The sequence below is a fragment of the Tachyglossus aculeatus genome, chromosome 8 (assembly GCF_015852505.1).
Source record: "Tachyglossus aculeatus isolate mTacAcu1 chromosome 8, mTacAcu1.pri, whole genome shotgun sequence".
Classification (NCBI taxonomy): domain Eukaryota; kingdom Metazoa; phylum Chordata; class Mammalia; order Monotremata; family Tachyglossidae; genus Tachyglossus; species Tachyglossus aculeatus.
This window is the reverse complement of record NC_052073.1, coordinates 35,235,834-35,379,238: the sequence shown is the minus strand read 5'-3', so window position 1 is coordinate 35,379,238 and position 143,405 is coordinate 35,235,834. Positions and strand designations below refer to the sequence as shown.

Below are 143,405 nucleotides of genomic sequence, written 5' to 3'. Positions count from 1 at the left end.
TGTGTGTGCGCGATTTTTTTTTTGCCAGAGGGTGCACGGTTGTCAGCACGTGTTTGTGTTAGTGCGTGCCATTGTGGGTTTGTCAATGTCGTGTATGTGTGTGTTGCTATGTGAGTAGATTTTGGTGAGGACGGGTGTTCACCCCATCCCTTCCTCCCTCCTCCTCTCTCCCTCCTCCCCTTTTCCTTGCCCTTCTCCCCCCTTCCTCTTCTTCCTCCTCCTCTTCCCCTTCCTCTTCCCCTCCCTCCTCCTCTTCCTCCTCCCCTTTTCCTTCTCCCATTCTTCCTTTCCCTCCTCTCCCTCCTCCCCTTTTCCTTGCCCTTCTCCCCCCTTCCTCTTCTTCCTCCTCCTCTTCCCCTTCCTCTTCCCCTCCCTCCTCCTCTTCCTCCTCCCCTTTTCCTTCTCCCATTCTTCCTTTCCCTCCTCTCCCTCCTCCCCTTTTCCTTGCCCTTCTCCCCCCTTCCTCTTCTTCCTCCTCCTCTTCCCCTTCCTCTTCCCCTCCCTCCTCCTCTTCCTCCTCCCCTTTTCCTTCTCCCATTCTTCCTTTCCCTCCTCTCCCTCCTCCTCTCCCTTCCCCTCCTCCCCTTTTCCTTGTCCTTTTCCCATCCTTCCTATCCCTCCTCCCCTTTTCCTTTTCCTTCTCCCATTCTTCTTTTCCCTCCTATCCCTCCTCCTCCTTTCCCTTCTCTTCCTTCCCCTCCTCCCCTTTCCTTGTCCTTTTCCCATCCTTCCTCTCCCTCCTCCCCTTTTCCTTTTCCTTCTCCCATTCTTCTTTTCCCTCCTATCCCTCTTCCTTTCCCTTCTCTTCCTTCCCCTCCTCCCCTTTCCTTGTCCTTTTCCCATACTTCCTCTCCCTCCACCTCCTCCTGTCTTCCTCCTCCCCTTTTCCTTCTTCCTCCTCCTCCTCCCCTTTTCCTTCTTCCTCCTCCTCCTCCCCTTTTCCTTCTTCCTCCTCCCCCTCCCCTTTTCCTTTTCCTTCTCCTCCCATCCTTCCTTTCCCTCCTCTTCCTTCCCCTCCTCCCCCTTTCCTTTTCCTTCTCCCATCCTCCCTTTCCCTCCTCTTCCATCCCCTCCTCCCCTTTTCCTTGTCCTTTTCCCATCTTTCCTCTCCCTCCTCCTCCTCCCTTTTTCCTTTTCCTATCCTTCCTTTCCCTCCTCTTCCCCCCTTCCTCCTCCTCCTTGACCTTGGGGAAGCCTCAGTCCCCTCCTCTGTCAAATGGGTATGAAGATTGTGAGTTCCACGAGGGACAGGGACTTTGTCCAACCTGATTTGCTTGTATAATAATAATAATGATGGCATTTATTAAGCGCTTACTACTTGCAAAGCACTTTTCTAAGCGCTGGGGAGGTTACAAGGTGATCAGGTTGTACCACGTGAGGCTCACAGTCTTCATCCCCATTTTACAGATGAGGGAACTGAGGCCCAGAGAAGTGAAGTGATTCTCCCAAAGTCACGCAGCTGACAATTGGCAGAGCCAAAATTTGAACCCACGACCACTGACTCCAAAGCCCGGGCTCTTTCCACTGACCCACTCTGCTTCTCTCCCCCAGTGCTTAGAACAGTGCCTGGCACATAGTAAGTGCCTAATAAATACCATCATTATTAGTATTTATTAGATGTGGGGCAAATCTGGGAAAGACCGGGGACATTCATTCATTCGATTGTATTTATTGAGCGCTTACAGTGTGCAGAGCACTGTACTAAGCGCTTGGGAAGTACAAGTTGGCAGACATAGCTCCAAAGTTAAGAGCGTCATCGAAGCGGCCCCATTTTCTGCGCTATGATCTTATAATCTAGAGGACTTGGAATAATGATGATGGCATTTAATAATAATGATGGCATTTGTTAAGCGCTTACTATGAGCCAAGCACCGTTCTAAGCGCTGGGGAGGTTCCAAGGTGATCGGGCTGTCCCACGGGGGGTTCACAGTCTTCATCCCCATTTTCCAGATGAGGTCACTGAGGCCCAGAGAAGTGAAGCGACGTGCCGAGAGTCACACAGCTGACGAGTGGCGGAGCCGGGATTTGAACCCATGACCTCTGACTCCAAAGCCTGGGCTCTTTCCACTGAGCCACGCTGCTTCTCTGTGCCCTGGGAAGAGAAGAGGAGGAGGGAGGGAAGGACGGAGGAGAGGAAGGGAGGAGACCTGGGTTCGAACCCCGACTCTGTCCTTTGCTGTGTGTCCTTGGGTGAGTCACTTCACTTTTCTGTGCCTCAGTCTCCTCCTCTGTAAAATGGGGATTGGATCCTTGCTCTCCCTCTGCCTTAGACTGGGAGCCCCGCGTGGGACAGGGACAGTGTCTGACCTGATTGGCTTCTATCTACTCCAGCGCTTAGTACAGTGCCTGGCACATAATAAGCACTTAACGAATGCCATCATCGTTGTTACGATGCGGGATTTCATCCCGGCTCCCCCACCCGCCTGCCGTGAGACCTTGGGCGAGCCACTTCACTTCTCTGGGCCTCAGTTCCCTCCTCTGTAAAATGGGGATGGAGACTGTGAGCCCCATGGGGGACAGGGACTGCATCCAGCCCGATTATCTTGTATCCACCCTAGCGCTTAGTACAGTGCCTGGCACATAATAAGCGCTTAACGAATGCCATCATCATCGTTATGATGTGGGATTTCATCCTGGCTCCGCCACCCACCTGCCGTGAGACCTTGGGTAAGTCACTTCACTTCTCTGGGCCTCAGTTCCCTCCTCTGTAAAATGGGGATGGAGACTGTGAGCCCACTGTTGGGTAGGGACTGTCTCTATGTGTTGCCAACGTGTACTTCCCAAGCGCTTAGTACAGTGCTCTGCACACAGTAAGCGCTCAATAAATATGACTCATGATGATTATGATGACAGGGACTGCGTACAGCCCGATTATCTTCTATCTACCCCAGCGCTTAGTACAGTGCCTGGCACATAGTAAGCACTTAACAAACGCCCTAATCATCATCACCCTCTACCCCAGAGCTTCGAACAGCGCCTGACGCGTAGGAAGCGCTTAACAAATACCACAGTTATTACGATCTTGGTTATAATAATAATAATAATAATGGCATTTCTTAAGCGCTTACTATGTGCCAACCACTGTTCTAAGCGCTGGGGAGGTTACAAGGTGATCAGGTTGTCCCATGGGGGGTTGACAGTCTTCATTCTTATTTTCCAGATGAGGTCACTGAGGCCCAGAGAAGTGAAGCGACGTGCCCAGAGTCACAGAGCTGACAAGTGGCGGAGCGGGATTTGAACCCATGACCTCTGACCCCAAAGCCCGGGCTTTTTCCACTGAGCCATGCTGCTTCTTCCCCCGGCACTCAGCACAATGCTTGGCACAGAGTAAGACCTAAACTAATAAGAACAGTGGGGTCCCCCCGGCCCCATTTCCCTCGCCGCATCCGTGAGCGATATTTCTCCTCTTCCAGAGGCAGAGAAGCGGCATTTTTTAGTCATTCCCTCTCCTGGACAGGATTCAAACGCGGAATGACTCAACCGTCGGAGAAGGGATTCGATCCCAAACACCCCGGCATCGTTGCCTGGAAATGTGGGGGGTCCAGGGCTGACTCACGGCGAGGGAGGACTTGGCGGCCGTGTGACCTTGGACGAGTCATTTCGCTCCTCCGGGCCTCAGTTCCCTCCTCTGTCAAATCGATCGATCAATCAATCGTGTTTATTGAGCGCTTACTGTGTGCAGGGCACTGGACTAAGCGCTTGGGAAGTCCAAGTTGGCAACATCTAGAGACGGTCCCTACCCAACAGCGGGCTCACAGTCTGGAAGGGGGAGACGGACAACAAAACAAAACATACTAACAAAATAAAATACATAGAATTAATATGTACAAGTAAAATAAATAAATAGAGTAATAAATACGTACAAAAGCATAAATACATATATACAGGTGCTGTGGGGAGGGGAAGGAGGTCCAGACTGCAAGCTCGCTGTGGGCAGGAAACACTTCTACGAACTCAGTCGGTGGTTTTTATTGAGCTCTTACTGTGTGGGAGAGTCCAATATAGCAGAGTTAGTAGACACATCTCCTACCTTCAACCTGCTTAATAATAATAATAATAATAATAATAATAATAGTATTTGTTAAGCGCTTACTATGTGCAAAGCACTGTTCTAAGCGCTGGGGAGATTACAAGGTGATCAGGTTGCTCCACATGGGGCTCACAGTCTTAATCCCCATTTGACAGATGAGGTAACTGAGGCCCAGAGAAGTGAAGTGACTTGCCCAAGTCACACAGCTGACAAGTGGCAGAGCCAGGATTAGAACTCACGACCTCCGACTCCCAAGCCTGGGCTCTTTCCACTGGGCACCGCTGCTTCTTCTGCTTACAGTCTAGAGGGAGAGACAGACATTAATAGAAATCAATAGCGCTTAGGACAGTGCTCTGCACTTAGTAAGCGCTCAAAAAATAATAATAATAATAATGGCATTTATTAAGCGCTTACTATGTGCAAAGCACTGTTCTAAGCGCTGGAGAGGTTACAAGGTGATCAGGTTGTCCCACGGGGGGCTCACAGTCTTCATCCCCATTTTACAGATGAGGTAACTGAGGCACAGAGAAGTTAAGTGACTTGCCCAAAGTCACACAGCTAATTGGAGGGGCCGGAATTTGAACCCATGACCTCTGACTCCAAAACCCGGGCTCTTTCCCATTGAGTATGAATGAATGAAATCCGTAAATGGCAGATATGCACATAAGTGCCGTATTGGACTCTCCCAAGCGTTTAGTCCAGTGCTCTGCACAGAGTAAGTGCTCAATAAACGCTATTGAATGATCGATTGAAATCCCATAAAAGAATAAATAACGGGGAGGGTGGGTGGGGGAATAATCCCTTAAAAAGTGGAATAAACACATCCAAAGTGCCAAGCGCTTAGTACAGTGCTCTGCACACAGTAAGCGCTCAATAAATACGATTGAATGAATGAGAAGCAGTGTGGGCTGGGAGTCAGAAGGCCCTGGGTTCTCAATCAATCAATCAATCATATTTATTGAGCGCTTACTTTGTGCGGAGCACTGTACTAAGCGCTTGGGAAGTCCAAGTTGGCAGCATATAGAGACAGTCCCTACCCAACTCTCATCCCGGCTCCTCCCCTTGTCTGCTGCAGGACCTTGGACAAGTCACTTCACTTCTCCGGGCCTCAGTTATAATAATAATGATGGCATTTATTAAGCGCTTACTATGTGTGAAGCCCTGTTCTAACCGCTGGGGAGGATACAAGGTAATCAGGTTGTCCCACGTGGGGCTCACAGTCTTCATCCCCATTTTCCAGATGAGGGAACTGAGGCCCGGAGAAGTGAAGTGACTCACCCAAAGTCACCCAGCTGACAAGTGGCGGAGGTGGGATTGGAACCCGTGACCTCTGACTCCAAAGCCCGGGCTCTTTCCACTGAGCCACGCTGCTTCTCCTTGTGGGCAGGAAATGCGTCTGTTCTGTTGTTCTACTGGACTCTCCCAAGCGCTCAGTACAGCGCTCTGCCCACAGTAAGCGCTCAATAAATACAACTGACTGGCTGCTGGACTCAGTTACCTCATCTGTATAATGGGGGTGAAGACCGCGAGCCCCACGTGGGACGTGGACTGTGTCCACCCTCATGATCTTGTATTTATCTCAGCGCTTAGTACGGTGCCTGGAAGTAGCGTAGCTCAGTGGAAGGAGCCCGGGCTTTGGAGTCAGAGGTGATGGGTCCAAATCCTGACTCCGCCAATTGTCAGCTGGGTGACTTTGGGCAAGTGACTTCACTTCTCTGGGCCTCAGTTCCCTCATCTGTAAAATGGGGATTAAGACTGAAAGCCCCCCGTGGGACAACCCGATCACCTTGGAACCTCCCCAGGCTTAGAACAGTGCTTTGCACATAATAAGCGCTTAACGAATACCATTATTATTATTATTATTCTCTGGGCCTCAGTTCCTTCATCTGTAAAATGGGGATGAAGACTGTGAGCCCCCCGTGGGACAACCTGATCACCTTGTAACCTCCCCAGCGCTTAGAATAGTGCTTTGCACATAATAAGCGCTTAACAAATGCCATTATTATTATTATTATTATTATTATTATTATTATTCTCTGGGCCTCAGTTCCTTCATCTGTAAAATGGGGATGAAGACTATGAGCCCCCCGTGGGACAACCTGATCACCTTGTAACCTCCCCGGCGCTTAGAACAGTGCTTTGCACATAGTAAGCACTTAACAAATATTATTATTATTATTATTATTATTATTCTCTGGGCCTCAGTTCCTTCATCTGGAAAATGGGGATTAAGACTGTGAGCCCTCCGTGGGACAACCTGATCACCTTGTAACCTCCCCAGCGTGTAGAACAGTGCTTTGCACATAGTAAGCGCTTAACAAATACCATTATTATTATATTATTATTCTCTGGGCCTCAGTTCCTTCATCTGGAAAATGGGGATTAAGGCTGTGAGCCCCCCGTGGGACAAACTGATCACCTTGTAACCTCCCCAGCGCTTAGAACAGTGCTTTGCACATAATACGCGCTTAACAAATACTATTATTATTATTATTATTATTATTATTATTCTCTGGGCCTCAGTTCCTTCATCTGTAAAATGGGGATTAAGACTGTGAGCCCCCCGTGGGACAACCTGATCACCTTGTAACCTCCCCGGCGCTTAGAACAGTGCTTTGCACATAGTAAGCACTTAACAAATACCATCATTATTATTATTATTCTCTGGGCCTCAGTTCCTTCATCTGGAAAATGGGGATTAAGGCTGTGAGTGCCACGTGGGACAACCTGATCACCTTGTAACCTCCCCAGCGCTTAGAACAGTGCTTTGCACATAGTAAGTGCTTAATAAATGCCATTATTATTATTATTATTATAGCGCTTAAAATGAAAGGCATAAGAGCTGCAGGAATTGAGGGGCGATGGGGTTGGGGGAAGATGGAAAGGTAATCAGGGAAGACGTCCTGGAGGAGGTGAACCAGAAACCTTTCCGCCCAAGTACTTTGCCATGAGGCAGTGGGGTGGAACCTGGCCCCTGGCCTCAATCAACCAGTTGTCAGGGACAAAGAATTAAAGTCGCCATTAATAACGGCTCTTAATAACAACTTGGTTTTTTTTTTCTTCCTGCTAAGGGGAATGATTCAATTCCTTTTGTCTCCAGAGCAGATGCTATTTTTTTTTCCAAATCCTGCCGGATTTTCTTTTGTGTCTCTCTCTTTCTGCTCTGGTGCCCCGTGAATAGTGACGGAGAGAGAGACAGAGACCGAGGAGAGCCACAGAGAGAGAGGAGAGATAGAGTGGGAGTGAGATAGAGAGAGAGAAGGGAGAGATAAAGAGGAAGAGAGATACAGAGTGGGAGAGACAGAGAGGGAGAGATAGAGGGGGAGAGAGATGAGGGAGAGAGATAAAGAGGGAGAGAGATAGAAGAGAGAGTGGAGAGCAGGGAGAGATAGAGAGGGAGAGAGATGAGGAGGGAGAGAGATGAGGAGGGAGAGAGGAGAGAGATAAAGAGGGAGAGAGGAGAGAAATAGAGAGGGAGAGAGAAGAGAGATAGAGGAGAGAGAAGAGAGATTGGGAGAGAGAGAGGGGAGAGAAGGGAGAAGGAGAGAGATAGAAAGGGGAGAGAGAGATAGGGAGAGAAAAGAGAGATAGGGAGAAAGAAGAGAGATATAGAGGGAGAGAGATATAGAGGGAGAGAGAGGAAAGAAAGGAGAGAGAGAAGAGAAATAGAGAAGAAGAGAGAGAAGAGAGATAGGGAGAGAGAGAGGAGAGATAGAAAAGGGAGGGAGAAGGAGAGAGATAGAAAGGGGAGAAAAAGAGAGGTAGAGAAGGAGAAAGAGGTAGAGAGGAGAGAAAAAGAGGGGGGGAGAGATAGAAAGGGGAGAAAAAGAGAGATATAGAGGGAGGGAGAGGAGAGATAGAAAGGGAGTGAGAGAGAGGAGAGATAGAAAGGGGGAGAGAGAGAAGAGAAATAGAGAGGGAGAGAGAAGAGAGATAAACAGGGAGAGAGAAGAGAGAGGAGAGAGACAGGAGAGAGGGGGAGAGCAAGGAGAGATAGAAAGGAGGAGAGAGAGCTAGGGAGAGATAGAGAGGGAGAGAGATGAGGAGGGAGAGAGGAGAGAGATAAAGAGGGAGAGAGAAGAGAGATAGAGGAGAGAGATAGAGAGAAGAGAGATGGGGGAGAGAGAAGGGAGAAGGAGAGAGACAGAAAGGGGAGAGAGAGATAGGAAGAGAAAAGAGATAGAGAGGGAGAAAGAAGAGAGATATAGAGGGAGAGAGAGAGGGAGAGAGAGGAAAGATAGAAAGGGAGAGAGAGAAGAGCAATAGAGAGGAACAGAGAAGAGAGATAGAGGGGAGAGATAGGGAGAGGGAGAGGAGAGATATAAAGGGGAGGGAGAAGAAGAGAGGGAGAGAGATAGAAAGGGGAGAAAAAGAGAGTTATGGAGGGAGAGAGAGAAGATATAGAAAGGGAGTGAGGAGAGATAGAAATCGGGAGAGAGAGAAGAGAAAGAGAGAGATAAAGAGGGAGAGAGAAGAGAGGAGAGAGATAGGAGAGAGGGGGAGAGCAAGGAGAGATAGAAAGGGGGAGAGAGAGATAGGGAGAGATAGAGAGGGAGAGAGATGAGGAGGGAGAGAGGAGAGAGATAAAGAGGAAGAGAGAAGAGAGATAGAGGACAGAGATAGCGAGAAGAGAGAGGGAGAGAGAAGGGAGAAGGAGAACGATAGAAAGGGAAGAGAAAGAGAAATAGAGAAAAGAGAGATAGAGAGGGAGAAAGGAGAGATAGAGGGGGGAGAGAGGAAAGATAGAAAGGGAGAGAGAGAAGAGAGATAGAGAGGGAGAGAGGAGAGAGATAGAGAGATAGGGAGAGAGAGGAGAAATAGAAAGGGGAGGGAGAAGAAGAGAGATAGGGAGAGAGATAGAAAGGGGAGAAAAAGAGAGATAGAGAGGGAGGAAGAGAGATAGAGGGGAGAGAAAAAGAAGGGGAGAGAGATAGAAAGGGGAGAAAAAGAGAGATATAGAGGGAGAGAGAGAGGAGAGATAGAAAGGGAGTGAGAAGAGAGAGAGGAGAGATAGAAAGCGGGAGAGAGAAGATAAATACAGAGGGAGAGAGAAGAGATATAGAAGGGAAAGAGATAGAGAGGGAGAGACCCAAAGAAAGGAGAGTTAGAGAGGAGAGACCCAGAGAGAAGAGGGAGTGATAAAGAGGATAAAGCAAGTGAGGAAAGAGACGGAGAGAACCGTCAGAGAGACAAGAAAGAGACAGAGGGAGAGGAGAGATAGGGAGAGGGGAGAACTGGCTCTGGCAGTTGTCTTTGTATTTACTGAGTGCCCACTGCGTGTGGGGCACTGTACTGAGAGCCGGCGAAAGGCCAAGACAGGGAAGGGACCCGTTCCCTGGCCACAAAGGGCTTCCACTCTGAGGGGGGAGGCAGATTTCAGCCTCTTGTCCCCAGGAGCTAAATTGGTGACAAACTTAATATTCTCAACTGTCACTTCTAGTCCCTACCGTGATTCACGCTCACACGTCCCTGGGATAATGACAATTAAAAGCTTTCAGAGAAGGAGGAGAGCTCTGCTACCGTAAAGAAAACCTGACAGAAAAGGGAACTTTCTAGAAGTTCAGAGAGCTCCGGGCCCGGGGGAAGGAAATTAGCGGGAATTCCGGAGCGGAGGAAAAAGGAGAAAAAATGGGAAAGAATTTCAGATGCTCCCTCTCGGTACGTTTTTCTGGGAAATCCATCTCCACTTCGCGGTGGCGGATGAGAAAAGCACTCCCGTCTCCCTGAACTATTATCATCGTGATTTTCTGGGGGGATTTGTGAAGTGTTTACTATGTGCCGAGCGCTGTTCTGAGCGTTGCGGGGTGAGAGGGGAGAGATATAAGGTAATCAGGTCAGACACGATCCCCGTTCCACACGGTGGAAGGAGGAAACGGGGATTGAATCTTCAGTTTTCAGTGGGGGAAACTGAGGCACCGAGAATCACGATCACTGCGGTGTTTGTTAGGCGCTTATCATGTGCCAAGCACTGTTCTATGTGAGCCCACTGTTGGGTAGGGACTGTCTCTATATGTTGCCAATTTGTACTTCCCAAGCGCTTAGTCCAGTGCTCTGCACATAGTAAGCGCTCAATAAATACGATTGATGATGATGATGATGATGGGGGAGATACAAGATCACCAGTCCCACGTGGGGCTCACGCTCTTATCCCCAATTTACAGAGGAGGGAACCCAGGCCCGGAGAAGTGAAGGGACCTGAAGTGAATAATGATGATGATGGTATTTGTTAAGCGCTTACTACGTACCATGCACTGTTTCGACGCCCAGAGAAGCCAAGTGACTCTCCCAAGGTCACGCAGCAGGCGTTCGACAGAGCCGAGAGGAGACTCCAGGCAGATTTGCAGGGAATTGGCCGAACAGAAGACCTCCGATCGTACGGGATCCGTCACGGCCGGGTGCTGGTTTGGACGCCTTTCCTCCTTCAGTATAGAGATGGAGGGAGCTCAGGCGCTTGTTGTGACAGCTAAGGTGTCTCGCGATACAATAATAATAATGATGGTATTTATTAAGCGCTTACTATGTGCCAAGCACTGTTCTAAGCGCTGGGGTAGACGCAAGGTTATCAGGTTGTCCCACGCGGGGCTCACAGTCTTGGTCTTTGTCCCCATTTTCCAGATGAGGTAACCGAGGCCCAGAGAAGTGAAGCGACTCGCCTAAAGTCACACAGCAGAGAGGCAGCGTGGCTCAGTGGAAAGAGCACGGGCTTTGGAGTCGGGGGTCATGGGTTCGAATCCCAGCTCTGCCAATTGTCAGCTGGGTGACTTTGGGCGAGTCACTTGACTTCTCTGGGCCTCAGTTCCCTCATCTGGAAAATGGGGATGTAGACTGTGAGCCCACCTTGGGACAACCTGACCTCCTCGTAACCTCCCCAGAGCTTAGAACAGTGCTTTGCACATAGTAAGCACTTAATAAATGCCATTATTATTATTATTATCAAGTGGCGGAGCCAGGATTAGAACCCACAGCCTCTGGCTCCCAAGCCCGGGCTCTTTCCACTGAGCCACGCTGCTTCTTCCATTCGAGTCTATATATCTATCCACCGAGCGACTTATGGTATTTATTGAGCGCTGAACCCGGCACAGGGCACTGTACTAAACGCTAGGGAGAGTCCGATACGACAGATTTGGTAGACATGATCCCTGCTCCGAAGGAGCTAACGGTCTCGAAGGGGCCTATATTAGACACTAAATTCGTCTCTGACAGAATTACACGGGTTTTTCAAACTGAAAAAACAATCCATCATCATCATCATCAATCGTATTTATTGAGCGCTTACTATGTGCAGAGCACTGTACTAAGCGCTTGGGAAGTACAAATTGGCAACACATAGAGACAGTCGCTACCCAACAGTGGGCTCACAGTCTAAAAGGGGGAGACAGAGAACAAAACCAAACATACCAACAAAATAAAATAAATAGGATAGATATGTACAAGTAAAATAAATAGAGTAATAAATATGTACTAAATATGTAATAAATATAAAAATCCAGTGATCGACATATTTCTCTGTGAAAATGCCGGTGTCCGATAGGCTCCGACTCTGTGCTAAACGCTGGGGTAGATAGAAGGTTGGCGGGACACGGGCTCACGGTCTTCCTTCCTGGAGTGAGGAGGCCCTGGGTTCTAATCCCGGCTCCTCCGCATCAGCTGCGTGACCTTGGGCAAGTCATTTCACATCTCCGGGCCTCAGTTACCTCATCTGGAAAACGGGGATGGAGACCGTGAGCCGGACGGGGACCGGATCCGACCCGATTTGCTGGTAATAATAATAATAATAATAATAATAATGATGGCATTTAGTAAGCGCTTACTATGTGCAAGGCGCTGTTCTAAGCTCTGGGGAGGTGATCAGGTTGTCCCACGAGGGGCTCACGGTCTAAATCCCCATTTTCCAGATGAGGGAACTGAGGCCCAGAGAAGTGAAGTGATTTGCCCAGGGTCACACAGCTGACAAGCGGCGGATCCACGCCAACGCTTAGTACAGTGTCGGGCGTGTAGTAAGCGCTTAAATACCACAATTATTGTTATTAGTCCTTATCCCCATTCGACAAATGAGGTAACTGAGGCCTAGAGAAGCAAAGTTGCCGGCTCAGGCATGGGGGTGGAGCTGGAATAAGAACCCAGGCTTCCCGGCTCCCAGCCCCGGGCCCCTCCTGTCCGCCCACATGGGTTTTCGGAGCCGCCGTGGAGCAGGTGGTGATGTAATAAACGCCATTTGTCACCCGCTCCTCTGGGCCCTGTTTCGTGTCCAAGTGAAGTCTGAGAAAACTGGGCCAACTCTGCTGCTCTGGTGCTCGGGGACGGGGGACAGAGACAGACAGAGAGAGAGGTGGCCTAGCGGAGACAGCTGGGGACAGAGACCGTGGGCTGAGAGAGACAGGCTGAGAGGACAGAGAGAAACTGAGGCAGAGTGAGAGGCGAGGGAGAAACAGAGGCATGGAGTGGGGGGAAAAACAGACACAGTGAGGGGATGGAGAGAAACAGAGACGGAGGAGAGAAATAGGGGCAGAGTGAGAGGAGAGACACAGAGAGAGGCAGAGAAGAGGGAGACAGGGAAGAGAGAGACAAATGGAGGCAGAGTGAGAGGAGAGACTCTCTCTTTTAGACTCTCTTTTAGACTGTGAGCCCACTGTTGGGTAGGGATTGTCTCTATATGTTGCCGATTTGTACTTCCCAAGCGCTTAGTACAGTGCTCTGCACACAGTAAGCACTCGATAAATACAATTGATGATGATGATGATGATGATGAGAGGGAAACTGAGAGATAGAGAGGCTGAGGAGAGACAGGCAGAGCAGAGAAACAGAGACAGGCTGACAAGAGAGAGACAGAGAGAGGAGAGAGACAAAGGCAGAATGAGAGGAGAGAGACAGAGAGAGGGAGACAGAGAGACAGAGAGAAACAGAGAGTGAGAGAAACAGAGAGAAAAACAGAGACAGTGAGGGGAGAAGGAGAAACAGAGGCAAACATAGGCAGGGTGAGAGGAGAGAGAAACAGAGATAGAGAGGCTGAGGAGAGAGAGACAGGGAGGAGAGAGACAGAGTGGGAGAGGAGAGAGGAGACAGAGGAGAGAAAGACAGGTGGAGAGGAGAGAGACACAGAGAGAGGAGAGACAGAGGTGGAGTGAGAGGGAAGAGAAACAGAGACATAGAAAGGCTGAGAAGAGAGAGACAGAGGCAAAGTGAGAGGAGAGAGACAGAGAGGGGAGGCAAAGTGAGAGGAGAGAGACAGAGAGGAGAGACAGAGATACAGAGTGAAAGAAAAACAGAGACAGAGTGGGGGGAGAGAAAAACAGAGGCAGAGTGAAAGGAGAGAGAGACAGAGAGACTGAGTTGAGAGAGACAGAGAGGAGATAAACAAAGAGGGAGATAGAGAGAGAAGGGAGGGGGAGAGGTGAGGCAGAGAAAATGAGAAACAGAGAGACGACGAGAGAGAAAATCTGAGGCAGAGTAAGAGAGAGAATTATAATGATGGTATTTGTTAAGCACTTACTATGGTGCCAAGAGGAGAGGAGAGAAACAGAGAGAGCTAAAGAGGTTGAGAAGAGAGAGACAGGGAGAAACAGAGATACAGAGTGAAAGAAAAACAGAGACAGAGTGAGGGGAGAGAAAAACAGAGGCAGAGTGAAAGGAGGGAGAGAGACTGAGATGAGAGAGACAGAGAGGAGATAAACAAAGAGGGAGATAGAGAGAGAAGGGAGGGGGAGAGAGGTGAGAAACAGAGAAAATGAGAAACAGAGACAGTGAAAGAGAAAATCCCAGGCAGAGTAAGAGAATTATAATGATGGTATTTGTTAAGCGCTTACTATGGTGCCAAGCACTGTTCTAAGCGTTGGCGGGATGCAAAGTGCTCAGGTTGTCCCACGTGGGGCTCACAGTCTCAGTCCCCATTTTACAGATGAGGTAACTGAGGCACAGAGAAGTGAAGTGGCCTGCCCAGGGTCACACAGCTGACAAGTGGAGGAGCACTTACTGTCTTACCTCCTTCCCTTCCCCACAGCACCTGTATATATGTGTATATGTTTGTACATATTTATTACTCTATTTATTTATTTTACTTGTACATATCTATTCTATTTATTTTATTTTGTTAATATGTTTGGTTTTGTTCTCTGCCTCCCCCTTCTAGACTGTGAGCCCACTGTTGGGTAGGGACTGTCTCTATGTGTTGCCAACTTGTACTTCCCAAGCGCTTAGTACAGTGCTCTGCACACAGTAAGCCCTCAATAAATACGATTGATTGATTGATTGATTGATTGAGCAAGGGTTAGAACCCATGTCCTCTGACTCCCAAGCCCGGGCTCTTTCCACTGAGCAACTCTGCTTCTCAGAGAAACAGAGACAGAAAAAGACAAAAGGGGGAGAGAGGACAGAGACAGAGAGTGAGGAGAGAGAGAAACTGAGACAGAGAGAGGACAGAAAGAAACAGAGACAGAGAGACAAAGAGTGAAAGAAAGGAGGAGGGGAAAGAAAGAGAGATAGAGGAAAAAAGAGAAACGGGGGAAAGAGAGAGAGAGAGAGAGAGAGGAGGGGGAGAGAGAGAGCGACAAGGAGAGTGAGAGGAGAGAAACAAGAGACAAAAAGAACAAGAGGGGAGAAAGAGAAAAAGATACAAAGAGGGAGAGAGAGGAGGGGAGAAAGAAACAGAAAAAGAGACAAAGGGAGAGAGAGAGGGGGGAGAAAAACAGGAGAGTGAGAGGAGAGAAACAGAGAGGGAGGGGGAGAAAGAAAGACAAAGAGGGAGAGAGAAGAGGGGAGGAAGCGGAGAGAAAAGAGAGAGACAGAGAGGGGGAGAGAGAAACAGAGAGAGATGGAGAGGAGAGAAACAGAGAGAGGAGAGATGATGATGATGGTATTTGTTAAGTGCTTACTATGTGCCAAACACTGTTCTGAGAAACAAAGAGGGAGAGAGAGGAGGGGAGAAGGAGAAAGGAGAAGAGTCAGCGAGAGAAGAGAGAAACAGAGGAGAGAAACCGAGAGACAAAAGTGAGAGGACAGAGAAGCAGAGACAGAGAGGAGAGACAAGGAGGGAGAGGTGGGGAAGGGGAGAGCGGAGAGATACAGAGGGAGAAGAGAGAGAGACAGAGAGAGGGGAAGGGAGAGAGACAGGGACACAGACACAGAGAGAGGAGTGGGAGAGAAACAGAGAGAAGAGAGAGAAAGAACAGAGTGAAAGGAGAGAAAGAGAAACAGAGACAGAGAGGAGAGACAGTGAAGGGGAGAGAGGAGTGGGAGAGAGACAGAGACACAGAGAGAGGAGTGAGAGAAATAGAAAGAGACAGAGAGAGTGAAAGGAGAGAAAGAGACAGAGAGGAGAGACAGAAGGGGAGAGATGAGTGGGAGAGAAATGGAGACAGAGAGAGGAGTGAGAGAAAGAGAGAGTGAAAGGAGAGAAAGAGAGACAGAGAGGAGAGACAGAGGGAGAGAGAGGAGTGGGAGAGAAACAGAGACAGAGAGGGTGAAAGGAGAGAAAGAGAGACAGAGACAGAGAGGAGAGACAGAGAAGGGGAGAGACGAGTGGGAGAGAAACAGAGACGGAGAGGAGAGACAGAAGGGGAGAGATGAGTGGGAGAGAAACAGAGACGGAGAGGAGAGACAGAGAAGAGGAGAGATGAGTGGGAGAGAAACAGAGACACAGAGAGAGGAGAGAGAGAGAGAGAGAGAGAGAGAGAGAGAGAGAGTGAAAGGAGAGAAAGAGAGCCATGGAGGAAAGACAGAGAGGGAGAGAGAGGAGTGGGAGAGAAACAGAGACAGAGAGAGTGAAAGGAGAGAAAGAGAGACAGAGACAGAGAGGAGAGACAGAGACAGAGAGGAGAGACAGAAAAGGGGAGAGATGAGTGGGAGAGAAACAGAGACACAGAGAGAGGAGTGAGAGAAATAGAGACAGAGAGAGTGAAAGGAGAGAAAGAGAGCCAGAGACAGAGAGGAGAGGCAGAGAAGGGGAGAGATGAGTGGGAGAGAAACAGAGAGAGAGGAGGGAGAGAAACAGACAGAGACAGAGTGTAAGGATAGAGAGACAGAGAGGGGGAGAGAGGAGTGATCAGGTTGCCCCCGTGGGGCTCACAGACTTCATCCCCATTTTCCCATTTTCATGAACCCATGACCTCTGACTCCAAAGCCCGGGCTCTTTCCACTGAGCCACGCTGTTATGTCCAGCCCCATCACCTCGTATCTACCCCAGCGCTTAGTACAGTGCCTGTCGCACAGTAAGCACTTAACGAACACCACCATAAGCGCTCAGTAAGTATGATTGACCAACTGAATGAATGAATAGTACAGAGAAGTAGCGTGCCTTAGTGGAAAAAGCCCGGGCCTGGGAGTTGGAAGGCCGTGGGTTCTAATCCCGCCTCTGCCACCTATCTGCTGAGTGACCTTGGGCAAGTCACTTCACTTCTCTGAGCCTCAGTGACCTCATCTGTCAAACAGGGATGGAGACTGTGAGCCCCACGGGGGACAAACTGATGACCTTGTATCTACCCCGGCGCTTAGCACATAGGAAGCGCTTAAAAGCTATAATTAAATAATTAATGAATTGTCTGCTGTGTGACCTTGGGCAAGTCACTTCACTTCTCTGGGCCTCAGTTCTCTCACCTGTCAAATGGGGATGGAGACTGTGAGCCCTCACGTGGGACAACCTGATGACCTTGTATGTACCCCTGCACTTAGAACAACGCTTAGCACATGGTAAGCGCTTAACATATATCATAATTAATTAATTGTCTGCTGTGTGACCTTGGGCAAGTCACTTCACTTTTCTAGGCCTCAGTTCTCTCATCTGTCAAATGGAGATGGAGGCTGCGAGCCCCACGGGGGACAACCTGATGATCTAGCATCTCTCCTGGCGCTTAGAACAGTGCTCGGCCCACAGTAGGCGTTTAACAAATACCATCATCAATTGTATTTATTGAGCGCTTACTGTGTGCAGAGCACTGTACTAAGCGCTTGGGAAGTACAAGTTGGCAACATATAGAGACGGTCCCTACCCAACAGTGGGCTCACAGTCCCCTTCATCATTATTATTACTACGGCATCCCCGAATCCCCCCAAGAAGGGAGACGTTTTATCGGCGCGCTCCTCCGGAGAGATGTCACCGTTCTTCGCCATGGCAGGAAGATGAAAAGGGAGTCTCCCCCATAGGTCTGGGGAGACCACCAAGAGGGAGTCAACTAAAAGAGAAGGAAAAATGGTCTCTCAAAAGAACCCCAGATCCCGAAAAGGATATTTTTGGACTCCGTCGGACGACGCTTTTGTAGTCGTCCCCGGGGGGCTGGATGAGGGGAATTTTGAAGGACACCCCCTTTCTTTCCCCCCTCTCCCCTTTCGACTCTCTTGACGGGAGGTTCGTTATTTTTAGGAGATTTAGGCCGCTCACGATTACCGCCCGCTTCCCGGCACGGAATTTTTTACTTTTTACTTGAGGAGGGCTGGGAATGTTTCTCTTTATTCATTCATTCATTCAGTTGTATTTATTGAGCGCTTGCTGTGGGCAGAATGCCGTACTAAGCGCTGGAAAAGTACCATTCAGCACTAATAATGGTGCTGGCATTTGTTAAGCGCTTACTGTCTGCCAAGCGCTGGTCTTTATTTTTATTTTTTATGGTATTTGGTAAGTGCTCACTAGGTGCCAAGCATCATCATCACCATCAACCGTATTTATTGAGCGCTTACTGTGTGCAGAGCACTGGACTAAGCGCTTGGGAAGTCCAAGTTGGCAACATATAGAGATAGTCCCTACCCGACAGTGGGCTCACAGTCTAAAAGGGGGAGACAGAGAACAAAACCAAACATGCTAACAAAATAAAATAAATAGAATAGGTGTGTACAAGTAAAATAAATCAATAAATAGAGTAATAAATCTGTACAAACATATATACATATATACAGGTGCTGTGGGGAAGGGAAGGAGGTAAGATGGGGGGGATGGAGAGCACTGTCCTAAGCGCTGAGGTAGATACAAGGTTTTCAGCTAGTCCCACGTGGGGCTCCCAGTCTTCATCCCCATTTTACAGAGGAGGGAACTGAGGCCCAGAGAAGTGAAGCGACTCGCCCAAAGTCACACAGCAGACAGGTGGTGGAGCCGGGATTAGAACCCACGACCTCTGATTCCCAAGCCCGGGCTCTCACCACTAAGTCTCACTGCTTTGCAGCGTGGCTCAGTGGACAGAGCCCAGGCTTTGGAGTCAGAGGTCGTGGGTTCAAATCCCGGCTCCGCCACTTAGCTGTGTGACTTTGGGCGAGTCACTTCACTTCTCTGGGCCTCAGTTACCTCATCTGGAAAATGGGGGTGAAGACTGTGAACAGCTGTGTGACTTTGGGTGAGTCACTTCACTTCTCTGGGCCTCAGTTACCTCATCTGGAAAATGGGGATTAAGACTGTGGGACAACCTCATCACCTTGTAACCTCCCCAGCGCTTAGAACAGTGCTTGGCACATAGTAAGTGCTTAATAAATGCCGTTATAAATAAATAAAATTCTCATAATAATGATGGTATTCGTTAAGCGCTTACTGTGTGCCAAGCGCTGTTCTAAGCGCTGGGGGGATATACAAGGTGATCGGGTTGTCCCCCGGGGGGCTCCCAGTCTTCATCCCCATTTTACAGATGAGGGAACTGAGGCCCAGAGAAGTGAAGGGACTTCCCCGACCTACCCAGGCGCTTAGCACAGTGCCTGGCATGTAGTAAGCGCTGAAGAAAAACCACAATCGAACAACAGAATCAGCCCACGCAAGATTCCCAGTCCACGGGGGAGGTCGACGCGGGTGGGAAATTTATCTTATTGTCCTCCCATCCTCTCCTAAGCGCTCAGTCCAGTGTCCTGCGCGCGGTAGGCGCCCAATAGATGACGATGAGGATGATGGTGGTATTTGTTAAGCGCTTATTGGGTACCCAGCACTGCTCTAAGCGCCGGGAAGACAGAACGGTATGTTGCCAAATTGTACTTCCTAAGCGCTTAGTCCAGTGCTCTGCACGCAGTAAGCGCTCAATAAATACGATTGAATGAATGAATGAATGACAAGCAGCAGAGAAGCAGCGCGGCTCAGTGGAAAGAGCCTGGGCTTGGGAGTCAGAGGTCGTGGGTTCAAATCCCGACTCCGCCACCTGTCTGATACGTGACCTTGGGCAAGCCACTTCACTTCTCGGTGGAAAGAGCCCGGGCTTAGGAGTCAGAGGCCGTGGGTTCAAATCCCGGCTCCGCCAACTGTCAGCTGTGGGACTGTGGGGGACTCACTTAACTTCTCTGTGCCTCAGTTACCTTCTCTGGAAAATGGGGATTAAGACTGTGAGCCCCCCTTGGGACAACCCGATCACCTTGTAACCTCCCCAGCGTCCAAAGATTCGGCATTCCTGACCGATTTTGACACCTGTCTACGGATTTTGACACCCGTCTACACGGTTTGTTTTGTCGTCCGTCTCCCCCTTCTCGACTGTGAGCCCGCCCAAGCGCTTAGTCCAGTGCTCTGCACACAGTAAGCGCTCAATAAATACGATTGAATGAATGAATGAATGCTTCGCACAGAGTAAGTGCTTAATAAATGCCATTATTATTATTATTATTCTCTGTGCCTCAGTTCCCTCATCTGTAAAATGGGGATGAAGACTGTGAGCCCCACGTGGGACAACCAGTTTACCTTGTATCTCCCCCAGCGCTTAGAACGGTGCTTGGCACGTAGTGAGCGCTTGACAAATGCCATCATCATCGTCATTATCTTTTAGACTGTGAGCCCACTGTTGGGTAGGGACCGTCTCTATATGTTGCCAATTTGTACTACCCAAGCGCTTAGTACAGTGCTCTGCACATAGTAAGCGCTCAATAAATATGATTGATGATGATTAAAAGGGGAGGGAGGATGCCACCCCCCGCCCACCATTTTACAGATTCATTCACTCGTATTTATTGAGCGCTTACTGTGTGCAGAGCACTGGACTGATGAGGAAACGGAGGCCCGGAGGAGGGGAAGTGACTCACCCAAGGTCACTCGACCCCGAGGACCATCAATAAGGAGGCCTTTACCGACCCCGGCTCCACCGCCTCCGACCTAATCATCTTTTCTCTCTTTTTAATATGTCTCTCCGGCCTCTCGAGTGCCTTCTAAATATCCCGTCCTATTTACTCCGTCCCCGACTCGGCTCAGGGCCCGGCTAACGAGGGATTTTCCTTTTCTCTCCTGATTAATCTCGACAGGGAAAAAAGGGCGTCGATTAAATGAGAACAACCAGGCCGAGGCGACGAGGACGGGATCTTCGAGGCAGGAGAGGAGAACGTACGCTTCCAGACCTTTCCGAAAGGACGAGGAGGAGAGGGGGGCGGGATGGGATGGGAAGGATGTGGAAGGGGGAGCTCGTTATTCCCGAAAGTGGGATGGGGTCGGAACGATCCGTCGGAGGGAGGCCGAGGGAGGAAGGCGCCTTGCGCTCCGGCCCGTCATCGTGGGAGGAATGGAGGTTCCCGGGGGGGAAACTGAGGACCAGAAGGTGGAGGGGAAGAGTGGAAGGTAGGGTGGTCTAGTGGGCAGAGACAGAGGAACTTTTTTGTGGCATTTCTTTAGCACATCCTATGTAATAATAATAATCATAATGTTGGTATTTGTTAAGCGCTTACTATGTGCAAAGCACTGTTCTAAGCGTTGGGGTAGATACAAGTTAATCAGGTTATCCCATGAGGGGCTCACAGTCTTCATCCCCATTTTCCAGATGAGGGAACTGAAGTCCAGAGAAGTGAAGTGACTTGCCCAAAGTCACACAGCTGACAAGTGGCGGAGCCGGGATTTGAACCCATGGCCGCTGACTCCAAAGCCTGTGGTCTTTCCACTGAGCCACGCAATTAATGAGGGACTGTCTCTATATGTTGCCAACTTGTACTTCCCAAGCGCTTAGTACAGTGCTCTGCACACAGTGAGTGCTCAATAAATACGATTGATTGATTGGTATTTGTTAAGCGCTTATTATGTGCATTCATTCATTCGAGTGAGGGCGTTCATTCATTCAATTGTATTTATTGAGAGCTTACTACGTGCCAAGCACTGTTCTAAACGCTGTTGGGGGGGGACACAAGGTCATCAGGTTGTCCCCCGTGGGGCTCACGGTCTTCATCCCCATTTGACAGATGAGGTCACTGAGGCACAGAGATGTCAAGTGACTTGGCCCGAGTCACACAGCTCTGCTCTGCAGACAGCAAGCTCTCAATAAATACGATTGAATGGGTGAACGCCCTCCCAAGCGCTTAGTACAGTGCTGTGCACACAGTAAGCGCTCAATAAATATGATTGAACGAACACCCTCCCAAGCGCTTAGTACAGCGCTGTGCACGCAGTCAGTGCTCAACAAATATGAATGAATGAATGAACGCCCTCCCAAGCGCTTAGTACAGTGCGGTGCACACAATAAGCGGGAAGCATTGATTTATTTATTGATTTATTTTATTTTGTTAATATGTTTTGTTTTGTCGTCTGTCTCCCCCTTCTAGACCGTGAGCCCGCTGTCGGGTAGGGACCCGTCTCTAGATGTTGCCGACTTGGACTTCCCAAGCGCTTAGTACAGTGCTCTGCACACAGTAAGCGCTCAATGAATACGATTGAATGAATGAATGAATGAATGAAAGCAGCGTGGCTTAGTGGAAATGGCCCGGGCTTGGGAGCCAGGGGTTGTGAGTTCTAATCCCACCACTTGTCTGCTGTGTGACCTTGGACAGGTCACTTAACTTCTCTGTGCCTCAGTTACCTCATCTGTAAAATGGGGATTAAAACTGCGAGCTCCCCCATGGGACAACCTGATCACCTTGTAACCTCCCCAGCGTTTAATAAATACCATTATTATTATTATTATTATTCTCTGTGCCTCAGTTCCCTCATCTGTCAAATGGGGATGAAGACTGTGAGCCCCAAGGGGGACAACCTGATTGCCTTGTATCCACCCCAGTGCTTAGAACAGTGCTTGGCACATAGTAAGCGCTTAACCAATGCCACCATCATCATTATTATTATTATTATTCTCTGGGCCTCAGTTCCCTCATCTGTCAAATGGGGATGAAGACCGTGAGCCCCACGTGGCACAACTCGATGAACCTGTAACCTCCCCAGCGCTTAGAACAGTGCTTGGCACATAGTAAGTGCATAACAAATACCATTATTATTATTATTATTAATAATAAATACGATCGAGTGAATGAATGAACCCCAGTTGAAGAGACCCCAGGGGGAGGGGATTCAGCCCGGCCGGGCTCCGTATGATTGATTGATTGATTGGCTAATTGCAGCGTGGCTCAGTGGAAAGAGCCCGGGCTTGGGAGTCAGAGGTCATGGGTTCAAATCCCGGCTCCGCCAACTGTCAGCTGGGTGACTTTGGGCGAGTCACTTCACTTCTCTTTGTCTCAGTGACCTCATCTGTAAAATGGGGACTAAGACTGTGAGCCCCACGGGGGACAACCTGATCACCTTGTATCCCCCCAGGGCTTAGAACAGTGCTTTGCACATAGTAAGTGCTTAACAAATGCCATCATTATTATTAAGAAATACGATTGAATGAATAAATGCGCATATAGCTCTAAATTCTATTTGTTCTGACGATTTTGACACCTGTCTCCATGTTTTGTTTTGTCATCTGTCTCCCCCTTCACTTCTCTGGGCCTCAGTGACCTCATCTGTCGAATGGGGATGAAGACTGTGAGCCCCCGTAGGACAACTTGATCACCTTGTAACCTCCCCAGCACTTAGAACACTGTTTTGCACATAGTAAGCACTTAATAACTGCCATTCTTCTTCTTCTTCTTCTTCTTCTCTGGGCCTCAGTTCCCTCATCTGCCAAATGGGGATGAAGACTGTGAGGCCCCCCCCCCCCCCCCGTGGGACAACCTGATCACCTTGTAACCTCCCCAGCGCTTAGAACAGTGCTTTGCACATAGTAAGCACTTAATAACTTCCATTATTATTAATTATTCTCTGGGGCCTCAATTCCCTCATCTGTCAAAGGAGGATGAAGACAGTGAGCCCACCCCGTGGGACAACCTGATCACCTGGTAACCTCCCCAGCGCTTAGAACAGTGCTTTGCACATAGTAAGCGCTTAATAAATGCCATTATTATTATTATTATTTTATTATTATTATATCCCTTCAAGGTCCTACTGAGAGCTCACCTCCTCCAGGAGGCCTTCCCAGACTGATCCCCTTCCTTCCTCTCCCCCTCGTCCCCCTCTCCACCCCCCCGTCTTACCTCCTTCCCTTCCCCACAGCACCTGTATATATGGATATATGTTTGTACATATTTATTACTCTATTTATTTATTTTACTTGTACCTATCCTATTTATTTTATTTTGTTAGTATGTTTGGTTTTGTTCTCTGTCTCCCCCTTCTAGACTGTGAGCCCACTGTTGGGTAGGGACTGTCTCTATATGTTGCCAACTTGTACTTCCCAAGCACTTAGTACAGTGCTCTTCACACAGTAAGCGCTCAATAAATACAATTGATTGATTGATTGATTGTTACTCCGTGCAGAGCACTGTAATAAGTGCTTGGGAAGTCCAAGTCGGCAACATTAGAGACAGTCCCTACCACCCAACAACGGGCTTACGGTCTAGAAGGGGGAGATGGACAACAAAACAAAATATGGAGACAGGTGTCAAGTCGTCAGAACAAATAGAATTAAAGCTAAATGCACTTCTTCTCGACTGTGAGCCCACTGTTGGGTAGGGACTGTCTCTATATGTTGCCAGCCTGTACTTCCCAAGCGCTCAGTACAGTGCTCTGCACACAGTAAGCGCTCAATAAATACGATTGATTGATTGATTGATCATTAACAAAATAAATAGGATAGTAAATATGCCATTAAAAGCAGCGTGGCCCAGTGTTAAGAGCCCGGGCTTGGGAGTCAGAGGTCACGGGTTCAAATCCCGGCTCCGCCAATAGTCAGCTGGGTGACTTTGGGCCAGTCACCTAACTTCTCTGTGCCTCAGTTCCCTCATCTGTAAAATGGGAATGAAGACTGGGAGCCCCCTGAGGGTCAACCTGATCACCTTGTAACCTCCCCAGCGCTTAGAACAGTGCTTTGCACAGAGTAAGCGCTTAATAAATGCTATTATTATTATTATTCTCTGGGCCTCAGTGACCTCATCTGTCAAATGGGGATGAAGCCTTGGAGCCCCCCGGTGGGGCAACCCGATCACCTGGTAACCTCCCCAGCGCTTAGAACGGTGTTTTGCACATAGTAAGCGCTTAATAAATGCCATCATTATTATTATTGTTAGAAATGAGTGAATGAATGAATGAATGAATGAACACCACCCGTCGCCATGGAGACGGAGGCCGACGGGGGCCCGGCGGCGTCGGGCGCAGCGCTGACAGCGCATGCGCGATGCGAGGAGGTGGTGACCATGAAAATGAATAAACACCGCCTGTCGCCATGGAGACGGCGGCCGACGGCGGCCGGCAGGGGCCCGGCGGCGTCGGGCGCAGCGCAACGCAGACGGCGCATGCGCAGTGCGAGGAGCTGGAGGCAGCCATGAAGATGAAACAATGAACGAGTGAATCAAAGCCCTACTGAGAGTTCACCTCCTCCAGGAGGCCTTCCCAAACAGAGCTCCCTCTTTCCTCTCCCTCATCCCCCCCGCCTTACCTTCTTCCCCTCCCCACAGCACCTGTATATATGTGCATCATCATGTATATATGTTTGTACGTATTTATTACTCTATTTTACTTGTACATGTTCATTATATTCATTTTATTTTGTTACTATGTTTTGTTTTGTCGTCCGTCTCCCCCTTCTAGACTGTGAGCCCGCTGTTGGGTCGGGACCGTTTCTATATGTTCCCAACTTGTACTTCTCAAGGGCTTAGTCTAGTGTTCTGAACACAGTGAGCACTCAATAAATACGATTGAATGAATGAATGCCAACTTGTACTTCCCAAGCGCTTAGGACAGTGCTCTGCACACAGTGAGCTTTCAATAAATACGATTGAATGAATGAATACGATTGAATGAATGGAGGCCTTCCCAGACTGAGCCCCTCCCTTCCTCTCCCCCTCGTCCCCATCTCCATCCCATCTTACCTCCTTCCCTTCCCCACAGCACCTGTATATATGTATATATGTTTGTACATATTTATTACTTTATTTATTGATTTATTTTACTTGGACATATCTATTATATTTATTTTATTTTGTTAGTATGTTTGGTTTTGTTCTCTGTTTTCCCCCTTTTAGATTGTTGAGCCCACTGTTGGGTAGGGACTGTCTCTATATGTTGCCAACTTGTACTTCCCAAGCGCTTAGTACAGTGCTTTGCACACAGTAAGCGCTCAATAAATACGATTGATTGATTGATTAGTACAGTGCTTTGCACACAGTAAGCGCTCAATAAATACGATTGATTGATTGATATGTTTGTACATATTTATTACTCTATTTATTTATTTTATTTTGTTAATATGTTTGGTTTTGTTCTCTGTTTCCCCCTTCTAGACTGTGAGGCCACTGTTGGGTAGGGACCGTCTCTATACGTTGTCAACTTGTACTTCCCAAGCGCTTAGTACAGTGCTCTGCACACAGTAAACATTCAATAAATACGATTGATTGATTGAATGAATGCCAACTTGTACTTCCCATGCGCTTAGGACAGTGCTCTGCACACAGTGAGCGCTCAATAAATACGATTGAATGAATGAATGAATGAACGCCGTCCGTCGCCACGGAGACGGGGGGGGGGAGCCTGGACGGCGCAGGCGCAGTGTGAGGAGGCGGCCGCAGCCATGAAAATGAATGAATGAATGCCACCCGTCGTCATGGAGACGGGGGCCAACGGGGGTCGGGTGCAGCGCAGATGGCGCATGCGTGGTGCGAGGAGGCGTTGGCGGCAGCCGTGAAAATGAAGGAACCAACGCCGCCCGTCGTCATGGAGACGGGAGGCGGCGCATGCGCGGCGCGAGGAGGCGACGGCCGCCATGAAAAGGCATGAACGCCGCCCGTCGCCATAGAGACGGGGGCCGACGGCGGCCGGCAGGGGCCCGGCGGCGCCGAGCGCAGACGGCGCATGCGCGGCGCGAGGGGGCGGCGGGGACGATGGCGGCCATGATGGCGGGGGCGTCGTCGTCTTCGTCGCCGTCCTCGTCCCAGCCGGGCCCGTCGGCCCCGCCGCTGTACAACCTCCTGGCGGAGATCGGGCGGGGCAGCTACGGGGTGGTGTACGAGGCGTCGGCGGCGTGGGGTCCCGGGGGCTCCCGGGTGGCGGTGAAGAAGGTGCGCTGCGACGCCCCCGAGCAGGTGGAGCTGGCCCTGGCCGAGCTGTGGGCGCTGAGCAGCCTGCGCCGCCGCCGCCACCGCAACGTGGTGCGGCTCGACGACTGCGTCCTGCAGCGCCGCGGGCTGGCGCAGCGCATGCGCCACGGCCACGCCGCCTCCCAGCTCTACCTGCGCCTCGTCGAGACCTCCCTCAAAGGTGGGCCCCGAGAGTCGGGGGCGCCCCCTCCCGGGCGGCGGGGGGACCGACGCCCGGCTGACCTTTGACCCCCGCCCCGCAGGCTGTGGGGACCCCCCCCCCGGTGCTCCCCTCACGCCCCCTGGAGGGCGGAGGGACTGACCCTTGACCCCCACCTGACCTTTGACCCCGCCCCAGAGGTTGTGGGAGCCCCCCTGACGCTCCCCTCACTCCCCCTGGAGGGCGGAGGGACTGACCCTTGACCCCCACCTGACCTTTGACCCCGCCCCAGAGGCTGTGGGGGCTCCCCTCACTCCCCCTGGAGGGCGGAGGGACTGACCCTTGACCCCCATCTCACCTTTGACCCCGCCCCAGAGGTTGTGGGAACCCTCCTGATGCTCCCCTCACTCCCTCTGGAGGGCGGAGGGACTGACCCCTGACCTTTGACCCCGCCCCCAGAGGTTGTGGGAACCCCCCTGACGCTCCCCTCACTCCCTCTGGAGGGCGGAGGGACTGATCCCTGACCTTTGACCCCGCCCCCAGAGGCTGTGGGAACCCCCCCCGATGCCCCCCTCACTCTCCCTGGAGGCCGGAGGGACTGACCCTTGACCCCCACCTGACCTCTGACCTTGCCCCAGAAGGCAGGGAGGGGGCCTTGATGCCCCCCTCACTCGCTCTGGAGGGCGGAGGGACTGACCCCTGACCTTTGACCCCGCCCCCAGAGGTTGTGGGAACCCCCCCGGTGCTCCCCTCACTCCCTCTGGAGGGCGGAGGGACCGACCCTTGACCCCCCTCTGAACTCTGACCTCGCCCCAGAGGGCGGGGAGGGAGCCCTAATGCTCGCCTCAGTCCCTCTGGAGGGCGGAGGGACTGACCCTTGACCCCCGTGGGACCTTTGACTTCACCCCAGAGGTTGTGGGAACCCCCCTGATGCGCCCTTCACTCCCTCTGGAGGGCAGAGGGACCGACCCTTGACCCCCACCTGACCTTTGACCTTGCTCCTGAGGGCAGGGAGGGGGCCCTGATGCCCCCCTCATTTCTTCTGGAGGGCGGAGGGGCCGACCCCTGATCCTTGACCTCACACCAGAAGGCGATGGGGGTCCCCTGATTCTCTCCCCACTATCTCTGGAGGATGGAGGGACCGACCCCTGACCTTTGACCCCACCCCAGAGATTGTGGGAACCCCTCTGATGCTCCCCCTCACTCGCTCTGGAAGGCAGAGGGACCACCCCCTGACCCTTGACCCCCCCACCTGACCTTTGATCTCACATCAGAAGGCGGGGGGGGGGGGGGCTGAATTTCTCCTCAGTCGCTCTGGAGGGTGGAGGGACTGACCCCTGACCCCACCCCAGAGGTTGTGGGAACCCCTCTGATGCCCCCCTCAATTCCTCTGGAGGGCAGAGGGACCGACCCCTGACCCTTGACCTCACACAGGAGGCGGTGGGGATCCCCTCATTTTCCCTTCACTCGCTCTGGGGGGTGGAGGGACCACCCCCTGACCCTTGACCCCGCCCCAGAGGTTGTGGGAACCCCTCTGCTGCTCCCCTCACTCCCCCTGGAGGGCCAAGGGACCCCCCTTCCTCGACCCTTGACCTCACCCCAGAAGGTGGGGGGACCCCCACACACACGCATGCCCCCCTCATTCCCTCTGCAGGGTGGAGGCACCCCCTGACCCTTGACGTCACCTCCGAGGTCGGGGGGAACCCCCTGGATGTCCCCTCACTCCGTCCGGCGGGCAGAGGAATCCTCCTGACCCTTGACCCCCCCCCCCCCCCAGAGGGACCACCCCCCGACCCTTGGCCCCCCACCAGAAGTCGGGGACCCCCTAATTCTCCCCTCATCCCCCCCAGAGGCCAGAGGAACCACCCGCTGACCCTTGACCCCCCACCCTGGAGGTCAGGGGAGGGACCCTCCTCATTGTCCCCTCACTGGAGGGCCCTGCCTGTGCTGAGGGACCCCCTGACCCTTGACCCCCGACCCCTGAGGTCAGAAGGACCCCCCCCATCCCTCCCTCCCCCTCAGTACTAGAGAGAGGAAAGTCTAACTATAACAGACACTCTCTGCCCACAGCAAGCGGACAGTCTAGAGGGGAAGGCGGACTTGAAGAAAAATTAATTATAACGGAGACCTTGTATCTATCCGGAGAAGCAGCCTGGCCTAGTGGGTAGAGCCCAGACTTGGGAGTCAGAAGGTCACGGGTTCTAATTCCGACTCCGCCACGTGCCCGCTGTGTGACCCTGGACGAGTCACTTCCCTTCTCTGGGCCTCCGTTCCCTCAGGGGAAGCAGCGTGGCTCAGTGGAAAGAGCCCGGGCTTTGGAGTTCGTGGTCATGGGTTCAAATCCCGGCTCCGCCAACTGTCAGCTGGGTGACCTGGGGCAAGTCACTTCACTTCTCTGGGCCTCAGTTCCCTCATCTGGAAAATGGGGATGAAGACTGTGAGCCCCCTGTGGGACCACCCGATCACCTTGTAACCTCCCCGGCGCTTAGAACAGTGCTTGGCACATAGTAAGCGCTTAATAAATGCCATCATCGTTATTATTACTGGTTCAAATCCCGGCTCTGCCAGTTGTCAGCTGTGTGACTCTGGGCAAGTCACTTCACTTCTCTGGGCCTCAGTTCCCTCATCTGTAAAATGGGGATGAAGACTCTGAGCCCCCTGTGAGACCACCTGATCACCTTGTAACCTCCCCGGCACTTAGAACAATGCTTGGCACATAGTAAGCGCTTAATAAATGCCATCATTATTATCTGTCATAATGGGGATAAAGACCGTGAGCCCCACGGGGGACAACCTGGTGACCTTGTATCTCCCCCAGCGCTTAGAACGGTGCTCAGCACATAGTAAGCGCTTAACAAATACCGGAATTATTATTACCCCAGCGCTTAGTACAGTACTTGGTCCGCCTTACCTCCTTCCCCTCCCCACAGCACCTGTATATATGTTTGTACGGATTTATTACTCTATTTATTAATTTTATTTGTACATATTCTATTTATTTTATTTTGTTAATATGTTTTGTTTTGTTGTCTGCCTCCCCCTTCTAGACTGTGAGCCCGCTGTCGGGTAGGGACCGTCCCTACATGTTGCCAACTTGGACTTCCCAAGCGCTTAGTCCAGCGCTCTGCACACAGTAAGCGCCCAATAAATACGACTGAATGAATGAGTGACTCGCAAGGGCTCGGCGAGGCAGCGTGGCCTAAAGAGCCCGGGCTTGGGAGTCAGGACCTGGGTTCGAATCCCCGCTCCGCCACTCGCCGGCTGCGTGTGACCTTGGGCCGGTCACTTCGCCTCTCTGGGCCTCAGTTCCCTCCTCTGGAAAATCGGGATTCGATCCCTGTTCTCCCTCCTGCTTTGGAGCCCCGGGTGGGATCTGATGAGCTTATATCTCCTCCCCAGCCCTGGTGTTTAGCACAGTGCTGGGCACATAGTAAGCGCTTAACAGATACCACCGCCCAATTTCTCCCAAAGTCTCATGTCGGAGCCAGGTTGTGCGTGTCTGTCTCTGCCGGGGCGTGGTTGTGTGTTTTTGTGCGTTCGTGTGAGTCTCTGTGCCAGGATGGGTGTGTATCTGTCTCTGTTGTGATGTGTTTCTGTCTCCCCTTCCAGAATCACCATAGTTACCACTTCTGTATAGCAAATAATCCACTTTTTCCCCCTCCCAACCTAAAAAAAAAATATCCCCGAGTGTTCTCCGACACTAAGGAAATCACCCCGACAGCAAAATTTAAGTCCACAACGCTTCCACCTTCCCCTTCTGGCTCCGCCCGCCATTCCCGGCTTTCCCGGATGCGTGAGCCGGAGCGTCGTGATCTGACTACCGTGGAATATTTGTTGAACGCCTTTACAGGTCACCCGGGGTCGGGTTTTAGGGCTGCCCCTTCCTTTCTTTTTCCTTTCCTCTTCCTCTTCTCCCAGTTCTCACGGTGTCGAGAAGCAGCGTGGCTCAGTGGAACGAGCCCGGGCTTTGGAGTCGGAGGTCGCGGGTTCAAATCCCGGCTCTGCCACTTAGCTGGGCAAGTCACTTCACTTCTCTGGGCCTCAGTGACCTCATCTGTCAAATGGGGATGAAGACGTTGAGCCCCCCGTGGGACAACCTGATCGCCTTGTAACCTCCCCAGCGCTTAGAACGGTGCTTTGCGCGTAGAAAGCACTCAGTAAATGCCATCATTATTCATTCATCCATTCAGTCGGATTTATTGAGCGCTTACTGTGTGCAGAGCACTGTACTAAGCGCTTGGGAAGCACAAGTTGGCAGCAAATAGAGACGGTCCCTACCCAGCAGTAGGCTCACAGTATGGAAGGAATTATTATTATTAGAATTATTATTATTGTGGTCAGGGAATTGCGAGGAAAAAAGCATAAATGTAATAAGTTAATAATAATAATGACAATAAGTTATGTTGCCAACTTGTACTTCCCAAGCGCTTAGTACAGTGCTCTGCACACAGTAAGTGCTCAATAAATACGATTGATTGAATGAATGAATGAATAATATTGACAATGATGGTATTTGTGAAACGCTGACTATGTGCCAGGCACCGTACTAAGCGCTGGGGTGGATACAAGCCAATCGGGTTGGACACAGTCCCCGTCCCCCGTGGGGCTCCCATTTTAATAGTCATTCATTCAATAGTATTTATTGAGCGCTTACTGTGTGCCGAGCACTGTACTAAGCGCTTGGGAAGTACAAGTTGGCAACATCTAGAGACAGTCCCTACCCAACAGCGGGCTCACAGTCTAGACGGGGGAGACAGACGACAAATCAATCAATCAATCAATCAATCGTATTTATTGAGCGCTTACTATGTGCAGAGCACTGTACTAAGCGCTTGGGAAGTACAAATTGGCATCACATAGAGACAGTCCCTACCCAACAGTGGGCTCACAGTCTAAACCAAGCATATTAACAAAATAAAATAAATAGAATAAATATGTACAAGTAAAATAGAGCAATAAAAATAATAATGGCATTTATTAAGCGCTTACTATGTGCAAAGCACCGTTCTAAGCGCTGAACCAGAGGAGGAAACTGAGGCCCCGAGGAGTGAAGCGACTGGCCCAGGGTCACGCGGCAGACACGCGGCGGAGCCGGGAGGAGAACCCAGCTCCTTAATAATGACGGGATTTGTTAAGCGCTTACTATGTGCCAAGCACTCCCGGGCCCGGGCTCTCCCCGCTAGGCCTCGGGGGATGGAGAGCAGGGTTCGAATCCCCGTTTGGCGGAGGAGGCAAGCGAGGCCCGGTGAAGTGACCCGGCCAAGGTGGAGCCCGGATGAGAACCCCCTCGTCCCCCTCTCCATCCCCCCCATCTTACCTCCTTCCCTTCCCCACATCACCTGTATATATGTATATATGTTTGTACATATTTATTACTCTATTTATTTTACTTGTACATATCCTATTTATTTTATTTTGTTCTGGATGAGAACCCCCTCGTCCCCCTCTCCATCCCCCCCATCTTACCTCCTTCCCTTCCCCACATCACCTGTATATATGTATATATGTTTGTACAGATTTATTACTCTATTTTACTTGTACATATCTATTCTATTTATTTTATTTTGTTAGTTTTTTTATAATGACATTTATTAAGCACTTACTATGTGCAAAGCACTGTTCTAAGCGCTAGGGGAGGTTACAAGGTGATCAGGTTGCCAAGTTAGTATGTTTGGTTTTGTTGTCTGTCTCCCCCTTTTAGACCGTGAGCCCACTGTTGGGTAGGGACCGTCTCTAGATGTTGCCAACTTGGACTTCCCAAGCACTTAGTCCAGTGCTCTGCACACAGGAAGCGCTCAATAAATACGATTGATTGATTGATTGATTGATTGATTGATTGAGAACCAAGGCCGTCCCCTTCCCGGTTTCGGGCTCTTGCCCCTAGGCCACGCCGCGGGGCCGGGAAAGGAAACGGCAGAGATGGGCGATAGTAATCGCGGTGAGAAGCAGCGTGGCTCAGTGGAAAAAGCCCGGGCTTGGTAGCCGGAGGTCATGGGTTCGAATCCCGGCTCCGCCCCATGTCTGCTGGGTGACCTTGGGGGAGTCACTTCACTTCTCTGAGCCTCAACTGTCAAAAGGGGATGAAAACAGTGAGCCCCCCGTGGGACAACCTGATCACCTTGTATCCCCCCAAGCGCTTAGAACAGTGCTCGGCACATAGGAAGCGCTTAACAAATGCCATCATCATCATAGAAGTGCTTCCTATGTGCCCAGTGCTGTGCTACGCACTGCCAGAGGGTCAAGGCAGATAATTATAATAATAATTATAGCATCTGTTAAGTGCTTAATATGTGCCAAGCGCTGTTCTAAGGCAGATTCATTCAGTCGTACTTAATTGAGCGCTTACTGTGTGCAGAGCACTGGACTAAGCGCTTGGGAAGTACAAGTTGGCAACATATAATAATAATAACGATGGTATTTGTTAAGCGCTTACTATGTGCCAAGGCAGGCGCGGTCTGCGAATCGTGGCAGCTAAATAATAATAATAATAATGATGGTGTTCGTGAAGCGCTTACTATGTGCCAAGGCCGGCACGGTCTGCGAATCGTGGCAGCTTAATAATAATAATGATGGTGTTTGTTAAGCGCTTACTATGTGCAAAGCACCGTTCCAAGCGCGGGGGAGGGTACAAGGTGATGAGGTTGTTCCAGGGGGTGGCTCACAGTCTTAATCCCCATTTTCCAGATGAGGGAACTGAGGCCCAGAGAAGTGAAGCGACCCGCCCAAAGTCACCCAGCTGACAGCTGGCGGAGCCGGGATTTGAACCCACGACCTCTGACTCCAAAGCCCGGGCTCTTCCCACTGAGCCAGGCTGTTCCGCCGATTTTGGGCAAGTCACTTCACTTCTCTGGGCCTCAGTGACCTCATCTGTAAAGCGGGGATGAAGACTGTGAGCCCCCTGTGGGACAGCCCGATCAGCTGGTAACCTCCCCAGCGCTTAGAACAGTGCTTTGCACATAGTAAGCGCTTCATAAATGCCATCATCATTATTATTTTTATTCTCCGGGCCTCAGTGACCTCATCTGTCAAACAGGGATGAAGACTGTGAGCCCCATGTGGGCCAACCTGATCGCCTTGTATCCTCCCCAGCGCTTAGAACGGTGCTTTGCACATAGTAAGCGCTTCATAAATGCCATCATCATTATTATTACTATTCTCCGGGCCTCAGTGACCTCATCTGTCAAACAGGGATGAAGACTGTGAGCCCCGTGTGGGCCAACCCGATCGCCTTTTATCCTCCCCAGCGCTTAGAACAGGGCTTGGCACATAGTGAGTGCTTCATAAATGCTATTATCATCATTATTATTATTATTATTGTTCTCTGGGCCTCAGCTTCATAAATGCCATCATCATTATTATTATTATTCTCCGGGCCTCAGTGACCTCCTCTGTCAAACGGGGAAGAAGACCGTGAGCCCCATGTGGGCCAACCTGATCACCGTGTATCCTCCCCAGCGCTTAGAACGGTGCTTTGCACGTAGTAAGCGCTTCATAAATGCCATCATCATCATTATTATTATTCTCCGGGCCTCAGTGACCTCATCTGTCAAACAGGGATGAAGACTGTGAGCCCCGTGTGGGCCAACCCGATCGCCTTTTATCCTCCCCAGCGCTTAGAACAGGGCTTTGCACATAGTAAGCGCTTCATAAATGCTATTATCATCATCATTATTATTATTATTCTCTGGGCCTCAGCTTCGTAAATGCCATCATCATTATTATTATTATTCTCCGGGCCTCAGTGACCTCCTCTGTCAAACGGGGAAGAAGACCGTGAGCCCCATGTGGGCCAACCCGATCACCTTGTCTCCTCCCTGGTGATTAGAACGGTGCTTTGCACATAGTAAGCGCTTCATAAATGCTATTATCATCATTATTATTATTACTATTCTCCTGGCCTCAGTGACCTCCTCTGTCAAACGGGGATGAAGACTGTGAGCCCCATGTGGGCCAACCCGATCACCTTGTCTCCTCCCCAGCGCTTAGAACGGTGCTTTGCACATAGTAAGCGCTTCATAAATGCTATCATCATCATCATTATTATTATTCTCCGGGCCTCAGTGACCTCCTCTGTCAAACGGGGAAGAAGACCGTGAGCCCCGTGTGGGCCAACCCGATCACCTTGTCTCCTCCCCGGCGCTTAGAACGGTGCTTTGCACGTAGTAAGCGCTTCATAAATGCTATTATCATCATCATTATTATTATTCTCCGGGCCTCAGTGACCTCCTCTGTCAAACGGGGAAGAAGACCGTGAGCCCCGTGTGGGCCAACCCGATCACCTTGTCTCCTCCCTGTTGATTAGAACGGTGCTTTGCACGTAGTAAGCGCTTCATAAATGCTATCATCATCATCATTATTATTATTCTCCGGGCCTCAGTGACCTCCTCTGTCAAACGGGGAAGAAGACCGTGAGCCCCATGTGGGCCAACCCGATCGCCTTGTATCCTCCCCAGCGCTTAGAACGGTGCTTTGCACATAGTAAGCGCTTCATAAATGCTATTATCATTATTATTATTATTATTATTATTCTCTGGGCCTCAGCTTCATAAATGCCATCATCATTATTATTATTATTATTCTCTGGGCCTCAGTGACCTCCTCTGTCAAACGGGGAAGAAGACTGGGAGCCCTGTGTGGACCAACCCGATCGCCTGGTAACTTCCCCAGCGCTTAGAATGGTGCTTTGCACATAGTAAGCGCTTCATAAATGCTATTATCATCATCATTATTATTATTATTATTCTCCGGGCCTCAGTGACCTCCTCTGTCAAACGGGGATGAAGACTGGGAGCCCCGTGTGGGACAACCCGATCGCCCGGCAACTTCCCCAGCGCTTAGAACGGTGCTAGATGATAATCATTATTATTATTATTATTAAAGGTTGTCTCTCCCTCTCTCTCCCCTCCCTCTCCGCCCGCTGCCGCCGGTGCCGCCGCCCGCTCCCGTCCCCCCCGGGCAGGGGAGCGGATCCTGGGGTCGGCGGGGGAGCCGTGCTACCTGTGGTTCGTCATGGAGTTCTGCGAGGGCGGCGACCTGAGCCGCTACGTGCTGTCCCGCCGGCCGGACGCGGCCACCACGCGCAGCTTCCTGCTGCAGCTGAGCAGCGCCGTGGCCTTCCTGCACGAGAACCGCATCGTCCACCGCGACCTCAAGCCCGACAACATCCTGGTGACCGAGCGGTCGGGCCCGCCCGTCCTCAAGGTGGCCGACTTCGGGCTCAGCAAGGTCTGCGCCGCGGCGGCGGCGGCGGGCCGCGGCCGGGCCGCCGCCGCCGCCTCCTCCGCCGCCGCCCCGGGCCCCGACGACCAGTTCTGGCTGTCGTCGGCCTGCGGGTCGGACTTCTTCATGGCCCCCGAGGTGTGGGAGGGCCACTACACCGCCAAGGCGGACATCTTCGCCCTGGGGGTCATCATGTGGGCCCTGCTGGAGCGGATCACCTTCGTCGACGCCGAGACCCAGCGGGAGCTGCTGGGCGGCTACGTGCGCCAAGGGGCCGAGATCGTGCCCCTGGGCGAGGCCCTGCTGGAGAACCCCCGCCTGGAGCTGCCCATTCCCCGGCGCCGCCGCTCCGCCATGGGGGAGGGCGTCCGCCGCCTGCTCAAGGACATGCTGGCCGCCAACCCCCAGGACCGGCCCGACGCCCGGGACCTGGTGGCCCGCGTCGACCGCGTCACCCTCGGGTCGCCCGAGCGGTGAGCGGGGGCCGGGGGCCGTGCTGAGCGCCGGGGAGGGAGGGCGGGAAGCGTAGCGCCAGTTTAGCCGTCCGTCCGTGTTGTTTTGGGAGCGCTAGGGAGAGGGCGGGGGGGCCGGGCTCGGTCTGTGTGCGGAACGCTGCGCTGAGCGCTCGGGAGGGAGGGCGGGAGGGCCGGCTTCCCCGGCCGGCGTAGGGTCGGTTTAGCGATCCGTCCGTGGTTGTTTGGGGAACACCTTGCACTTCCCGAGCGCGCTTGGTACAGTGCCCTGCGCACCGTAAGCGCTCAATAAGTACGATTTGAACACCTGCTGAGCGCTAGGGAGAGGGCGGGAGGGCCAGGCTCGGTCTGCGTGCGGAACGCTGCGCTGAGCGCTCGGGAGAGAGGGCGGGAGGGCCGGCTTCCCCGGCCGGCGTAGGGTCGGTTTAGCGATCCGTCCGTGGTTGTTTGGGGAACACCTTGCCCTTCCCGAGCGCTTGGTACAGTGCCCTGCGCACCGTAAGCGCTCAATAAGTACGATTTGAACACCTGCGGAGCGCTGTGCTGAGCGCTAGGGAGAGGGCGGGAGGGCCAGGCTCGGTCTGCGTGCGGAGCGCTGCGCTGAGCGCTCGGGAGGGAGGGCGGGAGGGCCGGCTTCCCCGGCCAGCGTAGGGTCGGTTTAGCGATCCGTCCGTGGTTGTTTGGGGAACACCTTGCGCTTCCCAAGCGCTTGGTACAGTGCCCTGCGCACCGTAAGCGCCCAATAAGTACGATTTGAACACCTGCGGTGCGCAGAGCGCTGCGCTGAGCGCTTGGGGGGCAGTTGTTGAGTGGAGGGGCTGGGACGGGCCTAATTTCCAAAGCAAAGCCTCTTTGGGGGTGATTTAAAAGTCTCGGGGGCCGGATTTCAGCAAGCAAGCGAGGGGCACGGTCGCTAACCGCATCTCTTATGCTCTTTTTGGATCGGAGGCGCTCAGTACAGTGCCCTGCCCACGGGATAATAGCAGTAATGATGGCATTTATTCAGCGCTTACCATATGCAAAGCACTGTTCTAAGCTCTGGGGAGATACAAGGCGATCAGGTTGTCCCACGTGGGGCTCACAGTCGCAGTCCCCATTTTACAGATGAGGTCACTGAGGCCCAGATAAGTGAATCCTGCTCATCTACTTATAATAATAATAATAATAATAATGATGGTATTTGTTACATGCTTACTATGTGCGGAGCCCTGTTCTAAGTGCTGGGGGGATACAAGGTGATCAGGTTGTCCCCTGTGGGGCTCACAGTCTTCATCCCCATTTTACAGATGAGGGTACTGAGGCACAGAGAAGTGAAGTGACTTGCCCAAAGTCACCCAGCTGATAAGTGGCGGAGCCGGGATTAGAACCCATGACCTTCCGACTCCCAAGCCCGGGCTCTTTCCACGGAGCCACGCTGCTTCTGTAAATAATAATAATAATGATAAGAGAAGCAGCGTGGCCCAGTGGGAAGAGCCCGGGCTTTGGAGCCAGAGGTCATGGGTTCAAATTCCGGCTCCGCCACGTGTCAGCTGGGTGACTCTGGGCAAGTCACTTCACTTCTCTGCGCCTCAGTTACCTCATCTGTAAAATGGGGAATAAGACTGTGAGCCCCCCGTGGGACAACCTGATCACCTTGTAACCTCCCCAGTGCTTAGAACAGTGCTTTGCACATAGTGAGCGCTTAATAAATGCCTTCATTATTATAAATTCCATCATTATTATTACGCGGCAGGCACTGTACTAAGCGCCGGGGAGGACCCAAGCAAATCAGGTCGGACGCGGTCCCCGTCCCCCGTGGGGCTCACGGTCTCCATCCCCATTTGACAGAGGAGGGAACTGAGGCCCGGAGAAGGGAAGTGACCCGTCCAAGGCCGGAGAAGCAGCGTGGCTCAATGGAAGGAGCCCGGGCTTGGGAGTCAGAGGTCATGGGTTCAAATCCCGACCCCGCCAATTGTCAGCTGGGTGACTTTGGGCGAGCCACTTCACTTCTCTGGGCCTCAGTTCCCTCATCTGTCAAATGGGGGTGAAGACTGTGAGCCCCGTGGGGGACAACCTGATCACCTTGTATCGTCCCCAGCAGTTAGAACAGTGCTTGGCACATAGTAAGCGCTTAGCAAATGCCATCGTCATCATCAAGTGGCAGAGCCAGCTCTCCCCAGTGCTTAGTGCAGTGTTGTGCACACAGTAGGCGCTCAGTAAAGTCAGCTGGGTTTTCTCCCACCGCCATGGCAGGATTGGTTTGGGTCAGTGGGGGGATGTGGGGGTCATTCTGCTCCCCCCACTCTAGGTAGGGTTGGTTTGGTCCAATCAGTGATGGGTTTTGGTCGGTCAAGTGAGTTTTCCCCCCATGTGGAGGGGTTGGTTTGGTCCAGTCAGGGATGGTCAGTCATGTGACACACACCCCCCCCCCCCCATGGAAGGGTTGGTTTGGTCCAGTCAGGGATGGGTTTGGTCAACCTGGTGAAAGAACTCTCCCCCCATGTGGAGGAGTTGGTTTGGTCCAGTCAGGGATGGTCAGTCAGGTGAGCCCCCCCCTCCCCCATGGAAGGGTTGGTTTGGTCCAGTCAGGGATGGGTTTGGTCAGCCAGGTGAAAGAACTCTTCCCCCATATGGAAGGGTTGGTTTGGTCCAGTCAGCAATGGTCAGTCAGATGAGTTTCCCCCCCCCCCCCCATGGCAGGGTTGGTTTGGTCCAGTCAGGGATGGGTTTGGTCAGCCAGGTGAAAGAACTCTCCCCCCATGTGGAAGGGTTGGTTTGGTCCAGTCATTGATGGTCAGTCAGGTGAGTTCTCCCCCCCCACATGGAAGGGTTGGTTTGGTCCAGTCAGGGATGGGTTTGGCCAGCCAGGTGAATTCCCCCTCCCCTCCCATTGGTTTGGTCTAGTCAGCAGTGGTCAGTCAGGCGAGTTTCTTCCCCCCCCCGACACATGGAAGGGTTGGTTTGGTCCAATCAGGGATGGGTTTGGTCAGCCAGGGGAATTCTCCCTCCCCCTCCATGCGGTAAGATTGGTTTGGTCCAGTCAGCGATGGTCAATCAGGCGAGTTCTCCCCCCACATGGAAGAGTTGGTTTGGTCCAGTCAGGGATGGGTTTGGTCAGCCAGGTGAATTCCCCTTCCCCCCCATTGGTTTGGTCCAGTCAGCGATGGTCAGTCAGGCGAGTTCTCCCCCCACATGGCAGGATTGGTTTGGTCCAGTCAGGGATGAGTTTTGGTCAATCAGGCGAGTTTTCCCCCCCTCCATGAAAAAGTCAGTTTGTGCCAGACAGGGAATGTTTTTTGGTCATTCATTCATTCAATCGTATTTATTGAGCACTTACTGTGTGCAGGGCACTGGACTAAGCGCGTGTTCAGTGCATGTGGTCAGTCAGATGAGTTCTCCCCCCACATGGAAGGGTTGGTTTGGTCCAGTCAGCGATGGTCAGTCAGGTGTGTTCTCCCCCCACATGGAAGGGTTGGTTTGGTCCAGTCAGTGGTGGGGTTTGGTCAGCTTGGCGAGGCCCCCGCCATGCTGCACCGTTGGTTTGGTCCAGTCAGATGCGTTCTCCCCCCACATGGAAGGGTTGGTTTGGTCCAGTCAATGATGGGTTTGGTCAGCAAGGTGAATCCCCCCCACCCACCCATGCGGAAAGGTTGGTTTGGTCCAGTCTGTGATGGGTTTGGTCAGCCAGGTGAATCCCCCCCACGCGGAAAGGTTGGTTTGGTCCAGTCTGTGATGGGTTTGGTCCAGTCAGTGATGGGTTTTGGTCAGGTGAATTCTCCCCCCCCCCCCCCCCCCCCCCCCATGTGGAAAGGTTGGTTTGGTCCAGTCAGTGATGAGTTTGGTCAGGTGAATTCCCTCTCTCCCCCCATGCAGAAAGGTTGGTTTGGTCCAGTCAAGGGAGTTCTCCCCCCACATGGAAGGGTTGGTTTGTCCAATCAGGGATGGGTTTTGGGCAGGTGAATCCCCCCCCCCCCATGAGGAAAGGTTGGTTTGGTCCACTCAGGTGCATCCCACCCCCGCGTGGAAGGATTGGTTTGGTCCGGCCTGTTGACTTTAGACTGTCACCTCATGTGGGCAGGAAACAGGGCTATTTACTGTTCTGTTGGTCCTCTCCCAAGCGCTCAGTACAGTGCGAGTTAGTAATAATAGTAGTAATGGTGTTTGTTAAGCGCTGACTGTGTGCCAAGCACTGCCCTAAGCGCTGAAGGGAGATACAAGGCAATCAGCTTGTCCCACGTGGGGCTCACCATCTCCATCCCCATTTGACAGAGGAGGGAACTGAGGCCCAGTGCACTGACTTGCCCAAAGTCACCCAGCTAAGTGGATCAGGCTCCGCCACATGTCTGCTGTGTGACCTGGGGCAAGCCACTTAACTTCTCTGAGCCTCAGTTCCTTGCTCTGTAAAATGGGGATTAGGACTGTGAGCCCCACGTGGGACAACCTGATCACTTTGTATCCCCCCCCTCAGCACTTAGAACAATGCTTTGCACATAGTAAACACTTAACAAATGCCAATATTATTATTATTATTATAACCCACAATCTCCGACTCCCAAGCCTGGGCTCTTTTGGGGGTAGGGGGGCATCAGACCACTCCAGAATCCCCAGCATCTTCTCGTCCTTTCTGTGTTTCAGGTGAACGCTCCGGAGATTCCGCCATCCACCGGCGCCGCCCCCCTCTCCCTCGTCTTCCCCTTTTCCCTCCGTCTCCCCGGCCCCCGTGATGGACAGATTCTATGTGACGCGGGGGGTCGCCCCCGCGGACCCCCAAATACAGCCCGGAAGAGGTGGCGTTTCGCATTCCAGCTCTTGGAGGGGGGTCAGGTGTGTCTTCCCGGGTCCCTGTCGGACCCCCCGGGGGAGGGAGGGGGGTGGGTTAGGCGCTTGTTGGGATCCGGGGGGGGCCGAAGGATGCTCGTCTGTATCTGGGGGTCCGCACACGGTCGCCCCGTCGGCCTCGACCGCCCGCTCACACCCTCCCACGTCTCTCAGAGACATCTCTCGCCCAGACGGCTCCTTGTCTCTGCTTCCAAAACCACCGGAAAACCCACCCCGTTCCCCCCCCAAATCCCCCCCGGCTCCCCTCAGGCAAGGCTTTTGAGCCCTCTCCCCTGCTGACCTTCGACCTCTAGGCCCAACCAAGCCATAGAGGTTTTCCCTCCCCTCCCTCTATGCACGGGGCAGCCCTCTCCGCCGCCCCCCGAAATTTCAGTCCGGTGTCGGGGAGGAGACGGGTGGGAGGGGAGCCCCACATCCCGGGCCCCGCTCGGAGATCTCTTCCCCCCGACCCAAGTGCCTTACCCTGGCCCGGCCCTTTCTCCCGCCAACCGGGCCCCCCCCCCCCCCAGCGTTTAGCACAGCACCGGACGTCCACTGTGCGTTTGGCCCGTGGCAACCGTGCCGGGGACCCCCCGCCCTCACCCTCTCCGGCCTGGCGCCCACCGGGCCACCTTGGGACGCTCCATCGCGACCTCGGGCCTGTCCTTCCGGCTCCAGCCTGGCCCCCACGCGGGGAAGACCCCCGGGGAGGGTGTCCCCCCCCATCCCAAGCGCTTAGTACGGTGCTCTGCACACAGAGCTCAATAAATGCCATTGAATAAACGAGTCCCCGAGGAGGAGAGCAGGCCGGGCCATGGTTGCCCGAAGGATGCCCTCCGCAGTGGGGGCACCGCAGCAGGGGGATTCCCCCCAAGGAGAGGGGCGGAGGGGGCTTCAGGGGGCCGGTCTTTACCTCCCTCCATCCCCGTCTCAGAAAAACAGTCCGGACGGAGCACTAAAACCCCGTTATAGGTCATTTTTTAAATGTTTCCAAAAAGACGGGAAAGGAAAAAGGGGCCCGGCGACGGCGAGAGATGGGTTGGACTCCCCCCAAAACCCGAAGCCCCCTCCACATCCACAACCTCCCCCGGCCGGAAGACGAACGGAACAAGTTCAGAAATCTATTTTTATTTCCTTTCCTTTTTTTTTTTCCTCTCTCTATATAATATGTTATTATTATTAATAATTCTTGGCACAGAAGCTGGTATCCCGGGACCCACCTACGTGTGAGCGACTTTATGGGAATTTTTTTTTTTTCTTCCTTTTTGTACTTGGGTGGATGCGAGGGGTCGTATTTAAGTTCTTTCGAACGCCGAGGTGGGGAGTGAGTGGGCGAAGGGGTTTTGTGGCGTTTATTCAAACGTTCGTGTGAATAAAGAGACTGGGTGAGTTGAAAAGCCATATGCAAAGCAATGCACAGACGTGACTCCGGTGGGTTTTTCTTTTTGTTCTGCGTCCCCTTTACGGTGGTGGGGCCCAGGAGGCATCAAACACCCTCACCAAACCGCTCGTCGATGCTATTTACTGAGCGCTCTCTGTGGGCTGAGCACTTTGGAGAGTCCAGGGACGATAATGATAACGTTTACTACTCCTTCATTTAATCCTAGCTATTAATAACAATAATTAACAATTGGTATTACAATTAAGTAATTATCATCAATCGTATTTATTGTAATTATTACAATAGTTGCAATTAAGTAATTATTAGTGCCATCATTATTATTATTATTAACAATAATTAAGCGCTTGGTATGTGCCAAGCACTGTACTAAGCGCCGGGGTAGATGCAGGGCAACCGGATTGTCCCCCGTGGGGCTCACGGTTTTCATCCCTATTTTCCAGATGAGGGCACTGAGGCCCAGAGAAGCGAAGTGACTGGCCCGAGGTCACACAGCAGATGGTGGCGGAGGCGGGATTGGAACTCGCGTCCTCCGACTCCCAAGCCACTGAGCCACGCGGCTTCTCGAAAGCTTTTAAGCGCTTACTGTGTGCGGAGCACTGTAGTAAGCGCTTGGGAAAGTACAGTGCAGATTGTACTTCCGAAGCGCTTAGTACAGTGCTCCGCACACAGTAAGCGCTCAGTAAATACGATGGAATGAATGAATTCCCTGCCCACAACGAGCTCACGGGCTAAAGGAGACAGACATCAGTACAAGTAAATAAAATTATAGACCTGTACGGAAAGTGCGGTGGGGGAAAAGGAAAGGGAGCCGGTCAGAAAGGAGGGCCAGGCACTGTACTAAGCGCCGGACAACAAAGCGCGACCACCAGAGGCCTCGTCTCTGCCGCTCGTCTGCTGTGTGACCTTGGGCCAGTCACTTCTCTGTGCCTCAGTTCCCTCATCTGTAAAATGGGACTGAAGACCATGACATCCAAGTGAGACAACCTGATTGCCCTCTATTCATTCATTCATTCATTCAATCGTATTTATTGAGCACTTATTGTGTGCAGAGCACTGTACTAAGCGCTTGGGAAGTCCAAGTTGGCAACATATAGAGACGGTCCCTACCCAACAGCGGGCTCACGGTCTAGAAGGGGGAGACAGAGAACAAATATTAACAAAATAAAATAATTGGAATAAATATGTACAAAATAAATAAATACCCAGCGCTTAGTTCAGTGCCTGGCAACATAGTAACCACTTAACAAATACCATCATTTTTATTTTTATTAGCCCCGTTTTAGGCGGTCGGTCTGTCGGATTTATTGAGCGCTTCTTGTGTGCAGAGCACTGAACTAAGCGCTTGGGAAAGTCCAGTAGAACAGACCCATTCCCTGAAGGGAAGCAGCGTGGCTCAGTGGAAAGAGCCCGGGCTTGGGAGTCAGAGGTCGTGGGTTCAAATCCCGGCTCCGCCAATTGTCAGCTGGGTGACTTTGGGCAAGTCACATCACTTCTCTGTGCCTCAGTGACCTCATCTGTAAAAGGGGGATTAAGATTGTGAGCCCCACGTGGGACAACCTGATCACCTTGTATCCTCCCCAGCGCTTAGAACAGTGGTTTGTACATAGTAAGTGCTTAACAAATACCCAAATTAGTGTTATTATTATTATCTGGGCCTCGGTTACCTCATCTGTAAAATGGGGATTAAGATTGTGAGCCCCACATGGGACAACCTGATCACCTTGTATCCCCCCAGCGCTTAGAACAGTGCTTTGCACATAGTAAGCGCTTAACACATGCCCTCACCATTACTATTATTATTCCCTGCCCACAATTTTTTTTCATTCAATCGTACTTATCGAGCACTTACTGTGGGCAGAGCGCTGTTTTTTAGAGGGGGTGCCCAGGCCTCAGAGAGGTTGAGTGACTTGTCCAAGGTCACCCAGCAAGTCGGGTCGGTCAGCCCAGCATCATTTCCCATGATGTTTTGCCCTCAATGGGAGCCAAAGACCCTTCAGGCGGAGGTGGGTCGAGGGGCTAATTTGGCCTAGATTTTTAAAATATGGTATTCGTTAAGCGCTTACTACATGCCAAACACTGTTCTAAGCCCTGGGGTACCTGTGAGCTAATCAGGTTACAATCCCTGTCCCCCAAGGGGCTCCCTTGTCGAAGGAGGAGGGAGAACAGGGATCGAATCCCCATTTTCCAGGTAAGGAAACTGAGGCCTGGGGGAGGGAGAGAGGAGGCCCCTCCGTAGTGACTGGCCCAAGGTGACAGCAGCCGTGGTGGAGGCCGAATTAGAACCCAGGTCTTCTGATTCCTGGGACTGGGGCCCTTTTCCCTGGGCCACGCTGCTTCTCGCACTGTTGTTTCGGCGGGGCGGGGTGGCCCACACATTCCCCAGGTGGGGCTTCAGGAATGGTCTGCCGCCTTCCTCCCCTCCCTCCTCCTCCCCTTCCTCCTTTCTTCCTCTCCCTCCTCTTCCTCTCCTTCCTCCTCTTCCTCCTCTCTTCCTCTCCCTCCTCCACCTCCTCTTCTCTTCCTCCTCTCTTCCTCTCTTTCTCTCCCTCTCCTTTCTTTCCTCTCCCTCTCCTCGTCTCCTTCCTTCCTTCTTTTCTCCCTCTTCTCGGCCTCCTTTCCTCCTCTTTCTCCTCGCTTCCTCTCCCTCGCCACTCCCTCCTCCCTTTCTCTCCCTCTCCTTTCCCTCTTCTCTGCCTCCTCTCCCTCCTCCTCCCTCCTCTGCCTCCTCTCCTCCTTTCTCCTCTCTTCCTCTCCCTCCTCTCCTCTTTCTCTTCCTCTCCCTCCTCTCCTCTTTCTCCTCTCTTCCTCTCCCTCCTCACTTCCTCTTCCTCCTCTTCCTCCTCCCTTTCTCTTCCTCTCCCTTTCGCTCCCTCTCCTCCTCTCCTTCCTTTCTTCTTCTCTCCCTCTTCTCGACCTCCTTTCCTCCTTTTTCTCCTGTCTTCCGCTCCCTCGCCTCTCCCTTCTATCTCTCCCTCTCCTCTCCTTCCTCTCGTCTTCTCTCCCTCTTCTCCTCTGCCTCCTCTCCTCTTTCTCCTCTCTTCCACTCTCTCTGCGTTCTCTCTTCTCCCTCCTCAGCGTCCTCTCCTCCTCTTTCTCCTCTCTTCCTCTTCCTCCTCCCTTTCTCTCCCGCTCCCTCTCCTCCCTCTCCTCTCCCTCTCTCCTCTCGTTCCTCTCTTCTTCTCTCCCTCTTCTCCTCGGCCTTTTCTCCTCTCTTCCTCGCCCTCCTCTTTCTCCTCTCTTCCTCTCCCTCCTCTTTCTCCTCTCTTCCTCTCCCTCCTCTTTCTCCTCTCCTCCCTTTCTCTCCCACGCCTCTCCTTCCTCTCCTCCTCCTACCGTTCCTCTCTTCTTCTCTCCCTCTTCTCCTCGGCCTTTTCTCCTCTCTTCCTCGCCCTCCTCTTTCTCCTCTCTTCCTCTCCCTCCTCTTTCTCCTCTCTTCCTCTCCCTCCTCTTTCTCCTCTCTTCCTCTCCCTCCTCTTTCTCCTCTCTTCCTCTCCCTCCTCTTTCTCCTCTCTTCCTCCCTTTCTCTCCCTCTCCTCTCCTTCCTCTCTTCTTCTCTCCCTCTTCTCCTCGGCCTGCTCTCCTCTTTCTCCCCCCCGTCCTCTCCCTCCACTTTCTCCTCTCCTCCTCCCTTTCTCTCCCACGCCTCTCCTTCCTCTCCTCCTCCTCTCGTTCCTCTCTTCTTCTCTCCCTCTTCTCCTCGGCCTCCTCTCCTCTTTCTCCTCTCTTCCTCTCCCTCCTCTTTCTCCTCTCTTCCTCTCCCTCCTCTTTCTCCTCTCTTCCTCTCCCTCCTCTTTCTCCTCTCTTCCTCTCCCTCCTCTTTCTCCTCTCTTCCTCCCTTTCTCTCCCTCTCCTCCTCCTCTCCTTCCTCTCTTCTTCTCTCCCTCTTCTCCTCGGCCTGCCCTCCTTTCTCCCCCCTTCCTCTCCCTCCACTTTCTCCTCTCCTCTTCCTCCTCCCTTTCTCTCCCTCTCCTCTCTTTACTCTCCTCCCTCTTCTCCTTTCTTTCTTCTTCTCTCCCTCTTTTCGACCTCCTGTCCCCCTCTTTCTCCTCTCTTCCTCTCTCTTGCCTCTCCCTTCTTTCTATCTCTCCCTCTTCTCTCCCTCTTCTCCTCGGCCTCCTCTCCTCCTCTTTCTCCTCTCTTCCACTCCCTCCTCTGCCTCCTCTCCCCCTCTTCCTCCTCCCTTTCTTTCCCCCTCCTCTCTTCCCTCTCCCTCTCCTTCTCTCGTTCCTCTCTTCTTCTCTCCCTTTTCTCCTCGGCCTCCTTTCCTCCTCTTTCTCCTCTCCCTCTCCTCTTCCTTCTTTCTGTCTCTCTCCTCTCCTTCCTCTCCCTCTTCTCCTCTGCCTCCTCTCCTCTTTCTCCTCTCTTCCACTCCCTCCTCTGCTTCCTCTTCCTCCTCTCCTTCCTCTCCTCTCCCTCTTCTCCTCTCCCTCTTCTCCTCTGCCTCCTCTCCTCCTCTTCCTCCTGTCTTCCTCTCCCTTCTCTCTCCCCATCCTCTCCTCCTCCCCTTCCTCCTCCTCCTTCTCATCCCCTTCCCCTCTTTTCTCCTCCTCCCCCCCCCCCCGTTCCCCCTTTCCCTTCCCCTCCTCCCCTCCCCTTTCCTTCTCTCGCCTCCCTTCTGGAAAGTGAGCCCCCCCCCCCCGCCGCCGCCCCCACCGTCACCCGTTCCCATAGCAACAGTCGGACAATAGCAGCAGTCGGATGGTGGTCCATCGCTATGGCAACAGCCTGACGGTGGGCTCATCCCCCATAGCAACAGCCCGACCCGCTTTCTCCCGCCCCCGCCCCCCTCGGTCCTCCCGGATCACCGCACTTCTCGGGGCCTCAGTTCCTTCATCTGTAAAATGGGGTTGAAGAGCATGAGCCCCACGGGGGACAACCTGATCACCTTGTATCTCCTCCAGCGCTTAGTACAGTGCTCGGCACAGAGTAAGCGCTTAAGAAATGCCATCATCAGTGAATAGCATCGACTGATAGATGGTCAGTTCTTTGTGGACAGGGAACGTATTAATTAATTAATTCATTCATTCAATCGTATTTATTGAGCACTTACTGTGTGCACAGCACTGTAGTAATCGCTTGGAAAGTATAATTCGGCAACGTAGAGAGATAGTCCCCACCCAACAACGGGCTCACAGTCTAGAAGGGGGAGACAGACAGCAAAATAGAACAAGTGGACAGGTGATTAATTATCATTAGCATTAGTAATATATTATTACTTATTATTATTAGAAAGCTCTCAATAAATACATTGATTGATTGCTAGGCGGTCAGCTTGTTGTGGACAGGGAATGCGTCTCTCAACTCTGTTCTATTGGACGCTCCTAAGCGCTTACTGCAGTGCTCTGCACACAGTAAGTGCTCACTGAATACGATTGAATACGCTTAGCACAGTGCCTGGCACATAGTAAGCACCTAACAAATACCATTATTATTATTGTTATTATTATTATTACAGTGCTCTAGACTGTGAGCTCGTTGTGGGCAGGGAATGTCACTGTTTATTGTATTGGACTCTCCCAAGCGCTTAGTACACTGCTCTGCACACAGTAAGCGCTTAATAAATACGATTAAATGAAGAATGAACGCTCTGCCCACAGTAAACGCTTAATAAATACGATTAAATGAAGAATTCATTCATTTATTCAATCGTATTTACTGAGCGCTTACTGTGGGCAGAGCACTGTACTAAGCGCTTGGGAAGTACAAGTTGGCAACATATAGAGACGGTCCCTACCCAACAACGGGCCCACAGTCTAAAAAAATAAACGCTCTGCCCACAGTAAACGCTTAATAAATACGATTAAATGACCGAATGAACGCTCTGCGCATAGTAAACGCTTAATAAATACGATTAAATGAACGAATGAACGCTCTGCCCATAGTAAACGCTTAATAAATACGATTAAATGAACGAATGAACGCTCTGCCCATAGTAAAGGCTTAATAAATACGATCAAATGACCGAATGAACGCTCTGCCCATAGTAAACGCTTAATAAATACGAGTAAATGAACGAATGAACGCTCTGTCCACAGTAAGCGCTTAATAAATACGATTAAAATGAACGAATAAGCACTTAATAAGTACGATTACATCAACGAATGAAGCTCTGCCCAAAGTAAACGCTTAATAAATACGAGTAAATAACGAATGAACGCTCTGCCCACAGTAAGCGCTTAATAAATGCTATTAAAATGAACGAATAAGCGCTTAATAAATACGATTACATCAACGAATGAAGCTCTGCCCAAAATAAACGCTTAATAAATACGAGTAAATGAACGAATGAACGCTCTGCCCACAGTAAGCGCTTAATAAATACGATTAAAATGAATGAATAAGCACTTAATAAATACGATTACATCAACGAATGAATGCTCTTCCCACAGTAAGCGCTCAATAAAGACTGTCAGCTCGTTGTGGGCAGAAAGGTGTCTCTTATATTGTCCTATCGGACTCTCCCAAGCGCTTAGTTCAGTGCTCTGCACACAGTAAGCGCTCAATCAATGCGGTTGAATGAAGAAATCTGATTGCAATGAATGAGTGAATGAAGGAAGCGCTCAAGAAATACGATGGAGCAACAGCGGGACTCAGCGGAAAGAGCCCGGGCTTGGGAGTCGGAGGTCTTGGGTTCTAATCCCGCCTCCGCCGCTTGTCAGCTGGGTGACTTTGGGCCAGTCACTTCACTTCTCTGGGCCTCAGTTCCCTCACCTGGAAAATGGGGATGAAGACCGTGAGCCCCACGTGGGACCCCCCGATGACCTTGTATCTCCCCCAGCGCTTAGAACAGTGCTTGGCACGTAGTAAGCGCTTAACAAATACCATCATTGTTATTATTCTTCTTTGGGCCTCAGTTCCTTCATCTGGAAAATGGGGATTCATTCATTCATTCAATCGCATTTATTGAGCGCTTGCTGTGTGCAGAGCACTGGACTAAGCGCTTGGGAAGTCCAAGTTGGCAACATCTAGAGACGGTCCCTACCCAACAGCGGGCTCACAGCTGTTGCTCACAACAAAACAAAACATATTAATAAAATAAAATAAATAGAATACATATGTACAAATAAAACAAATAAATAAATAGAGTAATAAATCCGTACAAACATACATACATCTATACAGGTGCTGTGGGGAGGGGAAGGAGGGAAAGCGGGGGGGATGGGGAAGAGGGGGAGAGGAGGGAGGGGGCTCAGTCTGGGAAGGCCGCGAGCCCCGCGCAGGACACCCCGATGACCTTGTATATGCCCCAGCGTTTAGAACAGTGCTTGGCACATAGTAAGCGCTAAACAAATGCTATTAGCATTATTATTCTAATAGATGAACAAAACCCAATGTGGCTCCGTTGGGGAGCTGCCAGGTTTAGCCGATGGCGCCACCTGGTGGTGAAAGGAGGGAACTGCCGCCTCCCCTCGGCCCCGGGCTCGGGTGGGAGCCGGGCGGGCGCCCCCTGGAGGACCTTCGCGGAAGGGCCGACGCTCCGCTCTCAGATTCCCTAGGATGGGCTGAGGGGGGGTTTCTGGGGTCTTTTATTATTATTATTACACATAGTAAGCGCCAAATAAATATAATAATAATAATTTGTTCATCTATTAGAATGATAATAATTATTATTACACATGATAAGCGCTAAATTATTATTATTATTATTATTATTATTATTCTAATAAATGTGCAAAACCCAAAGTGGCTCCGCCGGGAGGCTGACAAGCTTAGCCAATGGCGCCGCCTGGTGGTGAAGGGCGGGAACTGCCGCCTCCCTTCGGCCCCGAGCTCGGGTGGGAGCCGGGCGGGCGCCCCCTGGAGGACCTCCGCGGACAGCCCGACGCTCCGCTCTCAGATTCCCTAGGATGGGCTGAGGGGGTTTTCTGGAGTCTTTTATTATTATTATTACACATAATAAGCGCTAAAAAATACCATTATTACTATTATTATTCTAATAAATTAACAAAACCCAATGTGGCTCCTCCGGGAGGCTGACAGGCTTAGCCGATGGCGCCGCCTGGTGGTGAAGGGCGGGAACTGCCGCCTCCCTTCGGCCCCGAGCTCGGTTGGGAGCCGGGCGGGCGCCCCCTGGAGGACCTCCGCGGACAGCCCGACGCTCCGCTCTCAGATTCCCTAGGATGGGCTCAGGGGGTTTTCTGGGGTCTTTTATTATTATTATTACACATAGTAGGCGCTAAACAAGTACAATAATAATAATTTGTTCATCTATTAGAATAACAATACTTAATATACGCTAAAATACCATTATTATTTTTATTATTCTAATAAATGAATAAAACCCAAAGTGGCGCCGCCGGGAGGCTGACAAGCTTAGCCAATGGCGCCGCCTGGTGGTGAAGAGTGGGAACTGCCGCCTCCCTTCGGCCTCGAGGACCTCCGCGGACAGCACGCCGCTCCGCTCTCAGATTCCCTAGGATGGGCTAAGAGGGTTTTCTGGGGTCTTTTATTATTATAATTATTACACATAATAAGCGCTAAAAAAACCTATTATTATTATTATTATTATTGATTAACAAAACCCAATGTGGCTCCGCTGGGGAGCTGACAAGCTTAGCCAATGGCGCCGCCTGGTGGTGAAGGGAGGGAACTGCCACCTCTCTTCGGCCCCGGGCTCGGGTGGGAGCGGGGCGGGCGCCCCCTGGAGGACCTCCGTGGACAGCCCGCCGCTCCGCTCTCAGATTCCCTAGGATGGGCTCAGGGGGTTTTCTGGGGTCTTTTATTATTATTATTAAACATAATAAGCGCTGAAAATGCCATTATTATTATTATTATTATTATTATTATTATTATTATTATTATTATTCTAATAGATGAACAAAACCCAATGTGGCTCCGCCGGGAGGCTGACAAGTTTAGCCAATGGCGCCACCCGGTGGTGAAGAGCGGGAACTGCCGCCTCCCTTCGGCCCCGGGCTCGGGTGGGAGCCGGGCGGGCGCCCCCTGGAGGATCTCCGCGGAAGGCCCGACGCTCCGCTCTCAAATTCCCTAAAATGGGCTAAGGGGATTTTCTGGGGATTATTATTATTATTATTATTATTATTATTATTATTAGTAGTAGTAGTAGTAGTAGTAGTAGTAGTAGTATTAGTATCAGTATTAGTATTTTCATTATCATTGCCAAAATAATGTTATATAATATGCTATATAAATACATAAAATAATAGATAATATTAATAGCATAGTGTGATATAATATAAGGTATATAATATACATTATATATCACATACAATCATAGATAATATAATTATAATAATAATAATTAAAATATTCTGAAGCAGCGTGGCTCAGTGGAAAGTGCACTGGTTTGCGAGTCAGAGGTCAAGGGTTCTAATTATTATATGATATATGTTATATAAACACATAACATATAAATATATAATATATAAATATATAACATAATATTAATACTATAATACACTATGTAATGCGATATATGGTGCATATGCTATATATGCACACATAATTATATATAATTATATAATCTTATATCATAATATAGTAACGATAATAATAATTTAATACACTGAAGCAGTGTGGCTCGGTGGAAAGAACATGGTTTTGGGAGTCAGAGGTCATGAGCTCTAATAATTATTATTATATGATATATTTTATGTAAACATGTACTATAATATAAACATGTATAATATATAAATATATTATATTAATAATATATGATATGTAATATATTGTGCAGATAATATATTATATCACATACATGGTTATATATAATTTTATTTTATAATATCATAATAACAATAATAATTCAATACACTGAAGCAGTGTGACTCAGTGAAGAGAAGAAGAGAGAAGAGAAGAGAAGAGAAGAGAAGAGAAGAGAAGAGAAGAGAAGAGAGTAGAGAAGAGAGAAGAAGAGAGAAGAGGAAAGAAGAGAACAGAAGAGAAAAGAGAGGAGTAGAGGAGAGGAGAGGAGAGGAGAGGAAGGATGAGAGGAGAGGAGAGGAGAGGAGAGGGGAGGGGAGGGGAGGGGAGGGGAGGGGAGGGGAGAGGAGAGGAGAGGAGAGGAGAGGAGAGGAGAGGAGAGGAGAGGAGAGGAGAGGAGAGGAGAGAAGAGAAGAGAAGAGAAGAGAAGAGAAGAGAAGAGACGTGAGGAGAGGAGAGAAGAGACGTGAGGAGAGGAGAGGAGAGGAGGAAAGAGAAGAGAAGAGAAGAGCAGAGGAGAGGAGAGGAGAAGAGAAGAAAAGAGAAGAGAAAAGAAGAGAAGAGGATATGAGAGAAGAGGATGTGAGAGAAGAGGAGAGGACAAAAGAGAAGAGGAGAGAAGAAAAGAGAAGAGAGGAGAGGAGAGGAGAGGAGAAGAGAGGAGAAGGGAGGAGAAGAGAGGAGAGGAAAGGGGAGGAGAAGAGAAGAGAAGAGAAGAAAAGAGAAGAGAACAGAAGAGATGTGAGGAGAGGAGAGGAGGAAAGAGAAGAGAAGAGAAGAGCTAGAGGAGAGGAGAAGAGAAGAAAAGAGAAGAGAAAAGAAGAGAAGAGGATATGAGAGAAGAGGAGAGGACAAAAGAGAAGAGAAGAGAGGAGAGGAGAGGAGAGGAGAGGAGAGGAGAAGAGAGGAGAGGAGAGGAGAAGAGAGGAGAAGAGAGGAGAGGAGAAGAGAAGAGAAGAGAAGAGAGGAGAAGGGAGGAGAAGAGAGGAGAGGAAAGGGGAGGAGAAGAGAAGAAAAGAGAAGAGAACAGAAGAGATGTGAGGAGAGGAGAGGAGGAAAGAGAAGAGAAGAGAAGAGCTAGAGGAGAGGAGAAGAGAAGAAAAGAGAAGAGAAAAGAAGAGAAGAGGATATGAGAGAAGAGGAGAGGACAAAAGAGAAGAGAAGAGAGGAGAGGAGAGGAGAGGAGAAGAGAGGAGAAGAGAAGAGAAGAGAAGAGAAGAGAAGAGAAGAGACGTGAGGAGAGGAGAGGAGAGGAGAGGAGAGGAGAGGAGAGGAGAGGAGAGGAGAGGAGGGAAGAGAAGAGAAGAGCAGAGGAGAGGAGAGGAGAAGAGAAGAAAAGAGAAGAGAAAAGAAGAGAAGAGGATATGAGAGAAGAGGAGAGGAGAGAAGAGAAGAGAAGAGAAGAGAAGAGAAGAGAAGAGGAAGAGAGAAGAGGAAAGAGAACAGAAAAAACGCTTTACAAATACCATCGTCAGCACTTAGAACAGGGCTTGGCACATAGTAAGCGCTTAACAAATACCAGTATTATTATTTTTATCATTATTATACATGCAATCATACTTACTGAGTCCTTCAGCGCTTGGGAGAGTCCAATACAGCAATAAACAGACGCATTCCCGTCCCGTAAGGAGCTGCCAGGCTCAATCCGCACGTCCAGGCCTAGCAGCCGGCGGTTGGGGGGGTGTCAGGTTGTGGCTTGCGGTCCCGACCCTGATTTTTTCGGGTTCTGGTCCCCCCGGGATGGGGGTCAGCCCGCCTCCTCCCCTCCTCCAGGCCTTGGTCCTTCCTCATTCACCAGAGTGCGGTTTGTGAGGCCAAAACCACCCGAAACCGTGACTTATCGAGGCAGAAGCGTCCAAAAATAATAAAGCGCCTCTCTGGCCCGCATCCGGCCCCACCTCTGGCCGCTAAACCATCTGGGAGTGGGAGTCCTGCCCTCTTTCCCCTCACCCTAATGGGCACAAGTAGAAGCCCCCTGTGGGAAGGAAGGGTTCCCTCCTCTGTGGCGTCCCGGCGCTCAGTACAGTGCCGCCTCACCCAGAGGGTCCTCGACCAATCCCACGTCGACTCCTAGGATCGCTAGAGTGGAAGCCCCTTGTGGGCAGGGAAAGGGCCTCGTCTGTGTCTTCTCCTTTCCCCGGCGCTCAGTACAGCGCCCCATATCTAGGGGTGCTCAATATAGACCGGGACAATAATAATAATAATAACGATGGCATTTGTTAAGCGCCTACTATGTGCAAAGCACTGTTCTAAGCGCTGGGGGGGGATACGATGTGATCAAGTTGTCCCACATGGGGCTCACAGTCTTAATCCCCATTTTTACAGATGAGGGAACTGAGGCGCAGAGACGTGAAGTGACTTGCCCAAGGTCACACAGCAGATTTGTGGCAGAGCCGGGATTCGAACCCACGACGTCTGACTCCAAAGCCCAGGCTCTTTCCACTGAGCCACGCTGCTTCTCTACTGGGAAGCTCCTTGTGGGCAGCGGATCCGCCCCTTCTCTGTCTTGTTCTTTCCCCCAGCGCTCAGTACAGTTCCCTTCGACCAGGGGTCGCTCAGTATATACCGGGATGACTACTAGACCATCAGAGCGGAAGCCTCCCGTGGGCTGGGAATTTTTCCCTTCTCTGTCTTGGCCTTTCCTTGGCACTCAGTACAGTGTCCCACACCCAGGGATCGCCCAGTATATTCCGGGACAACTACTAGACGGTTAGAGCGGAAGCCCCTTGTGGACGGGGAACGGTTCCCTTTTCTGCCTCATCCTTTCCCTGGCGCTCAGTACAGTGCCCCTCACCCAGAGGGCCCTCAACCAATCCCACGTCGACTCCTAGGACCGCTAGAGTGGAAGCCCCTTGTGGGCAGGGAAAGGGCCTCGTCTGTGTCTTCTCCTTTCCCCGGCGCTCAGTACAGCGCCCCACATCAAGGGGTGCTCAGTATAGACCGGGACAACTACCGGGAAGCTCCTTGTGGGCAGCGGATCCGCCCCTTCTCTGTCTTGTTCTTTCCCCCAGCGCTCAGTACAGTTCCCTTCGACCAGGGGTCGCTCAGTATATACCAGGACGACTACTAGAGCGTCGGAGCGGAAGCTCCTCGTGGGCTGGGAATTTTTCCCTTCTCTGTCTTGGCCTTTCCTTGGCACTCAGTACAATGTCCCACACCCAGGGTCGCCCAGTATATATATAAGCCCCTTGTGGACTGGGAACGGTTCCCTTTTCTGTCTCATCCTTTCCCCGGCGCTCAGTACAGTGCCCCGCACCCCAAACCATAGTCCCTGGCCAGGAGAGGCCTCAGCCTCCATCGGAGCCCTGGGTTTCGTCATCTGTAAAACAGAAGAGGAGTAAATCCCACCGGGGCAGGGCGGGTGACCCTCCTGTTTCCCTGTCACTGTCCCTTTGGGCACTTGATCATCCATCAGCCAATCAATCGTACTTATTGAGCGCCTCCCGGGTGCAGAGCACTGTACTGAGCGCTTGGGAACATCCACTAGACAATAAACAGACCCATTCCCCAAAGAGCTGACCGTCTAGAAGGAGAGACGGACATCAAGAGAAATAAATAAATCCCAGAAATATAGTCACCTCTCCCTCAGCCCCACAGCACTATGTACATTTCCATAATTTACTTATTTGTAATAATAAATATGTAATTGTTTGTACGCATTTATTACTCTATTTTATTTGTACAGATTTATTCTATTTTATTTTGTTACTATGTTTTGTTTTGTCGTCTGTCTCCCCCTTCTAGACTGCGAGCCCACTGTCGGGCAGGGACCGTCTCTATATGTTGCCAATTTGGACTTCCCAAGCGCTTAGTACAGTGCTCTGCACACAGGAAGCGCTCAATAAATACAATTGAATGAATTAATAATAATGATAATAATAATAATAATAATAATAGCATTTGTTAAGCACTTACTATGTGCCAAACACCGTTCTACGTGCTGTATTCACGTCTGTTTCCCCATCTAGCTTGTAACCTGGTTTTTTATTTTTTTAAAGGTATTTGTTCAGCGCCTACTATGTGCCAGGCACTGTACTAAGCGCTGGGGGAGATTATATTAAGGCCTGTTGACTCGTTTTGATGTCCGTCTCCCCCCGCCCTGCCCGCAGACTGTGAGCCCGATGTGGGCAGGGATTGCCTCCATTTGTTGCCTCATTGTACTTTCCAAGCGCTTAGTACAGTGCTCTGCACGCAGTAAGCGCTCAGTAAATACCACTGAATGAATAAATGAACGAACGAATCCTAGCTAATCCGGTTGGACCCAGTCGCCGTCCCCCGTGGGGCTCCCGGTCTTCATCCCCATTTAACAGAGGAGGGAACTGAGGCCCGGAGAAGGGAAGTGACTGGCCCAAGGTCACACGGCAGACACGTGGTGGAGTCAGGATTAGAACCCAGCTCCTCCTGACTCCCAGCCCGGACAATAGCCCATCTTTTCGGGGGTGGGGTCCGGAGGCACAGCCTCCCCGCAAGGAGGTCTTTGGGCACACACCCTCGAATAATAATAATAATTATTATTATTATTATTATGGCGTCTGTTAAGCGCTTATTATGTGCCGTGCACTGTTCTAGAGAAGCAGCGTGGCTCAGTGGAAAGAGCCCGGGCTTTGGAGTCAGAGGTCATGGGTTCGAATCCCGGCTCCACCACATGTCTGCTGTGTGACCTTGGGCAAGTCACTTCACTTCTCTGAGCCTCAGTTCCCTCATCTGTAAAATGGGGATGAAGACTGTGAGCCCCCCTGTGAGACACCTGATCACCTTGTACCCTCCCCAGCGCTTACAACAGTGCTTGGCACATAGTAAGCGCTTAATAAATGCCATCATTCTTATTATTCTAAGCACTGGCGGAGATCCAAGGTCATCAGGTTGTCCCTCGTGGGGCTCCCGGTCTTCACCCCCATTTTCCAGATGAGGGAACTGAGGCCCAGAGAAGGGAAGTGACTCGCCCAGGGTCACCCAGCTGACAAGCGGCGGAGCCGGGATTAGAACCCACGACCTCCGACTCCCAAGCCCGGGCTCTACCCACTGAGCCGCGCTGCCTCTCCCCACGGGCGGGGAGTGTGTCCGACCGTCGCCGTATCGGACTCTCCCAGGCGTTTAGTACAGTACGAGAGCAGCGTGGCTCAGCGGAAAGAGCCCGGGCTTTGGAATCAGAGGTCATGGGTTCGAATCCCGGCTCCGCCACATGTCTGCTGTGTGACCTTGGGCAAGTCACTTCACTTCTCTGGGCCTCAGTTCCCTCATCTGTAAAAAGGGGATGAAGACTGTGAGCCCCATGGGGGACAACTTGATCACCTTGTATCCCCCCCCCCCAGTGCTTAGAACGGCGCTTTGTACATAGTAAGCGCTTAACAAATGCCATCATTTGTTTTTTATTTTATTTTACAGTGCTCTGCGCACCTTAAGCGCTCAATAAGTAGGATCGAATAAATGAATGAACGCCCTGGAGTCATCAACGTGACCTCTGCCCACCCTTGTTGTCGCTTCTCTCTCCGCTTCACCCTCAACCCTCTAATAAGCTTCCCTGCCCGTCTTCCCCACCACGCCCCCGAAGAGCCACTGAGTCACGGCCTGGCTTCGTCCACCCGCCTCACCCAAAGGGGCCCGCCGGGCCCCAGGTTCTAATCCCGCCTCTGCTGCGCGGCGCGACAATAACAACAGTGGCGTTCGTTGAGCGCTTGCTATGTGCCGGGCACTGTAGTAGTAATAGAAATTGTAGTGTTTGTGGAGCGCTTACTATGTGCCCCGCATTGCAGTGATCAATAATAATAACTGTGGTGTTTGTTGAGGGTTTACTATGTGCCAGGCTCTGTACTGAGCGCTGGGGTGGATACAGGCAAATCGGGTTGGATACGGTCCCCGTGGGGCTCCCAGTCTTCATCCCCATTTTCCAGAGGAGGGAACTGAGGCCCAGAGAAGGGAAGTGACCGGCTCAGGGTCACACAGCTGACACGTGGCAGAGCCGGGATTAATAATAATAATAATAATGGCATTTATTAAGCGCTTACTATGTGCAAAAAACACTGCTCTAAGCGCAGGGGAGGATACGAGGTGATCAGGTTGTTCCACATGGGGCTCGCATCCCCATTTTCCAGATGAGGGAACTGAGGCCCAGAGAAGTGAAGCGGCTTGCCCGAAGTCACCCAGCTGACAAGTGGCGGGGTCGGGATTTGAACCCGTGACCTCTGACTCCAAAGCCCGGGCTCTTTCCACCGAGCCGCGCTGCTTCTCTAAGAATCCCAGGCCCGGGCTCTGGAAAAGGGAGACGAGATCGTTATAATTCATAAGAATCGTGGTTTTAAGCGCCTACTACATGCCAAGACGCTGAGATCCCTCGCGTCAGCAGACAGGGCCCTGGGTTCGAATCCCAGCCCCGCCGTGACCCCCTGGGCGAGTCACTCCCCTCCCTTGAGAAAGCGAGATTCGAACCCCGCTCTTCCTCCTCCTTAGGCCAGAAGCCCCGTGTGGGACGGCGGCGGCGTCCAGCTCAGCTCCGGGCCCATGAGGAGCGCTTAACAAATACCCCGGTTGCAATTATTATTATTATTAGCATTATTAGTATTAGTCGCAGTGGTAGAATCATCAGTTGAGACTATAATACAATTATTATTATTATTATTAGTGCATTATCAGTATTAGTCGTAGTGGCAGAATCATTATTATTATCATCCATTTGAGACTCCAAGCCCCGGGTGAGACAGGGACTAATCAGAATAATAATTACGGTATTTGCTAAGAGCTTACTATGTGCCAGTCTCTGTACTAAGCGCTAATATAATCACCTCGAACGCAGTCCCTGCCCCACCCCAGACTATAATACAATTATTATTATTATTATTAGCGCACTATCAGTATTAGTCGTAGTGGCAGAATCATTATTATTATTATCCATTTGAGACTCCAAGCCCCGGGTGAGACAGGGACTAATCAGAATAATAATTACGGTATTTGCTAAGCGCTTACTATGTGCCAGTCTCTGTACTAAGCGCTAACATAATCACCTCGAACGCAGTCCCTGCCCCACCCCAGACTATAATACAATTATTATTATTATTATTAGCACACTATCAGTATTAGTCGTAGTGGCAGAATCATTATTATTATTATCCATTTGAGACTCCAAGCCCCGGGTGAGACAGGGACTAATCAGAATAATAATTACGGTATTTGCTAAGCGCTTACTATGTGCCAGTCTCTGTACTAAGCGCTAACATAATCACCTCGAACGCAGTCCCTGCCCCACCCCAGACTATAATACAATTATTATTATTATTATTAGCACACTATCAGTATTAGTCGTAGTGGCAGAATCATTATTATTATTATCCATTTGAGACTCCAAGCCCCGGGTGAGACAGGGACTGATCAGAATAATAATTACGGCATTTGCTAAGCGCTTACTACGTGCCAGTCTCTGTACTAAGCGCTAACATAATCACCTCGAACGCGGTCCCTGCCCCACCCCGTCTAACTAGGCGGGAGAACAGGTCTTTCTTTAATCCCTAAATTAGGTCTCTGGTCATTCATTCATTCATTCAACCGTATTTATTGAGCACTTACTGTGTGCAGAGCGCTGTACTAAGCGCTCCTAATCGTCTCCTAGAGGAGGAGACGGAGGACCGGAGAAGTGACTTGACCAAGGTCACACAGCAGGAACGTGGCAGAGCCGGGATTAGAACCCATGGTATTAATGGAGCACTTTAATGGGGAGAGAACAGAATGGGCAGGGAATGTGTCTGTTATAGGGTCGTCCAGTACTCTCCCAGGCGCTCAGTACAGTGACCGCGTGCAGGAGACGCGCGATAAATGCGATCGGCTGATTACCAAGTGGTTGCGGGAGTCCAGTGGACCGGTCTGTTAGTTGTCATGGTAACTGAGAAGCGGCGTGGCTCAGTGGCAAGAGCCCGGGCTTTGGAGTCCGAGGTCGTGGGTTCAAATCCCGGCTCCACCAGTTGTCAGCTGGGTGACTTTGGGCAAGTCACTTCACTTCTCTGGGCCTCAGTTTCCTCATCTGTAAAATGGGGATGAAGACTGTGAGCCCCTCGTGGGACAACCTCATCACCTTGTAACCTCCCCAGCGCTTAGAACGGTGCTTTGCACATAGTAAGCGCTTAATAAATGCCATCATTATTATTATGGTACTTACTGAGCACCCCCTGAGTGTGGGGCGCTGTACTGAGTGCTGGGGAGAGTCCTGTAGACTTAGGAGCCGCGATCCCCGTCCTGCAGGAGCCAACTTACCGAGTCACCGGTGGTGTTTTTCGTAGTAGACTCGTTGCGGGCGGGCGATGTGCCTGCTTATGGTTGTACTGGACTCCCCTCCCAGGCGCTCAGTACAGCGCTCCGCACGCCGTAAGTGCTCGGGAAATCCGCCCGAATAAACACGGTCGAACGGATGGCACAACACTGTACTCGACACGCTGAATCCAGCCGTCGGGAGCTCCAGAAGGGGTCTGCAGCTGAACTACGGCAGCGGCGTCTTCAACATAGTCATAATCCCGCTACTCGTGAAGCGCTTACTACGAAGAGCAGCAGTGGGAAGAGCCCGGGCTTTGGAGTCCGAGGTCATGGGTTCAAATCCCGGCTCCGCCAACTGTCAGCTGGGTGACTTTGGGCGAGTCACTTCGCTTCTCTGGGCCTCAGTGACCTCATCTGGAAAATGGGGATGAAAACAGCGAGCCCCCCGTGGGACAACCTGGTCACCTTGTATCCCTTCAGCGCTTCGCACAGTGCTTGGCACGTAGTAAGCGCTTAATAAAATGCCATCATTATTCTCTGGGCCTCAGTTCCCTCATCTGTCAAATGGGGATGAAAACAGCGAGCCCCCCCTGCGCTTAATAAAATGCCATCATTATTCTCTGGGCCTCAGTTCCCTCATCTGTCAAATGGGGATGAAAACAGCGAGCCCCCCGTGGGACAACCTGATCACCTTGTATCCCTCCAGCGCTTCGAACAGTGCTTGGCACATAGTAAGCGCTTAATAAAATGCCATCATTATTCTCTGGGCCTCAGTTCCCTCATCTGTCAAATGGGGATGAAAACAGCGAGCCCCCCTGCGCTTAATAAAATGCCATCATTATTCTCTGGGCCTCAGTTCCCTCATCTGTCAAATGGGGATGAAAACAGCGAGCCCCCCTGCGCTTAATAAAATGCCATCATTATTCTCTGGGCCTCAGTTCCCTCATCTGGAAAATGGGGATGAAAACAGCGAGCCCCCCGTGGGACAACCTGATCACCTTGTATCCCTCCAGCGCTTCGAACAGTGCTTGGGCACGTAGTAAGCGCTTAATAAAATGCCATCATTATTCTCTGGGCCTCAGTTCCCTCATCTGTCAAATGGGGATGAAAACAGCGAGCCCCCCGTGGGACAACCTGATCACCTTGTATCCCTCCAGCGCTTCGAATGGTGCTTGGAACATAGTAAGCGCTTAACAAATACCATCATTTTTATTACTACGGGCCAGGGGCTGTACTGAGCGCCGGGGCGGTGACCCGCAAATGGTGTTGGGTGCGGTGTCCGTCCCGCGAGGGGCTCACGGCCTCCGTCCCCCTTTTCCGGATGGGGCGACTGAGGCCTGGAGAGAAGCGACAGGCCCGGGGTCATGGGTCAGACAGGCGGCGGAGGCGGCATTCGAACCCAAGGCCGACGGTGATGTCAGGCGACGAAGGGCCGCCGTCGGAGGGATCCAACCGGGCCGTCCCCTTCGCTTTTCCGTGGAACTGGTTTCCATTCCGGCGCGGTGACGTTCGACGGGGATTTAAGGAGCGGCCGGCCGAGCCGGCCCTTCTGCAATAAAAGTTAATTTCCTGGAAGAGTCGGGCTCTCCCACTTTCTGACTCTTCCCCGCCCAGCCCCGGCCGGCTGGGAATTGATGGAAATCTAGGAGAAAATGGGGAACATATTACGCGCCCCTCAGTGGGATTTCAGGCCACGGCGGTCCGAGGCCCAGGCGGGATTTCCTCGTCATCGTTCGTCCCTCATTCGATCGTGTCTGGCAGAGAGGCCGCGTGGTTCAGTGGAAAGGGCCCGGCCTTGGGAGTCAGAGGATATGGGTTCTAATCCCGGCTCTAAAATTATTATTATTATTAGGTCGTGGGTTCTAATCCCGGCTCTAATTCATTCATTCATTCATTCATTCAATCGTATTTAGTGAGCGCTTACTGTGTGCAGAGCACTGGACTGATAATCTAATAAGAGGTCATGGGTTCAAATCCCAACTCTAATTCATTCATTCATTCGATCGTATTTATTGAGCGCTTACTGTGTGCAGAGCGCTGGACTGATAATCTAATAAAAGGTCATGGGTTCTAATCCCAGATCTAATTCATTCATTCATTCATTCATTCAATCGTATTTAGTGAGCGCTTACTGTGTGCAGAGCACTGGACTGATAATCTAATAAGAGGTCATGGGTTCTAATCCCAACTCTAATTCATTCATTCATTCGATCGTATTTATTGAGCGCTTACTGTGTGCAGAGCACTGGATTGATAATCTAATAAAAGGTCATGGGTTCTAATCCCGGCTCTAATTCATTCATTCATTCATTCAATCGTATTTATTGAGCGCTTACTGTGTGCAGAGCACTGGACTGATAATCTAATAAAAGGTCATGGGTTCTAATCCCGGCTCTAATTCATTCATTCATTCTATCAATCATATTTATTGAGCGCTTACTGTGTGCAGAGCACTGGACTGATAATCTAATAAAAGGTCATGGGTTCTAATCCCAACTCTAATTCATTCATTCATTCAATCGTATTTATTGAGCCCTTACTGTGTGCAGAGCACTGGACTGATAATCTAATAAGAGGTCATGGGTTCTAATCCCAACTCTAATTCATTCATTCATTCATTCGATCGTATTTATTGAGTGCTTACTGTGTGCAAAGCACTGGACTGATAATCTAATAAGAGGTCATGGGTTCTAATCCTGGCTCTAATTCATTCATTCATTCATTCAATCGTATTTATTGAGTGCTTACTGTGTGCAGAGCACTGGACTAATAATCTAATAAGAGGTCATGGGTTCTAATCCCAGCTCTAATAAGAGTCGTGGGTTCTAGTCTCGGCCCTAAAAAGAGGTTGTGGGGTCTAATCCCGGCTCTGATAATAATAATAATAAGAATGATGGCATTTATTAAGCACTTACTAGGTGCAAAGCACTGTTCTAAGCGCTGGGGAGCTTAGACTGTCTCCCTCTTCTAGACTGTGAGCCCGTTGTCGGGTAGGGACCGTCTCTATATGTTGCCGACTTGGACTTCCCAAGCGCTTAGTACGGTGCTCTGCGCACAGGAAGCGCTCAATAAATACGATTGAATGAATGAATGAATGGGGAGGTTACAAGGAGATCAGGTTGTCCCACCGGGGGCTCAAAGTCTTCATCCCCCTTTTCCAGATAATAATAATAATGATGGCATTTGTTAAGCGCTTACTATGTGCGAAGCACTGTTCTAAGTGCTGGGGGGATACAAGGCGATCAGGTTGTCCCACATGGGGCTCACAGTCTTCATCCCCATTTTACAGATGAGGTAACTGAGGCCCAGAAACGTTAAGTGGCTTGCCCAAGGTCACACAGCTGACAATTGGCGGAGCTGGGATTTGAACCCATGACCTCTGACTCCAAAGCCCGGGCTCTTTCTAAGTGAAGCTTATCAGTTGTGTGACCTTCGATGAGTCACTTGACTTCTCTGGGCCTCAGTTCCCTCCTCTGTCAAATGGGGGTGAAGACTCTGAGCCTACATGTTGCCAACTTGTACTTTCCAAGTGCTTAGTCCAGTGCTCTGCACACAGTAAGCGCTCAATAAATATGATCGAATGAATGAATGGACTTCCCAAGCGCTTAGTACAGTGCTCTGCACACAGGAAGCGCTCAATAAATACGATTGAATGAATGAATGAACCTGATGACCTCCTATCTCCCCCGTCTGGGAGCAGGTTCAGTGCCGAATGAATACCATCATCATCATCGTCATCGTTCGTGGAACGCTTACTACGCGCCGGACGCTGTGCTAAGCGCTTGGGATGGGCCGGGGCAACAACAGAGACAAGTTCCCTGCCCAGTCTTCACCCCCATTTTCCAGATGAGGTCGCTGAGGCCCAGAGAAGTGAGGCGACTGGCCCGAGGCCTCACAGCAGACAGGGCTTGGGAGTCAGAGGTCATGGGTTCAAATCCCGGCTCCGCCAGTTGTCAGCTGGGTGACTTTGGGCGAGTCACTTCACTTCTCTGAGCCTCAGTTCCTTCATCTGTAAAATGGGAATTAAGACTGTGAGCCCCATGTGGGACAACCTGATCACCTTGTAACTTCCCCAGCGCTTAGAACAGTGCTTTGCACTTGGTAAGCGCTTAATAAATGCCACCATTATTATTATTATTTGCCACTGATGGTTCGATTTCTATCAATGTCCGTCTAGACCGTAGACTCCTCGTGAGCCAGGAATGTATTGGCCGACTCTTGGACCGGACACTCCCAAGAGCTCAGTCTGAGGCTCCGCAGGCGATAAGTGCTCAATAAATATCACTGATAATGACAAAGGCAATGAGTTTTGCATCCCCACCCCTTAACCCTGATTGCCTTCGGAAACTCGGCCAAGTTATATTAATTATGTTCGGTGTTCCCGGAGGGAGGGACCGTGTCTCGGTTAATTACCTTGTGTCGACCTCGTTAGGGTTCAATCAATAGGGCTCCCGTGATTTCAAAATCACTTTCTCCCTCCTCCTGGCCTGCGAGCCCGATCGATTCTGAGAGGAAGGGAAGGGGGAGAAGGAGGGGAAAGGAGGGAGGAGGGAGGAGGGAGAGGAGGAAGGAAGAGGAGGGGAGGGAGGGGAAGGAGGGAGGGAGGAAGGAGGGAGAGGGAGAAGAGGAAGGAAGAGGAGGGAGGAAGAGAGGGCAGGGAGAGAAAGGAGGGAGGGGGGAAGAGGAAGGAGGGAGAGAGAGGAAGAGGAAGGGGAGAGAGAGGAAGAGGAAGGAGGGAGAGAGAGGAAGAGGAAGGAGGGAGAGAGAGGAAGAGGAAGGAGGGAGAGAGGGGAGGGAGAGGAGGAAGGAGGAAGGAGGGAGGAAGAGAGGAAGGAGGGAGAGAGGAGGGAGGGAGAGGAGGGAGAGGGAAGGGAGAGAGAGGAGGAAGGAGGGAGAAAGGGAGGAAGGAAGGAGGGAGGAGGGAGAGGAGGAAGGAAGAGGAGGGAGGAAGAGAGGGGAGGGAGGGGAAGGAGGGAGGGAGAGGGAGAAGAGGAAGGAAGAGGAGGGAGGAAGAGAGGGGAGGGAGAGAAAGGAGGGAGAGGGGGAAGAGGAAGGAGGGAGAGAAAGGAAGAGGAAGGGGGGAGAGAGGGGAGGGAGAGGAGGGAGGAGGAAGGAGGGAGAAAGGGAGGAAGGAGGGAGAGAGGAGGAAGAGAGAGAAGGAAAGGGAGGGAAAGGAGGAAGAGAGAGAAGGAAAGGGAGGGAAAGGAGGAAGGAGAGAGGAAGGTGGGAGAGGGAGAGGAGAGAGGAGGGAGGAAGGGAGGAAGGAGGGAAAGGGAGAGAAGGGAGAAAAGGAGGGAAGGGAGAGGAGGAAGAAGGGAAAGGGAGGGAGAGGAGGGAGGAAAGAGGAGGGAGAGGGAGAGAGGGAGAGGAGGGGGGAAGACAGGGAAGGGAGAAGAGGGAGGAAGGGGAGGGAGAGGAGGAAGAAGGGAAAGGGAGGGAGAGAAGAGAAGACAGGAGGGGAGTGAGATGGGGGAAAGGGAGAGGAGAGAGGAAGGTGGCAGAGGGAGAGGAGGGAGGAAGGAGGAAGAGGGAGAGAAGAGAGAAAAGGAGGGGAGGGAGAGGAGGAAGGATTGAGAGGGAGAGGGAGAGAAGGGAGAACAGGAGGGGTGGGAGAGGAGGAAGAAGGGAGAGGGAGGGAGGAGGGAGGAATGAAGGGGAGGAAGGAGGGAGAGGAGGGAGGAAGAGAGGGGAGGGAGTGGACGGGGAGTGGGGAGGGAAGGGAGAGGGAGGGAGAGAGGGAGAGGGGAAGGAGGTCATGGGTTCGAATCCCGGCTCCGCCACTCATCAGCTGTGTGACCTTGGGCGAGCCACTTCACTTCTCTGGGCCTCAGTTATGTCATCTGGAAAATGGGAAGGAAGTCTGTGAGCCCCACGGGGGACAACCTGATCACCTTGCATCCCCTCGGCGCTTAGAACAGTGCTTGGCACATAGTAAGCGCTTAACGAATACCATCCTTATTATCACTATTATAAATAGAAATATGGACAGAAGCGCAGCGGGGCTGGGAAAGGGGATGAATAAAGGGAGAGTCGAGGTGTCGGAGAAGGAAGCGGGAGAAGAGGAAAGGAGGGCGCTGTCAGGGAAGGCTTCTCAGAGGAGGAGGCGGGCCTCCATCTTTGGGATCTGAGAGAAGCAGCATGGCTCAGTGGAAAGAGCCCGGGCTTTGGAGTCAGAGGTCATGGGTTCAAATCCCGGCTCTGACAATTGTCAGCTGGGTGACTTTGGGCAAGTCGCTTCACTTCTCTGGGCCTCAGTTCCCTCATCTGCAAAATGGGGATGAAGACTGCGAGCCCCCGGAGGGACAACCTGATCACCTTGTAACCTCCCCGGCGCTTAGAACAGTGCTTTGCACATAGTAAGCACTTAAAAATGCTATTATTATTATCTGAGGAGGGAAGGCCTTCCGGGCCAGCGGCAGGACGGGGGTCAGAGGTCGGAGACGAGATCGAGGGACGGCGAGAGGCTTGGCCTTAGAGGAGCTCAACGCTTAGCACACACCGCAATTATTAAGCGCCGGAGTAACTTCGCGGCTCTCTGAACCTTTGGGTTCAAATTCCGGCTCCGCCACTTGTCAGCTGTGTGACTTGGGGCCAAGTCACTTCACTTCTTTGCGCCTCAGTGACCTCATCTGTAAAATGGGGATTAAGACTGTGAGCTCCCTGTAGGACAACCTGATCACCATGTCACCTCCCCAGCGTTAAGAACAGTGCGGCGTGGCTCGGTGGAAAGAGCCCGGGCTTTGGAGTCGGAGGTCGTGGGTTCAAAGGAGGAAACTGAGGCCAACTTGTACTTCCCAAGCGCTTAGTACAGTGCTCTGCACAAAGTAAGCGCTCAATAAATACGACTGATTGATTGATTGAGGCACAGAGAGGATAAGGGACCGGGCCAAAGTCCCACAGCGGGCAGGCGAGAACCCGGGCGGCCCAACTTCCAGGCCCGGGCTCTTCCCACTTAGGCCGGGCCGCTTCCCGGATCCGGATCCGGATCTGGACAACCCCCTTGGCGATTCCAACACCCACATGAACGCGGAATAATTCCAACACCCACATGAACGTGGAATAATCACCAATAATCGCCATGGATTCAGGGTGGGACAAGGTGTGGGGAGAGGACAAAAGCATTAATCATCCTTCTGCCCCGGCGGGGAAGAGAAATCCTGCCAATTCATTCGATTATACTTACTGAGCGCCTACCGTGCGCGGAGCACTGTACTAAGCGCTCGGGAGACTACGGTACAGTACGGTGAGAGACAGCGTGGCTCAGCGGGAAGAGCCCGGGCTTTGGAGCCGGAGGTCATGGGTTCAAATTCCGGCTCCGCCGCTTGTCAGCTGTGTGACTTGGGGCGAGTCGCTTCACTTCTTTACGCCTCAGTGACCTCATCTGTGAAATGGGGATTAAGACTGTGAGCTCCCTGTAGGACAACCTGATCACCTTTGTCACCTCCCCAGCGTTTGGAACAGTGCAGCGTGGCTCGGTGGAAAGAGCCCGGGCTTTGGAGTCGGAGGCCGTGGGTTCAAATCCCGGCTCCGCCACTTGTCAGCTGTGTGAGCTGGGGCAAGTCACTTCACTTCTCTGGGCCTCAGTTCCCTCATCTGTCAAATGGGGATTAAGACCGTAAGCCCCCCGTGGGACAACCTGATCACATTGTAACCTCCCCAGCGTTTAGAACAGTGCTTTGCACGTAGTAAACGCTTAATAAATGCCATCATTATTATTATTATTATTATCATGCTTTGCACATAGTAAGGGCTTAATAAATGCCATTATTATTATCATTATTTCACTTCTCTAGCTAGCCTCAGTTGCCTCATCTGGAAAATGGGGATGAAGACCATGAGCCCCACGTGGGACAATCTCGTATCTACAACAGTGTTTGGCGCATAGTGAGCGCTTGACAAATACCATTATTATTGTTATTATTATTACAGCAGTAGACTGAACTCCACTTTTCCTCCTCTTCCACCCTCGCACTCCCTTTGCTGTCCCCCCCTTCCCGGCCCCACCCCACTCACGTCCATCTCTGTTATTTTATTTATTTGTATCGATGTCTTTCTCCCCAACTCTAGATGTCGGCTCATTGTGGGCAGGGAATGTCACTGATTAGGGTTGTATTGGACTCTCCGAAGCACTCAGTACAGAGCTCCATGCACAGGAAGCGCTCAATAAATATGATCGAATGAATGAACCCGTGACCTTCTGACTTCTGGGCCCGGGGCCCAAGCCCCCATTCATTCAATCGTATTTATTGAGCGCTTACTGAGTGCAGAGCACTGTACTAAGCACAACCTCCTCCCCAGCGCTTAGAACAGTGCTTTGCACATAGTAAGCGCTTAATAAATGCCATTATTATTATTATTATTATTATTACTGGGCCACGCTGCTTCTCATGTTAGCGGATACGGTCCCCGCCCGGAAGGAACTGCCTGTCTACTGTGTGCAGAACGCTGGGCTGAGCACTTGGGAGCGTCCAGTACAGTTGGTAGACTTGATCCCTGTCCTCAAGGAGAGCCCAGTCAATTAATACTATGTATTGAGTGCCAACCGCAATAATGATGATAATAAGCGCGGTATTGGTGCCGCGTTTACTATTAATCAATGGTATTTTCTGAGTGCCTCCCGAGTGCAGAACGCTGTACTAAGCGCTTGGGAGAGTCCAATCCAACAGGGTCGGAAGACACGTTCCCTGCCCACAAGGCGCTGACGGCCTAGAGGGGGAGACAGGCATTAATAGAGATAAATAAAGTATGGATACGGACGTACTATGTGCCAAGCACAAGATAAATAGATCGGACACAGTCCCTGTCCCAGATCGGGCTCACGGAATCTAAGGGGGAGGGAGAACAGGGATTGAATCCCCATTTTACAGAGGAGGAAACTGAGGCCCAGAGAAGTGACTCGCTCAAGGTAAATGCCTTAGCCCAGAACGGCCCGGCCCCCTCTTTCTTCGTCCCCCTCTTTCCTCCTCGCCCTCAGTCCGGAACGGGTTTCGTCCATCTCAGTCCAGAATGGCCCGGCCCTCTCGTTCCTAGTCCTCCTCGGCCCAGAATGCTCCCGATCCCCTCTTTCCTCATTTCCCTCGGCCCGGACCATCCCGGCCTCCTCCTTCCTCATTCCCTTCTGCCCGGAACGGTCCCGGCTTCTGCCTTCCTCGTCCCCTTCAGTCCAGAAAGGTCCCGGCCCTCTCGTTCCTCGCCCGGACTGGCCCGGCCCGCTCCTTCCTTGTCCCCCTCAGTCCAGAATGACCCGACTCCCTCCTTCCTCATCCTCCTCAGCCCAGAACATCCCTCGGCCCGGACCATCCCGGCCTCCTCCTTCCTCATCCCCCTCATCCCGGAACAGGCTCAGCTTCCGCCTTCCTCGTCCCCTTCAGTCCAGAAAGGGCCCGGCCTGCTCCTTCCTCATCCTCTTCAGTCCAGAAAGGTCCCGGCCCGTTTCTTCCTTGTCCCCCTCAGTCCAGAATAACTCATCCTCCTCCTTCCCCGTCCCCCTCAGCCCGGAACAGGCCTTGTCCACTTCAGCCCGGAACGGCCCGGCCCCCTCTCTCCTCCTCCCCTCAAGCCGGAATGGCCTCACCCACTTCAATCCAGAATGGTCCCTGCCCCCTCTTTCCTCATCCCCCTCGGCCCGGACCATCCCGGCCTCCTCCTTCCTCATCCCCCTCACCCCGGAACAGGTTCGGCTCCCAGCTTCCTCATCCCCTTCGGTCCCGAAAGGGCCCGACCCTCGCCTTCCTCAGCCCCCTCATCCTGGAGTAGGCCTTGTCCCCTTCAGCCCGGACCATCCCGGCCTCCTCCTTCCTCATCCCGCTCAGCCCGGAACGGCTCGGCTTCCGCCCTCCTCGTCCTCTTCAGTCCAGAAAGTGCCTGGCCTGCTCCTTCCTCAGCCCCCTTAGCCCGGGCTCTCCAAACCCGCTCCTTCATTGTCCACCTCAACCCGGAACGGCCCGGCCCCCTTTCTCCTTCTCCCCCTCAGCCCCGAATGGGCCTCGTCCACTTCAGTCCAGAATGGTCCCGGCCCCCTCTTTCCTCGTCCCCTCAGCCCAGACCATCCCGGCCTCCTCTTTCCTCATCCCCCTTATCCCGGAACAGGCTCGGCTTCCGCCTTCCTCATCCCCTTCAGTCCAGAAAGGGCCCACTCCTTCCTCAGCCTGGAACAAGCCTTGTCCCCTTCAGCCCGGACCATCCCGGCCTCCTCTTTCCTCATCCCCCTTATCCCGGAACAGGCTTGGCTTCCGCCTTCCTCATTCCCTTCAGTCCAGAAAGGTCCCACTCCTTCCTCAGCCCCCTCAGCCTGGAACAAGCCTTGTCCCCTTAAGCCCGGACCATCCCGGCCCCCTCTTTCCTTGTCCCCCTCGTCCTGGAATTTGGGAATTTTCCAGGTCGCCATCCAATCCTCCTCAGGGCTGACGGCTCCGGACGGGCCCGGGTGACTCATCCGCTCCACTCCGTGTCCAGCAGACACCGAGCCTTTGTGCTTTCCCTTTTCCGATCCATCCCTGCTCACACGCATCTCCCCGATCCCACCACACCCCAGCTCGCCCCTTCCCACCTCACCCAGCTCCTCGCCTGCTCCAGCCCGCGTCCTGCTTCCGCCCTCTTAATGATAACGATGGTATTAAGCGCTTACTACGAGCCAAGCACTGTTCTAAGCACTGGGGTCGTAATAATAATAATGACGATGGTATTTGCTAAGCGCTATGTGCCAAGCACCGTTCTAAGCGCTGGGATAGATACGAGGTCATCGGGCTGCCCCACGTGGGGCTCGCAGTCTTCATCCCCATTTTCCAGATGAGGTCACTGAGGTCCAGAGAAGTTAAGTGACTTGCCCAAAGTCACCCAGCTGATACGGGGCGGAGCCGGGTTTAGAACCCATGACCTCTGACTCCCAAGCCCAGGCTCTTTCCGCTAAGCCACGCCGCTTCTACGGCCCACCGGTCTCCCTGCTTCAAAGCCCTCCTAATAGCACACCTCCTCCAGGAAGCCTTCCCCAATGTGGCTCAGTGGAAAGAGCCCGGGCTTTGGAGTCAGAGGTCATGGGTTCAAATCCCGGCTCCACCAATTGTCAGCTGTGTGACTTTGGGCAAGTCACTTCACTTCTCTGGGCCTCAGTTACCTCATCTGTAAAATGGGGATTAAGACTGTGAGCCCCCTGTGGGACAGCCTGATCACCTTGTCACCTCCCCAGAGTTTAGAACAGTGCTTTGCTCATAGTAAGTGCTTAATAAATGCCATTAATTATTATTGTTATTATTATTACTATTATTATTATTATTGTTATTATTATTCTCCAACCAAGCCTTCCCTTTCCCCCGACTTATTGCGTCCCCCTGAGCACATAAGGAATAGTGAGGAAGCGGCGCAGCCTAGAGGGTAGAGCCCGGGAGTCAGGAGGACCTGGGTTCTAATCCCGCCTCCGCCCCTTGTCCGCCATGCGACCTTAGGCCGGTCACTTCATTTCCCTGGGCCTCAGTTCCCTCAATGTATCTGTTATATGTGTCTGTTATAATGTTCTATTGTCCTCTCCCAAGCGCTTAGTCCAGTGCTTTGCACACAGTAAGGCTCAATAAATACGATTGACTGACCGACATGTAGTAAACGCCTAACAAATTGTGACCTTGGGCAAGCAGCTTAACTTCTCTGGGCCTCAGTGACCTCATCTGTAAAAATGGGGATGAAGACTGTGAGCCCCTCAGGGGACAACCTGATCACCTTGTAACCTCCCCAGCCCTTAGTACAGGTCTTGACACATAGGAAGTGCTTAACTAATACCATCATTATTATTATTCTCTGTGCCTCAGTTACCTCATCTGGAAAATGGGGATGAAGACTCTTCCTCCTCCTCCTCTGCTCTTCCACCTCCTCCTCCTTCTCTTCTCTTCCTCCTCTCTCCCTCCTCCTCCTCCTTCTCTTCTCTTCCTCTTCTCTCCCTCCTCCTCCTCTCTTTCTCCTTTTCCTCCTCCTCTTCTCTTCCTCTTCCTTCTCCTCTTCTCTTCCTCCTCCTCCTTCTCTTCTATTCCCCTCCTCCTCTTCTCTTCCTCTTCCTCCTCCTCATTTCTTCCTCCTCCTCTTCTCTTCCACCTCCTCCTTCTTCCTCCTCCTCCTCTCCCCCTCTTCCTCCCTCCTCCTCCTTTCTTCCTCCTCCTCTTCTCTTCCTCCTCCTTTTTTCCTCCTCCTCCTCTTCTCTTCCTCTTCCTCCTCTTTATTCTTCTTCTCCTCCTCTTCTCTTCCTCCTCTTCTTCCTCTGCCTCCTCCTTTTTCTCCTCCTCTTCTCTTCCTCCTCTTCTTCCTCTGCCTCCTCCTTTTTCTCCTCCTCTTCTCTTCCTCCTCCTCTTTTCTTCCTCCTCCTCCTCCTCTTTTCTTCCTCCTCCTCCTCCTCTTTTCTTCCTCCTCCTCTTTTCTTCCTCCTCCTCTTTTCTTCCTCCTCCTCTTCTCTTCCTCCTCCTCTTCTCTTTCACCTCCTCCTCTTTCGTCCTTCTCTCCTCCTCTTCTCTTCCTCCTCCTCCTCTTCTCTTCCTCCACCTCCTCTTCTCCTCCTCCTCTGCTCTTCCTCCTCCTCTTTTCTTTCTCCTCCTCCTCTTCTCTTCCTCCTCCTCTTCTCTTCCTCCTCCTCCTCTTCTCTTCTTCCTCCTCCTCCTCTTCTTTTCCTCCTCCTCCTCTTCTCTTCCTCCTCCTCTTTTCTTTCTCCTCCTCTTCTCTTCCTCCTCCTCCTCTCCTCTTCCTCCTCCTCCTCTCCTCTTCTCTTCCTCCTCCTCCTCCTCCTCTTCTCCTCCTCTTCTCCTTCTCCTCCTCTCTTCCTCCTCTTCTTCTCTTCCTGTTCCTCGTCCTCCTCCTCTTCTCTACCTCTTCCTTTTTCTCCTCTTCCTCCTTCTCTTCTTCCTCCTCCTCCTCGTCATCCCCCCAAGCTCCGGTCCTTTGGTTCCCGCAGGGTCTGGCGGTGTGGGCCTCTGCCAGTCAAGACAAGCCCGGCCCTTTGGAAGTTGTATTACTGTTGCGAAAAGGCTGATGTGGATCTGCTGAGCAAGGATTCCTGCTTCCCTTCCTTATCTCCTGGTCGGGCTCGGCCCAGCCCAGCCTCCAAAGCCTGCTCCCCCGACGTCCAGTATGCTCCCGAAACCCAGGCCGAGACGCTGACCCGCTTCTCGCCCCTTCGATCCACTAGGACCGGAGCCAATCGCCATAATTAATAACAATAATAATAATAGTATTTGTTAAGCGCTTACTATGTGCCAAGCACTGTTCTAAGTGCTGGGGTAATAATAGTAATAATAATGATGGTATTTGTTAAGTGCTTACTATGTGCATAGCACCGTTCTAAGCGTCGGGGAGGTTACAAGGTGATCAGGTTGTCCCACGTGGGGCTCACAGTCTTCATCCCCATTTTCCAGATGAGGTCACTGAGGCCCAGAGAAATGACTTGCCCAAAGTCACCCAGCTGACAGTTGGCGGAACCGGGATTTGAATCCACGACCTCTGACTCCAAAGCCCGGGCTCTTTCCACTGAGCCACGCTGCATCGGGTTGCCCCACGTGGGGCTCCTGGTCTTCATCCCCATTTTCCAGATGAGGTCACTGAGGCCGAGAGAAGTGAAATGACTTGCCCGAGGTCACCCAGCTGACAGTTGGTGGAACCGGGATTTGAACCCATGACCTCTGACTCCAAAGCCCGGGCTCTTGCCACTGAGCCACGCTGCTTCTCTAGGGAAGCAGCGGATCGTCCCTCCCAAAGTGGAAGCGGCGGGCCCCAGCGGACCTGTGAGTCTCAGGATGCGGGTTCTAATCCTGCCTCCACCCCTTATCTGCTGGGAGACCCTGGACGAGTCATTCATTCAATTCATTCATTCAGTCGTATTTATTGAGCGCTTACTGTGTGCGGAGCACTGGACTAAGCGCTTGGGAAGTACAAGTTGGCAACATAGAGAGACGGTCCCTACTCAACAGAGAAGCAGCACGGCTCAGGGGAAAGAGCCCGGGCTTGGCAGTCGGAGGTCGTGGGTTCTGATGCTGCCACCGTACCTTGTCAGCTGGGTGATTTTGGGCTAGTCACTTCACTTCTCTAGGCCTCAGCTACCTCATCTGTAAAATGGGGATCAATAATAATAATAATGATGATGATGGCTTTTGTTAAGTGCTTACTGTGTGCCAACCACTATTCTAAACGTGGGGGCGATACAAGATCATCAGTTTGTCCCCCACGGGGCTCACAGTCTTCATCCCCATTTTACAGATGAGGGAACTGAGGCCCAGAGAATAATAATAATAATAATAATAATAATAATAATGGCATTTATTAAACACTTACTATATGCAGAGCACTATTCTAAGCACTGGGGGGGATACAAGGTAATCAGGTTGTCCCACATGAGGCTCACAGTCTTCATCCCCATTTTACAGATGAGGGAACTGAGGCCCAGAGAATAATAATAATAATAATAATAATAATAATAATAATAATAATAATAATGGCATTTATTAAGCGCTTACTATGTGCAAAGCACTATTCTAAGCACTGGGGGGGGATACAAGGTAATCAGGTTGTCCCACATGAGGCTCACAGTCTTCATCCCAATTTTACAGATGAGGAAACTGAGGCACAGAGAATAAAAATAATAATAATAATAATAATAATAATAATAGCAGTATTTATTAAGTGCTTACTATGTGCAAAGCACTATTCTAAGCACTGGGGGGGATACAAGGTAATCAGGTTGTCCCACATGAGGCTCACAGTCTTCATCCCAATTTTACAGATGAGGAAACTGAGGCACAGAGAATAAAAATAATAATAATAATAATAATAATAATAATAATAGCAGTATTTATTAAGTGCTTACTATGTGCAAAGCACTATTCTAAGCACTGGGGGGGATACAAGGTCATCAGGTTGTCCCACATGAGGCTCACAGTCTTCATCCCCATTTTACAGATGAGGGAACTGAGGCCCAGGGAAGAATAATAATAATAATAACAATAATAATAATGACATTTATTAAGCGCTTACTATGTGCAAAGCACTATTCTAAGCACTGGGGGGGATACAAGGTGATCAGGTTGTTCCACATGAGGCTCACAGTCTTCATCCCCATTTTACAGATGATGGAACTGAGGCCCAGAGAAGTGAAGTGACTGGCCCAAAGTCACACAGCTGACAAGTGGCGGAGCCGGGATTAGAACCCACGACCTCCGACTCCCAAGCCCGGGCTCTTTCCACTGAGCCACGCTGCTTCTCTAAATAAAGACTGTGAGCCCCCCGTGGGACAACCTGATCACTTTGTATCCCCCCCCAGCGCTTAGAACAGTGCTTCGCACATAGTGAGCGCTTAACAAATGCCATTATTATTTATTATTATTACAGCACTCCACACCCAATAAGCGCTCAATAAATACAATTGAATGAATGAATGAATGATCCCCGATGACCTGGGAACACATCCCTTCTATAGTTCTATCGGACTCTCCCAAGCATTTAGTACAGTGCTCTGCGCTCGGTAAGCGCTCAATAAATACGAAGGCCCGACTTACCGGTGGGAAGAGCCTGGGGCTGGACTTGGGTTCTCATCCCAGCTTCTCTGTGTGACCTTGGGCCGGTCGCTTCACCTCTCTGGGCCTCGGTCCCCTCGTCTGCAAAATGGGCCCGACCTGATCGGCTCCCATCTACCGCAGTGCTCAGTACAGCGCCGGACGCATAGTAGTAATAATGATAATGATGGCATTTATTAAGCGCTTACTTTGTGCCAAGCACTGTTCTAAGCGCTGGGCACATTACAGGGTGATCAGGTTGTCCCACGGGGGGCTCATATTCATTCATTCAATTGTATTTATTGAGCGCTTACAGTGTGGCATTTGTTAAATGCTTACTATGTACCAAGCACTGTTCTAAGCGCTGGGGGAGATATATAGGATAGTCAGGTTGTCCCACGTGGGGCTCACAGTCTTCATCCCCATTTGACAGATGGGGTCACTGAGGCCCAGAGAAGTGAAGTGACTTGCCCAAAGTCACACAGCTGACAAGTGGCGGAGACAGGATTCGAACCCGTGACCTCTGACTCCAAAGCCTGGGCTCTTTCCACTGAGCCACGCTGCTTCCCTAGTAAGCGCCTAGCCAACACTGCCAGAGAAAGGATATTAGAGTTGGCGGACATTATTTCTTTTTTCCAGGTGTTTACAATCTATTAATCCACCCGGAGTATTTACTGAGCACCCACTGGGAGCCGAGCACTATACTGAGTGCTAGGGAGATTAGCAGGCGCGCTTCCTGCCCTCAGCTAAGCTGAGCACCTGGTACAGTGCTTTGCGCTAAGCGCTCAATAAATACCGTCGGATGAGGCAGAGAAGCAGCGTGGCTCAGTGGAAAGAGCCCGGGCTTGGGAGTCAGAGGTCATGGGTTCGAATCCCGCCTCTGCCCATTGTCAGCTGGGTGACTTTGGGCAAGTCGCTTCACTTCTCTGGGCCTCAGTGACCTCATCTGGAAAATGGGGATGAAGACTGTGAGCCCCACGGGGGACAAACTGATCACCTTGTAACCTCCCCAGGGCTTAGAACAGCGCTTGGCACATAGTAAGCGCTTCATAAATGCCATCATTATTGTTATTATTATGAGGCGGAGAAGCAGCGTGGCTCAGTAGAAAGAGCCCAGGCTTTGGAGTCAGAGGTCATGGGTTCGAATCCCGCCTCTGCCCATTGTCAGCTGTGTGACTTTGGGCAAGTCGCTTCACTTCTCTGGGCCTCAGTGACCTCACCTGGAAACTGGGGATGAAGACTGTGAGCCCCATAGGGGACAACGTGATATACTTGTATCCCCTCCAGCGCTTAGAACAGTGCTTGGCACCTAGTAAGCGCTTAACAAATACCATCCTCATTATTATTATTGTCTGCTGAGTGACCTTGGTTAAGTCACTTCACTTCTCTGGGCCTCAGTTCCCTCACCTGGAAAATGGGGGTGAAGACCATGAGCCCCACGGGGGACAACCTGTTGACCCTGTATCTCCCCCAGCGCTTAGAACAGCGCTTGGCACCTAGTAAGCGCTTAACAAATACCATCCTCATCATTTTTATTGTCTTTTATGTGATCTTGGGCAAGTCACTTCGCTTCTCTGGGCCTCAGTTCCCTCATCTGTCAAATGGGGATGAAGACTGTGAGCCCCGCGGGGGACAACCTGATGACCCTGTAGCTCCCTCGGCGCTTAGAACAGTGCTAGGCACATAGTAAGCGCTTCACAAATACCATCATTATTATTATTTTTAGTCCTCTGTGTGCAGAGCACTGTACTAAGCACTGGAAAGAGTCGAGGGGAGCAAGTAGAGCCGAAGTCGAGGAAGCCGGTAAATGTGACGCTCAGGCCAAGTGGGCGGTAATAATAATAATGATGGTATTTGTTAAGCGCTTACTATGTGCAAAGCACTGTTCTAAGCGCTGGGCAGGTTACAAGGTGATGAGGTTGTCCCACGGGGGGCTCGCGGTCTTCATCCCCATTTTCCAGATGAGGTCACTGAGGCCCAGAGAAGTGAAGTGACTCGCCCAGAGTCACCCAGCTGACAGTTGGCGGAGTCTGGATTTGAACCCAAGACCTCTGACTCCAAAGCCCGGGCTCTTTCCACTGAGCCACGCTGCTTCATCGATAATAATAATAATGATGGCATTTGTTAAGCGCTTACAATGTGCAAAGCACTGTACTAAGCGCTGGGGAGGTTACAAGATGATCAGGTTGTCCCACGGGGGGCTCGCCATCTTCATCCCCATTTGACAGATGAGGGAACTGAGGCCCAGAGAAGTGAAGTGACTTGCCCAAGGTCACCCAGCTGACAAGGATTTGAACCCATGACCTCCGACTCCAAAGCCCGGGCTCTTTCCACTGAGCCGCGCTGCTTCATCGATGAGGGTGAAGACAGGCCCAGCTTGGGGACTCCAAGATCATTGCCACCCTGATGGCATTTGTTAAGCGCTTACTATGTGCCAAGCACTGCTCTAAGTGCCGGTTACCCCGAGGAGGCCAAGGAGTGTCCGTTCCGGGGCCAGGAGCGCCGGGAATGTGGCCGGGAATGCCGCCGGGAACGTCGGGGCTGGGAGCGGCCCTGCCTGACGGATTAAGCTGTCATGGGTCGCTGCAGAGAGGCAGTGTCTCATACAGTGTCTCACCCAGAGACCCCGCCCTGCCTCTCTCCCCATGTCTCTCCCTCCTCTGTGTCTCTCCTTCCCCCACATCTCTCCATCCCCGGTGTCTCTGCCTCGTTTCTCCCTCTCCGACACGCTGAGAAGCAGAGTGCGGCCTAGCGGGTAGAGCCCGGGCCCAGGGAGGCGGGGGATCTGGGTTCTAATGCCGCTCTGCCACTTTGCTGTGTGACCTTGGGTGAGCCACTTCCCTTCTCCGGGCCTCAGTTTCCTCCTCTGGAAAATGGGGATGGAGACCGTGAGCCCCACGAGGGACAGGGTTTGGGTCCCACCCAATGTGCACTTAGTTCGGTGCCTGCCACATAATAAGCGCGTAACAGATACCATAATTACTATTATCTCTCCCTCCCCAATGTCTCCAACAAATACCATAATTATTATTATTATTCTTTCTCCCTCCCCCACATCTCTCCCTCCTCTGTGTCTCTCCTTTCCCCATATCTCTCCTTTCTCCCCATCTCTCTTTCTCTCTCATGTCTCTCCCCATGTCTCTCCCTCCCCCACGTCTCTACCCCTCCCCTCATCTCTCCCTCCTCCACATCTCTCCCTCCTCTGTGTCTCTCCTTTCCCCATATCTCTCCATCCCCCACATCTCTCCCACCCCCACATCTCTCCCTCCTCTGTGTCTCTCCCTCCCCCATCTCTCCCTCCTCTGTGTCTCTCCCTCCCCCTCTCTCCCTCCTCTGTGTCTCTCCTTTCCCCTTATCTCTCCCTCCCCCACATCTCACCCTCCTTGTCTCTCTTTCCCCCTCATCTCTCCCCATGTCTCTCCCTCTTCTGTGTCTCTCTTCCCCCACATCTCTCTCCCTCCCCCACATCTCTACCCCTCCCCAATGTCTCTCCCTCCCCTACATCTCTCCCTCCTCTGTGTCTCTCCTTTCCCCTCATCTCTCCTTCCCCTACATCTCTCCCTCCTCTGTGTCTCTCTTTCCCCTTCATGTCTCTCCCCACTGTCTCTCCCTCCTCGGTGTCTCTCCTGTCCCCTCATCTCTCCCTCCCCCACATCTCTCCCTCCTCTGTGTTTCTCTTTCTCCCTCATCTCTCTCCCCACTGTCTCTCCCACCCCCACATCTCTCCCTCCTTGTCTCTCTTTCCCCCTCGTGTCTCCCCCCATGTCTCTCCCTCCCCCACATCTCCCCCTCCTGTGTCTCTCCTTTCCCCTCATCTCTCCCTCCCCCACCCCTCTCCCTCCTTGTCTCTCTTTCCCCTTCATCACTGCCCATGTCTCTCCCTCCCCACATCTCTCCCTCCTCTGTGTCTCTCTTTCCCCATCTCTCTCCCCATGTCTCTCCCTCCTCCACATCTCTCCCTCCTCCTTGTCTCTCTCTCCCCCTCATCTCTCTCCCCACTGTCTCTCCCTCCCCACATCTTTCCTTTCTTGTCTCTCTTTCCCCCTCATCTCTCTCCCCATGTCTCTCCCTCCCCCACATCTCTCCCTCCTGTGTCTCTCCTTTCCCCATGTCTCTCCCTCCTCCACATCTCTCCCTCCTCTGTGTCTCCCTTTCCCCCTCATCTCTCTCCCCACTGTCTCTCCCCCCCCCACATCTCTCTCTCCCTGTCTCTCTTTCCCCCTCGTGTCTCTCCCAATGTCTCTCCCTCCTCCCCATCTCTTCCTCCTCTGTGTCTCTCCTTTCCCCTCATCTCTCCCTCTTCCACATCTCTCCCTCTTCTGTGTCTCTTCCCCCACATCTCTCTCCCCACTGTCTCTCCCTCCCCCACATCTCTCCCTCCTCTGTATCTCTCCTTTCCCCTCATCTCTCCCTCCTCCACATCTCCCCCTCTTCTGTGTCTCTCCTCTCCCCACATCTCTCTCCCTCCTCCCCCACACCTCTCCCTCCTTGTCTCTCCTTCCCCCTCGTGTCTCTCCCCATGTCTCTCCCTCCTTTCCCCTCATCTCTCCCTCTTCCACATCTCTCCCTCTTCTGTGTCTCTCTTTCTCCCACATCTCTCTCTTCCCACTGTCTCTCCCTCCTTCGTGTGTCTCCTTTCCCCTCATCTCTCTAGACTGTGAGCCCACTGTTGGGTAGGGACTGTCTCTATATGTTGCCAACTTGTACTTCCCAAGCGCTTAGTACAGTGCTCTGCACACAGTAAGCACTCAATAAATACGATTGATTGATTGATTGATCTCTCCCTCCTCCACATCTCTCCCTCCTCTGTGTCTCTCCTTTCCCCCCGTCTCTCCCTCCCCCACATCTCTCTGAGAAGCAGCGTGGCTGCGTGGCTCAGTGGAAAGAGCCCGGGCTCTGGACTCAGAGGTCATGGGTTCAAATCCCGGCTCCTCCACGTGCCAGCCAAGTGACTTTGGGCAAGTCACCTCACTTTTCTGGGCCTCATTTACCTCATCTGTAAAATGGAGATTAAGACTGCGAGCCCCACGTGGGACAACCTGATTACCTTGTATCCACCCCAGTGCTTAGAGCAGTGCTCGGCACATAGTAAGTGCTTAACAAATGCCATTACTTCACTTCTCTGTGCCTCAGTTACCTCATCTGGAAAATGAGGGTTAGGACTTGTGAGCCCCCCATGGGACAACCTGATCACCTTGTAATGTCCCTGTGCTTAGAACAGTGCTTTGCACATAGTAAGCGCTTAATAAATGCCATTATTCTTATTATTACCATTATTATTATTATTATCTCTCCCTTCTCTGTGTCTCTCCTTTCCCCTCATGTCTCTCCCTGCCTGTCCACACCTGTCCCTCCTCTGTGTCTCTCCCAGCCCCCTCTCCCAGCCTGTCTCCCCGCTGACTCAACGCGATCCGGCCCGGTCAGACCAGAGCGACCCGTCCACCCACCCATCCACCCGTCCGGCCCTCCGTCCGCAGTGCCTGGATTCCTCCAACCGTATTTATTGAGCGCTTACAGTGTGCAGAACACCGTACTAAGCGCTTGGGTATCACCATAATGGCATTTGTTAAGCGCTTACTATGTGCCAAGCACTATTCTAAGCGCTGGGGGGGGATACAAGTTGATCAGGTTGTCCCACATGGGGCTCACGGTCTTCATCCCCATTTTCCAGGTGAGGGAACTGAGGCCTAGAGAAGCGAAGCGACTCTCCCAAAGTCACCCAGCGGACAAGTAGCGGAGCTGGGATTAATAACAATAATAATAATGGCATTTGTTAAGCGCTTACTATGTGCCAAGCACTATTCTAAGCGCTGGGGGGGATACAAGGTGATCAGGTTGTCCCACATGGGGCTCACGGTCTTCATCCCCATTTTCCAGGTGAGGGAACTGAGGCCCAGAGAAGTGAAGCGACCCGCCCAAAGTCACCCAGCGGACAAGTAACGGAGCCGGGATTAATAACAATAATAATAATAATAATAGCATTTGTTAAGCGCTTACTATGTGCCAAGCACTGTTCTAAGCGCTGGGGGGGATAAAAGGTGATCAGGTTGTCCCATATGGGGCTCACGGTCTTCATTCCCATTTTCCAGATGAGGGAACTGAGGCCCAGAGAAGCGAAGCAATTCACCCAAAGTCACCCAATGGACAAGTAGCGGAGCCGGGATTAATAATTTGTTAACGCTTACTACGTGCCAAGCACTATTCTAAGTGCTGGGGGGGATGCAAGGTGATCAAGTTGTCCCACATGGGGCTCACAGTCTTAATCCCCATTTTCCAGATGAGGGAACTGAGGCCCAGAGAAGCGAAGCGGCTCGCCCAAAGTCACCCAGCGGACAAGTAGCGGAGCCGGGAATAATAATAATAATAATAATAATAATAATGATGGCATTTGTTAAGTGCTTACTACGTGCCAAGCACTATTCTAAGCGCTGGGGGGGGATACAAGGTGATCAAGTTGTCCCACGTGGGGCTCACAGTCTTCATCCCCATTTTACAGATGAGATCACTGAGGCTCAGAGAAGTGAAGTGACTTGCCCAAGGTCACACAGCAGACATGTTTTAGAGTCGGAATTCGAACCCATGATCTCTGACTCCAAAGACCAGGCTCTTTCCACTGAGCCACGCTGCTTCTCTGTGCCGGGGATCCCTCGGGATACGCGGAGGGCGGCGGTCCTAGAAGTGGCCGGAATGCCGGGAAGCGGGGAGGGGGATAAACTAGCCGCCCCACGGCCACTCGCCGGTGAGCACCGTACGCGACGACGCGGCGTTTCGTTCTGACGCCTTGACACCCGTCCACGTGTTGTGTTTTGTCGTCCGTCTCCCCCATCTAGACTGTGAGCCCGCTGTTGGGTAGGGACCATCTCTAGATGTTGCCGACTTGGACTTCCCAAGCGCTCAGTACAGTGCTCTGCCCGCAGTAAGCGCTCCATAAATACGACTGAATGAAAGAATGAGCACTGGATCTGAGGCCTAGTGACCGGGGAGCATTCCACGCACTGCCGGCGAAGCCGAGAGCGTTGGCCTCGGCCCTTTTTAATTCACCCGTTCATTCAACCGTATTTATTGAGCGCTTACCATGTGCGGAGCACTGTACTAAGCGCTTGGGAGAGAACAATCAACTGACACATTTCCTGCCCCAAACAAGCTGACAGTCTAGCATATTGACTTAATAATAATAATGATGGCACTTCAACCGTATTTATTGAGCGCTTACCATGTGCGGAGCACTGTACTAAGCGCTTGGGAGAGAACAATCAACACATTTCCTACCCCAAACGAGCTGACGGTCTAACATATTGACTTAATAGTAATAATGATGGCACTTCAACCGTATTTATTGAGCGCTTACCATGTGCGGAGCACTGTACTAAGCGCTCGGGAGAGAACAATCGACAGACACATTTCCTGCCCCAAATGAGCTGACGGTCTAGCATATTGACTTAATAATAATAATGATGGCACTTCAGCCGCATTTATTGAGCGCTTACTGTGTGTGGAGCACTGTACTAAGCGCTTGGGAGAGAACGATCGACAGACACATTTCCTGCCCCAAACGAGCTGACGGTCAAGCATATTGACTTAATAATAATAATGATGGCACTTCAACCGTATTTATTGAGCGCTTACCATGTGCGGAGCACCGTACTAAGCGCTTGGGAGAGAACAATCGACAGACACATTTCCTGCCCCAAACGAGCTGACGGTCAAGCATATTGATTTAATAATAATAATGATGGCATTTCAACCGTACTTATTGAGCGCTTACCATGTGCGGAGCACTGTACTGAGCACTTGGGAGAGAACAATTGACAGACACATTTCCTGTCCCATTCCTCCTAGCCAGGATGAGAACCTAAAATTAAATTGAAACGAGCTGACAGTCTAGCATATTGACTTAATAATAATAATGATGGCACTTCAACCGTATCTACTGAGCGCTTACCATGTGCGGAGCACTGTACTAAGCGCTTGGGAGAGAACAATCAACAGACACATTTCCTGCCCCAAACGAGCTGACGGTCTAGCATATTGACTTAATAATAATAATGATGGCACTTCAGCCGTATTTATTGAGCGCTTACCGTGTGCGGAGCACTGTACTAAGCGCTCGGGAGAGAACGATCGACAGACACATTTCCTGTCCCATTCCTCCTAGCCAGGATGAGAACCTAAAATTAATTAAATTAAAACGAGCTAGCATATTGCCTTAATAATAATAATGATGGCACTTCAGCCGTATTTATTGAGTGCTTACTGTGTGCGGAGCACTGTACTAAGCGCTTGGGAGAGAACAATCGACGGACACATTTCCTGCCCCAAACGAGCTGACGGTCTAGCATATTGACTTAACAGTAATAATGATGGCACTTCAACCGTATTTATTGAGTGCTTACCATGTGCGGAGCACTGTACTAAGCACTCAGGAGAGAACAATCGACAGACACATTTCCTGCCCCAAACGAGCTGACGGTCTAGTATATTGACTTAATAATAATAATGATGGCACTTCAACCGTATTTATTGAGCGCTTACCATGTGCGGAGCACTGTACTAAGCGCTCGGGAGAGAACAATCGACAGACACATTTCCTGTCCCATTCCTCCTAGCCAGGATGAGAACCTAAAATTAATTAAAAACGAGCTGACAGTCTAGCATATTGACTTAATAATAATAATGATGGCACTTCAACCGTATTTATTGAGCGCTTACCGTGTGTGGAGCACTGTACTAGGCGCTTGGGAGAGAACAATCAACAGACACGTTTCCTGCTCCAAACGAGCTGACAGTCTAGCACATTGACTTAATAATAATAATGATGGCACTTCAACCGTATTTATTGAGCGCTCACCATGTGCGGAGCACTGTACTAAGCGCTTGGGAGAGAACAATCGACGGACACATTATTTCACCGCCCATCTCCTCCTCCAGGGTAGAGATCGCAGCTACCATTCATTCCATCGTACTTATTGAGCGCTTCCTTTGTGCGGAGGACTGGACTAAGCGCTTGGAAAATACAGTTCGGCGACAACTTCCGCGCTATCGACTCTAGCGTGTTCTCTCAAGCGCCATGTTTCGCCCACAGTAGGCCCTCGAGAAATACCAGTCATTCATTCACTCGTACTTATTGAGCACTTACCGTGTGCGGAGTGCTGTACTGAACGTTTGGGAGAGGACGACTGGAGAATCAGCGGCCCCATTCGCCGCCCACAAGGAGCTGCCGGTCTAAAGGGGGAGACGGACGTGAAGAGAAATCACCAAATGCCAGCATGGGGATTCTCCTCCTTGGCGTTTGAGCAGGGCCACTTGGGAGAGGAGGCCAAATGGCAGAATTTCCACAGTTCTCCTCCTCTTTCCTTCCTCCTCTTCCTCCTCCTCCTCACTTCTTGCTTCCTTCCTCCTCTTCCTTCTCCTCCTTTCTTCCTCCTTCTTCTCCACTTCCTCTTCCTTGCTTCCTTCTTCCTCCTTCCTTTCTTCCTCCTCCTCCCTCCCTTCCTTCCTCCTTTTTTCTTCCTCCTCCTCCTCCTCCTCATTCCTTGCTTCCTTCCTCCTCTTCCCCTCCTCTTCCTCCTCCTTCCTTTCTTCCTTCTCCTCTTTGCTTCCTTCTCCTTCTCCTCCTCCTTCCTTCCTTCCTTTCTTCCTCCTCCTCCATCCCTCCCTCCCTTCCTTCTCCTCCTTCCTTTCTCCCTCCTCCTTCCTTTCTTTCTTCTCTTCCTCATTCCTTGCTTCCTTGTTCCTCTTCCCCTTCCTTCCTTTCTTCTTCCTCCTCCCTCCCTCCCTTCCTTCCTCCTTTCTTCCTCCTCTTCCTCATTTCTTGCTTCCTTCCTCCTCTTCCCCTCCTCCTCCCTTTCTTCCTTCTCCTTGCTTCCATCTCCTTCTCCTTCCTTCCTTTCTTCCTCCTCCTCCCTCCCTTCCTTCCTTCCTCCTCCCCCTCCTCCTCCTTCCTTTCTCCCTCCTCCTTTCTTCCTTTTCCCACCTCCTCCTCCTTCCTTGCTTCCTTCTTCCTCTTCCCTTCCTTCTCCTCCTTTCTTTCTTCCTCCTTCTTCTCCTCCCTTCTTCCTCCTCCTCCTTATTCCTTGCTTCCTTCTCCTTCCTTCCTTCCTCCTCCTCCTTTCTTTCTTCTTCCTCCTTCCTTTCTTCCTCCTCCTTTTTTCCTTTTCCCACCTCCTCCTCCTCTTTCTTCCTCTTCCTCATTCCTTGCTTCCTTCCTCCTCTTCCCCCTCCTCCTCTTCCCCCTCCTCCTCTTCATCCTTTCATCTCCTTTTTCCTCCTCCTCTTCCTTTCTTCCTTCCTTTCTCCCTCCTCCCCTTTCCTTCCTTCCTTTCTCCTCTTCATTTCTTCTTTCTCTTTCTCCTCCTCATTCCTTCCTCCTCTTCCCCTCCTCCCTCTTCCTCCTCCTCCTCCCCTTCCCTTTCTCCTCCTCATTCCTTGCTTCCTTCTTCCTCTTCTCTTCCTTCCATACTTCCTCCTTCTTCTCCTCTTCCCCCTCCTTGCTTCCTTCTCCTTCCTTCCTTTCTTCCTCCTTCTCCTTTCTTTCTTCTTCCTCCTTCCTTTTTTCCTCCTCCTTTCTTCCTTTTCCCACCTCCTCCTCCTCTTTCTTCCTCTTCCTCATTCCTTGCTTCCTTCCTCCTCTTCCCTCCTCCTTTTTCTCCTCCTTTCTTCCTTTCTCCTCTTTCTTCTCCTTTCCTCCTCCTCCTCTTCCCTTCCTCCTCTTCATCCTTTCCTCTTCTTTTCCCTCCTCCTCTTCCTTTCTTCCTTCCTTTCTTCATCCTCCTCTTTCCTTCCTTCCTTTCTCTTCCTCCTCTTCCCCTCCTCCCTCTTCCTCCTCCTCCTCCCCTCCTCCTTCCCGTCCTCCTAGCCAGGATGAGAACCTAAAGTTAGAATTTAAATTAGCGAAGCAGCATAGCTTAGTGGTTCGGGCCCAGGTCATGGGGTGGAACCAAGCTCATCGGGTCGGACACCGTCCCCGTCCCACGTGCGACTCACCGTCTCCATCCCCATTTTCCAGGGAAGTGAAGTAACTTATCCAAGGTCACGCGGCAGGATCCACGTCCCTCTGATTCCCAGGCTCCGCACACCGTAAGCGCTCAATAAACACAACTATCTACTCTCTCTGTAATTTGTTCATTCATTCATTCAATCGTATTTATTGAGCGCTTACTGTGTGAAGAGCACTGTACTAAGTGCTTGGGAAGTACAAGTTGGCAACATAGTATGGGAATACATAATTTATGTATTCCCACTGGCGTCCCACTGGTGGGAGGGAAACGGGCCTGCTCCGTCGTCGGCCTCTCCCCAACGCTCAGCACAGAGTCCCGCTCGCCTGGGGCCCGACTGGCCAGCCTGACTCGACTTCCCTCCGGGAGACGGAGTGTGTTGCAAGTGGAAAGTTGACAGGTGTTCCTGGCAAAGGCCTGGAACTCCACCCTCTTGGCTGGGGTTATAATTGTGGAGAATTTTGCTCCGGGGCGTCCTATAAATTGCCAAGCCACCCCGACCAGGCCCCAGTCGCCTCCGTGGCCCCATCCAACCTCCCTCGGAGGAACCGGAGACCGTAGAGGCCGCCACCGCCGAGGAAGAGGAGGAGCAGGCATGGCTGGTAAGTTGGGTGGCCTGGACTTCCTGGAAGGGCCGGAGGAAAAGCCCCGGAATTCCCCGTTTTCCCCCAATCCGAACCTGGAAGCTAGGCTGACCTTCGCCCCGACGGGTGGGAATAATAACAATAATAATAATAATGGCATTTTGTTAAGCGCTTACTATGTGCAAACCACTGTTCTAAGCGCTGGGGGGATACAAGGTGATCAGGTTGTCCCACAGGGGGCTCACAGTCTTCAACCCCATTTTACAGATGAGGGAACTGAGGCTCAGAGAAGTGAAGTGACTCGCCCAAGGTCACACAGCTGACATGTGGCGGAGCAGGGATTCGAACCCGTGACCTCTGACTCCAAAGCCCGGGCTCTTTCCACTGAGCCACGCTGCTTCACCTCAAGGGAAGGGCCGGGAATGCCGGAGGAGGAGGGAGGCAGATTTGAATCCAGCCCCCGCCACTGAGGGATGGGAACCACTGGGTGCCGGGTGCTGTAATAACAATAATAATAATAATAATAATAATAATAATAATAATAATAATAATAATAATCATATTTATTGAGCGCTTATTGTGTGCAGAGCACTGTACTAAGCGCTTGGGAAGTACAAGTTGGCAACATATAGAGACGGTCCCTACCCAACAGTGGGCTATAATAATAGCATTTATTAAGCACTTAATATGTGCAAAGAACTGTTCTAAGCGCTGAGGAGGATACAAGGTGATCAGATTGTCCCACAGGGGTGCTCACAGTCTTCCTCCCCATTTTCCAGACGAGTCACTGAGGCCCAGAAAAGTGAAGTGACTCGCCCAAAGCCACACAGCTGACGGAGCCAGAATTTGAACCCATGACCTCTGACTCCAAAGCCCGGGCTCTTTCCACTGAGCCACGCTGCTCGGCTGTACTGAGCGCCGGGACGGAAACGAGCTGAGCGGGCCCCCATTTGACGGAGGGGGGACCCGAGGCCCGGGGGAGTGAAGTGACTTAATTAATTAATGATGGCATTTGTTAAGCGCTTAGTATGTGCAAAGCACTGCTCTAGGCGCTGATAATGATGGCATGTATTAAGCGCTTACTATGTGCAAAGCACTGTACTAAGCGCTGGGGAGGTTACAAGGTGATCAGGTTGTCCCACCGGGGGGGCTCACAATCTTCATCCCCATTTGACAGATGAGGGAACTGAGGCCCAGAGAAGTGAAGTGACTCGCCCAAAGCCACCCAGCTGACAGTTGGCGGAGCCGGGATTTGAACCCATGACCTCTGACTCCAAAGCCCGGGCTCTTTCCACTGAGCCACGCTGCTTCTCTTAACCAAGGTCACGCGGCGGACAAGTGGGGGAGGCGGGATTAGAACCCAGGACCGTCTAGCCTCGTTGGGGGCCGGGTCTGCCGGTTGTCGTATCAGACTCTCCCGAGCGCTTAGTACAGTGCCTTACTTTCAGCCCGCCGTGGGCAGGGATCGTCCTGTATATATGTATATATGTTTGTACGTATTTATTACTCTATTTTATTTGTACATATTTATTCTATTTATTTTATTTTGTTAATATGTTTTGTGGTCTGTCTCCCCCCTCTATAATAATAATAATGACATTTATTAAGCGCTTACTATGTGCAAAGCACTGTTCTAAGCGCTGGGGGAGGTTACAAGGTGATGAGGTTGTCCCCCGGGGGGCTCACAGCCTTAATCCCCATTTGACAGAGGAGGCAACTGAGGCCCAGAGAAGTGAAGTGACTCGCCCAAAGTCACCCAGCTGGCAGTTGGCGGATCTGGGATTTGAACCCAGGACCTCGGACTCCAAAGCCCGGGCTCTTTCCACTGAGCCACTCTGCTTCAAGCGCTTAGTACAGTGCTCTGCACATAGTAAGCGCTCAATAAATACGATTGATGCTTCTCTAGACTGTGAGCCCGCTGTTGGGTAGGGACCGTCTCTAGATGTTGCCAACTTGGGCTTCCCAAGCGCTTAGTACAGTGCTCTGCACACAGGAAGCGCTCAATAAATACGATTGAATGAATGAATGAATGAATGAATGAATGAATCGTCTCTCTCTGTGGCCGAATTGTCCTTTCCAGGCGCTCAGTACGGCGCTCCGCACACAGTAAGCGCTCAATAAATACCATCGAATGAATAAATGGACGCCTGCCACATAGTAAGCATAGTGTGGCTCAGTGGAAAGAGCCTGGGCTTGGGCGTCAGAGGTCGTGGGTTCAAATCCCGGCTCTGCCACCTGTCAGCTGGGTGACTTTGGGCGAGTCACTTGGCCTCTCTGGGCCTCAGTTCCCTCATCTGTCAAATGGGGATGAAGACCGTGAGCCCCACGGGGGACAACCCGATGACCTCGCATCCCCCCCCGGCGCTTAGGACAGTGCTCGGCCCACAGTAAGCGCTTACCAAATACCATCATCATTATTATTATGACAAGCGCTCAGCACAGAGCGCTGCTCACGGCTCCTCGAAGACATTCGTTCAATCGTATTTATTGAGCGCTTCCTGTGTGCACAGCACTGTACTGAGCGCTTGGGAAGGACAAGTCGGCAACATTCATTCATTCAATCGTATTTATTGAGCGCTTCCTGTGTGCAGAGCACTGTACTAAGCGCTTGGGAGAGGACAAGTCGACAACATCTAGAGGCGGGCCCTACCCAAAAACGGGCTCACAGTCTAGAAGGGGGAGACGGACAACAAAACAAAATATATTCACAAAATAAAAGAAATAGAATATAAATATGTACTCACTCTATTGGACTCTCCCAAGCGCTCAGTACAGCGCTCTGCACAAAGCAGGAGCTCCCTAAGTGCTACTGATCGACTGTGTCGACTAATTTCTATTGGACTCTCCCAAACGCTCAGTACAGTGCTCTGCACCACGCAGGAGCTCCCTAAGTGCTACTGATCGACTGTGCCTACTAATTTCTATTGGACTCTCCCAAGCGCTTAGTACAGCACTCTGCACAAAGCAGGAGTGATCGGTGTGTCTACTAATTTCTATCGGACTCTCCCAAACGCTCAGTACAGCGCTCTGCACATAAAGCAGGTGCTCCCTAATTAGCATTTACTGATTGCCAGCTCCTCGGGGGGCAGAAATTGCATCGACTGACTTTATTGGACGCCCCGAGAGCTCGATTCAGTGCTCTCCACACAATAGGTGCTCAATAAATGAAGATTATTATTATTATGTTCATTCATTCATTCAATCGTATTTATTGAGCGCTTACTGTGTGCGGAGCACTGTACTAAGCGCTTGGGAAGTCCAAGTCGGCAACATCTAGAGACGGTCCCTACCCCACAACGGGCTCATTCGTTCAGTCAGTCAGTCAGTCGTTCCATCCTATTTATTGAGCGCTCACTGTGCGCAGAGCACTGTACTAAGCGCTTGGGAAGTCAAACAATCAATCAATCGTATTTATTGAGCGCTTACTGTGTGCAGAGCACTGGACTAAGCGCTTGGGAAGTCCAAGTCGCATTGGGTCAGTCAGTCAGTCGTTCCATCCTATTTATTGAGCGCTCACTGTGCGCAGAGCACTGTACTAAGCGCTTGGGAAGTCCAAGTCGGCAACATCTAGAGACGGTCCCGACCCGACAGCGGGCTCACGGTCTAGAAGGGGGAGACGGACGACGAAACAAAACATATTAACAAAATAAAATAAATAGAATAAATCTTCTAGACTGTGCCAACTTGTACTTCCCAAGCGCTTAGTACAGTGCTCTGCCCACAGTAAGCGCTCAATAAATACGATTGATTGATTAGATGCCAAGCACTGTTCTAAGCGCCGGGGCGGATCCAAGGTCACGGGGCCGGACCCGGTCACCATCCCCCGTGGGGCTCCCGGTCTTCACCCCCATTTTCCAGAGGAGGAAACTGAGGCCCAGGGAAGGGAAGTGACTGGTCCAAGGTCACCCAGCACACAGCGGGTGGGATGAAAATCCAGGTTCTTCAGACTCCCGGGCTCGGGCCCTGCCCGCTAGGCCGCAAGCTCTCTCTCTGTATCCGTTCCTTCATCGCATCGTATTTATTAGACGCTTCCGCCTCTCTATGTTGCCAACTTGTGCTTCCCAAGCGCTTAGTACAGTGCTCTGGACACAGGAAGCGCTCAATAAATACGATTGAGTGATTACTGCGTGCAGAGCGCTGTACTAAGCGCTGGGGAGAGGACAACAGAGAAGCAGCGGGGCTCAGTGGAAAGAGCCCGGGCTTGGGAGTCGGAGGTCGTGGGTTCGAATCCTGGCTCCGCCGCTTGTCGGCTGGGGGACTGTAGGCGAGTCACTTCACTCCTCTGGGCCTCAGTGACCTCATCTGGAAAATGGGGATGAAGACCGTGAGCCCCCCGTGGGACAACCTCATCACCTTGTAACCTCCAGAGCGCTTAGAACAGTGCTTTACACATAGTAAGCGCTTAATAAGTGCCATCCTCATCATCACATAGTAATCGCTTGACAAATACCATCATTATTATTATTACTGACCTCCCTGGTGCTTAGAAGAGTGCTTGGCACATAGTAAGTGCTTAACAAATGCCATTATCATTACTATTATTATTATTATTCTCTGAGCCTCAGTGACCTCATCTGGAAAATGGGGATGAAGACCGGGAGCCCCCCGGGGGACAATCTCATCACCTTGTAACCTCCCAAGCGCTTAGAACAGTGCTTTGCACATAGTAGGCGCTTAATAAAATGCCACCATCATCATCACATAGTAAGCGCTTGACAAATACCACCGTTATTATTATTAGTGACCTCCTTGGCGCTTAGAACAGTGCTTGGCACATAGTAAGCGCTTAACAAATGCCATTATTATTATTATTATTATTATTATTATTATTATTATTATTTTCTGAGCCTCAGTGACCTCATCTGTAAAATGGGGGTGAAGACCGGGAGCCCCCCGGGGGACAACCCGATCACCTTGTAACCTCCCCAGCGCTTAGAACAGTGCTTGGCACATAGTAAGCGCTTAATAAATGCCATCATCATCATCACATAGTAAGCGCTTGACAAATACCATCGTTATTATTATTAGTGACCTCCCTGGCGCTTAGAACAGTGATTGGCACATAGTAAGCGTTTAACAAATGCCATTATTATTATTATTCTCTGGGCCTCAGTGACCTCATCTGGAAAATGGGGATGAAGACCGGGAGCCCCCCGTGGGACAACCTGATCACCTTGTAACCTCCCCAGCGCTCAGAACAGTGCTTAGCACATAGTAAGCGCTTAACAAATGCCATTATTATTATTATTATTATTATTCTCTGGGCCTCAGTGACCTCATCTGGAAAATGGGGATGAAGACCGGGAGCCCCCCGGAGGACAATCTGATCACCTTGTAACCTCCCCAGCGCTTAGAACAGTGCTTAGCACATAGTAAGCGCTTAATAAATGCCATCATCATCATCACATAGCAATCGCTTGACAAATACCATCGTTATTATTATTACTGACCTCCCTGGCGCTTAGAACAGTGCTTGGCACATAGTAAGCACTTAATAAATGCCATCATTAGTATTATTATTATTCTCTGGGCCTCAGTGACCTCATCTATAAAGTGAGGATGAAGACCGGGAGCCCCCCGGGGGACAACCTCATCACCTTGTAACCTCCCCAGCGCTTAGAACAGGGCTTTACACATAGTAAGCGCTTAATAAAAAGCCATCATCATCATCACATAGTAAGCGCTTGACAAATACCACCGTTATTATTATTAGTGACCTCCCTGGCGCTTAGAACAGTGCTTGCCACATAGTAAGCGCTTAACAAATGCCATTATTATTATTATTATTATTATTCTCTGGGCCTCAGTTCCCTCATCTGGAAAATGGGGATGAAGACCGGGAGCCCCCCGGGGGACAATCTGATCACCTTGTAACCTCCCCAGCGCTTAGAACAGTGCTTTGCACATAGTAAGCGCTTAATAAATGCCATCATCATCATCACATAGTAAGCGCTTAACAAATACCACCGTTATTATTATTAGTGACCTCCCTGGCGCTTAGAACAGTGCTTGCCACATAGTAAGCGCTTAACAAATGCCATTATCATTATTATTATTCTCTGGGCCTCAGTGACCTCATCTGGAAAATGGGGATGAAGAAGGGGAGTCCCCCGTGGGACAACCTCATCACCTTGTAACCTCCCCCAGCGCTTAGAATAGTGCTTTGCACATAGTAAGCGCTTAATAAATGCCATCATCATCACATAATCGCTTGACAAATACCATCGTTATTATTATTACTGAGCACCTTGGCGCTTAGAACAGTGCTTGGCACATAGTAAGCGCTTAACAAATGCCATTATTATTATTACTGTTATTATTATTATTATTATTATTATTATTATTATTGTTCTCTGAGCCTCAGTGACCTCATCTGGAAAATGGGGATGAAGACCGGGAGCCCCCCGGGGGACAACCCGATCACCTTGTAACCTCCCCAGCGCTTAGAACAGTGCTTTGCGCATAGTAAGCGCTTAATAAATGCCATCATCATCATCACATAGTAAGCGCTTGACAAATACCATCGTTATTATTATTAGTGACCTCCCTGGCTATAAATGCCATCATTATTATCATTATTTCTTTCTGTGCCTCAGTTCCCTCGTCTGGAAAATGGGGATGAAGATGCTTGGCACATAGTAAGCGCTTAACAAATACCATCCTCATTATAGAACAGTGCTTTGCACATAGTAAGCGCTTAATAAATGCCATCATCATCATCACATAGTAAGTGCTTAACAAATACCACCGTTATTATTATTAGTGACCTCCCTGGCTATAAATGCCATCATTATTATCATTATTTTTTTCTGTGCCTCAGTTACCTCGTCTGGAAAATGGGGATGAAGATGCTTGGCACATAGTAAGCGCTTAACAAATACCATCCTCATTATAGAACAGTGCTTTGCACATAGTAAGCGCTTAACAAATGCCATTATTATTATTATTATTATTATTATTTTTAATCGTTGTTATTCTCTGGGCCTCAGTTTCCTCCTCTGTCAAATGGGAATTAAGAGTGTGAGCCCCATGTGGAACCACCTGATGACCTTGTATCTCCCCCAGCGCTTAGAACAGTGCTTGGCACACAGTAAGCGCTTAATAAATACCAACCTCATTATTATTATTCTCCAGGCCTCAGTTCCCACCTCTGTCAAATGGGAATTAATAATAATAATAATAATAATAATAATGGCATTTATTAAGCGTTTACTATGTGCAAAGCACTGTTCTAAGCGCTGGGGAGGTTGCAAGGTGGTCAGGTTGTCCCACGGGGGGGCTCACGGGCTTCATCCCCATTTTCCAGATGAGGGAACTGAGGCCCAGAGAAGGGAAGTGATTTGCCCAAGGTCACCCAGCTGACAAGTGGCGGAGCCGGGATTCGAACCCGTGACCTCCGACTCCAAAGCCCGAGCCCCATGTGGGACCACCTGATGACCTTGTATCCCCCCCCCCCCCCCACAGCGCTTAGAACAGTGCTTGGCACGTAGTAAGCGCTTCACAAATACCATCATCATTATTATTTATTTATTAATTTTATTTGTCCATATTTATTCTATGTATTTTATTTTGTTAATGTGTTTTGTTTTGTTGTCCGTCTCCCCCTTCTAGATTGTGAGCCCGCTGTCGGGTAGGGACCGTCTCTCTATGTTGCCAACGCGTGCTTCCCAAGCGCTTAGTACAGTGCCCTGCACACAGTAAGCGCTCAATAAATACGATTGAATGAATGAATGAATCCCCATTTTCCAGATGAGGGAACTGAGGCCCAAAGAAGAAGAATAACAATGATGGTATTTGTTTGAATGAATGAATGAAAATTATTATTATTACAGTGCCTGCCGCGTAGTAAGCGTCTAAATTCGCTCCCCTGGGCCTTGGGGGACGCCTCGTCAACACGCTTACATAGCCGACTTGTACTTCCCAAGCGCTTAGTACAGTGCTCTGCCCGCAGTAAGCGCTCAATAAATACGGTTCAAAGCGGATCTACCCCGGCGCTTACATTGCCGACTTGTACTTCCCAAGCGCTTAGTAATAATAATAATAATAATAATAATAATAATAATAATGGCATTTATTAAGCGCTTACTACGTGCAAAGCACCGTTCTAAGTGCCGGGGTGGTTACAAGGTAATCAGGTTGTCCCACGTGGGGCTGACAGTCTTCATCCCCATTTTACAGATGAGGTAACAAGCACAGAGTAGTTAAGTGACTTGCCCAAAGTCACCCAGCTGACAGTTGGCGGAGGCGGGATTCGAACCCATGACCTCCGACTCCAAAGCCCGGGCTCTTTAATAATAATAATGGCATTTGTTAGGCGCTTACTATGTGCAAAGCACTGTTCTTAGCGCTGTGGGGGGATACAAGGTGATCAGGTTGTCCCACGGGGGGCTCACAGTCTTCATCCCCATTTTCCAGATGAGGAAACTGAGGCCCAGAGAAGTGACTCGCCCAGAGTCACCCAGCTGACGGTTGGCGGAGCCGGGATTCGAACCCATGACCTCTGACTCCAAAGCCCGGGCTCTTTCCACTGAGCCACGCTGCTTCTCTGAAGCAAAGTGACTTGCCCAAAGTCACACAGCAGACACGTGGTGGAGCCGGGATTCGAACCCGTGCCCTCCGACTCCAAAGCCCGGGCTCTTTAATAATAATAATGGCATTTGTTAGGCGCTTACTATGTGCAAAGCGCTGTTCTTAGCGCTGTGGGGGGGATACAAGGTGATCAGGTTGTCCCACGGGGGGCTCACAGTCTTAATCCCCATTTTCCAGATGAGGAAACTGAGGCCCAGAGAAGTGACTCGCCCAGAGTCACCCAGCTGACAGTCGGCGGAGGCGGGATTCGAACCCATGACCTCTGACTCCAAAGCCCGGAAGCGCTCAGTAAATACGACTGAATGAGTGAAAGGGCGCCGGGCCCGTCGTAGGCGCGTAATAAGTAGCAATTTTTGGTCCAAAATACCGTACCGCTGACCAGGATGGTGATGATTCTTCCCACCCCAGCTCTCCAACCGACAGACGTGAACTGGCAGGTGGAGTCCAATAAGCAGTCCCATCACACCAGCAAATTCTACAGCCCCGAGCTGATCGTGCGGAGGGGTCAGCCCTTCACCGTCGCCCTCGGCCTCAACCGGGCCATGGAGGCCGGGGAAACCGTCACCTTCACCGTCGCCACAGGTACCTCAGTTTCCCCTCCGGCCCCCCTCCCTCGCTGGCGTCCCTTCAGTCAGTTCTGCGGGCCGAGCACTGTACTGAGCGCTCGGGAGGGTCCAATCGACCAACCGACGGGCACGTTCAGACGGCCTTGCTGTCATTCATCCGATCGTTACTGGGTGCCGAGCGCTGTACTGAGCGCTCCTGGGAGTCCAATAGACCAACCGATGGGCATGTTGAGACGCGGTCATTCATCTGTTCATTCCTTTGGATTTATTGAGCACTTACTGGGTGCCGAGCACTGTACTGAGCGCTCGGGGGAGTCCAATAGACCAACTGACGGACACATTCCTGCCCACGATGAGCTGATGGTCTAGAGACGTGGTCATTCATCTGTTCATTCCTTCGGATTTATTGAGCGCTTAGTGGGTGCTGAGCACTGTACTGAGCGCTCGGGGGAGTCCAATGGACCAATCGATGGATACATTCCTGCCCATGATGAGCTGATGGTCTAGAGAGGTGGTCATTTCTCTGTTCATTCCTTCAGATTTATTGAGCGCTTACTGGGTGCCAACCACTGTACTGAGCGCTCGGGGGAGTCCAATAGACCAATCGATGGACACATTCCTGCCCATGATGAGCTGACGGTCTAGAGACGTGGTCATTCATCTGTTCATTCCTTCGGATTTATTGAGCGCTTACTGGGTGCCAAGCACTGGACTGAGCACTCGGGGGAGTCCAATAGACCAACAAATGGGCACATTCCTGCCCACGACGAGCTGATGGTCCAGAGACGGCCTTGCTGTCATTCATCCGATCATCACTGGGTGCCAAGCACTGTACTGAGCGCTCCGGGGGAGTCCAATAGACCAACCGACGGACACATTCCCGCCCACGACGAGTTGACGGTCTAGAGACGTGGTCGTTCATCTGTTCATTCCTTCGGATTTATTGAGCGCTTACTGGGTGCCAAGCACTGTACTGAGCGCTCGGGGGAGTCCAGTAGACCAACTGACGGACACATTCCTGCCCATGGTGAGCTGATGGTCTAGAGACGTGGTCATTCCTCTGTTCATTCCTTCAGATTTATTGAGCGCTTACTGGGTGCTGAGCACTGTACTGAGCACTCGGGGGAGTCCAATAGACCAACTGACGGACACATTCCTGCCCACGGTGAGCTGATGGTCTAGAGACGTGGTCATTCCTCTGTTCATTCCTTCTGATTATTGAGCGCTTACTGGGTGCCGAGCACTGTACTGAGCGCTCGGGGGAGTCCAATAGACCAACTGACGGACACATTCCTGCCCACGATGAGCTGACGGTCTAGAGACGTGGTCATTCATCTGTTCATTCCTTCGGAATTATTGAGCACTTACTGTGTGCCGAGCACTGTACTGAGCGCTCCGGGGGAGTCCAATAGACCAACTGACGGACACATTCCTGCCCACGGTGAGCTGATGGTCTAGAGACGTGGTCGTTCCTCTGTTCATTCCTTCTGATTATTGAGCGCTTACTGGGTGCCGAGCACTGTACTGAGCGCTTGGGGGGAGTCCAATAGACCAATCGATGGACACATTCCTGCCCATGATGAGCTGACGGTCTAGAGACACGGTCATTCATCTGTTCATTCCTTCGGATTTATTGAGTGCTTACTGTGTGCCAAGCACTGTACTGAGCGCTCGGGGGAGTCCAATAGACCAACTGACAGACACATTCCTGCCCACGATGAGCTGACGGTCTAGAGACGTGGTCATTCATCTGTTCATTCCTTCGGAATTATTGAGCGCTTACTGTGTGCCGAGCACTGTACTGAGCGCTCCGGGGGAGTCCAATAGACTGACGGGCACATTCCTGCCCACAGCCAGCTGACAGTCTAGAGACGCGGTCATTCATCTGTTCATTCCTTCGGATTTATTGAGCACTTACTGGTGCTGAGCACTGTACTGAGCGCTCGGGGGAGTCCAATAGACCAACAAACGGGCACATTCCCGTCCACGACGAGCTGGCGGTCTAGGGGTGATGCTACAGGAAGCGGGGGTTGTCACTGTAAGAAGGGAAGGGTGACAGTACCGGAAATGGGGGAGACGCCACAGGAGGTGGGGGGGGGGGGTCACCACAAGAAGCGAAGGGTGACGGTGGAGGAGATGGGGGTGACGCCACAGGAGGCGAGGTGACAGTACAAGAAGTGGGGGGGACGCCACAGGAAGTGGCGGGTGACACTATAGGAGGTGGGGCGAGTGTCACCCCAAGAAGTGAAGAGTGACGGTGGAGGAAATGGGGGTGACGCCACAGGAAGTGGGGCAGGGGGGGTGATGCCACAGGAGGGGAGGTGACAGTACAAGAAATGGGGGGGACGCCGCAGGAAGTGGGAGGTGACGCCACAGGAGGTGGGGGTGACGCCACAGGAGGTGGGGGGGAGTGTCACCATAAGAAGCGAGGGGTGACGGTGGAGGAAATGGGGGTGACGCCACAGGAATTAGGGCGGGGAGGTTGACGCCATAGGAGGCGAGGTGACAGTACAAGAAATGGGGGGGGGACGCCGCAGGAAGTGGGAGGTGATGCCACAGGGGGTGGAGGTGACGCCACAGGAAACGGGGGATGACGCCACAGGAGATGGGGAGTGTCACCCCAAGAAGCGAAGAGTGACGGTGGAGGAAATGGGGGTGACGCCACAGCAAGTGGGGCAAGGGGGGTGACGCCACAGCAGGTGAGGTGACAGTACAAGAAATGGGGGGGACGCCGCAGGAAGTGGGAGGTGACGCCACAGGAGGTGGGGGTGACGCCACAGGAAGTGGGGCATGGGGGGTGACGCCACGAGAGGTGAGGTGACAGTACAAGAAATGGGGGGGATGCCGCAGGAAGTGGGGGTGATGCCACAGGAGGTGGGGGTGACGCCACAGTAGGTGGGGGTGACGCCCCAGGAGGCGAGGCGACAGTACAAGAAATGGGGGGGACGCCACAGGAAGTGGGAGGTGACGCCACAGGAGGTGGGGGGGACGCCCCAGGAAACGGGGGATGACGCCGCGGGACAGGGATGGTAAAATCTACTTTAGTTCGTTAGTATCATCATCATCATCAATCGTATTTATTGAGCGCTTACTATGTGCAGAGCACTGGACTAAGCACTTGGGAAGTCCAAATTGGCAACATCTAGAGACGGTCTCTACCCAACAGCGGGCTCACGGTCTAAAAGGGGGAGACAGAGGACAAAAGAAAACATATTAACAAAATAAAATAAATAGAATAGATATGTACCAGTAAAATAAATAGAGTAATAAATATGTACAAACATATATACAGGTCAGTATGTTTGGTTTGGTTCTCCGTCTCCCCCTTTTAGACCGTGAGCCCGCTGTCGGGTAGGGACCGTCTCTCGATGTTGCCAACTTGAACTTCCCAAGCGCTCAGTACAGTGCTCTGCACCCAGTAAGCGCTCAATAAATACGATTGATTGATTGATTGATCTCCTGACCTCTGACCCCCTCAGGCCTGGTCGGCCTCGACGGCCTCGTCCTCGGCGTTCACCTCGGGCCTCACCATCAGTCGTATTTACTGAGCGCTTCCTGGGTGCAGAGCGCTGTACTGAGCGCTCGCGGGCTCGTGCTAGGCGTTCACCTCCCTGCCCTCGGTTGACCTCCGCTGTCCCCCCGGGCAGGCCCCAACCCTTCGGAGTCGGCCAGGACGAAGGCCGTGTTCCAGCTGTCGGGCCCGGCGGTCCGAGGGGGGTGGTCGGCCGCGCCGGCGGGCAGCAGCGCCAGTGGACTGAGCGCCTCCATCACCAGCCCCCCCAACTCCCCCGTGGGCCGCTACCAGCTGAGCGTCCAGATCTCCTCCCGGGGCAAGGTCTCCTCCGTGGCCCTCGGGCCCTTCGTCCAGCTCTTCAACCCCTGGCTGAAAGGTGGGAGAAGAATGCGGGTTCGAGGGCCACCGCGGGTTCGTGGAATGACGTGGAATGGCGATGATAGCATGAGTAATAACAATGATACGGTTGGAATGATAATCATGGTATTAATAATAATATCTAATAATATTATTAATAATAATCATATATATATAATATATCATATATAATGTATATAATATATTATATATCTTATCTACAATATATAATATATAATAATGTATATCATATGTATTATATATTTTATATTATTATAAAATAATAATTTTATATACTATAAAATAATATATTATTATATATTATGGTTATTTATTTATATATTATATTTATATTAGGTATTATATATATTATACATTATATATATCATATATCATATATAATATACTATATACCATATATTATGTATTATATATTAATATATAATATATTATATATATTATATATTATGTATGTTATGCAATAATATTAGATATTACATTATATTACGTTATTATATACTATTATATATTATATTATTATTGTATTATTGTTATTATCATTATATTATTATTATATTGCTATTATTATTATTATAATTCCCCCTTTTAATAATAATAATAATGATGGCATTTGTTAAGTGCTTACTACGTGCAATAAGCGCTATCAATCAATCAATCAATCGTATTTAATAGTAATAATAATGATGGCATTTGTTAAGCGCTTACTATGTACAATAAGCGCTATCAATCAATCAATCGTATTTAATAATAATAATAATAATAATAATAATGGCATTTGTTAAGCGCTTACTATGTGCAAAGCACTGTTCTAAGCGCTGGGAGGGGGGATACAAGGTGATCAGGTTGTCCCACGTGGGGCTCACAGTCATCATCCCCATTTTTTACAGATGAGGTAACTGAGGCTCTGAGAAGTGAAGTGACTCACCCAAGGTCACACAGCAGACATGTGGTGGAGTCAGGATTCGAACCCATGACCTCTGCCTCCAAAGCCCCGGCTCTTTCCACTGAGCCACACTGCTTCTCTGTGAAGTTAAGTGACTCGCCCAAGGTCACACAGCAGACATGTGGTGGAGCTGGGATTCGAACCCATGACCTCTGACTCCAAAGCCCGGGCTCTTTCCACTGAGCCACGCTGCTTCTCAATAGAAGCTGTGAGCTTCTATTTAGTCTATTTAGACTATTTAGACTGTGAGCCCACTGTTGGGTAGGGACCGTCTCTATAGGTTGCCAACTTGGACTTCCCAAGCGCTTAGTACAGTGCTCTGCGCACAGGAAGCGCTCAATAAATACGATTGATTGATTGATTGATTGAATAATGGCGATGATCACGGTACCAGTCAAGAGCGGGCGCTTCACGACGACGATGGTTATAATAATAATAATAATGATGATGGTGACCGTGAGCCCGCTGTTGGGTAGGGACTGTCTCTATATGTTGCCAACTTGTACTTCCTAAGCGCTTAGTACAGTGCTCTGCACACAGTAAGCGCTCAATAAATACGAGTGATTGATTAAGTGCTTACTATGTGCCAAGCACTGTTCTAAGCCCTGGGGAGGTTCCAAGGTGATGAGGTGGTCCCATAATAATAATAATGATATAGCATTTGTTAAGCGCTTACTATGTTCCAAGCACTGTTCTAAGCGCTGGGGAGGTTCCAAGGTGATGAGGTGGTCCCATAATAATAATAATAATAATAATAATAACAATAATAATAATAATAATGATGATATGGCATTTGTTAAGCGCTTACTATGTGCCAAGCACTGTTCTAAGCGCTGGGGAGGTTCCAAGGTGATGAGGTGGTCCCATAATAATAATAATAATAATAATAATAATAATAATAATAATAACAATAATAATAATGATATGGCATTTGTTAAGCGCTTACTATGTGCCAAGCACTGTTCTAAGCGCTGGGGAGGTTCCAAGGTGATGAGGTGGTCCCATAATAATAATAATAATAATGATAGCATTTGTTAAGCGCTTACTATGTGCCAGGCACTGTTCTAAGCACTGGGGAGGTTCCAAGGTGATCAGGTTGTCCCATGGAGGGGCTCACAGTTTTAATCCCCATTTTACAAATGAGATAACTGAGGCCCAGAGAAGTGAAGTGACTTGTCCAAAGTCACCCAGCTGACAAGTGGCGGAGTCGGGATTTGAACCCATGACCTCTGACTCCAAAGCCCGGGCTCTTTCCACTGAGCCACGCTGCTCTGCACACTGTAAGCGCTCAACAAATACGATTGAATGAATGAATGAATGAATGGTATTTGGCACTTACTATGTGCCAAGCACTGTTCTAAGCGCCGGGGAGGTTACCAGGTGATCAGGTTGTCCCCTGGGGGGCTCCCAGTCTTCATCCCCATTTTCCAGATGAGGGAACCGAGGCTCGGAGAAGTGAAGCGACTCGCCCAAGGTCTCCCAGCTGACAGTTGGCAGAGCCGGGATTTGAACCCATGACCTCTGGCTCCAAAGCCCGGGCTCTTGCCACTGAGCCACGCGGCTTCTTCTTTTCCTGATTTATTTTAGCATTCATTCGCTCGATGGTATTTATTGAGCGCTTACTGCGTGTGGAGCACTAGAAGGCCATCGAGGAAAGGAGCCAGAGTTGGTGCCTGCCCTTTTAGACTGTGAGCCCACTGTTGGGTAGGGACCGTCTCTACATGCTGCCAACTTGGACTTCCCAAGCGCTTAGTACAGTGCTCTGCACACAGTAAGCGCTCAATAAGTACGATTGATTGATCGATTGATTGATTGGTAGAAGTAGAGGCCGAACTTCCCATCTCTGACTGACCATTTTGAGTCATTCATTCAGTCAGCCGTAGTTATTGAACGCTTACTGTGTGCAGAGCACTGGACTAAGCGCTTAGCACTGTACTAAGCGCTTGACGCTAGTGACGCCTGTCTACTTGCTTTGTTTTGTCGTCCGTCTCCCCCTTCTAGACTGTGAGCCCGTTGTCGGGTAGGGACCGTCTATATGTGGCCGACTTGTGCTTTCCAAGCGCTTAGTACAGTGCTCTGCACACAGTAAGCGCTCAATAAATATGATTGAATGAATGAATAAATGAGTGTGAGCCCGTTGTTGGGTAGGGATTGTCTCTATCTGTTGCCGAATTCTACTTTCCAAGCGCTTAGTCCAGTGCTCTGCACACAGTAAGCGCTCAATAAATATGATTGAATGAATGAATGAATGAATGAATGAATGTGAGCCCGTTGTTGGGTAGGGACTGTCTCTATCTGTTGCCGAATTCTACTTCCCAAGCGCTCAGTACAGTGCTCTGCACACAGTAAGCGCTCAATAAATATGATTGAATGAATGATTGAATGAATGAATGAATGAATGAATGAATGAATGTGAGCCCGTTGTTGGGTAGGGATTGTCTCTATCTGTTGCCGAATTCTACTTCCAAGCGCTCAGTACAGTGCTCAGCACACAGTAAGCGCTCAATAAATATGATTGAATGAATGATTGAATGAATGAATGAATGAATGAATGAATGTGAGCCCGTTGTTGGGTAGGGATTGTCTCTATCTGTTGCTGAATTCTACTTTCCAAGCGCTTAGTACAGTGCTTTGCACACAGTAGGCGCTCAATAAATATGATTGAATGAATGAATGAATGGATGGATGAATGAATGTGAGCCTGTTGTTGGGTAGGGATTGTCTCTATCTGTTGCAGAATTCTACTTCCAAGCGCTCAGTACAGTGCTCTGCACACAGTAAGCGCTCAATAAATATGATTGAATGAATGAATGAATGAATGAATGAATGAATGTGAGCCCGTTGTTGGGTAGGGATTGTCTCTATCTGTTGCTGAATTCTACTTTCCAAGCGCTTAGTACAGTGCTTTGCACACAGTAGGCGCTCAATAAATGTGATTGAATGAATGAATGAATGAATGGATGAATGAATGTGAGCCTGTTGTTGGGTAGGGATTGTCTCTGTCTGTTGCCGAAGTGTACTGTCCAAGCGCTTAGTACAGTGCTCTGCACACAGTAAGCGCTCAATAAATATGATTGAATGAATGATTGAATGAATGAATGAATGAATGAATGAATGAATGTGAGCCCGTTGTTGGGTAGGGATTGTCTCTATCTGTTGCTGAATTCTACTTTCCAAGCGCTTAGTACAGTGCTTTGCACACAGTAGGCGCTCAATAAATATGATTGAATGAATGAATGAATGAATGGATGAATGAATGTGAGCCCGTTGTTGGGTAGGGATTGTCTCTATCTGTTGCCGAATTCTACTTCCAAGCGCCCAGTACAGTGCTCTGCACACAGTAAGCGCTCAATAAATATGATTGAATGAATGATTGAATGAATGAATGAATGAATGAATGTGAGCCCGTTGTTCGGTAGGGATTGTCTCTATCTGTTGCCGAAGTGTACTTTCCAGGCGCTTAGTACAGTGCTTTGCACACAGTAAGCGCTCAATAAATATGATTGAATGAATGAATGATTGTGAGCCCGTTGTTGGGTAGGGATTGTCTCTATCTGTTGCCAAATTCTACTTTCCAAGCGCTCAGTACAGTGCTCTGCACACAGTAAGTGCTCAATAAATACAATTGACTGAATGAATGATTGTGAGCCCGTTGTTGGGTAGGGATTGTCTCTATCTGTTGCCAAATTGTACTTCCAAGCGCTCAATACAGTGCTCTCACACAGTAACAAATACCGCTTAACAAATACCGTCATTCTTCTTATTATTATCACTACTAAGCGCTTGGAAAGTAGTAAGTGCTTAACAAATACCGTCATTATTATTATTATTATCATTACTAAGCATTTGGACAGTAGTAAGCGCTTAACAAACACCGTCATCATTATTATTATTATTATCATTACAGTAAGCACTCAATAAATACGATTGAATGAATGAATGAATGTGAGCCCGTTGTTGGGTAGGGATTGTCTCTATCTGTTACTGAATTCTACTTTCCAAGCGCTCAGTACAGTGCTCTGCACACAGTAAGCGCTCAATAAATACAATTGAATGGATGAATGAATGTGAGCCCGTTGTTGGATAGGGATTGTCTCTATCTGTTGCCGAATTCTACTTTCCAAGCGCTCAGTACAGTGCTCTGCACACAGTAAGCACTCAATAAATACGATTGAACGAATGAGCCCACTGTTGGGTAGGGACCGTCTCTATATGTTGCCAACTTGTACTTCCCAAGCGCTTAGTACAGTGCTCTGCACACAGTAAGTGCTCAATAAATACGATTGAATGAATGAATGAACGCATGAATGAATTGGCGGAGCCGGGATTTGAAAGTAGTAAGCGCTTAACAAATACCATCATCATTATTATTACTATCATTACTAAGCGCTTGGAAAGTAGTAAGCGCTTAACAAATACCGTCATTATTATTATTATTATTATTATTATTATTATTATCATTGCTAAGCGCTTGGAAAGTAGCAAGCACTTAACAGGTACCAGCATCATTATTATTATTATCATTACGAAGCACTTGGAAAGTAGTAAGCGCTTAACAAATACCGTCATTATTATTATTATTATCATTACTAAGCGCTTGGAAAGTAGTAAGTGCTTAACAAATGCCATCATCATTATTATTATTATCATTACTAAGCGCTTGGAAAGTAGTAAGCGCTTAAAGATACCATCATCATTGTTGTTATTATCATTACTGAGCACTTGGACAGTAGTAAGTGCTTAACAAATACCATCATCATCATTATTAATATAACTACTAAGCACTTGGAAAGTAGTAAGCTCTTAACAAATACCGTCATTATTATCATTATTATCATTACTAAGCGTTTTGAAAGTAGTAAGCGCTTAACAAATGCCATCATCATTATTATTATTATCATTACTAAGCGCTTGGAAAGTAGTAAGCACTTAACAGATACCATCATCATTATTATTATTATCATTACTAAGCGCTTGGAAAGTAGTAAGCGCTTAACAGATACCATCATCATTATTATTATCATTACTAAGTGCTTGGACAGTAGTAAGCGCTTAACAAATACCATCATCATTATTATTAATATCATTACTAAGCGCTTGGAAAGTAGTAAGTGGTTAACAAATAATGTCATTATTATTATTATCATTACTAAGCACATGGAAAGTAGTAAGCGCTTAACAAATACCGCCATTATTATTATTATTATCATCATTACTGAGTGTTTGGAAAGTAGTAAGCGCTTAACAAATACCGTCATTATTATTATTATTATCACTACTAAGCACTTGGAAAGTAGTAAGTGCTTAACAAATACCATCATTATTATTATTACTATCATTACTAAGTGCTTGGAAAGTAGTAAGTGCTTAACAAATACCATCATCATTATTATTATTATCATTACAAAGCACTTGAACACTATTAAGCGCTTAACAGATACCATCATTATTATTATTATTATCATTGCTAAGCGCTTGGAAAGTAGTAAGCGCTTAACAAATACCATCATTATTATTATTATTATCATTACTAAGCACTTGGAAAGTAGTAAGCGCTTAACAAATACCATCATTATTATTATTACTATCATTACTAAGCGCTTGGACAGTAGTAAGCGCTTAACAAATACCATCATCATCATTATTAATATCATTACTAAGCACTTGGAAAGTACTAAGCGCTTAACAAATACTGTCATTATTATTATTACTATCACTACCAAGCACTTGGAAAGTAGTAAGCGCTTAACAAATAACATTATTATTATTATTATTATTATTATTATTATTATATCATTACTAAGCGCTTGGAAAGTAGTAAGCGCCTAACAAATACTGTCATTATTATTATTATTATTATTATTATTATCATTACTAAGCGCTTGGAAAGTAGTAAGCGCTTAACAAATACCATCATTATTATTATTACTATCAATCAATCGTATTTATTGAGCGCTTACTGTGTGCAGAGCACTGTACTAAGCGCTTGGAAAGTAGTAAGCGCTTAACAAATACCATCATCATTATTATTATTATCATTACTAAGCGCATGGAAAGTAGTAAATGCTTAACAAATACCATCAAGCAAGCGCTTGATAGATGCCACCGATTGATTGATTGATTCAGAGAAGCAGCGTGGCTCAGTGGAAAGAGCCCGGGCTTTGGAGTCCGAGGTCATGGGTTCAAATCCGGCCCACTTGTCAGCTGGGTGACTTTGGTGGGCGAGTCACTTCACCTCGCTAGGCCTCAGTGACCTCATCTGGCAAATGGGGATGAAGACTGGGAGCCCTGATGACCTTGGAACCTCCCCGGCGCTCAGAGCGGTGCTTTGCACGTAGTAAGAGCTTAATAAATGCCATTATTGATACTATTATTGATTGATCGATCGATTGATGGGTTGGCAGAGGACAGCGTCTTTCTGAACAGCGAGGCGGAGCGGGAGGAATACGTGCTGAAAGACTACGGGATCATTTACGTGGGCAGTGTCAACCGCATCGACATGGTGGGCTGGAACTATGGTCAGGTACGAGGGGACGGGCCGGCGGGGGCCGCGGGGTCAATACTGGGCGCTCACCGTGCTCAGAGCACTGTACTGAACGTCCGGGAGAGCTCACGACAACCGACAATCAGTGGACCGTGAGCCCACTGTTGGGTAGGGACTGTCTCTCTATGTTGCCAATTTGTACTTCCCAAGCGCTTAGTACGGTGCTCTGCACACAGTAAGCGCTCAATAAATACGATTGATGATGACAATCACCAGAACCAGAGAAACAGAGAAACAGCGGTGGCAACTTGGCACGCAGTAAGCTCTTCACAAATACCATGACTATTATTATCATCTTCTGGGCCTCAGTTCCCTCATCTGTCAAATGGGGATGAAGACTGTGAGCCCCCCGTGGGACAACCTGATGATCTGGTATCTCCCCCAGCGCTTAGAACAGTGCTTGGCATATAGTAAACGCTTAACAAATACCATTATTAGTATTCTCTGGGCCTCACTTCCCACATCTGTCAAATGGGGATGAAGACTATGAGCCCCGCGTGGGACAACCTGATGATCTTGTATCTCCCCCGGCGCTTAGAACAGTGCTTGGCACATAGTAAGCACTTAACAAATACCATTATCATTATTATTATTATTCTCTGGGCCTCAGTTCCCTCATCTGTCAAATGGGGAGGAAGACCGTGAGCCCCGCGGGGGACAACCTGATGACCTTGTATCTCCCCCAGCGCTTAGAACAGTGCTTGGCACATAGTAAGCTCTTAACAATTACTATTATTATTATTATTATTATTATTATTATTATTATCATTTGGGCCTCATTTCTCTTATCTGTCAAATGGGGATGAAGATTGTGAGCCCCGCAGGGGACAACCTAATAATCTTGTATCTCCCCCAGCGCTTAGAACAGTGCTTGGCACATAGTAAGCTCTTAACAATTACTATTATTATTATTTGGGCCTCATTTCCCTCATCTGTCAAATGGGGATGAAGTCTGTGAGCCCTGCGGGGGACAACCTAATGATCTTGTATCTCCCCCAGCAGTTAGAACAGTGCTTGGCACATAGTAAGCTCTTAACAATTACTATTATTATTATTATTATTATTATTATTCTTTGGGCCTCATTTCCCTCATCTGTCAGATGGAGATGAAGACTGTGAGCCCCGCGGGGGACAACCTGATGATCTTGTATCTCCCCCGGCGCTTAGAACAGTGCTTGGCACATAGTAAGCGCTTAACAAATACCATTATCATTATTATTATTATTCTCTGGGCCTCAGTTCCCTCATCTGTCAAATGGGGATGAAGACTGTGAGCCCCGCGGGGGACAACCTGATCACCTTGTATCTCCCCCAGCGCTTAGAACAGTGCTTGGCACATAGTAAGCTCTTAACAATTACTATTATTATTATTATTATTATTTGGGCCTCATTTCCCTCATCTGTCAAATGGGGATGAAGACTGTGAGCCCCGCGGGGGACCAACTGATGATCTTGTATCTCCCCCAGCGCTTAGAACAGTGCTTGGCACATAGTAAGGGCTTAACAAATACCATTAGCATTATTATTATTGTATCTCCCCCAGTGCTTAGAACAGTGCTTGGCACATAGTAAACTCTTAACAATTACTATTATTATTATTATTATTATTATTTGGGCCTCACTTCCCTCACCTGTCAAATGGGGATGAAGACCGTGAGCCCCACGTGGGACAACCTGATCACCTTGTATCTCCCCCAGCGCTTAGAACAGTGCTTGGCACATAGTAAACGCTTAACAAATACCATTATTATTATGATTATCATTATTATCCACCAATCAATCCATCCATCAGTCAATTAATCAATAGATGCAAGATAATCTGGTCCCTACCAGTCATCCACCAATCAATCCAGTGATCAATTAATTAATCAATACATAAAGGATAATCAGGTCTCTACCAGTCATCAACCAATCAATAATAATGGTATTTGTTAAGCGCTTACTGTGTGCCAAGCACTGTACTAAGCGCTGGGGGAGATCCAAAGTGATCAGGTCGTCTCCCGTGGGGCTCACGGTCTTCACTCCCATTTCGGCTCCGTGGAAAGAGTCCAGGCTTGGGAGTCAGAGATCGTGGGTTCAAATCCCGCCTCCGCCGCTTGTCAGCTGGGTGACCTTGGGCCAGTCACCTCACTTCTCCGGGCCTCAGTTCCCTCATCTGGAAAATGGGGGTGAAGACTGGGAGCCCCCCCGGGGAACAACCTGATCACCTTAGAGGCCGGGCTTGGGAGCCAGCAGAGGTCATGGGTTCAAATCCCGGCTCCACCAATTGTCAGCTGGGTGACTTTGGACGAGTCACTTCCCTTCTCTGGGCCTCAGTTCCCTCATCTGGAAAATGGGGATGAAGACCGGGAGCCACCCGCCGTGGGACAACCCGATCACCTTGTAACCTCCCCAGCGTTTAGAACAGTGCTTGGCACATAGTAAGCGCTTAATAAATGCCATTATTATTATTATTATTATTATTACCCCCAGCGCTTGGCACATTCAATCAATCGTATTTATTGAGCACTTTCTGTGTGCTGAGCACTGTACTAAGCGCTTGGGAAGTACAAATCGGCAACACTTAGAGACGCTCCCTACCCAACAACGGGCTCGTAGTCTAGAAGCGCTTACACATAGTAATAATAATAATAATAATAATAATGGTATTTGTTAAGCGCTTACTAAGCAGCGTGGCTCAGTGAAAAAGAGCCCGGGCTTTGGAGTCAGAGGTCATGGGCTCAAATTCCGGCTCTGCCAATTGTCAACTGTGTGACTTTGGGCAAGTCACTTCACTTCTCTGGGCCTCAGTTCCCTCATCTGTAAAATGGGGGTGAAGACTGTGAGCACCCCGTGGGACAACCTGATCACCTTGTAACCTCCCTAGCGCTTAGAACAGTGCTTGGCACATAGTAAGCGCTTAATAAATGCCATTATTATCATTATTATGTGCAAAGCACTGGTCTAAGCGCTGGGGAGGTTACAAGGTGATGAGGTTGTCCCACGGGGGGCTCACAGTTCTCATCCCCATTTTCCAGATGAGGGAACTGAGGCCCAAAGAATAATAATAATGATGATGGCATTTATTAAGAACTTACTATGTGCATAGCACTGTTCTAAGCGCTGGGGAGTTCACAAGGTGATGAGGTTGTCCCATGTGGGGCTCACAGTCTTCATCCCCATTTTCCGGATGAGGGAACTGAGGCCCAGAGAATAATAATAATAATAATAATAATAATAATAATAATAATAATGGCATTTATTAAGCACTTACTATATGCCAAGCACTGTTCTAAGCGCTGGGGAGGTTACGAGGTGTCCAGGTTGTCCCACGGGGGGCTCACAGTCTTCATCCCCGTTTTCCAGATGAGGGAACTGAGGCCCAGAGAATAATAATAATAATAATAATAATAATAATAATAATAATAATAATAATAATGGCATTTATTAAGCACTTACTATATGCCAAGCACTGTTCTAAGCGCTGGGGAGGTTACGAGGTGTCCAGGTTGTCCCACGGGGGGCTCACAGTCTTCATCCCCGTTTTCCAGATGAGGGAACTGAGGCCCAGAGAATAATAATAACGATAATGGTATTCATTAAGCGCTTACTATGTGCAAAGCACTGTTCTAAGCGCTGGAGAGTTCACAAGGTGATCGGGTTGTCCCACATGGGGCTCACAGTCTTCATCCCCGTTTTCCAGATAAGGAAACTGAGGCCCAGAGAATAATTTTGATAATAATAATAATGGCATTTATTAAGCGCTTACTATGTGCAAAGCACTGTTTTCTGGTCCTGCAGACTGTGAGCCCGCTGTTGGGAAGGGCCTGCCTCTCGATGTTGCCAACTTGTACTTCCCAAGCGCTTAGTCCAGTGCTCTGCACACAGTAAGCGCTCAATAAATACGATTGAACGAATGGATGTTCTAAGCGCCGGGGGAGGTACAAGGTGGTCAAGTTGTCCCACGTGAGGCTCCCAGTCTTCATCCCCATTTTCCAGATGAGGGAACTGAGGCCCAGAGAAGCGAAGTGACGGGCCCAAAGTCACCCAGCTGACAGTTGGCGGAGCTGGGATTTGAACCCATAATAATAATAATAATAATAATGGCATTTGTTAAGCGCTTACTATGTGCCAAGCACTGTTCTAAGCGCTGGGGAGGTTACGAGGTAATCAGGTTGTCCCACGGGGGGCTCACAGTCTTCCTCCCCATTTTCCAGATGAGGGAACTGAGGCCCAGAGAAGTGACTTGCCCTTTTAGACTGTGAGCCCACTGTTGGGTAGGGACCGTCACTATATGTCGCCAACTTGTACTTCCCAAGCGCTTAGTCCAGTGCTCTGCATGCAGTAAGCGCTCAATAAATACGATTGATTGATTGATTGATTGATTGCCCAAAGTCACACAGCAGACATGCGGTGGAGCCAGGACATATTTTTTACTCTATTTATTTTATTTGTACATATCTATTCTATTTATTTTATTTTGTTAGTATGTTTGGCTTTGTTCTCTGTCTCCCCCTTTTAGACTGTGAGCCCACCGTTGGGTAGGGACCGTCTCTATGTGTTGCCAATTTGTACTTCCCAAGCGCTTAGTACAGTGCTCTGCACATAGTAGGCGCTCACTAAATACGATTGATGATGATGATGATGATGATTAGAACTCATGACCTCTGACTCCAAAGGCCGGGCTCTTTCCACCGAGCCGGTAGTAAGCGCTTAACAAATACTGTTATTATTATTGTTGTTATTAATATTAATATTATTATTATTAATCCGGCCAGTTCGAAGAGGACGTCCTGAACGTCTGTCTCTCCGTCCTGGACCGGAGCCTCAACTTCCAGCGGGACCCCGCCACCGACGTGGCCCGACGGAACGACCCCAAATACGTCGGGAGGGTCCTGAGTGGCATGGTGAGCAGCGGGGTCAAAGGGTCAGAGGTCAGAGGTCAAGGAGCGCCCACCGGGGCACCCCCAGCCGGTCGGTCGGTGACGTTTATTGAGCGCCACACCTCTGTACTGAGCGCTCGGGGCGTCCCCTTCACGTGACTCCCACTCTTGGGTCGCGACCGTCTCTATATGTGGCCAACTTGGACTTCCCAAGCGCTCAGTCCAGTGCTCTGCACACCGTAAGCGCTCAATAAATACCATTGAATGAATGAATGACCGCTCCCCATGCGCGGGGCACTGTGCTAAGCGCTCGGGGGCGATAAACGGTCATGTTCATTCATTCAATCGGATTTATTGAGCGCTTACTGCGTGCAGAGCACTGGACTAAGCGCCCGCCCACGACCGGCTCTCCGACCCCCGCCCTCGAGAACCCCCCCCAGTTTAGCGGTCAGTGGCAATTATAATAATAATGACGGCATTTATTAGGCGCTTACTATGTGCCAAGCACTGTTCTAAGCGCTGGGGAGGTTACAAGGTGATCAGGTTGTCCCACGGGGGGTTCACAGTCTTCATCCCCATTTGACAGATGAGGGAACTGAGGCCCAGAGAAGTGAAGTGACTGGCCCAAAGTCACACAGCTGACAAAAATGATAATAATGATGGCATTTATTAAGCACTTACTATGTGCCAAGCACTGTTCTAAGCACTGGGGAGGTTACAAGGTGATCAGTTTGTCCCACGTGGGGCTCACAGTCTTCCTCCCCAGTTGACAGATGAGGGAACTGAGGCCCAGAGAAGTGACTGGCCCAAAGTCACACAGCTGATAATAATAATAATAATAATAATAATGGCATTTATTAAGCGCTTACTATGTGCCAAGCACTGTTCTAAGCGCTGGGGAGGTTACAAGGTGATCAGGTTGTCCCCCGGGGGGCTCACAGTCTTCACCCCCATTTTACAGATAAGGGAACTGAGGCCCAGAGAAGTGAAGTGACTCGCCCAAAGTCACAGAGCTGACAATAGTAATAATAACAATAATAATAATAATGGCATTTATTAAGCACTTACTATGTGCCAAGCACTGTTATAAGCGCGGGGGAGGTTACAAGGTGATCAGGTTGTCCCATGGGGGGCTCACACAATTGACAGATGAGGGAACTGAGGCACAGAGAAGTGAAGCGACTGGCCCCAAGTCACCCAGCTGACAAGTGGCGGAGCCGGGATTTGAACCCACGACCTCCGACTCCAAAGCCCGGACTCCTTCCACTGAGCCACGCTGCTCACTCCTTCATTCCGTCCTATTTACTGAGCGCTTACCGCGTGCAGAACACTGGACTAAGCGCTTGGAGAGGACGATTCGGCCAGAGATAGAGACGATCGTCATCATCATCATCATCATCAATCGTACTTATTGAGCGCTTACTATGTGCAGAGCACTGGACTAAGCGCTTGGGAAGTACAATCCCAATCGATCCCGACTCGACAACGGGCTCACGGTCTAGAAGGGGGAGACGGACGACAAAAAAACAAAACAAAACAAGTGGGCAGGCGTCAAAACCATCAAAATAGATCCACAGAATTATAGGTAATTAATTGAGCGCAGTGAGCGTTCAATAAGTACAGTCGAACTCAATAAATACGATTGAATGAATGAACGAATTAATTTATTGAGCGCCGACAGTGTGCGGAGCAAGCGCTCAGTACAGCGCTCTGCCCGCGGTAAGCGCTCAATAAATGCGATTGAGTGATTGGACGAATGAATTCATTGAGCGCTGACCGTATGCGGAGCAAGCGCTCAGTACAGCACTCTGCCCGCGGTAAGCATTCAATAAATACAATCGACTGACAATTGCCCACAATAAGCACTCAATAAATACAATTTAATGAAGGAATGAATTTATTGAGCACTGACTGCTTTTGGAGCAAGCGCTCAGGACAGCGCTCTGCCTGCAGTAAGCGCTCAATAAATACAATCAACTGACAATTGCCCACAATAAGCACTCAATAAATACGATTGAGTGAATGAAGGAATGAATTTATTGAGCGCTGACCACATGCGGAGCAAGCGCTCAGTACAGCGCTTTGCCCACAGTAAACGTTCAATAAATACAATCTACTGACAATTGCCCACAATAAGCACTCAATAAATATGATTGAGTGAATGAAGGAATGAATTTATTGAGCACTGACTGCTTTTGGAGCAAGCGCTCAGTACAGCACTCTGCCCGCAGTAAGCGCTCAATAAATACAATCGACTGACAATTGCCCACAATAAGCGCTCAATAAATACGATTGAGTGAATGAAGGAATGAATTTGAGCGCTGACCACGTGCGGAGCAAGTGCTCAGTACAGTGCTCTGCCCACAGTAAGCATTCAATAAATACAATCGACTGACAATTGCCCACAATAAGCGCTCAATAAATACGATTGAATGAAGGAATGAATTTATTGAGCGCTGACTGCTTTTGGAGCAAGCGCTCAGTACAGCGCTCTGCCCGCAGTAAGCGTTCAATAAATACAATCGACTGACAATTGCCCACAATAAGCGCTCAATAAATACGATTTAATGAAGGAATGAATTTATTGAGCACTGACCGCGTGCGAAGCAAGTGCTTAGTAATAATAATAATGATGATGATGGCTTTTGTTAAGCGCTTACTATGTGCAAAGCACTGTTCTAAGCGCTACTAGAGTGCTTTGCCCGCATAGGCGCTCAATAAATACAACCAACTGACTGACAATTACTCCCAGTAAGCGCTCAGGAAATACAATGAATTTATCTTACGGAGAAACAGCGTGGCTCAGTGGAAAGAGCCCGGGCTTTGGAGTCAGAGGTCATGGGTTCAAATTCCGCCTCCGCCACCTTTCAGCTGGGTGACTTTGGGCAAGTCACTTCACTTCTCTGGGCCTCAGTTCCCTCATCTGGAAAATGGGGATTAAAAACTGTAAGCCCCTTGTGGGACAATCGGATCACCTTGTAACCTCCCCGGCGCTTAGAACAGTGCTTGGCACATAGTAAGCGCTTAACAAATGCCATTATTATTATTATTATTATTATTATTATTCTCTGAGCCTCAGTGACCTCATCTGTAAAATGGGGATAAAGACTGTGAGCCCCACGGGGGACAACTTGATCACCTTGTATCCCCCCCACAGCGCTTAGAACAGTGCTTTGCACATAGTAAGCGCTTAACAAATGCCATCATTATTATTCTCTGAGCCTCAGTGACCTCACCTGGAAAATGGGGATGAAGACTGGGAGCCCCACGGGGGACAACTTGATCACCTTGTTTCCCCCCCCCCCAGCGCTTAGAACAGTGCTTTGCACATAGTAAGCACTTAACAAATGTCATCATTATTATTATTATTATTCTCTGGGCCTCAGTGACCTCATCTGCAAAATGGGGATGAAGACTGGGAGCCCCACGGGGGACAACTTGATCACCTTGTATCCTCCCCAGCGCCTAGAACAGTGCTTTGCACATAGTAAGCGCTTAACAAATGCCATTATTATTATTATTATTAAAGAGCCCAGTTTTTGGAGTCAGAGGTCACGGGTTCGAATGCCGACTCCACCACATGTCTGCTGTGTGACTTTGGGCAAATCACTTCACTTCTCTGAGCCTCAGTTTCCTCATCTGGAAAATGGGGATGAAGACTGGGAGCCCCACGGGGGACAACTTGATCACCTTGTATCCCCTGTGGGACACCCTGATCGCCTTGTAACCTCCCCAGCGCTTAGAACAGTGCTTGGCACATAGTAAGCGCTTAACAAATGCCATTATTATTATTATTATGATTATGACTGCGTGCAGAGCACTTACAACGCCGTCGGTGCTCAGTAAATAGCCCGGAAGGCCGGAACGAGCGTGCGGGTGGGTTGCAGGTGAACGGGAATGACGACTCCGGGGTCCTGGCGGGGAACTGGAGTGGGGAGTACGCGGGGGGCCGAGACCCCCGCAACTGGAACGGCAGCGTGGAGATCCTCAAGGAGTGGAAGAAGACCGGCTACCAACCCGTCCGCTACGGCCAGTGCTGGGTCTTCGCCGGGACCCTCAACACCGGTCAGCTGGGAAACGGGGGCGGGGGGCCGGGAATGGGGGGAATCCAGGAGTTTGGGGGGCTGGGAAAGGGGGGACACACACACACATACACACAACTGGATAACAGTTCACTACGGACAGGCCTCGGCCTTCGCTGGGCCTGGGCCTTCGCTGGGCTTTTAAGCGCTGGTCAGCTTGGGGGGGCAGTGGAGATTGGGGAGGGGGTCTCAGGGTCCTGGGGGGCTGGGAAAGGGGGGACCCAGGAGGTGGGGGGCTGGGAAATTGGGGGGCACAGAGAATTGGGGTGATGGCTTGCTTTGGATGGGGCCGGGCCTTCACTGGGACGTTCAGCGCTGGTCAGTGGGTGGGGGGCGGGGGGGAAAGAGGGGGTTGGGGAGGGGGTCTCAGGGTCCTGGGGGGCTGGGAAAGGGGGGACCCAGGAGTTGGGAGGCTGGGAAAAGGGGGGACACAAAGAATTGGGAGGCTGGGAAAAGGGGGGACACAGAGAATTGGGGTAATGGTTTGCTGTGGATGGGGCTGGGCCTTCACTGGGCTTTTCAGTGCTGGTCAGCTGGGGGGCATGGGGGGGAAGAGGGGGTTGGGGAGGGGGTCTCAGGGTCTGGGGGGGCTGGGAAAGGGGGGACCCAGGAGTTGGGGGGCTGGGAAAGCGGGGACACAGAGAATTGGGGTGACGGTTTGCTATGGATGGGGCTGGGCCTTCCCTGGGACTTTCAGCACTGGTCAGCTGGTGGGGTGGGGGGGAAGAGGGAGCTAGGGAGGGGGTCTCAGGGTCCTGGGAAAGGGGGGATCCAGAGGGTGGGGGGGCTGGGAAAGGGGGGGACACACAGAATTGGGGTGATGGTTTCCTATGGATGGGGCTGGGCCTTCACTGGGACTTTCAGTATTGGTCAGCTTGGGGGGGGAGGTGGAGATCACGGAGGGGGTCTCAGGGTCTCGGGGCCTGGGAAAGGGGGGACACAGGAGTTGGGGGGCTGAGAAACAGAATTGGGGTGACGGTTTACTATGGATGGGGCTGGGCCTTCACTTTGACTTTCAGCACTGGTCAGCTTGGGGGCGGCGGTGGAGATTGCGGAGGGGGTCTCAGGGTCTCGGGGCCTGGGAAAGGGGGGACACAGGAGTTGGGGGGCTGAGAAACAGGGGGACACAGAGAATTGGGGTAACAGTTTGCTTTGGAAGGGGCCGGGCCTTCTCTGTGACTTTCAGCGCCGGTCAGCTGAGGGTGGTGAGGAGGAAAAAGGGGGTTGGGGAGGGGGTCTCAGGGTCCTGGGGGGCTGGGAAAGGGGGGACCCAGGTGTTGGGGGGCTGGGAAAAGGGGGGACCCAGAGAATTGGGGTAATGGTTTGCTACGGATGGGGCTGGGCCTTCACTGGGGCGTTCAGCGCTGGTCAGCTGGGGGACATGGGGGGAAAGAGGGGGTTGGGGAGGGGGTCTCAGGGTCCTGGGGGGCTGGGAAAGGGGGGACACACAGAATTGGGGTGACGGTTTGCTATGGACGGGGCTGGGCCTTCACTGGGACGTTCAGCGCTGGTCAGCTGGGGGACATGGGGGGAAAGAGGGGGTTGGGGAGGGGGTCTCAGGGGCTGGGGGGGGCTGGGAAAGGGGGGACCCAGGAGTTGGGGGGCTGGGAAAAGGGGGGACACAGAGAATTGGGGTAGTGGTTTGCTACGGATGGGGCTGGGCCTTCACTGGGGCGTTCAGCGCTGGTCAGCTGGGGGGGTGTGTGGAGGGGGCTCTCGGGGGTCCTGGGGGACTGCAAAGGCGGGGATTGGGGGCAGAGCGGGGCCGACGGTCGCCTCCCCCACTGCCCGCCCCGTCCAGTGCTCCGGTGCTTGGGGATCCCGGCCCGCGTCATCACCAACTTCAACTCGGCCCACGACACGGACCGGAACCTGACGGTGGACGTCTACTACGACCCCCTGGGCAACCCGCTGGACAAAGGCAGCGACAGCGTCTGGTGAGGGGCCCATCCCGGCCGGGCGGGTTCGCGGGGAGCGTCCAGTACGGGGGCTAGACACGATCCCCCGTCCTCAGAGAGCCGGCGGTCAACTGTGTGCGGAGCACACTGGACTGAGCGCTGGGGAGCGTCCAGTACAGTGAATAGACACGATCCCCCGTCCTCAAAGAGCCGATGGTCAGCTGTGTGCAGAGCACTGGACTGAGCGCTGGGGAGCGTCCAGTACAGTGAATAGACACGATCCCCTGTCCTCAAAGAGCCGATGGTCAGCTGTGTGCAGAGCACTGGACTGAGCGCTGGGGAGCGTCCAGTACAGTGAATAGACACGATCCCCTGTCCTCAAAGAGCCGATGGTCAGCTGTGTGCAGAGCACTGGACTGAGCGCTGGAGTGCGTCCAGTACAGTAAATAGACAAGATCCCCCGTCCCCGAAGAGTCGACGGTCAACTGTGTGCAGAGCACTGGACTGAGCGCTGGGGAGCGTCCAGTACAGTGAATAGACACGGTCCCCCGTCCTCAAAGAGCCGTCCGTCGGTCAACTGTGTGCAGAGCACTGGACTGAGCGCTGGGGAGCGTCCAATAGAGCGGCCCCCGCCCCCGGCAACCCGACCGTCCATCCGTCAATCAAGGCTATTTATGGAGCACCTACTGCTTGCGGAGCACTGGACTGAGCGCCGGGGAGGGCCCCGTTTCCGGGGCTGCGGAGGACGCCCCCCCTGACCTTGGGGGGGGGGGGTCTCCCCTCCCCCGCCGCCCCCCAGGAACTTCCACGTGTGGAACGAGGGCTGGTTTCTCCGCACGGACCTGGGCCCCTCCTACAATGGCTGGCAGGTACTGGACGCCACCCCGCAGGAGCGGAGTCAGGGTGAGACACAGGCACCCCTCCTCCCACCGGCCCCCGGCCCCCCAAGTCCCCTCCCCCAGGGCCCCCTGCCTTCCCACTGCCCCCCAACATCCCCCCAGGACCCCTATCCACCCTCCCACTGCCCCCCGGCCCCCCAACATCCCCCTCAAGGCCCCCATCCAACCTCTCACCGCCCCCCGGCCCCCCAAGCATCCTCCCCCAGGGCCCCCTGCCTTCCCCCCGCCCCCCGGGCCCCCAGGCATCCTCCCCCCAGGGACCCCTGCCTTCCCACTGCCCCCAGGCCCCCCACCCACCCTCCCCCTACCCCCCGGCCCTCTAGGCATCCCCCAAGGACCCCAACCCAATCTCCCCCCGCCCCCCGGCCCCCCAAGCATCCTCCCCCAGGGCCCCCTGCCTTCCCCCCGCCCCCCGGCCCCCCAAGCATCCTCCTCCAGGACCCCCATCCAACCTCCCACTACTCCCGGCCCCCCAAGCATCCTCCCCCAGGGACCCCTGCCTTCCCCCCGCCCCCCGGCCCCCCAACATCCCCCTCAAGCCCCCCATCCAACCTCTCACCGCCCCTCGGCCCCCCAAGCATCCTCCCCCTGGAACCCCTGCCTTCCCACCGCCCCCCGGCCCCCCAACATCCCCCTCAGGCCCCCAACCCAATCTCCCACCGCCCCCAGCCCCCCCAAGCATCCTCCCCCAGGGACCTCTGCCTTTCCACCGCCCCCCGGCCCCCCCAAGCATCCCCCCCAGGCCCCCCACCCAATCTCCCACTGCCCTCTGACCCTCAAGCATCCTCCCCCCAGGGACCCCTGCCTTCCCACCGCCCCCCGGGCCCCCAGGCATCCTCCCCCCAGGGACCCCTGCCCTCCCACTGCCCCCAGGCCCCCCACCCACCCTCCCACTACCCCCCGGCCCTCCAGGTATCCCCCCAGGACCCCAACCCACCCTCCCACCACCCTCCGGCCCCCCAAGCATCCTCCCCCAGGGACCTCTGCCTTCCCACCGCCCCCCGGCCCCCCAGAATCTCTCCAGGACCCCCACCCAACCTCCCACTGCCCCCCGGCCTGCCTTCCCACCGCCCCCCGGGCCCCCAACCTCCTCCCCAGGCCCTCCACCCAACCTCCCACCACTCCCTGGCCCCCCAAGCATCCTCCCCCAGGGACCCCTGACTTCCCACCGCCCCCCGGCCCCCTAAGCATCCTCCCCCAGGGACCCCTGCCTTCCCACCGGCCCCCAGCCCCCCAAGCATCCCCCCAGGGCCCCCACCCACCCTCCCACGGCCCCCTGGTCCCCCAAGCATCCTCCCCCAGGGACCCCTGCCTTCCCACCGCCCCCCGGCCCCCCAGCATCCCTCTAGGCCTCCCACCCAACCTCCCATCGCCCTCTGGTACCCCAAGCGTCCCCCCCGCAGGGACCCCTGCCTTCCCACTGGCCCCCAGGCCCCCCCCCAACCTCCCACCGCCCCCCGGCCCCCCAAGCATCCCCCCAGGCCCCCCCCCCAACCTCCCACCGCCCTCCGGTCCCCCAAGCATCCTCCCCCCGTGCCCCCCTCGCCCTCGCAGGGGTGTTCCAGTGCGGGCCGTCGTCGGTGGCGGCCATCCGGGCCGGGGACGTGCAGCTGGACTTCGACGCGCCCTTCGTGTTCGCCGAGGTGAACGCCGACCGCATCACCTGGGTCTACGACGCGGCCGACGGCAGCCAGCGGCAGAGCGGGCTGGACGCCTCCTCCGTGGGCCGCTTCATCAGCACCAAGGCCGTCGGCACCGACGCCCGCCTCGACCTCACCGAGAGATACAAGTTCCCCGAAGGTCAGGCCCCGGCCCGGGGAGCAGGGAGAGGGAGGGAGGGAGGTGGAGGGATGCAAAGTGCTCGGGAGCAGCCGGGAGAAGCGGGGAGGGAGATGGATGATGCCCGGGAGCAGCTGGGACAAGAGGGAGGGAGATGGAAAGGGCTCGGGAGCAGCCGGGAGAAAGGGGAGGGAGATGGATGATGCTCAGGAGCAGCTGGGAGAAGAGGGAGGGAGATGCACAGTGCTCGGGAACAGCTGGGAGAAGAGGGAGGGAGATGGAGGATGCTCAGGAGCAGCTGGGAGAAGAGGGAGGGAGATGGAAAGTGCTCGGGAGCAGCTGGGAGAAGAGGGAGGGAGATGGAAGATGCTCAGGAGCAGCCGGGAGAAGAGGGAGGGAGATGGAAAGTGCTCGGGAGCAGCTGGGAGAAGAAGGAGGGAGATGGAAAGGGCTCAGGAGGAGATGGGAGAAGAGGGAGGGAGATGGAAGATGCTCAGGAGCAGCTGGGAGAAGAGGGAGGGAGATTACATATCTATTCTATTTATTTTATTTTGTTAGTATGTTTGGTTTTGTTCTCTGTCTCCCCCTTTTAGACTGTGAGCCCACTGTTGGGTAGGGACCGTCTCTAGATGTTGCCAATTTGGACTTCCCAAGCGCTTAGTACAGTGCTCTGCACACAGTAAGCGCTCAATAAATACGATTGATGATGATGATGATGATGCAAAGTGCTCAGGAACAGCTGGGAGAAGAGGGAGGGAGATGGATGATGCCCGGGAGCAGCCGGGAGAAGATGGAGGGAGATGGAAAGGGCTCGGGAGCAGCTGGGAGAAGAGGGAGGGAGATGGAAGATGCTCAAGAGCAGCTGGGAGAAGAGGGAGGGAGATGGAGGATGCTCAAGAGCAGCTGGGAGAAGAGGGAGGGAGATGGAGGATGCTCGGGAGCAGCTGGGAGAAGAGGGAGGGAGATTACATATCTATTCTATTTATTTTATTTTGTTAGTATGTTTGGTTTTGTTCTCTGTCTCCCCCTTTTAGACTGTGAGCCCACTGTTGGGTAGGGACCGTCTCTATACATTGCCAATTTGGACTTCCCAAGCGCTTAGTACAGTGCTCTGCACATAGTAAGCGCTCAATAAATACGATTGATGATGATGATGATGATGATGCAAAGTGCTCAGGAACAGCTGGGAGAAGAGGGAGGGAGATGGATGATGCCCGGGAGGAGCCGGGAGAAGAGGGAGGGAGATGGAAAGTGCTCGGGAGCAGCTGGGAGAAGAGGGAGGGAGATGGAAGATGCTCAAGAGCAGCTGGGAGAAGAGGGAGGGAGATGGAAGATGCCCAAGAGCAGCTGGGAGAAGAAGGAGGGAGATGGAAAGGGCTCAGGAGGAGATGGGAGAAGAGGGAGGGAGATGGAAGATGCTCAGGAGCAGCTGGGAGAAGAGGGAGGGAGATTACATATCTATTCTATTTATTTTATTTTGTTAGTATGTTTGGTTTTGTTCTCTGTCTCCCCCTTTTAGACTGTGAGCCCGCCGTCGGGTAGGGACCGTCTCTAGATGTTGCCAATTTGTACTTCCCAAGCGCTTAGTCCAGTGCTCTGCACACAGTAAGCGCTCAATAAATACGATTGATGATGATGATGATGATGATGAGGGCAGGCCGCCGCAGAGGACTCCGCGAGGAGGCCCTCGAAGCCCGGAAACGCCGCCGTCCATCCCGGGCGGGCCGGAGGCCGGATTCCCCAGGCCGGGAGTCACCCGGGGTGGCCGGGGGCTGGGGTGAGCGCCCCTCAATTAGGTTAATCAGGGCCCCAGGGGTGAGGCGGGAACCCGGGGAGTCATCGAGGCGTCCGGGCGGAGGCCGCCACTAAAAGCCAAGGCCGCCAGCCGAGAGGAGGCCGAGCCTTCGCCCGGAACCGCCAAGGTACTTTTCCTTCCGCCCCTCGGTCGCCACCGGTGTCCGTGGAGCTTTGGGCGAGCCGCTTCCTTCCCCGGGCCTCGGTTCCCTCGCCCGGGGAGGCCCCGAGCCCCTCGAGGGACCGCGTGGCGTCCCCCCTGACGCCCGACATGTCGTAAGCGCTTAGCTAGGCCGTCCTCGTCATTGGCGTTACTGTCGCGACAGGCCCGGGCGCTCCCCCTTTTAGACTGTGAGCCCACTGTTGGGTAGGGACTGTCTCTATGTGTTGCCAATTTGTACTTCCCAACCGCTTAGTACAGTGCTCTGCACATAGTAAGCACTCAATAAATACGATTGATTGATTGATTGATTGTACTGAGCGACGAGAGGCCGGGCTGGAGTGTCCGAGGGAGTGGGTTCTCACGTCCCGGCTCCGCCGGGTGACCTCGGGCCGGTCGCTTCCCTCCTCTGGGCCTCGGTTGCCTCGTCTGGAATATGGGGATGGAGACCGCCAGCCCCCCGTGGGACAACCTGATCACCTTAATAATAATGAGGGCATTTAGTAAGCGCTTACTATGTGCCAAGCACTGTTCTAAGCTCTGGGGGGGGGGTTACAAGGTGATCAGGTGGTCCCACAGGGGCTCACAGTCTTCATCCCCGTTTTCTTTTAGACTGTGAGCCCACTGTTGGGTAGGGACTGTCTCTATGTGTTGCCAATTTGTACTTCCCAAGCGCTTAGTACAGTGCTCTGCACATAGTAAGCGCTCAATAAATACGATTGATTCCAGATGAGGTCACTGAGGCCCACAGTGACTTGCCCAAATTGGCGGAGCCGGGATTCGAACCCACGGCCTCTGACTCCAAAGCCCGGGCTCTTTCCACTGAGCCACGCTGCTCTTGTTAGCTTTGTGACTTTGGGCAAGTCACTCAACTTCTCTGGGCCTCAGTTTCCTCATCTGCAAAATGGGGATGAAGACCAGGAGCCCCCCGGGGGACAACCTGATCACCTTGTATTCCCCCCACCTCCCCCCCGGCGCTTAGAACAGTGCTTGGCACATAGTAAGTGCTTAACAAATACCAACATTATTATTAACAAATATTACAACTATTGTATTCATTCATTCCATCGTATTTATTGAGCGCTTCCTGTGTGCAGAGCACTGGACTAAGCGCTTGGGAAGTCCAAGTCGGCAACATCGAGAGACGGTCCCGACCCAACAGCGGGCTCACAGTCTGGAAGATATTAATAATAAAAATAATAATGGCATTTGTTAAGCGCTTACTATGTGCCAAGCACTGTTCTAAGCGCTAGGGAGGTTACAAGGTGATCAGGTTGTCCCACGTGGGGCTCACAGTCTTCATCCCCATTTGACAGAGGAGGTGACTGAGGCCCAGAGAATAATAATAATAATAATGATGAGGGCATTTGTTAAGCGCTTACTATGTGCCAAGCACTGTTCTAATCGATCAATCGTATTTATTGAGCGCTTACTGTGTGCAGAGCACTGTACTAAGCGCTTGGGAAGTACAAGATGGCAACATAGAGAGAACGCTGGGGAGGTTACAAGTTGATCGGGTTGTCCCACGGGGGGCTCATAGAGAGAATGCTGGGGAGGTTACAAGTTGATCGGGTTGTCCCACGGGGGGCTCACAGTCTTCATCCCCATTTTCCAGATGAGGGAACTGAGGCACGGAGAAGTGAAGTGACTTGCCCAAAGTCACCCAGCTGACAATTGGTGGAGGCGGGATTTGAACCCATGACCTCTGACTCCAAAGCCCGGGCTCTTTCCACTGAGCCATGCTGCTTCTCTAGAAGTAACCTTGTATCTCCCCCAGCGACTAGAACAGTGCCGGGCGCATAGGAAGTGCTTAACAAATACCATTATTATTATTATTATTATTATTATTAGAAAGGCTTCTGGGGGGCGTCCCCTCTTGTAATAATAATAATAATAATAATAATAATAATAATAATAATAATAATGGCATATGTGCCAAGCACTGTTCTAAGCACCAACAGTCAGACAGTCAAAGCCTTGTGGGCAGGGAATGTGTCTGTTTATAATAATAATAATAACAATAATAATAATAATAATGGTATTTATTAAGCATTTACTCTGTGCAAAGCACTGTTCTAAGCGCTGGGGAGGTTACAAAGTGATCAGGTTGTCCCACGGGGGGCTCACAGTCTTCATCCCCATTTTCCAGATGAGGTCACTGAGGCCCAGAGAAGTGAAGTGACTAGCCTAAAGTCACACAGCTGACAGTTGGTGGAGCCAGGATTTGAACCCATGACCTCTGACTCCAAAGCCCGGGCTCTTCCTACTGAGCCACGCTGCTTCTCTACTGGACTCTCCCAAGGGTTTAGTACAGTACCCTGCACGCAGTATATTGATTTCTGTTCGTGTCTGTCATTCATTCATTCATTCATTAATTCATTCATTCAATCGTATTTATTGAGCGCTTACTGTGTGCAGAGCACTGTACTAAGCGCTTGGGAAGTACAAGCTGTCCCCCCGGCTCTAGCTTCTCAGCCCCTTGTGGGCCGGGAATGATCTAGGCGCTGAATGCTTTTTCTTTTTTAAGGTTATGTGTTAAGCGCTTACTACGTGGCGGGCACTGTACTAAGCGCCGGGGTGGATCTGAGCCGATCTGGTCGGACACGGTCTCTGTCCCACACGATGCTCACGGTCTCCATCCCCATTTTCCTGATGAGAAAACCGAGGCCCGGAAAAGTGGAGTGACTTGCCCAAGGTCACCCTGCAGACAAGTGGTGGAGCCGGGATTAATAATAATAATAATAATAATAATTATTATTATTATTATTATTATGATAATAATGATAATAATAATAATAATGGTATTTGTCAGGCGTTTACAGTGTGCCAAGCACACAGGCACTGAATCCTTTGAGAAGCAGCGTGGCTCAGTGGCAAGAGCCCGGGCTTTGGAGCCAGAGGTCATGGGTTCGAATCCTGACTCCACCAACCATCAGCTGGGTGACTTTGGGCAAGTTGCTTCACTTCTCTGGGCCTCAGTTCCCTCATCTGGAAAATGGGGATTAAACTGTGAGCCCCCCGTGGGACAACCTGATCACCTTGTAACCTCCCCAGCGCTTAGAACAGTGCTTGGCATAGAGTAAGCGCTTAACAAATACCGTCGTCATCATCATTTTGCTTTTTTTAATGGTTAAGCACTTACTAGGTGCCTGGCACTGTGCTAAGTGCCAGGGTGGATAATAATAATAATAATAATAATAATAATGATGATAGCATTTATTAAGAGCTTACTATGTGCAAAGCAGCATTTGCCAGGGTGGATAATAATAATAATAATAATAATAATAATAATAATAATAATAATAATAGTATTTGTCAATAATAATAATAATGGCATTTATTAAGCGCTTACTATGTGCAAAGCACCGTGCTAAGCGCTGAAGGGGGGGATATGAGGTGATCGGGTTGTCCCACGGGGGGCTCACAGTCATCATCCCCATTTTCCAGATGAGGGAACTGAGGCCCAGAGAAGTGAAGCGACTCGCCCAGAGTCACACAGCTGACAATGGGCAGAGCCGGGATTTAATAATAATAATAATAATAATGATGGCATTTATTAAGCGCTTACTATGTGCAAAGCACCGTTCTAAGCGCTGGGGAGGTTACAAGGTGATCAGGTTGTCCCACGGGGGGCTCACAGTCTTCATCCCCATTTTCCAGATGAGGTAACTGAGGCCCAGAGAAGTGAAACGACTCGCCCAGAGTCACCCAGCTGACAATGGGCAGAGCCGGGATTTGAACCCATGACCTCTGACTCCAAAGCCCGGGCTCTTCCACGCTGAGCCAGTCGGGTTGGACACGGTCCCCGTCCCACGACGGGGCTCGCGGGTTTTCCAGACGCAGGCCCGGAGGAGTGAAGAGAAGTGACCGGGCCAAGGTCACTCAGCAGACAGGTGGCGGGGCAGGATTAGAACCCAGGTCCTCCCGGCTCCCAGCTGCCGGGGGCCGGAACTGGGGGCGCCGGGGAGGATTCTTTAATAACAGCGATGGCGGCGTCTATTAAGCGATCACTATGTGTCATGAAGAAGGAGAGAGACAGGCCGAGCAGGTCGGACGCCGGCCTGGCGTCCTGTCGGGCCCTCAGGCTAGGTAGGATGGAGGCTAGATGGGGAAACTGAGGCCCGGGGACGTGAAGCGACTCATCCGAGGTCACACGGCGGGTCGGCGGCCGAGCCAGGATTAGAACCCAACTCCCAAGCCTGGGCTCTACCGGCCCTATCTGCTTCTTCGTAACAGGGGAACTTCTTGGAGTCTTAATAATAATAATAATAATGGCATTTATTAAGCGCTTACTATGTGCAAATCACTGTTCTAAGCGCTGGGGAGGCTACCAGGTGATCGGGTTGTCCCACTGGGGGCTCACAGTCTTTGTCCCCATTTGACAGATGAGGTCACTGAGGCCCAGAGAAGTGGACTAGCCCAAAGTCACACAGCCGAAAATTGGCGGAGCCGGGATTTGAATCCATAATAGTAATAATGATGATGATGGCATTTATTAAGCGCTTACTATGTGCCAAGCCCTGTTCTAAGCGCTGGGGAGGTTACAAGGTGATCAGGTTGTCCCCTGGGGGGCTCGCAGCCTTCATCCCCATTTGACAGATGAGGTCACTGAGGCTCAGAGAAGTGGACTAGCCCAAAGTCACACAGCTGAAAATTGGCGGAGCCGGGATTTGAATACATAATAATAATAATAATGGCATTTATTAAGCGCTTACTATGTGCCCAGCACTGTTCTAAGCGCTGGGGAGGTTACGAGGTGATCAGGTTGTCCCATGGGGGGCTCGCAGCCTTCATCCCCATTTGACAGATGAGGGAACTGAGGCCCAGAGAAGTGAAGTGACTTGCCCAAAGTCACACAGCTGCAAGAGCCCGGGCTTTGGAGTCAGAAGCCGTGGGTTCAAATCCCGGCTCTGCCACTTGTCAGCTGTGTGACTTTGGGCAAGTCACTTCACTTCTCTGGGCCTCAGTTACCTCATCTGTAAAATGGGGATGAAGACTGTGAGCCCCTCGTGGGACAACCTGATCACCTTGTTTCTACCCCAGCGCTTAGAACAGTGCTTTGCACATAGTAAGCGCTTAACAAATACCAACGTTATTATTATTATTATTATACCGGCTCCACCAATTGTCAGCTGTGTGACCTTGGGCAAGTCATTTAACTTCTCTGGGCCTCAGTTACCTCATCTGTAAAATGGGGATTAAGACTGTGAGCCCCCCGTGGGACAACCTGATCACTTTGTCACCTCCCCAGCGCTTAGAACAGTGCTTTGCACATAGTAAGCGCTTAATAAATGCCATTAAAAAAAAAAGTGGCGGAGCGGGGATTTGAACCCAAAGCCTCTGACTCCAAAGCCCGGGCTCTTTCCACTGAGCCACGCTGCTTATAATAATAATAATAGCATTTATTAAGCGCTTACTATGTGCAAAGCACTGTTCTAAGCACTGGGGAGGTTACAAGGTGATAAAGTTGCCCCACGGGGGGCTCACAATCTTAATCCCCATTTTACGGATGTGGTAACTGAGGCCCAGTGAAGTGAAGCGACCGGCCCCAAGTCACCCAGCTGACAATTGGCGGAGGCGGGATTTGAACCCAGGACCTCTGACTCCAAAGCCCGGGCTCTTTCCACTGAGCCACGCTGCTTAAGACCGTGAGCCCCCCGTGGGACAACCTGTTCACCTTGTGACCTCCCCAGCGCTTAAAACGGTGCTTTGCACATAGTAAGTGCTTAATTAATGCCATCATTATTTATTATTATTATTTATGGTACGGGGTAAGTGCCTAGCACTCAGAACAGTGCTTGGCACATAGTAAGTGCTCACCAAATGCCATCATTATTACTAGGTGCCACTCTAAGCACCAGGAGAGATACAAGGTGATCAGGTTGTCCCCCGTGGGGCTCCCAGTCTTCATCCCCACTTGACAGATGAGGGAACTGAGGCCCAGAGAATAATAATAATAATAATAATAATAATGATGGCATCTATTAAGCGCTTACTATGTGCCAAGCACTGTTCTAAGCGCTGGGGGAGAGACAAGGTCATCAGGTTGTCCCCCGCGGGGCTCCCAGTCTTCATCCCCACTTGACAGACGAGGGAACTGAGGCCCAGAGAATAATAATAATAATAATAATGGCTTCTATTAAGCGCTTACTATGTGCCAAGCACTGTTCTAAGCGCTGGGGGAGAGACAAGATCATCAGGTTGTCCCCCGCGGGGCTCCCAGTCTTCATCCCCGCTTGACAGACGAGGGAACTGAGGCCCAGAGAATAATAATAATAATAATAATGGCATCTATTAAGCGCTTACTATGTGCCAAGCACTGTTCTAAGCGCTGGGGGAGATACAAGATCATCAGGTTGTCCCCCGCGGGGCTCCCAGTCTTCATCCCCACTTGACAGAAGAGGGAACTGAGGCCCAGAGAATAATAATAATAATAATAACAATAATAATAATAATAATAATGGCATCTATTAATAATAATAATAAATAATAATAATAATGGCATTTGTTAAGCGCTTACTATGTGCAAAGCACTGTTCTAAGCGCTGGAGCACTGTTCTAAGTGCTGGGCTCTGTTCTAAGCGCTTACTATGTGCCAAGCACTGTTCTAAGCGCTGGGGGAGATACAAGATCATCAGGTTGTCCCCCGCGGGGCTCCCAGTCTTCATCCCCACTTGACAGATGAGGGAACTGAGGCCCAGAGAATAATAATAATAATAATAATAATGATGGCATCTATTAAGCGCTTACTATGTGCCAAGCACTGTTCTAAGCGCTGGGGGAGAGACAAGGTCATCAGGTTGTCCCCCGCGGGGCTCCCAGTCTTCATCCCCACTTGACAGACGAGGGAACTGAGGCCCAGAGAATAATAATAATAATAATAATGGCATCTATTAAGCGCTTACTATGTGCCAAGCACTGTTCTAAGCACTGGGGGAGAGACAAGATCATCAGGTTGTCCCCCGCGGGGCTCCCAGTCTTCATCCCCACTCGACAGATGAGGGAACTGAGGCCCAGAGAATAATAATAATAATAATAATGGCATCTATTAAGCACTTACTATGTGCCAAGCTCTGTTCTAAGCGCTGGGGGAGAGACAAGATCATCAGGTTGTCCCCCGTGGGGCTCACAGTCTTCATCCCCACTTGACAGACGAGGGAACTGAGGCCCAGAGAATAATAATAATAATAATAATAATAATAATGGCATCTATTAATAATAATAATAAATAATAATAATAATGGCATTTGTTAAGCGCTTACTATGTGCAAAGCACTGTTCTAAGCGCTGGAGCACTAAGTGCTGGGCACTGTTCTAAGCACTTACTATGTGCCAAGCACTGTTCTAAGCACTGGGGTGGATACAAGATCATCAGGTTGTCCCCCGCGGGGCTCCCAGTCTTCATCCCCACTCGACAGATGAGGGAACTGAGGCCCAGAGAATAATAATAATAATAATAATAATAATAATAATAATAATAATAATAATAATAATAATGGCATCTATTAAGTGCTTACTATGTGCCAAGCACTGTTCTAAGCGCTGGGGGAGATACAAGATCATCAGGTTGTCCCCCGCGGGGCTCACGGTCTTCCTCCCCATTTGACAGATGAGAGAACTGAGGCCCAGAGAATAATAATAGTAATAATAATAATGTTGCTCTGTGCAAAGCACTGTTCTAAGCGCTGGGGTAGATGCAAGGCAATCAAGTAGTCCCACGTGAAGCTCACAGATTTAATTCCCATTTTCCAGATGAGGGAACTGAGGCCCAGAGAATCCAGCAATCATATTTATTGAGCGCTTACTGTACTGAGCGCTTGGGAATATTGAGTGCTTACTGCGTGCAGAGCACTGTACTGAGCGCTTGGGAAGTCCAAGTTGGCAACATCGAGAGGCGGTCCCTACCCAACTGCGGGCTCCCGGTCTAGAAGGGGGAGACTTTGTACTCAATTTGTACTTCCCAAGCGCTTAGTACAGTGCTCTGCACATAGTAAGCGCTCCATAAACACGACCGACGAGACAGACGACAAAACAAAGCGTATGAACAAGATCAAATAGAATAGATACGTACAAGTCAAATCAACAGAGTGATAAATACGTACGGAGCGACGCGACCGGCCCCGGGTCACCCAGCTGACGCGGATTTGAACCCGTGACCTCGGACTCCGAAGCCCGGGCTCTTTCATCATCAATCGTCTTTATCATCGATCGTATTTGTTGAGCGCTTACTATGTGCAGAGCACTGGACTAAGCGCTCTTTCCACTGAGCCACGCCGCTTCTTTCTCCCCCGACGCGCAGGCTCGACGCAGGAGAGAGAAGTGTTCAAGAAGGCCTTGGGCCAACTCCGCCCGTCCATGGGGTTCAGCTCGACGGCCTCCGCGGAGGAGGAGGCCCGGCCGGCCCGGGTGGCCGGCAAATTCAAGGTGGTCGGGGCCCTGGAGGTCGGCCAAGAGGTCAACTTGGTCCTCCTCCTCCGCAACCTCTCCCGCGACCTCCAAGCCGTCACGGTCAACCGGACGGCCTGGACCATCGTCTACAACGGGACGCTGGTCCACGAGGTCTGGAGAGACTCCCTCACCGCCTCCCTGGAGCCCGAAGAAGGTAATCAATCCGTCGATCGTATTGATTGGGACCGGGGATCCCCCCCCCCCGGATTCAGAATAATAATAATAATGGCATTTATTGAGCGCTTACCGTGTGCGAAAGCGCTCGACAAATACGCCTGAATGAGGGAACTTTATTGGGAAAATGCAGACCAGAAAGTGTGAGGGTTCCCGGAAGAGCATCCGGCCTTCTGTACGTATGGAAAAAGAACCGCTCCTGTATATATGTACATACGTTTGTACCATGTGCGAAAGTGCTCAACAAATATGATTGAGTGAACTTTATTGGGAAAATGCAGACCAGAAAGTGTGAAGGTTCCCGGAAGAGCATCCGGCCTTCTGTACGTATGGAAAAAGAACCGCTCCTGTATATATGTACATATGTTTGTACATATTTATTCTATTTTTTTTATTTTGTTAATCTGGTTTGCTTTGTCCTCTGTCTCCCCTTACTACTACTACTAATAATAATGGCATTTGTTAAGCGCTTTCCATGTGCGAAAGCGCTCAACAAATACGCCTGAATGAGTGAACTTTATTGGGAAAATGCAGCTCAGAAAGTGTGAAGGTTCCCGGAAGAGCATCCGGCCTTCTGTATGTACGGAAAAAGAACCGCTCCTGTATATATGTACATATGTTTGTACATATTTATTACTCTATTTTATTCGTACATACCCTTCTAATAATAATAATAATAATCATGGCATTTATTAAGCACTTACCATGTACGAAAGCGCTCAACAAATACGCTTGAATGAGTGAACTTTATTGGGAAAATGCAGATCAGAAAGTGTGAAGGTTCCCGGAAGAGCATCCGGCCTTCTGTACGTATGGAAAAAGAACCGCTCCTGTATATATGTACATATGTTTGTACATATTTATTACTCTATTTTATTTGTACATACCCTTCTAATAATAATAATGATAATGACATTTATTAAGCGCTTACCGTATGCGAAAGCGCTCAACAAATACGCCTGAATGAGTGAACTTTATTGGGAAAATGCAGACCAGAAAGTGTGAGGGTTCCCAGAAGAGCATCCGGCCTTCTGCACGTACGGGAAAATAACCGCTCCTGTATATATGTACATACGTTTGTACGTATTTATTACACTATTTTATTCGTACATACCCTTCTAATAATAATAATGGCATTTGCTAAGCGCTTATTGTGTGCGAAAGCGCTCAACAAATACGCCTGAATGAGTGAACTTTATCGGGAAAATGCAGACCAGAAAGCGTGAGGGTTCCCGGAAGAGCATCCGGCCTTCTGTACGTACGGAAAAATAACCGCTCCTGTATATATGTACATGTTTGTACATATTTATTACTCTATTTTATTCGTACATACCCTTCTAATAATAATAATAATAATGGCATTTATTAAGCGCTTACTAATACGACTGAATGAGTGAACTTTATTGGGAAAATGCAGACCAGAAAGTGTGAAGGTTCCCGGAAGAGCATCCGGCCTTCTGTACGTACGGAAAAATAACCGCTCCTGTATATATGTACATATGTTTGTACATATTACTCTATTTTATTTGTACATATTTATTCTCTTTATTTTATTTTGTTAATCTGGTTTGTTTTGTTCTCTGTCTCCCCCTTCTAATAATAATAACAATAATGGCATTTGTTAAGCGCTTACCGTGTGCGAAAGCGCTCAACAAATGCGCCTGAATGAGGGAACTTTATTGGGAAAATGCAGACCAGAAAGTGTGAAGGTTCCCGGAAGAGCATCTGGCCTTCTGTACGTACGGAAAAATAACTACTCCTGTATATATGTACATATGTTTGTACATATTTATTACTCTATTTTATTCGTACATACCCTTCTAATAATAATAATGATAATGGCATTTATTAAGCACTTACCATGTGCGAAAGCGCTCAACAAATACGCCTGAATGAGTGAACTTTATTGGGAAAATGCAGACCAGAAAGTGTGAAGGTTTCCGGAAGAGCATCCGGCCTTCTGTACGTACGGAAAAATAACCGCTCCTGTGTATATGTACATATATTTGTACATATTACTCTATTTTATTTGTACATATTTATTCTCTTTATTTTATTTTGTTAATCTGGTTTGTTTTGTTCTCCGTCTCCCCCTTCTAATTATAATAACAATAATGGCATTTATTAAGCGCTTACCATGTGCGAAAGCGCTCAACAAATACGCCTGAATGAGTGAACTTTATTGGGAAAATGCAGATCAGAAAGTGTGAAGGTTCCCGGAAGAGCATCCGGCCTTCTGTACGTATGGAAAAAGAACTGCTCCTGTATATATGTACATATGTTTGTACATATTTATTACTCTATTTTATTCGTACATACCCTTCTAATAATAATAATAATAATGATGGCATTTATTAAGCGCTTACCATGTGCGAAAGCGCTCAACAAATACGACTGAATGAGTGAACTTTATTGGGAAAATGCAGCTCAGAAAGTGTGAAGGTTCCCGGAAGAGCATCCGGCCTTCTGTATGTACAGAAGAATAACCACTCCTGTATGTATGTACATACGTTTGTACATATTTATTACTCTATTTTATTCGTACATACACTTCTAATAATAATAATAATAATAATAATAATAATGGCATTTATTAAGCGCTTACCCTGTGCTTATTATTATTGTTAATCCCCATTTTACAGATGAGGGGACTAAGGCACAGAGAGGCAGGAAAGGCAGGAATCCGGCTCTCGTGTGTGGGTTTGTGTGTCCGTGTGTGCATCCCTGGTGTTGTGTGGGTCAGGGAATGTGACTGTTATAGTATTATAGTGTCCTCTTCCAGGTGCTTAGGACAGCGCTCGGCACACAAGTAAGCGCTTAATAAATATGATCGAATGCATGAACGGATGGGAAGATGCACTTGCGGACTGATATTAATAATAATAATAATAATAATAATAAGGGCATTGTTAAGTGCTTACTATGTGCAAAGCACTGTTCTAAGCGCTGAAGGGGGATACAAGGTGATCAGGTGGTCCCACGGGGGGCTCACAGTCTTCATCCCCATTTAACAGATGAGGAAACTGAGGCCCAGAGAGGTGGGAAAGGCAGCAATATGACTCTCGTGTGCAGGTTTGTGTGTCTGTGTGCATCCCTGGTCTTGTGTGGGTCAGGGAATGTGACTGTTATAGTGTCCTCTTCCAGGTGCTTAGGACAGCGCCCGGCACACAAGTAAGCGCTTAATAAATCCGGTCGAATGCACGAACGGATGGGAAGATGCACCTGCGGACTGAGAATAGGCGGGAAAGGCAGGAATCCGGCTCTTGTGTGTGGGTTTGTGTGTCCGTGTGTGCATCCCTGGTGTTGTGTGGGTCAGGGAATGAGACTGTCATAGCGTTATAGTGGAAGATGCACCTGAGGACTGAGAATAGGTGGAAAAGGCAGGAATCCGGCTCTGGTGTGCGGGTTTGTGTGTCTGTGTGTGCACTCCTGGTCTTGTGTGGGTCAGGGAATGTGACTGTTATAGTGTCCTCTTCCAGGTGCTTAGGATAGCACTCGGCACACAAGTAAGCGCTTAATAAATCCAATCGAACGCATGAATGGATGGGAAGATGCACCTGCGGACTGAGAATAGGTGGGAAAGGCAGGAATCCGGCTCTGGTGTGTGGGTTTGTGTGTCTGTGTGTGCACCCGTGGTCTTGTGTGGGTCAGGGAATGTGACTGTTATAGTTTACTCTTCCAGGTGCTTAGGACAGCGCTCGGCACACAAGGAAGCGCTTAATAAATCCTATTGAATGCATGAACGGATGGGAAGATGCACCTGCGGACTGAGAATAGGCGGGAAAGGCAGGAATCCGGCCCTGGTGTGCGGGTTTGCGTGTCCGTGTGTGCACCCCTGGTCTTGTGTGGGTCTTTGTGTCCGACCCGCCATCCGTGTCCCCCCTCAGAGGTGGAGCTGCCCATCAAAATCCCGTACGCCCAGTACGCCGAGCACCTGACGGCCGACAACATGATCCGAGTGACCGCCGTGTGCCGGGTCACCGACGGCGGGGAGGTGGTTGTGGGGCGAGACGTCATCCTCGACAACCCCGCCATCACGCTGGAGGTGAGGGCACGGGGACCCCCCGGACGTCCGGCCGGAGAGCGAGGGCCAGCGGACGGTGCGGCCTAGCGCGGGGCGCCCGGGTTCCCCTCCCGGTTGTCGGCTGTGTGACCTTGGCTCGGTCGCTTCACCCCTCTGGGCCTCGGTCCCCTCATCCGCCAAATGGGGACCAAGGGCCCCCGGGAGGGACGGGGATCGCGTCCAACCGGATTAACTTGCAGCGTTTACAACAGTGCTTGGCACACAGTAAGCGCTGAGCGAGTCCCAGAATAACTATTATTACTTAGCGCTCAACAAGTACCGTCGTGATTATTTTTTTTTTAATTATGGCATCTGTGAATAATAATAATAATAATGATGGCATTTATTAACCAATCAATCGTATTTATTGAGCGCTTACTGTGTGCAGAGCACTGTACTAAGCTCTTGGGAAGTCCAAGCTGGCAACATATAGAGACGGTCCCTACCCAACATTCGTTCATTCATTCAATCGTATTTATTGAGTACTTACTGTGTGCACAGCACTGTACTAAGTGCTTGGGAAGGACAAGGTGGCAACGTATAGAGACGGTCCCTACCCAACAGTATTTATTAAGCGCTTACTATGTGCAAAGCACTGTTCTAAGCGCTGGGGATCAGGTTCTGTGAGCCCGTTGTTGGGTAGGGACCGTCTCTCTGTGTTGCCAACTTGGACTTCCCAAGCGCTTAGTCCAGTGCTCTGCACACAGTAAGCGCTCAATAAATATGATTGAATGAATGAATGAATTAATATGTTGGGTAGGGACCGTCTCTCTATGTTGCCAACTTGTACTTCCCAAGCGCTTAGTCCAGTGCTCTGCACACAGTAAGCGCTCAATAAATAAGATTGAATGAATGAATGTTGGGTAGGGACCATCTCTATATGTTGCCAACTTGCACTTTCCAAGCGCAGAGTCCAGTGCTCTGCACACAGTAAGCGCTCAATAAATACTATTGAATGAATGAATGAATGAATGTTGGGTAGGGACCGTCACTAGATGTTGCCAACTTGTACTTCCCAAGAGCTTAGTCCAGTGCTCTGCACACAGTAAGCGCTCAATAAATACGATTGAATGAATGAATGAATGAATGTTGGGTAGGGACCATCTCTGTATGTTGCCAACTTGTACTTCCCAAGCGCTTAGTACAGTGCTCTGCACACAGTAAGCGCTCAATAAATACGATTGAATGAATGAATGAATGTTGGGTAGGGACCGTCTCTATATGTTGCCAACTTGTACTTCCCAAGCGCTTAGTCCAGTGCTCTGCACACAGTAAGCGCTCAATAAATATGATTGAATGAATGAATGTTGGGTAGGGACCATCTCTGTATGTTGCCAACTTGTACTTCCCAAGCGCTTAGTACAGTGCTCTGCACACAGTAAGCGCTCAATAAACACGATTGATTGATCAGGTTGTCCCACGGGGGGCTCACAGTCTTAATCCCCATTTTACAGATGAGGTAACGGAGGCTCAGAGAAGTGAAGTGACTTGCCCAAAGTCACACAGCTGACAGTTGGCGGAGATGGGATTTGAACCCGTGACCTCTGACTCCAAAGCCCAGGCTCTTTCCACCGAGCCACGCTGCGCGCTCACTATGTGCCAGGCGCTGTAATAAGCGCTTAACAAGTACCGTCGTGATTATTTTTTAAAAAAATATGGCATCTATGAAGCGCTATGTGCCAGGCGCTGTTGTAAGCGCCCGGGGAGACGCGAGGTCATCAGGTCATCCCTTGTGGGGCTCGCCGGCTTCATCCCCATTTCCCAGATGAGGGAACCGAGGCCCAGAGAAGTGAAGCGACTCGCCCGAGGTCGCACAGTGGACAAGCGGCAGGGCCGGGATTAGAACCCAGGACCTTCTGACTCATCATCATCATCAATCGTATTTATTGAGCGCTTACTATGTGCAAAGCACTGTACTAAGCGCTTGGGAAGTACAAATTGGCAACATATAGAGACAGTCCCTACCCCAAGCCCGGGCTCTCTCTCAGCTACGCCGAGCTGCTTCTAATTATTATCATTATAGAGAAGCAGCGTGGCTCAGTGGAAAGAGCCCAGGCTTTGGAGTCAGAGGTCATGGGTTCAAATCCCGCTCCGCCACTTGTCAGCTGTGTGACTCTGGGCAAGTCACTTCACTTCTCCGGGCCTCAGTGACCTCATCTGGAAAATGGGGATGAAGACCGTGAGCCCCCCGTGGGACCACCTGATCACCTTGTAACCTCCCCGGCGCTTAGAACAGTGCTTTGCACATAGTAAGCGCCTAATAAATGCCATCATCATCAATAATAACCGAGAGGCAGGGCAGCCTAGTGGATAGAGCCCGGGGCCGGGAGACAGGAAGGAGTTTGGTTCATTCATTCATTCATGCAATCGTATTTATTGAGCGCCTACTGTGTGCGGAGCACTGTACTAAGCACTTGGAAATCAATCAATCAATCGTATTTATTGAGCGCTTACTGTGTGCAGAGCACTGGACTAAGAACTTCGGCCACAGATAGAGACAATCCCCACCCGACAACGGGCTCACATTCGCGCCTTCATTCACTCATTCGCTTCCAGGGGATTTATGGAGCTCCTCCCGTGTGCACAGCGCTGTACTGAGCGTCCAACGGGAACCACCGATAATAATAACCATAATGACGGCATTTGTTAAGCGCTTACTATGGGCTAAGCACTGTCCTAAGCACCGGGGGGGGGGATACAAGGTCATCAGTTGGTCCCACACGGGGCTCACGGTCTTCATTCCCATTTGACAGACGAGGGAACTGAGGCCCAGAGAAGGGAAGTCACCAAAGTCACCCAGTTGACGAGCGGCGGCGGCGGTGGCGGGATTAGAACCCGCGACCTCTGACTCCCAAACCCGGGCACTTCCCGCTTCTCTATCCGACGGGCGAGGCCGAGGGCCTGGAATCTCGAGGAGAGGAGTGGGCTGAGGATGTCGACTTGGGGTCCCGGGGGGCGTCTTCTTCACTTCCAGGTTCCGGACCACGCCAAGGTGAAGACCCCCATGAACGTCCTGGTGCTGTTTGCCAACCCCCTGGCCGAGCCCGTGGAGAACTGCGTGCTCATGGTGGAGGGCAGCGGGCTGATGAGGGGAAACCTCAAGATAGAGTGAGTCTCCTGCATCCGGGGATCCCCCCCCTCCGACCCCTCTAGACCCCGACGGGTTTGTGGGGGGCAAAATGGGGGTACAGAGGCAGCCCCTCGCCCGCCTTCAGCGTGGCAACACGTCCCCGGGACTCGATTCTCCTCACAAAATGCCCTCCGGGCCCGCCGGACTCTCCCCTGCCCTTAGGATGGATTGAGTGCGGCCTAGTGGGCCGGGCCTGGGTCGTCTATGGACCCCGATGGGTTTGTGGGGGGCAAAATAGGGGTACAGAGGCAGCCCCTCGCCCCCTTTCAGCGTGGCAACACGTCCCCGGGACTCGATTCTCCTCACAAAACGCCCTCCGGGCCCGCCGGACTCTCCCCGGCCCTTAGGATGGACTGAGTGCGGCCTAGTGGGTCGGGCCTGGGTCATCTATGGACCCCGCTGGGTTTGTGGGGGGCAAAATGGGGGTACAGAGGCAGCCCCTCGCCCCCTTTCAGTGTGGCAACATGTCCCCGGGACTCGATTCTCCTCACAAAACGCCCTCCGGGCCCGCTGGACTCTCCCCAGCCCTTAGGATGGATTGAGTGCGGCCTAGTGGGTCGGGCCTGGGTCGCCTCTGGACCCTGACGGGTTTGTAGGGGGCAAAATGGGGGTACAGAGGCAACCCCTCGCCCTCCTTCAGCGTGGCAACACGTCCCCGGGACTCGATTCTCCTCACAAAACGCCCTCCAGGCCCGCCGGACTCTCCCCGGCTCTTAGGATGGATTGAGTGTGGCCTAGTGGGTCGGGCCTGGGTCGCCTCTGGACCCCGATGGGTTTGTAGGGGGCAAAATGGGGGTACAGAGGCAGCCCCTCGCCCACCTTCAGCATGGCAACACATCCCCGGGACTCGATTCTCCTCACAAAACGCCCTCCGGGCCCGCCGGACTCTCCCCGGCCCTTAGGATGGATTGAGTGCGGCCTAGTGGGCCGGGCCTGGGTCGTCTATGGACCCCGACGGGTTTGTGGGGGGCAAAATGGGGGTACAGAGGCAGCCCCTCGCCCCCTTTCAGCGTGGCAACACGTCCCCGGGACTCGATTCTCCTCCCAAAACGCCCTCCAGGCCCGCCGGACTCTCCCCGTCTCTTAAGATGGATTGAGTGCGGCCTAGTGGGCCGGGCCTGGGTCGTCTATGGACCCCGACGGGTTTGTGGGGGGCAAAATGGGGGTACAGAGGCAGCCCCTCGCCCACCTTCAGCATGGCAACACATCCCCGGGACTCGATTCTCCTCACAAAACGCCCTCCGGGCCCGCCGGACTCTCCCCGGCCCTTAGGATGGATTGAGTGCGGCCTAGTGGGTCGGGCCTGGGTCATCTATGGACCCCGACGGATTTGTGGGGGGCAAAATGGGGGTACAGAGGCAGCCCTTCGCCCCCTTTCAGTGTGGCAACACGTCCCCGCGACTCGATTCTCCTCACAAAACGCCCTCCGGGCCCGCCGGACTCTCCCGGGCCCTTAGGATGGATTGAGTGCGGCCTAGTGGGTTGGGCCTGGGTCGTCTATGGACCCCGACGGGTTTGTGGGGGCCAAAATGGGGGTACAGAGGCAACCCCTCGCCCCCTTTCAGCGTGGCAACACATCCCTGGGACTCGATTCTCCTCACAAAACGCCCTCCAGGCCCGCCGGACTCTCCCCGGCTCTTAGGATGGATTGAGTGCGGCCTAGTGGGTCGGGCCTGGGTCGTCTATGGACCCCGACGGGTTTGTGGGGGGCAAAATGGGGGTACAGAGGCAGCCTCTCGCCCACTTTCAGCATGGCAACACGTCCCCGGGACTCGATTCTCCTCACAAAACGCCCTCCGGGCCCGCCGGACTCTCCCCGGCCCTTAGGATGGATTGAGTGTGGCCTAGTGGGTTGGGCCTGGGTCATCTATGGACCCCGACGGGTTTGTGGGGGGCAAAATGGGGGTACAGAGGCAGCCCCTCGCCCCCTTTCAGCGTGGCAACACGTCCCCGGGACTTGATTTTCCCCTCAAAACGTGTGAGTTTGAGTGTGTGCTCCCCGGTCATGTGTGTACGTGTGTGTCCCTGGGAAGGAGGGAACAGCGGGGCCGGGGGTCGTGTGGTGTCGGACCGTGGACTGGGGGGGCCGAGAGGCAGTCCGGGAGGCCTCCCCGGGGGAGGCGGGCGGACCGGAAGCAGCCCACTGTCTCTCTCTCACTCACGGTCTCTCTCTGTCTCTGTATGTGTGTTCGTGTCTCTCTCCGTGTCCGTCTCTGGCTCCGTGTGGGTGCACGCGTGGTGGGCCGCGTGTGGCATGGCGTGTGGCACGTCGTCGTGTGGCGTGTGGCCCATTGGTGCGTGGCGTGGGCCGGGCGCCAGCGTGCCGTCCCTGCGGCCCAAGCAGCGGTCCCGGGTGCAGTTCGAGATCGTGCCGATCCGCAGCGGGGCCAACCAGCTCCTCATCGACTTCTCCTGCAACAAGTTCCCTGCCATCAAGGCCTTCGTCAACATCGACGTCTCCGAATGAGCGCGGCCCCCGACCCCCGGCCCCTGACCCCCCGGGACAGGCCTGCTCCCCTCCTCCTCCTCCTCCTCCTCCTCTGCTCTTCCTCCTCCTCCTCCTCTGCTCTTCCTCCTCCTCCTCTCCCTGTCTTCCTCCTCTTCCCTTTTCTCCTTTTCCACCTCTTCCTCCTCCTCTTTCTCTCCCTGTCTTCCTCCTCTTCCCTTTTCTCCTTTTCCACCTCTTCCTCCTCCTCTTCTTCCTCCTCTTCCTCTCCTCAGACCGGATGTCCCTCACCCCTCTCCGACACACACACACACACACACACACACACACACACACACACACACACAGCCCCCCCAGAGACACAGACCCACACACAGAGACACAAAGACACACACACACCCAGAGACACAGACCCACACACAGAGACAGAGAAACACACACACACCGAGACACAGACCCACACCCAGAGACACACACAGAGACTAAAGCCCCCTAGCACACAGAGACAAGACCCCCTCACAGAGACACACAGAGACACAAGGCCCCCCACAGAGACACAGACACACACACACACACACCCAGAGACACAGACCCACGCACAGAGACGCAGAGAAACACACACACACCGAAACACAGACCCACACCCAGACACAGAGACACACACAGAGACTAAAGCCCCCTCGCACACAGAGACAAGACCCCCTCACAGAGACACACAGAGACACAAGGCCCCCCCCAGAGACACACACACACACCCAGAGACACAGACCCACACACAGAGACACAGAGAAACACACACACACCGAAACACAGACCCACACCCAGAGACACAGAGACACACACAGAGACTAAAGCCCCCTCGCACACAGAGACAAGACCCCCTCACAGAGACACACAGAGACACAAGGCCCCCCCCAGAGACACACACACACACCCAGAGACACAGACCCACACACAGAGACACAGAGAAACACACACACACCGAGACACAGACCCACACCCAGAGACACAGAGACACACACAGAGACTAAAGCCCCCTCGCACACAGAGACAAGACCCCCTCACAGAGACACAAGGCCCCCCACAGAGACACACACACACCCAGAGACACAGACCCACGCACAGAGACACAAACACACATACACCGAGACACAGACCCACACCCAGAGACACAGAGACACACACAGAGACAAGACCCCCTCACAGAGACACACAGAGACACAAGGCCCCCCCACAGAGACACACACACAGACACAAGCCCCCTCCCACAGAGACACAGACACACAGAGACAAGGCCCCCAACAGAGACACAGACCCGCACCCAGAGACACAGAGACACACACAGAGACACACAGACACTCACCCTCCCTGCCAGGACCAGGGATGGAGGGGCAGACGGACGCCAACCCAAGTGTCCGGGGAGGGGGGACCCCCAGACATCTTCCGTGCCCCCCCTTCCCAACCAAGGGCCCAAGCCCCCCGTGGGCGGGAACGGCCGGATTGCGGGAAGGGTCCGGGGGGGGTCCCTGAAGGCCACAAAATTCCCGGGATTTGCGACGAGCACCAACAATAAAAGGGCCCGGACACCTCCCGCACCCCCTCTTTCGCTTCTCATTCCTTCATTCACTCAATTGTTGCCAACCTGGACTTCCCAGGCGCTTAGCACAGTGCTCCGCACACAGTAAGCGCTCAATAAATACGATTGCCACTATCTATCTATCTATCTATCTATCATCTATCTATCTATCTTTTAGACTGTGAGCCCACTGTTGGGTAGGGACTGTCTCTATATGTTGCCAATTTGTACTTCCCAAGCGCTTAGTAC

At 51.1% G+C, this 143,405-nt stretch overlaps 2 protein-coding genes across 5 annotated transcripts; both read left to right on the top strand.

Moving 5' to 3' along the window:
* Positions 1–25,943: 25,943 nt before the first annotated feature.
* Positions 25,944–42,337, top strand: STK35 (serine/threonine kinase 35). Of its 4 annotated transcripts, none has more exons than XM_038750587.1 (4): positions 25,944–26,450; positions 35,389–35,659; positions 35,699–36,121; positions 40,736–42,337. In XM_038750587.1, exons 1-4 carry the CDS (start codon positions 25,967–25,969, stop codon positions 40,737–40,739), a joined length of 1,182 nt encoding a protein of 393 aa, XP_038606515.1. In that variant the 5' UTR covers positions 25,944–25,966; the 3' UTR covers positions 40,740–42,337. The 4 variants fall into 4 exon arrangements, with proteins under 4 accessions (XP_038606515.1, XP_038606513.1, XP_038606514.1 ...); XM_038750585.1 differs by having other exon boundaries at positions 35,696–36,121; XM_038750588.1 differs by lacking the exon at positions 25,944–26,450 and adding an exon at positions 29,944–30,279 and having other exon boundaries at positions 35,696–36,121.
* Positions 42,338–87,322: 44,985 nt separating this feature from the next.
* TGM3 (transglutaminase 3) lies at positions 87,323–141,601 on the top strand. Its single transcript, XM_038750055.1, has 13 exons — positions 87,323–87,437; positions 96,309–96,482; positions 100,114–100,356; positions 107,706–107,824; positions 112,603–112,731; positions 116,595–116,772; positions 118,591–118,726; positions 119,487–119,590; positions 121,141–121,386; positions 131,619–131,921; positions 135,829–135,986; positions 138,979–139,112; positions 141,454–141,601. Exons 1-13 carry the CDS (start codon positions 87,323–87,325, stop codon positions 141,599–141,601), a joined length of 2,187 nt encoding a protein of 728 aa, XP_038605983.1.
* The last annotated feature ends 1,804 nt before the right edge of the window (positions 141,602–143,405 follow it).

Bases quoted from the DNA above. Each gene is read 5' to 3' on its own strand.
- STK35 (XM_038750585.1), top strand. From the start codon at position 25,967: ATGAACGCCGCCCGTCGCCATAGAGACGGGGGCCGACGGCGGCCGGCA. The intron at 26,451-35,388 runs GTGGGCCCCGAG...CCCCCCGGGCAG, and splicing joins CGTCGAGACCTCCCTCAAAG to GGGAGCGGATCCTGGGGTCG. The intron at 35,660-35,695 runs CGCCGCGGCGGC...CGGCCGGGCCGC, and splicing joins TTCGGGCTCAGCAAGGTCTG to CGCCGCCGCCTCCTCCGCCG.
- TGM3 (XM_038750055.1), top strand. From the start codon at position 87,323: ATGGCTGGTAAGTTGGGTGGCCTGGACTTCCTGGAAGGGCCGGAGGAA. The intron at 100,357-107,705 runs GTGGGAGAAGAA...ATGGGTTGGCAG, and splicing joins CTTCAACCCCTGGCTGAAAG to AGGACAGCGTCTTTCTGAAC. The intron at 116,773-118,590 runs GTCAGCTGGGAA...CGCCCCGTCCAG, and splicing joins CGCCGGGACCCTCAACACCG to TGCTCCGGTGCTTGGGGATC.